We start from the raw sequence: 117,695 nt of genomic DNA, 5'->3' as shown, positions 1-117,695 counted from the left end.
GTCCCGCCCCAAAAGTGCTCTAAAAATGTTATATATCAATATTTTTTTCTACTTTAAATTAGTCAATCTTTTAGACCTACTTCTCCTTGAAATATTCATGTCAAGTTTTAATTACATTTCGCGGATTTTAACCCTTTATATCCCGGTTTCGTCACATGAGCGCACTGCTTTTTTTGCCCCAAAAAACATAAAACTTGAATATTTTCCAAAAAAAACATTTGAGGTAATATTCAATTGTTATTATAATTAGGCCTTTAGATGGACTAAAGATTGGCACCAACAGTCATTTCGATCGCCTTTTTTTTTTTTTTTTTCAGGACCAGAAAATGGTGCCTTATTACTTTGCATTGATTTAATTACTTCGACAATTTCACTAATGGTTATCTCTCTATCAATTTCTGTTCTGTCATTTACCGATATTTGTGGAATCGGTAATCTATCAAGCGTTTCAGCAATCTTTTTTTCATCAACCGGATCTGAGGTATAAAGATTGGAATAGAACATTTTAAACTGGTCATTAATGGTTTTCGGATCAGACGTCTTTTCTCCAGAGGTTTTACAGATTTCAGAAATCGTGTTAGCTGATATGGATTGCTTAATTTGATGTGCCAAAAGTTTTCCGGCTCTTTCCCCATGTTCATAGAACTTTTGCCTTGATTTGAAAAATAAACGTTCTGTTTGCTGAATGGACCGAATTTTGTATTCTGAATTTAGTAATAATTTTCTCTTATATAGGTCTGGTGTTGGATTTTCTGCATATAAGCAGTCAATCTCTTTTATACTGTTGGCTAGGTTGTTCATTTGTTGTAAGTATTTCTTTTTTTGAAATGAGGCGCTGTGGAGAGCATCCTCACACAGAACATGACATCGTGGTTCGGGAACAGCTGTGTGAAGGACCAAAAAGCTCTCCAGAGAGTGATCCGTACAGCAGAACGCTGCTGCAGGATTGCTCTCCCCCCGCTTCAGGACACCTACACCAGGAGATGCCGGACTAGAGCAGCGCAGATACTGAAGGACCCGTCCCATCCTGGCAACAAACTGTTCCAACTTCTGCAATCTGGTAGAAGGTTCCGCATCTTCCGGGCAAGGACAGAGAGACTCAAGAGGAGCTTCTATCCCCAAGCCATCCGTGCCCTAAACACACACACCCGCCCTCTCACATCATCTATAACTGACTGAGACAGGACTCTCTTCCAGACACTCTAAACCAAGGCACAATGTACATTTCAATTCCTTTAATTTTAAATATGTTTATATTGTCTATCCTGTAAAATAGTCAGATGTCTATTCATATTAATGTACAGAATTCACCTGCTTGCTGCTACTACTGCACATTCACCCAGTGTGTATAATATATATATATATATATATATATATATATATATATATATATATAAATAAATAAATAATGTTCTTCCTCTACACCCCCCCCCCCCAATTTTTGCACATGTCGAGGAGCGTGTCAGGCTACATTTCACTGTGTGTTATACTTGTATAACTATGCATGTGACAAATAAAGAACCTTGAACCTTGATACATATGAAATTATCTGGCCTCTAAGATAGGCCTTTAATGCCTCCCATACAACAGTCATTTTCATCCCTTGGGTTTGATTTGTCTCTAAGAAAAACTGTATTTGCTCAGAGACCTTTTTTTTTTAAATGAGTCTTTAGTTAGGAGTAAAGGATCAAGTCGCCAGGCCGGTTTTTGACTTAAGCGTTCATAAAAATTTACATCTAATTGTACTGGACTGTGGTCTGAGATAACAATAGAGTTGTATTGGCAATCTAAAACCTTGGGAAGAATTCTACTATCTACAACAAAAAAAATCGATCCGTGAGTATGACCGGTGCACTGGTGAGAAAAATGAGAATTGTTTAGATGTAGGATTTTTGTCCCTCCAGGGGTCAAAAAAAGCATAAGATTGCATAAAGGATTTAAGAACATTACCCGCTTTTGAAATTTTGCTATCAGGTTTTGGGTTTGATCTGTCAAGTTGAGGATTAAGTACGCAGTTAAAGTCACCACCCAGTATCAAATGGGACTCTGTTAAATCTGGCAGGTGTTTTAAAAAGGTACAATAAAAATTTGGGTCGTCCCAGTTTGGTCCATATACATTAGCAAGAATGACTTGTTTCCCATACAACCTGCCCTGTATAATAATATATCTCCCTCTGGTATCCGCCACAGTTGATAGTGGAATAAATGGAATCCCCTTCCTAATTAGAATAGCCACACCCCGTGATCTATCCTCAAATTTTGAGCTAAATATTTGGCTTACCCATGTTTTTTTTAGTTTAATTTGTTCACTTGATCGGAGGTGTGTTTCCTGCAGATATACAACATCGGATCTCAGTGATTTTAAATGAGTAAAAACCCTTGTGCGTTTAACCGGATTATTTATACCTTTAACATTCCATGTTATAAAACGAAGAGGCAGATGACTTTGCGAGCTTGCCATTCAGGTACCAAAATGCAGGTGCAGAAAAAATATGTCCCAACCTCTGGAACCCCCCCCAAAAGAAAGAGGGGGAGAAGGAAAAAAAAAAAAGGGAAAAAAATAAATAAATAAAACGAGCCTCAAAACCCCATGCTGATCTACTATTATCCCTGAGATCGCAACCCTCCAGGCTAGGATAGCACAGTGACTAAACTTACTGTTAACCCTCAAACAGCCCCTCAACTGGGCAAATATATAACATTTAATAACTAAACAAAACTCCAAAACTTATATTTTCCACTTTCCCCGTGTTTATTCTAATCAAATGCCCCAGAATAACAGCAATATCTCGAACATATCAAAAATCGGAACGAAGAAGGAAGGCAGAGTATTCATAATCAATTAAATCAAAAATCATTCTACCTTCCGGCCTTTTATGACTATGGCCCAATTATTTACTTGACATCTCCCCAGCACCGACGTATAACTATGTCCCTTGAGTTCAAGCAATCACACATGTGGAGTCCAACTTATCTTTTCTCACACGGCTGTACCTCTCACGGCCGTCGTAAGTCTTTTTTGATAAAGTCTATTGCAGCCGCTGGGTCGGTGAAACGATTGTCCTGTCCCGTCGGTGAAGTGATGCGGAGAACAGCTGGAAACAAAAGTCCAAACTTAACGCCAGCCTCGGAGCAAACGTTTAGCCTCCATAAAAGCAGCTCGTTTCTTTGCCACCATTGCTGTAAAATCAGGAAAAATGCTTATCTTCATGTCCTGCAGCAGCAACGGCTGCGACTTGGCGGCCCTTCGGAACACCTCTTCCTTGTCTTGGTAATAGTGAAACTTCACCACGATCGCCCTGGGGGAGTTTCCCTGTTGACCCAAGCTTCGATGAGCGCGGTCCAGCATCGGAGTAAAGTCGAGGCCCAGTATGTCTTTCAGCATTGTAGCAATAGCTGCCGTAGGTTTCCCGGTGTTTTCAAAGCCCTCCTTCACCCCTACAATGCGTGCATTGCACCGGCGTTGTCGCCCCTCGATGTCGTCCAACTTGCTGGTCAACTTAGCAACGTCCGATTTCAGCTTGCTAACCTCGTTTTCCAACTCCACTGTCCGGTCTGAAGAAGTATTCAAGTCAAGTCAACTTTATTTGTCAATTCTGCCACATGTACAGGACATACAGAGAATAGAAATTTCGTTACTCTCAAACCCTAGTGATTAAAAATGCAAATAAAATAATTAAAAAGTAAAAATTTAAATAAATACAATACAATTTTACGTATAACAAAAAAAAAGCTATACAATATACAACATTCAAAGCAAACTCAACACTTTCCAAACGGGTCTCTTGCTTCTCCAGATCTTTGATTGTGTCTATTTTATCATTTAAATCTTTCGTGCTTGAATCGATACGGTCCAATATCCTCTTTTCAGAGCTAGCAATAGCTCTCATAATCTCACTCATGTCATGGGGTGGTGCCTCCGGTCTGTCCTCAGCATGGTCCGAGGCTTTTGCGGCCTGCTCTTTCCCCGATCTAGTTTTGCTCATATTTCGTACACCGTAGCCTTGAAGATGTAAAAAGTGCCTCAGAGCAGCACACGGGCGTGTTATCGTACTGTTGTTAAAAGTTCGTTAGTTTTGGAGCAATGGAATTATGAAAAAAGTTAGTCCATTGAGGAGCCCTGTACAACACGTCTTCACATGGCTACCAGACACGCCCCCCGTCATTTTGTTATTATTCAATTCAGAACTGCCCAGACCAGACACAGTGACGTTTCACCAGAATCCCTTTGATCTCTGATCTTCTTTATGACATCAGCACCCGAAAACCTATAAATAGGGGAGAGGTTCTCACTCTTGTCAGTCTTTCAAAGAGAGTGGAAGAATTCACTAGGCAGGAAAACACTTAAACTACTCGAAACTTCCGTTTCTGACACAGTTGACCGTCTTTTTAAAAAATCTTTTAGTTAGTACAGAGATTTAGCATCAACTTCAATTTGAAATATGAGTCTGTCAAATCCTGTTGTATGCAACATGAGAGCCGAGAACGAAAAACTTCAACAGCAAATCAAAGAGCTGAAAAATGAGAATAAAACTCTCAAACAACAAAACTCTACCATACGTGACCTTAAAGTCGAGAACGCCGACCTTAAGGAGCAAAAAAGAGAGCTCATAAATGAGAACAAGATTCTCCAAAAAAACATTGAAGTTCTCTTCAAACGAAGTGGGTTCTCTAAAAACAAGAGGAAAAGAGACCTGCAACTAGAGAATGAAACAATTCACTTCAAAATTCAAGAGCTGGAATATTGTAACCAAATTCTAAAGGATTTAAACAGCTCCAAAACCAAAGAGATCCAGCAACAGAAAGAGGTGATGCAGGAAATGGAGGCAGAAATCAGAGAGTTGCAAAGCAGCAAGACAGGCTTGGTTATAAAAGTGGGAGACATGGAAAAGGACAACCCGTCTTTAAGAGAGGAAAATGATGTGACGGTAAAACGCATGTGTGAGCTGAAAAGGGACTTTGAAAAGGAAAAAGATGACATGCAACAGGAAATACAGGCTGTTAAAACTGAGCTCCATCAGGCAAACACAGCCTTTAAAGAGTTACAAGAGAGTGAAGAAAGAAAAAGGATCATGAATGAGGAAAACAAAACAACGGACAGTGAACAGCTCAGACAGACCCTGGAACTCCAATTCTTTGCACATGAAATTGACATATTGAGGCATAACGAACTTCTTGAACAGGACCTCCAGGAGCTTTCCAAAAGGAGTGGTGATTCTCAAAAAGAACTGAAACCACACGATGAGGGTGTGAAAGGAGAATCACGGATCTCCAAAGCCACTGAGAAAGACTCCCAACATGATTTTAACGTGACCAACAGAGAAAAGGAGTTTTTGTACCATCAATTTGAGGCAGTGAAAAGAGAGCTCCTAATTGAGAACAAAATTCTCCAAAGAAACGCTGAAGTTCTCTTCAAACGACGTGGGTTCTCTAAAAACAAGAGGAAAAGAGACCTGCAACAGAAAGAGGTGATGCAGGAAATGGAGGCAGAAATCGGAGAGATGCAAAGCAGCAAGACAGGCTCGGTTATAAAAGTGGGAGACATGGAAAAGGACAACCAACATGATTTTAACAAGACCAACAGAGAAAAGGAGTTGTTGTGCCATGAATGTGAGGCACTGAAAAGAGAGCTTGTCAAGAAAAATCTGTGTAATGTACAGGAAGCCTTGAAAACAAGACATGGCGTTGGGAGTCTGAGCTTGGGTTTGCAAAGTTTCACAGGAAGCACATAACAATCTGATAAACAACTACGATGTCCAAGTTGACATACTCAAACAACAAAATAAGGCCTTAGAAAATACGGTTAGCGACCTTACCAAAAAGATGTGGAATGGACGGGAAGCGATGAGACAAATGGAAAAGAACTTTCAAGAACAAAGGAAGCTACTCGAAAATCTCCGAGGAGAATTCGAGGAAATTTAGCACAACTAGGACTTTGGCCCTCCCTATTAAACCTGGTTAACGCAGGTTCAATAGGGCTATAACTCAGACAATGGAAGTTCATTTGATTTAATTGGCCTAAAATGAGTGACTGCACCCAGACACTCAGTAGCAAAAGAATTACAGAGATTCAAGAGAGAAAACTGTTTCTGCATAGACTCCTATAGTACTGCAAGTCGTGTCATCGCTTGGTGTCCTGCATAGAGTGCAGGTTTAAGGTATCTACGTATCTTTCAGAATTAGAAGCTATGCTGCGTCAGGGGTTATAACAGCTGTGCCCCCCCCCCCCAACCGGTCGAGGCAGATGGCCGCCCCTCACTGAGCCTGGTTCTGCCGAAAGTTTCTTCCTGTTAAAAGGGAGTTTTTCTTTCCCACCGTCACCAATGGCCTTGATGACTGATAACCTTCACAGACACTGTCATCAAGGGTTTGCTCACAGGGGATCATCTGATTGTTGGGGGGTTTTCTCTCTTATATTGTATGGTCTTTACCTTACAATATAAACAGCCGAGAAGCGGCTATTTTTGCCATCCGGTGCTTTAGAAATACATCTTAGCTGAACTGAACTCCATAACATCTGGACCGAAATGCCTACACACAACGGTAGGCATTTCAATCAAGAGCTCTGTCCAAAACGTTCAGTGACAAGCATCAGCACCAGGATTGTTTTTTTAGCTCACCAACAGTTCATGTTCCATACCCAGTTTTTATTGTGACTGCAACTTTGTAAGACTGGGTTGGGAGATGTTCTTGTGGTGAGCTTTTATTCACATAATTGGTTTCTTTAATAGTGAAATAAAAATATATTTGTATAACTGGAAACAGCGTTCTCATGTGTGATTATCACATTGTATTCTTTAATGATAACTTATTTCTATCAAACCATGTTTTCAGTTTAATCATTTCTTGTGTGACAATTTCCAAAAGCTGCTGTAAGTTCTCTCCAGCACAAAAAATATTTGTATCATCTGCAAATAGAATAAACTGTAATATATCTGATGTTCTACATATGTCGTTGATATAGAGGATAAACAGCTTTGGTCCCAATACTGACCCCTTTGGAACTCCACAAACAATGTCCACACACTCTGATTGATGTTCCCCAATTTTCACAAATTGCTTCCTGTCTCTCAAATAACTCTTTACCCACTCTAACACCACTCCTCTAATGCCATAATACTCCAATTTATCGAGTAATATTTCATGATTAATTGTATCAAAAGCTTTTTTTAGGTTGAGGAATATACTAGCTATACATTGTCTTTTATCTATATTGTTAGTGATATTTTCGATCAATTCTATTAATGCCAATGATGTTGATCTATTTGATCTGAAACCATACTGACTATCCGTTATTATTTTGTGTTTGTCTATAAATTTGTCGAGTCTATTAATAAAAAATTTTTCCAGTATTTTTGAAAATTGAGAAAGTAGAGAGACAGGCCTATAATTTGTAAATTGGTGTTCATCACCATTTTTGAACAATGGTGTTACTTTAGCTATTTTCATTTGTGTCGGTAATGTACCAGTTTGTATGGACAAATTGCAGATATGTGTTAAGGGTTTGGAAATGCCCTCTATCACTTTCTTGACTATTTCCATATCTATGTCATCAGAGTCTGTAGAGTTTTTTGTTTGTAATTTCCCAACAATATCAATGATTTCCTTTTCTTCTACTGCCGTTAAGAACATTGAATGAGGATTGCGATCAATGAATCTGGTTTCTTTCTCTACCGAATCTGTCATATCAGGAATTGTTTCAGCCAAGTCTGGCCCAACACTTACAAAGAATTTGTTGAAATCATTTACCACATCGCTCATATTAGTAATGTTTCTATCTTTATTTGTGAAATACGAAGGATAGTCTGACTGTCCAGAGCCCTTTTTAATGATGGTATTTAATGTTTTCCAAATCTGGTGGAGTTACTTTGTGTGTGTGTGTGTTTATAAGTAGTTTTAAACCTTGTGATCCACAAAACAGCATAAGAGTAAAAGAAGAACTGACTGCGTTACAGCACCCGCTGCTTGTTGAGAGTAAAAGCGATACGTGCTTTCACGTCCTTTTTAGCGACTTTTTTAGAAACAAAGTCGCTAAGGGGTCTGATATGGGCTCAAAATGTGGTCATAAATATTTTGTACTTGTAAATCGGTTTTGTACTTGTAAAAAAGATTTGTGCATGCGTAAAAAAGATTTGTATGTGTAAAAAAGATTTGTGTGTGGACTTAGCCCAAAAAACCCCCTGCAAGTTACAAGTACGAATTTTGACCCTATTTTTCTTCCTTTAAGCTGATTGGTCAATGTCATGTCAATCACAAATTAAACAATCCAATCAGAGGACAGATGGGTTTGGCTGTCGGAGGGGCGCTTTTTTGAACTGCAGGTCCTTGAAGAGTAATCTCTATATAAATATCCAATAGTTAGGTCCCCTTACTTTCAGTAGCTGTTGAAAGGATAAAGTTGTGGTATATCAGCGGTTAGAAATACCATTATTACTTTAGGATTAGTTTAACACAACGTCAGGGCTGACCCGGGACCATTGCTGTGAGTCACAGTGCGCAGCATAAAGGTCCTTTCACATCGGACGCAGGATGTGCTGCTAATGCTAACTGCTAACTAAAAGCAAAGGATCCAGAATTTGTTACGCTGGCTGCTGGGCTCTGTGGGTTTTTGCATCAGTACCTGTACTAGATGCACCTGCTCCTTGTCTTTTCTATCTCTGACTTTATGTGAACTACAAGAGTTTCTGTTTTTTTTGCTGGTTCTTCAAATGTTCAATAAAAACATGTATGCTAATTCATAACGAAGAAATCTTTGTAATGAAGACTGTCATTTCCAAAACACTGCTCCCCCGCGGTCCGCAGCGCTGTTGAAAAGGCTGTGGAAGTCCCTGTATTAAACACGTAGACCTGTGACACAAAAATCACCAAACTCAGACGACCACAGACTGTTTTCCTTCGTGGTGATGAAGGAAAACGCTGGGTTGGCATATAAAAGGGCATTTATTCCCTTCAAAGACCTGCAGTTCAAAAAAAGCGCCCCTCCGACAGCCAAACCCATCTGTTCTCTGATTGGATTGTTACATTTGTGATTGACATGACATTCACCAATCAGATGAAAGGAAGAAAAATAGGGTCAAAATTCGTAGTTGTAACTTGCAGGGTTTTTTTGGTTAAGTCCACACACAAATCTTTTTTACACACACAAATCTGCAAGTACAAAACCGATTTACAAGTACAAAATATTTATGACCACATTTTGAGCCCATAGTCTGAAAACTCGCTAAATACAGCGACAAAGTCGCTAAGTTGGCAACACTGGCTACAAGTACCTGGGGATCCCACAGGCGAATGGGATCCATGAAGAGGCCGCTAGGAAAGCTGCAACCACCAAGTACCTGCAGAGGGGCAAGTCCTGAGGAGTCAGCTGAACAGTAAGAACAAGATCCGGGCTATCAACACCTGCGAGAGCTTGAAGGATAGACCGCTGCAGGGGCGAGATACAATTTGACAGAGCAAAAACTACGTAATATATTTTTATATGCAAAACTTTATAAGCTGCTAAGGAGCTACATATCCATCTATATTCAGCTTTGAGGGTCAATACTGTGTGTGTGTGTGTGTGTGTGTGTGTGTGTGTGTGTGTGTGGATAAACGAGTCAGCAGTCGGTTGGTTTCTCACAGGTTTTTTTTCGTTCATGGTTACACACACAGACTCTTTGACACGTTTCACGACAGTTACACGTTAATAATCCGACACACAGACTCGTCCACGCTCCGAGAAACATGAACATGTCTCCAAATATCTTTTCCTGCTTGTTGGTACGATCACGAAGCTTTGGATGTTTCACGTCTTTCAAACAAAAAGCAGCAGCAAAGCAAAAAGCTTCTTTTTTTAAACGTCCATTTTTGGATGAACATTCTCAGTGTAGCACCAGACAGAGTACAAAAAAGAAAACACGAGTTCAATTATGGATTAAAAACAAATAAATCAAGCATATGAACCTCGTCCAAAAGAAACAAACACAGGTAGAAAGATCCGGAAAGGCACTTAAGTGTGACGATGTCCAACCACAGATGCAGTGAAGGCGCTGACATGAAACGTGACCGTGAGACTTTTTGTTTTTTCAGACAAACTTCACAAAGTTTCTGTAAATATGAAACTGCATTCGATTATTTTTTATTATAAAGCAGTTTAACGTTTCTGTTTTCTGCATAAAGAAATCTTAGTTTGACCAGAACGCCCGCTCGAATCGGCTCATTTCAACAACACGTAATAAGATGCTGATTGCATCAAAACCAAACAGAAACCAGAGCAATGTACCAGGATGACCTTTGACCCCCCCCGTGGTGATTTCATTTTGTTTCTCGTAGTTTTTATTTTGCTTCATGTCGGTGTTTCGTTTTTATATAAACAAAGACTTTTGTGTTTTACTTGAAGATAAAAATGAATCCACCTCAAAGAAAAGAAAACAGAGCGATGTAATAAATCTTTTAGTTTAGTCTTTTCTTTTTCTTTAATTTAATGACATTTTAATTTCGTTTGCTGTGCCGTTTGTGTCTTTGCGTTTATTCCTCCTAATTTAACTTTAACGTCTCTTTTTATAGTTTCTGTTTTCTTTGAAACTTTGACAGATGCGTGTGAATTTTATCGTAAATGACTTATTGCCAAAATAACCCCTGAATGTAACCGAGTATCTTCAGGTTACCGAGAAATAGTTCTCGTGTGACACTTGTGGGCCTCCGTACGTTCGTTTGAAGCCGTTTTAATTACCTTCAGCGCGGCTCAGTTAGAGCTGCCTTAAACTCTGATTTCTGCTCAGTTTTGTGGAAGCAGCAGCTTTGAGCCGACTGGAATGTCTTAAATGTTCAAACCACTGCGACGACCCAACGCAAGGCCTTATGGGTAACAGCAGGTGGCAGAAACCGTCCAACAAGGTCATCCTGTGGGTTTTGGTCAGATACCAGCTGATGGATCCTCTGAGTCATGTGATCCATCAGGAAGGTTCCCGCTGAGCCCTGCAGGGGGCGCACTGACGTGCAAATCTGAGCGTGTGGTTGACCAAAGTGAGGGAGGGGTCTGTCGTTTGATTGGTTTACAGCTGTGCGCTCCCTCACTTTATGAACCTGTTTGCACAAATTTTAATGTTTTTTTCACCATGTGACCAAAAAAGAAAACGACAAACATGTAAACATCAGCTGATAGAGTCCGCGGGTTCTCCCGAGGATTTGTGTTCACGTCCATGCATCCGTCCGTCGTGGAGGGTTAGTCGCAGTCTGGCCCACGTGGCGTTGGAGGCTCGGGCCGGTTGTGGGTTCGACTCCCTCTGGATCCACTTGTGGTCTGTTTAAGGCGCTGTGGATCCGAGTGTTTACAGACATTTCCACACAAACACACTGAAACACACAAACAGGCATTCAAGGAATTTTGTGTTGTCAACTTCTGCAAACTGTAACAAAGACTTTGTCCACCAGGGGGCAGCGTTGCCCCTGCGACCGCTGCGCTTTAACTTCCTTTTAGTCCCAGTTTCTTCTGCTTTAAACACGAAGTTTAAACTGGTTAAAAAAACATCGATGGGCTTGTTGCACCACCTTGTGGTGCAGATCGGTATTACGCAAACGTAAAGCCCGCCCCTATTTAAACTTTACCTGAAATCTCTTAAACACGAACAGAAGTGTTGGATACAAGTCATAACTTTCCTAATCTTAGAAGATATTTTAACAGTGAGCACTTTGAATTACATTTACAGGCTCACAGCAAAAACAGGTGGAAAACAGGTGAGACTGTAACTGCTGTAAGAATCTGTTTAGAAGGTGTTTGACTCCGAAACCATCAATAAAGACACACGTGTGAAAACCAAGGTTCATGCGCCCGTCGCAGCATCTTGTCTTTGTAGTCAGAGAGAATAAAAACAGTTTTATTAGTTTAATCTCTCCTGAGTGCATGGTTGTGTTATTGATCGGTGATCGGGTTACCTGCAGTCGTCTCCTCCTGTGCTGATCACGTATTTGTCGTCGTGGGAGAAGCGGATGTTGGTCACATGAGGCGAGTGGCCGAGGTAGCGCTTGTGTTTGGCCTGCAGACGGAAACGAAGCAAACGTGCGTCCGTTTAATCAACTTAGTCCTGGATACAAAGAATAAACTGAACCTGAGCCTACAAACACCCTCAGCTACACAAGTTTGATATCCTCAGAGATCAAAAGGTCAAAAGTTTAACTTCAAACTTGCGACTTTGTTTCTTTCCGTTAGTGCTCATGAAGCCCTCGACTCCTCGACTCCTTCATTTATTTCCTTTCCTACCTCCGAACAACTAATACTGAATAAATGAGACGTGGCCACAAACTCACAAACTTCTCTGTGCAGGGGAAGTCGAACACTTTGACCAATCCAAAGTCGTCGCCGGTGACGATGTTCAGGCCGCCGTGAGACACACACGCGCAGCTCACGTCAGCTTTGTCGGCGTTTCGAGGCCAAATCCCCAAAACTTCGTCTCCCAGGATGCTGAAGAAGAGACGACAGAAAGGGCGAGTCAGCGCCGCGGCTCGTTGTCGGGTTAGCTCGGGGGTCGAGCGGGCGACCATGAGCCGTGTTTGTGCGTTACCTGGTCCACGTTGCCCAGGTGATTCTGTCGATGGCGATCGGGTCGCTCACCAGCTTTCCAGAAGGAACCTCGAACACCTGCCGCTTATAAGCTCCCGTGGACACCTGCAGGTGAGATTGTGATGCACGCGTCAGCAGAACGAGTGTGTGTGTGTGTGTGTGTGTGTGTGTGTGTGTGTGTGTGTGTGTGTGTGTGTGTGTGATCTGTAGCTGGACCGAGGATGGCCCGGGGGTTTTGTAGGGTGTGTGTGTTTTTTGTGTACATATACATGTAGAGCAGTTGTATCACAGCACCTGGTGACTGTGGGAAGGAAGAGCCCCCGTCTAACAGGAAGAGACCTCCAGCTGTGGGTGTACCTGTACGTAGCAGCTGTCAGCAGAGAAGTCGAGCTGCAGGACGAAGGCGGGGATGTCGCTGCAGTAAACCAGCCGGTTCAGCGTCGGCCCTGCGCTCACGTCGTACACGTCCACCGTGTTCTCCACGGAGCCGACCGCCAACAGCCGCCGGTCGGGACTGAAGCTGCGCACAGAGTTCAGTCAAACAAACATCCAGCGCTTTCATTCTTCGCTCCCGCGCTCGCTCTCTTACCGGATGTCCTGGACGGTGGCGCTGCGGTCTCGCTTCTTCGCCCACATCTTCAGCGAATTGGAGAGGAGGAGGAGGAACTCCCCGTTCTTCATCCCCACCGCCAGCATCTCTCCGTCTGCGCTGTAGCTGACGCAGCGAGCCGCGTGGCCGACGCACACTTTGTTCAGCAGTTTCTAACCAGAGAGAGAAGATTTCTTTAACCAGCCCTCGCTGCACCACATCACGCAAACCTGCAGCAGCGCCTGCTGTTTCTAGCTCTCCTCCACCCCAGCATCCACCACCACCGTCCTAAAGAGCCTGGACTCCAATCACTGACATATGTATGAATGCACCTTGTCGGCGAGGTCCCACAGGCGGATGGTGGCGTCGTCGCTCGCCGTGATGCAGAGATCTTTGGCTGGATGAGCGCCCAGACCCCAGATTCCCCCCCGAGCGTGACTGTCCAGCAGCAGGTTGGACGTCGCGTTCTTCTCCCCGACCTCGATGATTTCGCCGTCTTTCGTCCCCACCAGGATCTTACCCTGAGGAAGACGAGAGGCCGAGGCGATGAGGAAGACGGACGGGTGATGGCGGAGGAGGAGGAGCGGGGAAAGGATGTCGAGATCTCACCTTGCCTCTGCAGACCGACCGCACGCACTCCACCTGCTGCCCGGTCTCCAGCTGGAAGGCTCGGCATCGTTTCATCTCCTGATCCCAGAGCTTCACTGCTCCGCCCTCCTTCGTCCTGACGCACAAACACACAGTTTTTATTTTCCATTTTTTCCACGAAGGAGAAAACAAAAACTGAAAAACTAGAAACAGCACGAAAGAGGAGGTTGGGTTGCAAAGGAGCTTGCAGACTGAAACAGCTTAAACAGAGGACCACGAATGAGGCCATCACACAGAGATCAGCTGATCTCTGTTTCTGTGGCGACGTCCGTCCACAGAGAATTGGCGGCTTTCAGGAAGTAGAAAACTTCCAAACTCATGGTTGGTCCCGTTTTCATGACATCATATATAAACATCCTTTTAATAAAATCTGTATTATGAAGATGGTTCTCGATACAGGTGAAGCGGTCGGCGTGTGACTCACGGCCTCTCCTTTCCACCGGTGACGATGAGTCCGTCTCTCAGGGTGGTGTACATGGTGAAGACCAGCCCGGTGTGAGCCTTCGCCACCACCCGCAGCAGGTAGTGATCTCGCCACACGTACACGTCCCCGTTAATGGCCCCTGTGAACGTCAAGTTATTCTGCAAACGTGAACACAGACACGGTCAGCTTACGTGCTTCGACTGAACGACGCTCCTGAGGGGCCCCGGGGCGAAGCGGCGAACTCACCGCACCGAAGGCGACAGACAGCATCGTCTGCATCCTGCCGTCCTCCAGCGTCCCCACCACGCCCTTCTTGTACATCAGCGCGCCGCCGGCCAGCGTCCAGAACTTCACGTGTTTGATTCCCACCGACACGAATTGAGCGTCCGAGTCGGGCCGAAACTCCACCACGAAGATCCGGTCCGGGTGTCCGGCTTTCCCGCACGCTCGAGATCCTGCAGAGGAGACACGCCTTGGTTACCATGGTTACTGCCACCACAGAGGGACGCGAATCAAACCACGCTGAAAGTCTCTGACCTTCCTGCCAGCGCCACACCGTGATGGTGTGTTCAGGGTCCACTCCGACGGACAGCAGCAGCTTTCCCGTGGCGCTGAAGTTCACGTAGCCGACGCCTTTGCTGTGCGGACAGCGGAGGATGGACAGCGTCTGCTTGCCCATGGCGTCCCACACGTGGATCGAGGGGGTCGTTCCTGCGCGGAGACGAGCGAGTGTTTATCGCCGTTACAGCCACAGGCAGCGTCAGCACGACCACAGAGGGATAAACTACGACAGCGACACAGAGGGGTCGGTGCAGCCGACAGACACCCTGAAAACCAGACGCTGTTTCACTGACACGCTAAAGCGCTCGCGCCCCATTTATTTAATCCGAGCGTTCGGGTCAGGAAAGCACGACGGCACAAGAGTTTGCGTTTGGTACTCGAGTACTTTAACTACTCGTTAAACAAATCGAATGAGTTCAGTTTGAGACGAGCGTCAAACATGCAGCAGAAACATCATATTGATCGATCATCGAGGAAAATCCAACAAACTAACATCAGTCGTCAGAAATGAGTCACTTCAATCATTTAATGTGGTGAAACTATCCTGTGTTTGTTGATACAAAGTTACCCAGGAACAAATATTTATTTAAATGTGTGCAAAAAACAATGATTAAGAATATGAGACAATATGAAAAATGTGTTAATGCTGATGCACTGCTGGAAAAGTAGAATTTTGAAGAGCTTTTAAAGTTTTTGTATAACATGAATATATTTTAAATATTTAATGAAATTTCTGAACATTTATCAGAAAAATATTATTTTTATAAATGTTAACATTTTGTTGAAAAAAACGATTAAAAATGCAAAAATATTTTGTTTAAATTGTTTCTTTGCATGTTTTTATGAGACGTAGCAGTAAAAACCAAACCGACACGTCTGGTTGAGTCGGGCGCTCTGGGTTTCAGTTTGCTGTGATGGGAGGCGTGCGGGTCGTTTGTAGTTTACCTGGGAGTTCACCGCCGTCACCTGAGGTGTTGTGAGAGCGATGGTGACAAATGAGGCCGGCCAAAAACACACACACAAAGACAACAACATGAAAACCTGCAGTGAGTCACAGCCAGGCAGAAAAAACGTTTCATTCATCCTGCGTCTGCGCGGAGCTTCGACGTTCCTGACTGCGGATCGCTTCGGCTGCTCTACGGTTCGATACCAAAACAACAAACTCTGGGACGTGAAGCTCTGCTTGTGTTTCCTGATTGGCTGAATTAACCCCACTTCCTGTATTTTAAACGCAGACCTCGAGGAGAAACTGTCGCGACGTGGCGCCTCACAGCTGCAATAAGCGTTTGCTCCCTGTCGGTGAGTCGGTCAGTTTCCACTGTGTCAGTAGAAATAAAGCAAAGCAGGCGGGTTAAACAGGAAGCAGGGAGAGAAAGCGGGACTTCTCTTTAGTACAGTTAGTGGAGGAAAACACGGCCATGCTCCGACAGCGACACGCCACACACACAAACACCGAAGCGTACCGATCTGCCCGGTGGCGATGATGTTCTTGAATTTGGGGTGCTGGTTGACGGTCAGACACAGGATGTCGTCCGTGTGCTCCAGGTAGAAGCTCTGAGTTCCTGCAAAGACACGTAAACAGACACGTTTTACCTGCAAGGCACCAAATAAACTCCAGTTCTGGCTGAAGCTCAGTCGTCGCTTCATTCAGCACGAGTCACGGACACACTCGTGGTGTTTGTGGGGCTGCAAACGCACACATGCAGGTGAGCTAACGACACGGTTTCGTTCTAATGGATGGTGCTCTTTCTGGTGATGTCGTCAGAAGCTGTGCTTTTCTTGTGCAAAGCTCCGCCCACGCTGCCGGAGATCAGCAATCTGCTGCTACACGACAGCGACGGGCGACACTGACAGCAATCAGAGTTTGCTGATTTTAAGGTGCTTTTTTGGACCCAAAGCAAAAAACACAGGATGGCAACACCCAGGCACAAATCTGTGACTTTGTGTACCTGTGACGACTGCGCTGAGTTTTGTCTGTTATCAAAGGAGCGTAAGTGGTCATTGAAGCGTGCAGCACGCCGACCACTTTCCATCCAAAGGTGATTGCACAGCTCACCCGAGCCGGGTCCTGGTCTGTCACGTCTGTCATTCTGCAGTTAAACTGCCGTCCTGCAGCATCCGTGTCCTGATTTATGGACACGTGATCTGTGAGGTTTTGGCCGCACTCTGAATGTGCATCTCTGTGCAGCAACAAATGTGTAATTGTGGCTGTTTCCTCACAGCTGATCGCCGGATTGTCACAAACAGACTGCATGAAATTGCCAACTTGAGCCCATTTAGCCACAAGCTGACAGCAGACACGTTATCGCCGTTTCATCACCGTCTTAATGCACCAAAGTTTGAAGACCGCCGGTCTCCATCTGCGAAGCAAAGACATCACAAGTCCACCGAACTCGGCCACGATCACTCTGTGCTGCAGCTTCCATCCACCTCAGTGTGGCTGCAGCATAAAACACGAACCGACCAATCGCAGCCGAACGGCTCTGTGAGGTAAGAGGCGTGTTTTTGTGGATGAGATCCGGTGGAGCGCAACATCTTTGCTTCCTGTGTGCGAGCAGGTAGATACAACCTGAACACGTTTCCACAGGTGTGCATGAAGCTGAGTCTGCTCAGCAGAAACTGTTTAACAACAACAACAATAATTTACCTGGTAAAACCGTTTTCACAAACATAAAAGCTTTTGAATATTAAATGTTACATCACTGACATCATGTTTCTGTGCAGCAGGTAGAAGGGGCACATGCAGAGATGCATTTACAGAGACTTTAACATCTTTCGGACACCAACGCCTGCCGACTGTTCGTGCGTCCGTCCTGCTGAAACAACCTCACGTTAGGACTCATCGTCCACGGCACGTCACTCAGGTGTGTTGTTTGTGTTACCGGTGCTCAGGCTGTGCACGATGGCGGTGGCGGCAGTGTGGTACACGATCTCGGCGCCGTCGTTGAGGTAGTGCAGGTTGTTACGACAATCGAAGCCCCGAAAACCAAAGACGTGGTCCAAGATCAGGTCCTGGAGAGGGAGAGGCGGACGGTGAACGCAGGGACAGACGGACAGACGGGCCGACGGACGGACGGACAGACTCACCTCGACCGGCCGCTTCTTCTTGGACACGTTGTTTTTCTGGAGTTTCTCGGGCTGCGGCGCCGCTCGGCTCACTGGCGGCCTGGAGGATCGATCAGCGTGTCAATGAATCGGTCGATGAGTCAAAGACAGAAAAACATTCATTTACATGTTAAAGGACGAGATCAGAGACACACGGGTGGAGCACAGACATGGAGACAACATGAACTACACATCGGGGGGTTAAACAGCTGATCCGGCGGTGTGCTGGTGCTCCGCCCTCTTTCTGTGAACTCAGACCAGCAGCCATTTGGGTTAGAGCAGCCGTTCTGCTTCTGACAGAGTTAAATCACTCAGATTTGTTAACGTTACAGCGTCACTGTGCTCTTTGTTGTCTGTTGGCGACTAGAGGGAAGAGGCGGAGTTTAATGCAACCTTTCACTAAACCGAGAGCGTCGACCTGCCGAAGCACCTGAAACCTACAGGAGGAAGGTTCTGCTACTAATCAGAGTAATAACTCTAGTAACTGTTGCAGTAATTGCAGGATTTTGCGGTGAGTGAACCAGGTCCACTGCATCGTCGATCGTCACGGTAACAACAGTTAAACTTCAGTATCCACTTATGAACCTGTTTCACCTGCACAGGTGCAACTCAAAGTGACAACAGGTGCACTGGAGGGGCAACAATGAGACCACCCCAAAAAGGAAATAGATTAGCAGGTGGTGGTGCACCCCCGTCAGCTCCTCCAGGATGGTACGGACCGTCTGTATCTCCCTGCACATGTGGAGGAGCAGATACCAGCAGACGTTACAGGAGCTGAGCTGCACAGGTGTCTGCTCCTCTGTGTGACCTCCAGCGGGTTACTCATGAGCACGTTTCTGACCAAACCGTCAGAGTCCACGAGGGCAGGTCCACCACCACAGCATCGTCCTCCAGCACGACTGGTTTGGACGTGGGTCCGCAGGGTCTGCACAGGCTCCTCGTTGGCAAATAAACTTTCGTTTTTAGCAACTGAAGCGAGACGTTATCGCTCAGTGCTGCGAACGGTTCATCAAAGCGCCAAAGCCGTAAGAGAAGTGGTGCATGACGGAGAGATGAAAGTGACCGAACAGGACGAAAATGCACTGAAACGTTTTCATGAAATGCCAGCGTGTGATGCGAACACGATGAAGAGGACGTGTACAGGCAGGCAGGTGTTACCTGGATGCCCTGGACAGCAGAGGGATAGAACCAAGGTAGAGCTTTAGAAACACACACAGTCACGCACTCTTATCTACACTTAGACTCAACACACACATGCACACACACATGCACACACACATGCACACAGGCTTTCCTCCTCAGAGACACTGTGGCTAAAAGTACATGCTAACAAAACGCTACCATGCTGCTGCTGCTGTTTAATCCTCAGGCTGCCAGCCTAACATGCTAGTGCAGCTAACCGTGTCAGCAGGCTAACGTGCACAGGTACACCTGTGGCCTCACAGCAGCAGGTGCAGCCCTGTACCTGAGAACTTAGAGAGCCTGGATTACTGTTTATCAAAGGGAGACACAGGTGGCTGCTGCAGTATCATCGATACCAAACATCTGATAGATGTTACTCTGAAGAAAACCCGACTATTCTCAGCCGAGCTCCCCATAGAACATCTTTCTCTGCTGATGAAGTCCCACAGGAACAGGAAGTGACATCCTGTCCTTCCATCAGGTGAAATATTGTTGTCCCAAAAGCCTAGAGACCGCTCCCTGAACATGGCGGCTGGTTTTGTCCTGACACTCTGTGATCTCTGTGGTCTTACAAACACAGGTGTGTCCAGTCGGCTCACGTTACCTGCAGTCAGGCTCCGAACATATTTAGGCCAAAACTCGATCCAACATAACATTATGAGCACTGACAGGTAACACCAATGACACCTGTTAGTGGGCGGGGTCTGTCAGGGAGCGGGTGAACATTTTGTCCTCAAAGTTGATGTTAGAAGCAGAAAAATGGGCGAGTGTGAGGCTACGAGCCAGTTTGGGTCAGAGCGTCTCCGAAACGGCAGCTCTGTGTGGGTCTGCAGGGGTCAGTTTTTATGGTCCAAAGAAGGAACAGCGGTGAAGCAGCGACGGGGCCGTGGAGGCCGATGCGTGTGAGGACTGAAGCCTGGTCTGTGTGGTCCGATCCAACAGACGGGCTAAAGCTTCATGCTGGTTCTGATAGAAAGCTGTCAGGCTGACCAGGCTGACCCCCGTCCGCCATTGAAAGCACCAACAATGAGAACTGGACCACAGAGCGATGGAGGAAGGTCGCGGCCTCCTTCCTCCACAAACAGGAACGGTCTGTGCAGCACAGCGACAAGTTTGAGGTGTTTTTAAAAGATCGCAGTCCAGTCGAGCCTCAGTGAGATGTGCCGGACAAACGAGTCGGATCCACGGAGGCTCCACCCCACAGCTAGCAGGACCTACAGGACCTGTTCACACCTGCTGAGTCCACGCCTCGACGAGTCGTGGTGTTATGTCTGATCGAGGAAGAGTTTGAATGGATTTGTAAATGAGAGATTTCTGCTTTTGGGCTTTAATAAATGATCCAAAGTGGCTGCAGCTGAGGTTTTAAGTGTGACCATCCACACAGTAAGTGTTGGCTCATACTTACTTGACAATGCCCTGCCTCCAGGGGAATGCAAGTTAAAACACAGCAGAGATATTAAGAGTTTCTACGAGGCCAGAGAGCAGCAGCAACACTCAGGAACTAAGGGTACCACAGAGGGACAAAACAAGAGTTATCAGTCAGCACGGGCACCCTTTATCATTAAAGATTCTCCGGACTCTGAAACTTGGAGCCGCCCATTTTCTTCCAAATACCTGCAAGTTCTAGATTTGGTCAGAGATTCTGTCACTGAGGCGCTGGAAGAGAAGACGTGCACACCGGGAGCTTCTGTGCATGAACTCAGAGCACAGACCTGATGCTGCTACTCCACAGCCTGGAAAACCCCATTTCTACAGGCTGGAAAATCCTCACTTCATATAAACCCAGTCAAAGTTCCCACATGACCACCTCGCAATCAGCTGATTTAATGTTCTACAATTACTGTAGTATATTTATGCATGCACCCTGCAGGTCCACGGGGGTGGGCTCAGGTTTGTCCTCTTTTTAACCATCTTTACAGCTTTTTTGAGATGTCATAACTTTGTGAGTTCAGGAGAAATCTGCAGGGCTGAAAAACACATTTAAGCTCTGTGAAAATCTGCAACCAGATCAGTTTTACACCCACTCAATGACTTAAAACCTAAAGCCCAGAGCTCCCCGTGTGGGATAGGTGGCTGCTCAAAACAAGTTCATATGAAAGGCCCCTCAGTTATCTACGTTTGACACCAGGCTCAGCTTCTTCACAATAATTTATAATATGGTAACATTTTAACAAATAAACCTCATTTGTCTTCAGAAGAAGGAACCTGGTTGGTGCTTAGATCGATCTTTGGTCTGCAGCTTTCTGACCCTGCAGACACATTTGTTCCTTGAAGGTGCCCTTTGTTGTTGAGTGAACTGTGAACACCGATATTACAAACGCAGCCAGAAGGATCCACTCAGCATGCAGAAGCCTGAGCATGCACGAGCACATCAGCACACGGGCGCGCACACAGGGAACGTCACCTTCACTGAAACAGACAGCGAGGATAGAACATGTTGGAAAGTCAAACAAAGCTCAAGAACTCGTTAAAGGAAATCACAGAGAGCACGAAGACATCCTGCACGTTTAAGAAACCGGAGAAGTCTGTGGAGCTTGAAGCTGAGAGGCTGTGTTAAAATGTGTGGTCCCAGTGTTTATTATGGGTTTGCTGTTCGGGCTTCGACTGCATGATTTCTTCTGCCAGCTCACTCCCAGGACAGAGATGTAATCTCACAGAGTGACCTCTGACTGGCTGGAGAGTTCTTGATTACGATTTTCTGTTCTTTAGCCATTTTGAACTTCTTTGAAGCTCTTGTTGTATTTTTCTGGTTGGATGTTTTCGCTGCTGTCAGCAAAAGATTAAGATGTTAAGATTTCATTTGTACGAGTTTATCACGTCCTGTGTTTCTCCCTCTTTGTCCCGTCTTACTGTGTTAGTGTCTTTGACTATTACCTGTCATCTTGCTCGGTCTCAGCTTTTGAGTTTCGGTGAAGTTTTGTTCCTTGTTTTATTTTAGAGCATGTTCTCTTCAACTGTCTCTGATTTTCATAAAGATTTATTTTGTTCATATATTAAATAATTGTTACAAATTTGGACAAAACAAGCTACAGATTTTTTTAAATGTCATAAAGTATTCTACATGATTTAGTTTGCAGTATTAGGAAGTATCACTAGTGTTTTTTGCAATGTGATGTTTTTCATTAGTGTGCGCTCAGATATGGGAGCCTTTGTCATATTTTACCAGCAACACTCCGACATGTTTTTAATGCACCCGTCCCAAAATACAGATCCTGATTCATTATGATGGTAAAAAACAGAAGTGTGTGTGTGCACGTGTATGTGTGCACGTGTGTGTGTGCATGTGTGTGTGCACGTGTATGTGTGCAGGTGTTTGTGTGCATGTGTGTGTGCACGTGCGTGTGTGCATGTGTGTGCACGTGTGTGCGTGTGCATGTGTGTGCACGTGTATGTGTGCAGGTGTGTGTGTGCATGTGTGTGTGCACGTGTATGTGTGCATGTGTGTGTGCACGTGTATGTGTGCAGGTGTGTGTGTGCATGTGTGTGTGCATGTGTGTGCGTGTGTGCACGTGTGTGCGTGTGTGCACGTGTGTGCGTGTGCATGTGTGTGTGCACGTGTGTGTGCATGTGTGTGCGTGTGTGCACGTGTGTGCGTGTGCATGTGTGTGTGCACGTGTATGTGTGCAGGTGTGTGCGTGTGTGCACGTGTGTGCGTGTGCATGTGTGTGTGCACGTGTATGTGTGCAGGTGTGTGTGTGCATGTGTGTGTGCACGTGTGTGCGTGTGCATGTGTGTGTGTGCGTACCTCTCCTCAGCAGAGAGCTCCTTCAGCTGTTGGTGAGGTTTGGTTCCTCTCATCGCTCTGATGCTGACGGCGTACATCTTCGTGGTGTAATCCACCGTCTTCTCGCGGGCGACGTCGCTGTCGTAGCCTTTAAACACACACAGTTACAGATCTGAGGGACGGCTTCTGGGTTTATGTTGGTGCTTCACTGAGAGGTCATGTGACACCTGGATCCAGACATTTTTGCATTGAAGCTTTCAGGCAGAGACTTTGTTCGTGTTTGTTTGGATGCATGAAGGTTTGTCTGTGTCTGCTTTATGATGTCACAGCTACGATAGCTGAGAGGTGGAGTACGGATAAAGGGCGACGCCATCGTGTTTGGTGCAGATCTGAACCTCGTTTTTTGAACTGTGAGCTGGTGCAGAGACGTCTGCTGAGTTTAGCACCAGCGCTGCTCTCTGTTCATGATGTTGCCGATGCTACGATTAAAGACGAAACTGTAAACTTTGGATTCGTGTTTATCGAAACAATATTTTCAAACCTCCGTCCTCCTCGATGTCGTCATCCGACTCCTCGCTGTCTACGAGCGGTCGGCTGTCGCGAAACAAAGGCCCGTCCCCCTCCACGCTGACCACGCCTCCTCGCTCCCTCACCCAGATCATCAGGGCGGTGTCAGCGTGGAGGGGGACGGGCCTTTGTTTCGCGACAGCCGACCGCTCGTAGACAGCGAGGAGTCGCGAAACAAAGGCCCGTCCCCCTCCACGCTGACCACGCCTCCTCGCTCCCTCACCCAGATCATCAGGGCGGTGTCAGCCCCGCCCACCGTCAGGAGCGTGGAGTCATCCTGAGCCCAGCGGACGTTTGTGACCTGTGCGCTGTGGCCCACGTAACGCTTAAAGCGAGCGTACTGACCCTGCAGGAGGAAAGGAAGCAGGTCCTTAAGAGGAAAGGTACACACACTCAAACACCTGAGGTCAGAGGGGCACTCTGATTGGTCCTAACTTTACAGGAAGTCACACAAGTTATCCAAACTGACTTTTCTATCGCCACATTGAAACCTGGGAGGCTGTGGCTGAGAAACCGCGAGGCGAGCACTTCAGAACAATCAGACAGCGTTGAACCCAGAGGAGTCGCCCCCTGCTGGCCACTAGAAAGAATGCAGTCTTCTCTGTACAGTGTGTGTGTGTGTGTGTGTGTGTGTGTCGTTGAGGTTGTGTGTCGTACTCTGACGGGATAGCTGAACAGTTTGAGGAAGCCAAAGTCGTCTCCGGTGGCGAGCAGCGCGTGGTCTCTGGTGAGCGACGTGGCGTTGATGTCGGTGATGTCGCTGTGCGTCGGCCAGATTCCCTCACAGGTGGAGCCCAGAACCGACGTCCAGCCGGCCCACTCGATCCGCTCCAGCTGCACAAACACACACACAACACGACACACACGGGTCGTTTCCACACGTCAAGCTTTTCTGTCTCCGGTACGAAACAAACGGACTCGTTCACGCCGCTGGAAATACGTTGGAGGCGTGACATCATGAACCCCAGCTCCTCCTCCTCTCGCTCAGCATGCACACTGACCTCACAGTTTCTGATGGTTTGTCGTTTTCCTCGCGGGGCTTCAAAGAACAGCTGCTCTTTGGCTCCCGTGTTGACCTGCAGCAGTTTACCTGCAGCACAAAGACAGCAGAGAAACATCGTCTGGACTAAGAATAACGCAGCGGCTGAACGCGCTCGCAGATCTCGCCGTCTGCTCGCAGACTCTCTGTGCATCATTCAAAATTAGCATTTACCCTTTAACTTAGTCCTCAGTCACATTAGGGACGGGTCGGTGACCCCTGATAACCTCTGGTTGCTATGGAAATATGGACCAATAACCTGAGCGTGGTTGTTTTGGTTGGTAGCAGACAGCAGCACAGTTTGCACAGAAGACGCCAACATGTCCGCAAACACTCGCCGGCTGCTCACCGAGCGGGAAAAACCGGAGGACGCTCGTCTCCAGAGGCCCAGCGTTTACTCTGAGGCCTTTACTCTGTTAAACAGCGCCCCCTGCTGGGCGGAGGGCAGCATCTAAAGTGTGAAATTATGATTTAACAAGCACTGCTGTTGTCAGGTGTGTGCAGGTGTGAGAGCGACTCGGATGGGAGAGAGAGAGAGAGCCGTGTGCTACCTCGGGCGTCCCAGTCGATGTGCGTGATGTAACTGGACGCTCCTTTACAGATGCCGACTCTCTTGCTGCTCAGCACGTTGTAGATGTCCACGAAGCTGTCGTGTGACGCCACCGCCAGGTATTTACCTGAGTCTGAGAGCACGAACACCCGGAACACACACAGTCTGTCACATGACCCACAAAAGATCAGATCACAGCAAATCAGCACGTTCATGGCTCTGCCTTTAAGTTACAACAGTTCATGTGCACAGCGAAGCTCACACATTTACAAACACGACAGCCGTCTTTATAAAACCTCGCAGCGTGTGTGCAGGAAGGTGGTGTTCTGACTGATCCTCCTCTTTTTGTAAGACAGAAGTCAGGACAGGAAACTGTGGCTGGTTATTTTCACCCTCCATATCTACCTGCCTGACCTGGCAACACCTCAACAAAGAGCTGTGTTCATCTGGGGGGGTTCTGTAAAGCTTCTCCTGATGTGTTCGTCAAAGGGAACCGTTGATAAAAAAGCAGGCGGCATGTGATATAAGAGCCAACGGCTGCAGATGTTTCAGCTCATCGCTGCCACCAGCGAAGGAGGAGGAAACACATCAGCGGTTAGCACCGTGGCCTGGTGCGTTCTCCAGGGTGTCTCACAGTCCAGGCAGACACGTGTTAGCTTAACAGCTGATTTCAAAGTGCACAGAATGAAACATCTGCAGTAAATGACTGTGTGTGTGTGTGTGTGTGTGTGTGTGTGTGTGTACCTGGGGAAAAGCGGATATCAGAAATGGCGTCACGCCGATGGTGGAAGCTCAGCAGGTCCTCCAGCGTGTCTGCGTTCACCACCAGCACGCCGCCGTCGCTCAGACCGACCGCCAACGCTTTCCCGTCAGGAGAAAAGGCGCAGCAGCGACCGCCTGCAACACGCACCAAGTATCCGATTACTGGCAATCTGGAGCTGTGACGCGTTCAGGGACATTAGTAAAAGCGGACGCCCGTCCCGTTACTCTGACCTCTCTTCAGCTTGCGGACGGCCACCATGCGGTGATTGGCTGACGTCTCCCACAGCCGCAGCGTTTTGTCATCGCTGACGGTGGCGCAAACGGGGAGGAGGGGGTGGGGGGCCAAACCCCAAACCTCGCCCTCCATGTGACCCTACACACACACACACACACACACACACACACACACACACAATATTACCATGATGATGTGAACGTGCAGCAGGAACAGGAGACACATGACAGGAGATGGCATTACCTTGGCCTCCAGTAACGCTGTGAGGAACCTTGGAGTCATTTTTGACCAGGACATGTCCTTCAACGCACATATTAAACAAATATATCAGACTGCTTTCTTCCATTTGTGCAACATCTCTAAAATTAGAAATATCCTGTCTCAGAGTGACGCTGAAAAACTAGTTCATGCATTTATTACTTCCAGGCTGGACGACTGTAATTCATTATTATCAGGAAGTCCTAAAAACTCCCTGAAAAGCCTTCAGCTGATCCAAAATGCTGCAGCAAGAGTCCTGACAGGGACTAGAAAGAGAGAGCAGATTTCTCCTGTTGGCTTCCTGTTAAATCCAGAATTCAAAATCCTGCTCCTCACATACAAGGTCTTAAATAATCAGGCCCCATCTTATCTTAATGACCTTGTAGTACCATATCACCCTATTAGAGCACTTCGCTCTCGATCTGCAGGCCTACTTGTTGTTCCTAGAGTATTTAAAAGTAGAATGGGAGGCAGAGCCTTCAGTTTTCAGGCCCCTCTTCTGTGGAACCAGCTTCCAGTTTGGATTCAGGAGACAGACACTATCTCTACTTTCAAGATTAGGCTTCAAACTTTCCTTTTTGCTAAAGCATATAGTTAGGGCTGGACTAGGTGACCCTGAATCCTCCCTTAGTTTATGCTGCAATAGACGTAGGCTGCCGGGGATTCCCATGATGCACTGGGTGTTTCTTCTTCACTCACTATGTGTTAACAGACCTCTCTGCATTGAATCATATCTGTTATTAACCTCTGTCTCTCTTCCACAGCATGTCTTTATCCTGTCTTCCTTCTCTCACCCCAACCAATCACAGCAGATGGCCCCGCCCCTCCCTGAGCCTGGTTCTGCCGGAGGTTTCTTCCTGTTAAAAGGGAGTTTTTCCTTCCCACTGTCGCCAAAGTGCTGCTCATACGGGGTCACATGATTGTTGGGTTTTTCTCTGTATGTGTTATTGTAGGGTCTGCCTTACAATATAAAGAGTTTGAGGCGACTGTTGTTGTGATTTCATGCTGTATAAATAAAACTGAATTGAATTGAAATCAGGTCCACAGGCACCAGACGTCCCCTCACCATGGAAACAGGTGCACACACACACACACACACACAGTATTCCCACCTGCACCAGCAGGGTCATGGGTCCGGTCTTGTCAATCTCCAGAACTTCTCCGTTTTTGGTTCCCACCAGGATGTGACCGTGACCCAGGGTGATGGCCCTGATGGACGGGTTGTCCTCCAGCAACAGTCCTGCACACACACACATCTCTGTATCGTCTTTTCTGGTCTCTGTTTCTGCTGTAAAGTCTCTCTGTAGTTGTTTTTCGGTCTGAGTTTCTCTAGTCTGCCTCGTTTCCTTTTTATAAAGATGAAGCTGCCGAAATGATTAAAGCAAAATCAAAAAGATCTCCCTGTGTCCTGGGCGATCGGGTTGGCTTAATTACTGTCTCTCTGTAATCGTCTCTGTGATCGGCTGAGCAGCCTGGACTAAAGGCGGCTCTTTCCAGTAACTGCTCTCTTTTCCAAACCTGGATATTTTTGCAGTTTCAGCTGCACGTCCACATGATGGCAGCGTTGGACAGAAGAGGTTCTGCTCCACAGGTTACATATGAAACTCCACCGAGTTACAGAGCATCTCTGTGTTGTTAGGAGAAAAACTGAAAACATGAAGTGGTCAGTGGGTTTGAGTCTCACCTGTCAGGAGACGCCACAGGTGAGCCTGGTACAGGCAGCAAACCCACTGGCTGAGGCTCGTAGTGACACAGCATGCAGATGTTTAACATCTGGCTGAGTTTACACCACGATCACGTTTCAGCATCAAACGTTTGCTTATTGTTTATCTTTGTAAACATCAGCTCAGCCATCAGAGTCTTTAAAAACTGATGACATCATCAGCCGTCACGCCGCTCTCGCGTGCTTTGAGCTGCGTGTCCAAACAGAATCTCAGACTCTGATTGGTGGGATCAGGGCACAGTCAGTCCACCTTAAACGATAAGGTGGAGCTGTAATCGTGACTGAATCTAAGCACCTTTCGACCCCAGGGACAGCGCTGCTCTCTTGATGGCGTAGGTTTTCAGGCAGCGATCAAACATGTCGTCCCACAGCTCCACCACGCCGTCCTTCCCACCCGTCACAAAGCCCTGCAGACAAGCAGATGTCACTGAGTTTAAATACCTCACAGAGGCCGTGGGTGGGGTTCAGGTCTGCCCTCCTCACCTTGTCCAGGGAGAACGTGGCGAACACCGGCCCGTCGTGGGCCTTCACCGTTTTCAGCAGCAGCGGCTCCTTCCAGATGTAAACGTCTCCGGTGGCGGTTCCGGAGAACACCAGCGCCTCAGTGCGGCCGTAGCACACTGACATCATGGTCTCCGGCCGGCGGATGCTCCTAAAAGCGCCGCGCTTGAAGGTCAAACCGCCACCTGGAGGACAGAGGGGAAGTGCTCCGTCACACTGTGACCTACAGCACCCTGCAGCAGCTCCTCTAGTGTCCAGCAGGGGCTCCAGTCAGTCCCCACAGACTGCCAGGGTAAAACCTCACACCTGTAACGCCTGTACGGGGCCGGCTCACCTGCTTAAACTGGTGCCAGTTATGGCGAGCGGCTGTGGGATAAAAGCTAAACGACAAAGTGAAACATCGACGCTGCAGTTTTACCTGCAAGCTGCCAGAACTTGATGTGTTTGATTCCCACAGTGACCAGTTTGTCCGTGACCATGGGATTACACTTCACCACGAAGATCTTGTCCTTGTGACCCCTGAGAGAAGACGGACAGTCAGTAACCGTCAGCTGCAGCTCTGTGCAGGTAAACGTTAAGGTCAGCAGCAGACAGGCGAGTACCGGGCAGTGGCGAGCTTCTCTCCTCTCTTCCAGTCCCAGACGACGATCGAATGTCCATCATCGATTCCCACCGAAACCAGACTCTTCCCATCAGCTGTGAGAGGAAACACAGATCAGCTGTTTACTGTGAGTCCAATCAAAGCTTTAAAATAAGCTGGCGTGTAAAACACACCCACAGTTTTTCAGTCGTGTCGACCACAGTTTGCAGTGACGTCGAAATCTTTTGCAGACACAAAAATGTCGTGAACGCCTCCAGAGACGACTTTGTTTCATACGATGTTGACCGTTTTAGTATCTGTGAACTCTCAGGCTCGTTTTCTTAATGTCACATTGTCATTTACCTTTATTTTAATGCTTTTAATCAAGTTTTGATGTTTCCAGTGAGGTGGGAATGTGTCGTGTCCTGTGGATCTCTAATGCACTGTGCCTATAAAAGGTGGACTGAAGTGCGAGACGTTCACTCTAATTTGTCCTGTTTATTTTGTAAATTATGTCTCCATGATAGTCACAAAGGACCAGACAGCTGCTCCGCCCTCGTCCATCACCCCTGGTTTTACCAACATGGTGAAGACGCTCAGTTCTTTAAGTCTTTAAAGCAGGATTTTATCAATCACGGTGCTGCCATCCATCCTTATACACAGTGTGTACGTGCTCATATACACACACACACCTGAGAAGTCCAGCGCACACACTCCTCTCTGATGAAAGCCTTTGAGCAGAGAGAGGCACTTCAGAGTCTGGATGTCCCACACGTGGACGGCCGGGTCCCTCCCCACCTGCACAGCACCAACATTAAATGCGACGTTAAGAAGAAACAGCGAGAGGTTTGTGGCAGAGCAGACGAAGGTGCAGACGGTCTGAAGAAACTAAAGCTCCTGCAACACCTGCAGAACAACAAGTTTTAAATAGCAAAACATGAAACAACAGATAAGCTGATCAAAGCCGATTAATAATAGTCACGGCAACTCGGAGTGTCCAAAAAAACCTACACGGTGCAGTATGCAGTCCATAAAACTGGAGAAGTACTGCTTATCCAATATCCACCTTAAAATGATAAAAAATAGACAATCAGACAAGCCCATCCATCTATCAATCCATGCATGCATCCATCCATGCATCCATCCACTCATCCATCCATGCATCCATCCACTCATCCATCCATCCATCCATCCATGCATCCATCCACCCATGCTTCCATCCATGCATCCATCTATCAATCCATCCATCCATCCATCCATCCACGCATCCATCCACTCATCCATCCATCCATGCATCCATCCATCCATGCATCCATCTATCAATCCATCCATCCATCCATCCATCATCCATCCATGCATCCATCCACTCATCCATCCATCCATCCATGCATCCATCCACTCATCCATCCATCCATGCATCCATCTATCAATCCATCCATTCATTCATCCATGCATCCATCCACTCATCCATGCATCCATCCATGCATCCATCTATCAATCCATCCATCCATCCATTCATCCATCCAAATATCCATCCACTCATCCATCCATCCATCCATCCATGCATCCATCCACCCATGCTTCCATCCATGCATCCATCTATCAATCCATCCATCCATCCATCCATCCATCCATCCATCCATCCACGCATCCATCCACTCATCCATCCATCCATGCATCCATCCATCCATGCATCCATCTATCAATCCATCCATCCATCCATCATCCATCCATGCATCCATCCACTCATCCATCCATCCATCCATGCATCCATCCACTCATCCATCCATCCATGCATCCATCTATCAATCCATCCATTCATTCATCCATGCATCCATCCACTCATCCATCCATCCATGCATCCATCCATGCATCCATCCATCAATCCATCCATTCATTCATCCATGCATCCATCCATTCATTCATCCACCCATGCATCCATCCACTCATCCATCCATCCATCCATGCATCCATCCACTCATCCATCCATTCATGCATCCATCCATCCATTCATCCATGCATCCATCCATCCATGCATCCATCCATTCATCCATGCATCCATTCATGCATTCATCCATCCATCTATCAATCCATGCATCCATCCATCATGCATCCATCCATCCATTCATCCATCCATCCATCCATCCATCCATCCATCCATGCATCCATCCATCCATCCATCCATCCACCCATCCATATATCAATCCATGTCAGGGTCGCAGGGACCGTGTACACAAAGCTTTGTGGCCACAGACGACTGTCATCTGCACACAGGAGAATTTGAACATCCTCACAGCCCAGTGTGAGGTCAGTAATATACAAGCTAAATAACAGAGGCCCTAAAATCAATCCTTGCGGCACTCCAAATGTGCAGATTTGGAAACGTGGAGCATGATCAACAAAACTCAACTTTATCCAAATAAATACCAATTATGGATAAAACTAAACTGTCTTTAAGTCACAGCCCAGAGACCTTCCAGGTCCGTTTACACCACAGGTGTTGAACTCCAGGCCTCGAGGGCCGGTGTCCTGCAGGTTTCAGATGTGTCCTTGATCCAACACAGCTGATTTAAATGGCTAAATGACCTCCTCAACATGCACTGAAGTTCTCCAGAGACCTGGGAATGAACTCATCATGTGATTCAGGTGTGTTGACCCAGGATGAGATCTCAAACCTGCAGGACACCGGCCCTCGAGGGTTGGAGTTCGACACCCCTGCTTTAAATGCTAAAGTATCTTTCTGTTCAACATTCGATTGTAGCCTTAAACACAGCATCATCCATCACAGTCCAGACGACCACGTGACCGTCGGTCCCGTGTTTGCCTCACCTGTCCCGTGGCGGCGTAGTCCTTCAGCGGGTGGATGCTGAGGCTCAGGATGTCATCGTCGTGGCCCAGGTAGAAGCGCTGGCTATGCAGCTGACGGTTGTAGACCACGCCCACCGCTGCTACGTGGTACAACACCTCCCCGCCCTGCGTGTAAAACAGGTTGTTCCTGCAGTCGTAGCCACGGTAACTGCACAGAGAAATCATTTTTTAGTATTGCACAGACACACACGTGTGATCATGCACATCTTTGGCTGATGCTGTTTGCAGTTTGACCTGATGGTGGCAGTGTTGTCTCTCTGTTACACCCACAGAAACGTGTCTGTGTGGTTTCTTATTTTAATGTCTTGTAGAGGATAAACGATGATTATGCTCAGCGGTGTGTACGAGATTTTAACACAACACCGTTATAATAATATCTAATATCACTCAACCGCAGTAAAAACACGCCCCACGTGTGACCTTTAATGACATAAAGCTTGCATGTTACAACGACCACAGGCCGGCTGAGTTACCCGTGAACAAACTGCAGTCGCAGGCCTTGGTCCGGTCCTTTCTGCCTCTTCAGAGATCCAACCTGCTGCTTCTTCTCTCTGCTCTGCTGTCGCAGCTGAGGCAGGTCCTCCTTATACACCTGCGCAGACAGCAAACACGCTCCAACGCTCACGTGGAGGTAATCCAGACAGGAAACAGACATTTACACTGAAAGGGTTCTTCCTCTGGAGAGCATGAACGCCCAACACTGCTGCTGCTGCTGCAGAGGATCAGAAGCTCAAAACACCTCAACGTACACATGCAATAAACAGATTTCAGATTCAGGGTGATTTTCACTTCTTATGAAGAGAATCGTATACAGCCATGCTGATTATCCCGAAACCTAATCTTTATTTACCCAGGAACACCGGCGACGGATAAAAACATCCCGGATGAAATCTGTTCAATCAGCAGCAAAACAAAGTGAGGCAGCAGGTGCAGGTGAGACAAAGAATCAGAAGCTTCTGCAGGAGCTGCGATGCTCAGGAACAACACGTGCAGCCTGCAGTAACCAGCTCACCTTCAGCACATTTACCAAACATTTCATTGATTTTGCAGCTGATTGCAGGCGGATGGAGCTGCGAACCCCAACGCCTTTTTTCTCAAACTCAGTCCGAGCTTCAGAGGAAGAAGAAATAACAAGTCTCCAAAGATAAGGACCGATACCTGCCCACACTTCTCTGATAGATGTGGGTCAGTGAGATGGGAGCGCACCAAGAATAGCCCTGTAAATAAGCACATCGCTGAGCAGAGCGTTCAACCTGCGACGGCGGTAAAAGCTTTCAGCTTTGTGACGACTGCATGTGTTAGTGCTGCAAAGCTGCAGTCAGTGCTGTGTGTGGAGGCTTTGGAGGACAGGAAGTGGTAGATCTGCTGTCCACACGCTGGCCTGCTGAGCTGCAGACTGCAGTGCCTCCACCCTCAGCACACAGACTGCACCTGCTCTTTATGTGCCGAGGTCGAGTCGGCGTGTTTGAGACTTTCGCAGGGACCGGCTTTGCTCCCTGGAGGTTTGGGACTGGCGGCGCTCCACTTTCCCTTTGCTTTCATTTACAAAACGCTGCAGAGTCACGGCGGCTGAGCGTTTAACTGTGACCGGAGACGATTCGGTTGCTTCGACTTCACCTCCAGAGACAATAAATCAAAGCCAAACAGCTCCTTGAATTCAGTTATTGACTTTTATTTTAATCTAAAGGAGAGCACTGAAACCTCTCTGCACTTACTGCTTAATAAACAGCACTTAATGCTGATGTTCAGTTATTATGTTCATGCCAGTATGAAATAAAGCAGGTGAGCGAGCCAGCAGCCTCGGCTCAGACACATCTGTTCGCTGGTGTTTGAGAGTCTGACCATTTATCAACAGTCTGTGAGAGACGAATGTTTCCAGTGTAAACAGCCCATCAACAAGAAAAACGATTATTATTGGCAACAAGATATCTATTAGCATCTAAGAGGAACAAAGAGGTCCTGGTCGGGAAAGTGCGGTTTGTGCAGAAGGTCTTCGACCCTCCGTGTTCAGCAGCGAGCGGCGGGTGGAGCAGGAGATGGACAGGTGTGAATGATGGATGGAGGCGGAGAGAGAGCCGAGCATGAAATCAAAGCGTCGATCTCTCGTCCTCAGCTATGGCTACGAGCTGTGGGCGGTGCCAGATCGACTGAAACTACACATGGAAGAGTCATGCCTCCAAGAGGGCTGAAACCAGAAGCAGAGGGCGGGAAGGAGCAAAAACGTGGAGATGAGAAGGAAAAACTGAAAGAGGAGGTGTTTAGGAAAAGGGAGGAGAGAAGGAAGCAGGGATTATGTGAGGGAAGGGGACAGGGAAGGAAGCCGGGCAGGCTCAGCGTGGGAATTTTAATAATCCACTTTTTCAGGCTCGAGCTAATTAAGCTTTTGAGCCAGAGACCAAGTCTAAACACAAACACACACACACTCAGCTCTATCTACAAGCAGCATATTGTTGCAACGCTGGCGGCGCCCTGCAAACAGCAGTCACAGGGACGTGTGCCAGGCAGCGGCTGGCAGAGGAGATAAGGCGTGTTTCATGATCACCATGGAAACTACACTGAGCCCTGCAGGCTGATGGGAATGAGAGCGAGGCGGACGCACTGAAGCGGGCGCCGCAGCAGAAACATTCACAGCCGCTCGGCGGGGCCAGCGTGGAGCACCTGAGGCCCCCGACCAGCCGCCGCCGCGCAGGTCGTACCGGTCTGTCGTAGTGAATCTGCGTCTCCTGCTCGATGTCAAAGTCGAGCTCCGGGACGTCAGACACGTCGCTGTCCGACTCCTCGCTGTTGGAGTCTCCGTGACTGTCTGAAGAGGAGACAATACCAAAGACACCAGAGTCACAATCACAGGCTTCTACTTTGCTTCTAATGTTTTTTAATCTCTTTTATTTTACTTTTTGGTTTTTCACATGCTCATAAATAAAATATAAAAGTATTGGCTTTACCTGCATAGTGCATAGATATCTGTACATGCTTTATCATTATCATTATTATTATATTTAAAACACACACTTCTTCTGCATGTTTCTCTTCCTGCTAAAAAGCATCTTTTCAGATCGTGTGACTGTTGGTGTTCCTCTGTGTTACAGTGTAAAGCACCTTGAGGTGACTGTGCGTGTGATTTAAATCTTTAGATAAATAAGCTCTTACATATGAACCCACTGACTACCTGTAGGTCTGTGTGGGACTACGACAGCCTATCCACGGCCTGCTGGGACCCCAGTGCAGCTTGGATGGCCGAGCTGGATCTAATCTCTAAAAGCTCACGTTTGTCCCAGGCTGGTGTTTCCAGCGAGCGTGTGCGGGCTGGATTCCTCCGTTACTCACGGGTACCTTGGATGTTGACGTCCGGGCCTCCGTTCATGACCGACTCCGGCAGAAACCTCCACTGGAAGAGGGCGTGGTCGGCCCCACCTGTGGTCAGCACCCACTGCAGGTCATGTGACCAGCGGACGTTGGTGACGTGGGCCGAGTGGCCGATGTACTTCTTAAACTTGGCTCCTTGGAGGAAACACAGGTTTGTTATGAAAGGAAAGAAGCAGAGGAAAGAAGGCGTGGAGCGGAGAGACGGAGGAGACGGAGACCTTTCCTCACGCAGGGGAAGCGGAAGAGCTTCACGAGGCCGAGGTCGTCTCCGGTGATGAGCACGGCGGCGGAGGGGTTGGCGTCCACGGCATTGATCTCGGTCTGGGCTGAGTATTTAGGCCAGATGCCGCTGACCTCTGAGCCCAGCACGCCACTCCAGGAGGCCCAGCGCTGACCTTTGACCTCCTCCTTATTGACCAGCTTCCCCACTGCGGGAGGACAAGAAGAAGAAGACGGCAGTGACGACCGAAGAATAAAACTCATTTCCATAGTTTAGGGCGCCGCGGCTGATCTCTGTGCTGACGTAAGTGATACACAGCAGCGCCACAGATTTTATCGACGCCGCCGCGCCGACAGAAGCAGATAGAGAAACGTGTTCACGGTGCAGATTCATATCTGCGTCGCTGCCGGCGGCGTTTCTCTCCGCGGGTTTCTGCGTGTTTTGAATTTAAGTGTTGCAGCTTGTCCTTCGCAGGCATGAATATGTGCAGGAGACAGGCTGAAGGAGCAGGACTCAACCAGGACAGCCTCCTGCGCTCCGGTGCGTGCTCCTCCCTCTGTGGAGACCTGCAACGAGCTAAAAAAGCCTTTTAACTTCTGACAGAATCATTAAATGTTTGTTTTTAGTCTGACTGAAGCATTTTGTGCAATTCTGAGATGCCAGTGTCGATACAGGCTGTGCAGCTTTGCTGTCTGAGAGTTTACTGACAGCTGCACAGACGTCAGGAATCTGTTCGACTCTGCAAAGAACCCGTTTTAAATGTCTTTAGGCTCTTTGTTAGCAGCAGCCACAGCTTGACATAAAACTGTAGTTTTGCATCAACACGGTGGAAACTTGGTGTGTCTCAGCAGGTGTGCAGCGAATCCTTCAAGGGTCTAAAACCGTCTACAGCAGATGAACATCATGTCCAGCAAAGACCCAACACGGGTCCTTCAGCTGATCCTCTGCTGTTCACTGAAGCCTCATCACAAATGTGTCGGTGAACAGGAGGAAAGGCCGCGGTCTGAGACAAGAAGACCAGAGCATCAGGTCTGATGGATCAACATCATGGTCACGTCAGTCAGTGGTGACGTCAGCAGGTTTTTATCATATACACTGTATTTACATGTATTTACACGTGTGTTTGCACATTTCAATAAATCATTGAAAGTATTTGCAGAACCAAACGCTCCCACTGAAGGCTGTGAGGCTAGGCGCTAAGCACTGATGCTCGCTAACGCTAACATGTCGACCTGCGCTTAAAGATAAGACCTTCATCAGGCTGCTGTGTCACCTGGTCACACGTGTGATGCTGTTGGTCGTGACCTCTGCACCCAGCGGATACCCGGAGTGTCGTACCGGGAACAAACAAAATAAAACGACTTGCAGGAGGCGGAGCCCCCTCGGGCCCCCATGAGCCACGGCCCTGCACTGAGCTGTCAGTAATGAGCACGCTGCAGGTAGTGAAACTGTCCTCAGAGTACTGCGTTAACAGGAAGTCTCCAGTAAACTGTGAGAAAAAAGAGATTTTTTGATGGTCCGATCTCGATAATGAGGCTCGAGAGTCCAAAGTTAGTAAAACATCAGAGACGCATTAAAGTGAAATAAAAGAGGCTGAAATAAGCAGAGTTTATTTATACAGCAGCTCATTAAACTCTGAGGCCTCACAGGGATGTAACAGGCTTTGTTTTTTTAGTGGGACCCAAAATAGTGACGAATATCTTCATCATGAGAACAAAGACGTTAAAGCTTCTTATTACTGTTTTCAGAGCTTTCTTGAAGCTCGTCCTCGTGTCTCTTTTATCACGATGCGTCCAGGATCCTGACAATGAGCTGCGTTTAGATCCCACACTTAGAAGAGCACATCGCTCTGATCATCAATATTAAACAACATCATTTAATTTCTTAAATATTATAAAAACATAGATTTTGACAACAATTATTGTCTTTATTCTTAAAATATGTAGACTGTAAATACACGTACGTGACTTTAGTGTTTATATTTTAATATCTGATTAAGAATTGAGATTATTATTATTGTTATCCTGTAATTCAGAGAAGCGTCTCAAGTTTGATCGATTGATTCTTTAAAATGAGGAGGTGGCTGGGGAGAGCGAGGTCTGGGCTTCTCTGCTTAGGCTGCTGCCCCCGCAACCCGGCCCCAGACAAGCGGAAGAAGATGGATGTAAATCATCCACAGCTGCCCTGGTGGTGTTCAGGAGGTGGGAATGAGCAGGAGAGCTCCAGCTTCTGCAGACGAGCGCTACCTGCAGAGCAGACGGACGTCTCCAGCGCCCACTCGGTCCTCAGAGGCCGATTAAATATGAAAACACAGAGTCAGCTAAACCAGCGATATTAAAAAGAATGGATGCTGACATGGCTCCAACTTTTTTTTAAACATCAGCATTCTGCAAAAACAGCACGACAGCATATTCACAAAGATACGAGAGCATGGAGTCGGCGTCACAGGGTTCACTTTAAACTCAGTTTATTTCTGCTGGTTTTATTTCACTTTGTCACTTTAACGCTTTCAATGTTGGTTTAGGTTTTGTAGGCCCAGTGTAAGATGAAGAAGGATTATTCTGAGCTCTAAATCATGCAAAGCTACTCAGGCGGAGGCCAAGAATAAAAAGATGGTGAGAATGAGCAGAATCAGCCCAGCTTCAGGTTTGACCTACGACCCCAGAGACTCACGGGGCATCCGGTAGAAGAAGCGGTCTCCAGCTCCGTCGTTGGTCTGCAGGATCTTGCTGTCCAGCGTCCAGTCCAGGTGAGTGATGAAACTGGAGGACTGGCTGCACTCTCCAACCTGCAGACAGTCAGAGACGGAGTTAGCTTCGCTTCTAACATCTCAACCTTCTTCGCTGTCTCTCCAACACGACCTTCTTGTATCTCTGGGCGACAGCGTAGATGTCCACCAGTCCATCGTTGGAGCCGACAGCGAGGTAGGCGCCGTCCGGCGAGAACTTCATCTCGTGGATCACCTCCTTCCTGTCCTTGATGTGAACGACCTCAGTCATGTCTCTGAGAGGAGCGGAGACCAGCACACGCATACGTTACAAAAACAGCGTGACTGTGTTCGTACAGCACATTTAACGTAAAGGCTTGTTCAAGTTAAAGGCCAGAGAGTAGAAATGAGTTTGATTATAAGCAGAAATCTTAAAAGTAGAAACGGGTCGGGCGGTGAAATGGGACGGTATTCGATATTCCAGAGATTCGGAGTAAGAGCTGAAAAAGCTCCATCGCTCTAACTTTAAGTCTAAATCCTAATATGGACGATCACCTGATCAGCAGGCCGCGATGCTCTGACAGGAGCGTGAACACGACTAGGATCAGACCGGTGCAGCCGTGCCGGCACATTTAAAATCTTTAAAACAATCAAATCAAGCCTAAAACTGACAGGAAGTCAATGCAGTGACTCCAAAACTGGAGTAATCACATGTTCGTGTCCCAGACTGATGGATGCATGACGCTGAGTGGCCAACGGAGGCAGCACAAACATAACAACCTGTTTTATTCTTTCACAAACATAAAATTAAATTCATGTTTATTCTTTAGGTCTTTAAGACATTTTAACGTATGTAAAGAAAGCAGTAATGGGCCAAAACTAGAGCCTTGGGGGACACCACAGGACAGAGAGAGGAAGAAAACCATCAACACTTTACAGAAACAGCTTTAATTTGTACACAGGCACCAAGACTGGACGCACATAATCTGTCATTCACATAGGAAACCAATTAAGAGCTGTGTGTGTGTGTGTGTCACCTGACTCTCAGCACAGTGAAGGATCCGTCCTTCATGCCCAGAGCCAGCTGGGATCCGTCCACGCTGAACGCCACACTGCGCACCGCCTCCTCCATGTTACAGCGAGCGATGAGGGCGTGATCCACCAGACTCCACAACCTGACACACACACACACACACACACACACACACACACACACACACACACACACACACACAGAGGTGTAATCAACAAGTTAAATTTATAATCTTTGATATTTTTAAGAAAGGTACAAATGCAACATGATGTCTCCATGAGCTGATTTCAGGTTGTTTCAGGTTCAGATTTGTCAGTTTTTGTTCATAACAGATGAAAACAAAGTGATTTTGTGAGGAAGAGCCAAAGCAGCACTCAGTGTAAGGATCTGTATCACTCTGCTCGCCTCAGCTCTGTGCTTCCATTTTCACACTCAGCCACAGTAGCTTTGCATGATTCACAGTCCAAAGAGAGCACCGACCTGACGGAGCGGTCGTCGCTGCCGGTGACAGCCAGAGGCTTTTTGGGGTGAACGTCGAGCGCCCACAGCTCGCCCTCGCTGTGTCCCTGCATGATGAGCAGCGGCTTGTCCCGGTCCCGCACCATCACCTGCACAGGTACAACAACTCAAGAGCAGGTTTTCACATTTTAAAGCACCACATCACGCACGTTTCAGTGCCGATCTGAGCTGCTAAAACTGCCTGACATTAGAAACTCTTCACAGTTTTGATTAATGAGAACATTTTGTTGCCTGCGTGTCAGCAGGAGGTCTTCACAAAAATAAAACTCTTTGAAACGCGTCGCCGCAGGGAGGGAACAGCGTGAGGTTTCGTCTTCTTCCTCACCTCAAAGATCTCGCTGTCCTGCGTCCCTGCCAGGATCCGGTCGGCTCGCCAGCAGACGCTGCGAATAGACAGACCTGAAGGAGGGAGGAGAGGAAAGGAGAAGGTAAGGTGACACAAAACTGTCAAAACATCAGGAGAAAGACAAAAATAAAACCAGTGGAGAGGAAAAGAAGCAAACAGGAGGATAAAAATGGAAGACGACAGCGCTGCAGAGGAAGCAGGTCCTCGGTCTTGATGAACTTGGTGGTTAAATCCACTAAATAAACGCTGGAGAGGTGGCGGTGCAGCCAGGTGACGGTGGACGGAGCTCCATGAACCTCTGGACTGCTTCGTTTTTTATTTTTTCACTTTAAAAGCACCAAAAATGATTCGGTTAGTTTTAGGAAAAGAATCCGGTTCGACTGAAACGCACACCTGCACTACAGCAGAGACACGTGGACACTCACATCATTCATCTCAGTTCAGAACACCCCCAGGAGGAGCGCAGGAGGTGTCTGATCAGAGGGAGATCTGGACTTTGTGAATGTAGTTCAACCTGCTGACTCAGCTCGGCTTCAACCTTCGTGTTTTTTTAAAGTTTTGCTGCTAAAACTGCTTTTTTCCACCATCGGAAATGTAATTAGCAGGGCTGCTCAGCAGCTCAGCGCTCGCCAATTAAGAGCATCTGCTGTGGCTGATGGCATCGCTCAGCATGTGATGTTTTCCTGTAATGTTGTTAGAAACTCCAGAGGTTCAGCAGCCAAAACAGGCCGACAGCAGAGGAGTTTGTGAGGCACGTGGGAAATAACTGGGAACGATTATTTTTTCTTCAGCTTCAGACGCAGGAAGAGCGCGGCGCACCGCGGGAGAGGAGAAGGAAGCAGAAACAAACCGACTTCCTGTCCACGTACAGAGCAGCGAGAGGCGAAGAGGACGGGCTCGTCGTCTCATCGGGCGTGGAACTCCAACATTTTTAGGCGCCGATATATTAGCAGCCTTTCAGACTAATCCACCATGAGATGGCAGGTTTGTATCTGTTGGGTCACGTCGGTCAATGTCAGAACTCGGACGGATTCAAACCGTTGAGCGTTATAAGAAACAAGGAGAATCATGCAAAGCTGTCCTAGAGCAGGATGCTCCCACATTTCCTGTCCACAGATGTCACAGCGACTGGTTTCAGGATGTTTTTGAGGAGATGAACTTTGACGGTTAATCAGAAGCTCCATCGTGTCTGCAGCAGAGATGTGTTAAAGAGGAGAACTCGTTTCAAACTGACAAAACTTTTGCCTCCTTCCTTTCATCTTTTCTTCCTTTTTAACTTCTTCCTCAAAATCTTCAGAGAGGAGATTTTAAAAGGAGGCGGTGGGATTAATGGCTCGCCCTCGAGCTGCTCCTGAAGGAAGAGCGTACGTCTGCACCTCCTGCTGGGCAGCGACATTTCAGAGGAGGGGGAGGCGAGGGGTTCAAACAGCCACCACCTCTGGATTTGAGCTGAAAAATAAAGATGAGAAACCTCCTCAAAGAAAATCAGGTCATTTTAAAACCTTCAGCTGACAAAGAACCGTCGGGATGTAAGGACCGTTCCTCCTCATTGTTTAGAATAGAGATAAACCCGCCCCTCCCTCCCACCTGAGCCCCTCCCTCCCACCTGAGCCCCTCTCCGTACCTTAACTTTGCAGCCTCAAACAAACCTTTTCTATTAAATTGTGTTAGAAGCTGAGACCTCGTCCCTGTGTGCACCTGTGTGATGCAACACTGTCACCTTTGCTGCTGTAATGACCTGCGGTGACCCCGTGACCGTACCTTTGTATCCCTGCTCGGCCTCTCGCAGGTCGATCTTAGTGATGGGTTTGAAGTCGACGTCCCACAGTCGGATGCAGCCGTCTCTGCCGCCCGTGGCGAAGCCCTCCTCGCAGGAATACATGCTGAAGATACCGGCCTGAGAACACACACGCATCCACACAATGAAGCAACGATGGACCCACGTCAGCCAGACGTGCAGACGAGTGTCACGCTGGCCTTCTGCTGCGACGGGAAGCAGAGGTGAGACTCACGCTGTGGGCGGACTGGACCGTTCGGATCAGGTTGAGTCCCTTCCAGACGTAAATGTCTCCGTTAAGCGCCCCGGAGTACGTGATGTCATCTTTAGCCGAGGCCACACACAAGATGGTCTGCAGGTCGCCCGTCTTCCCGAAAATCCCCCGCTTTGGTGTGAGAGCGTTACCGCACAGGGACCAGAACTGCGAACACAAACGGAGGCGGTCAGGAAGGAGACGGGGAGACACCTTCTTACTGTTCGAGGCCAGATCTGCGTCCTAGACGCAGATTAACGATGGACTTAGTTTCAAAAGCACATGTAAAGAGTGAGGGGAGGGGCTAACTGAAAGACCAACGGGCACCAGAAGTGTCAATCACACAGTAGCCCCGCCCTAAAACAAGCCCTCCCTTTTCCTTCTTTCTGACTCTAATTTATGAAGCACAGCATGTTTTACTGTGTCAGCACAAGATGTCCCAACAAATTCAGCTCAGACCACCACAGTGAGCATGTGAAAGGTTAAAGTTATGCTATGAAAATCTGCCGCCCTCCCTGTCTGCATAAGAACCAATGATCACCTTGACAACGGCTACATCGCAGTTCCCTCTGCAGAGTTTAAAACTAAACACACCTGAGCTTACTTCTTCACAAACACAGAAGCAAACATGGACCACGACCTGAAACACAAGCCTAAAAAGAAAAACGGGGCTAAGGACGCTAAAGCCAGTCATGAAGTGGCCACCATTCATGGAATCTACAGGCCAGAGGCGTTGGAAAAGCTACGTGAAGATGTGATGAGCATCATTGAACATTTCATGGAGGATGGCTTTCCGGTTTTAGACCGCTTCATGGAAGAGTTTCTGGAGAGCGATGGAGACACGACAGAAAGTGACGGAGATGCGAGAGAAAGTGACGGAGACCCGAGAGAAAGTGACGGAGATGCGAGAGAAAGTGACGGAGATGCGAGAGAAAGTGACGGAGACCCGAGAGAAAGTGACGGAGATGCGAGAGAAAGTGACGGAGACCCGAGAGAAAGTGACGGAGATGCGAGAGAAAGTGACGGAGATGCGAGAGAAAGTGACGGAGACCCGAGAGAAAGTGACGGAGATGCGAGAGAAAGTGACGGAGACCCGAGAGAAAGTGACGGAGATGCGAGAGAAAGTGACGGAGACCCGAGAGAAAGTGACGGAGACGCGAGAGAAAGTGACGGAGACGCGAGAGAAAGTGACGGAGACGCGAGAGAAAGTGACGGAGATGCGAGAGAAAGTGACGGAGACGCGAGAGAAAGTGACGGAGACGCGAGAGAAAGTGACGGAGATGCGAGAGAAAGTGACGGAGACGCGAGAGAAAGTGACGGAGATGCGAGAGAAAGTGACGGAGATGCGAGAGAAAGTGACGGAGATGCGAGAGAAAGTGACGGAGATGCGAGAGAAAGGGGTCTGCGGAGGGAACAAGGAACCCAAACAGAGAGTGCCGAGGACGCACCTGCGAGAGGGTTACCGCGCATACCACTGAGGAGAATACTGAGAGCACTGGGAAGGAGGCTCCAGCAGGCTGGGGAAGAGTGATCTCCACCAACTCACCGAGCACGCTTTGGTCGTGTTTGTGTTCAAAACAGCAAATAAAAAAGAAAAAACAATCTAAATTGTCCTGGATTTGTCTTGTATTTAAATCCACAGCAGTGAACCATGTAAAGGTGCTTTTTGATATCTGGACTGGACTCTGATTGGATGAGAGAAGCTGAGCTGGGAGTTGTCTCCAGCTTTTATATCTGCTTCCTTCTCGGCTCGTTAGAGATATTTAATGACGGGCGTTCAGAGGAACTATTTTATTACCTCGAGTGAAACTAAGCGGCTACATGAAGGTGGAGAAGGTCAATGTGCTGACCAGTCATATTTCTGGGTAGGAGGAATACGTTACAGATTAACGATGGACTTAGTTTCAAAAGCACATGTAAAGAGTGAGGGGAGGGGCTAACTGAAAGACCAACGGGCACCAGAAGTGTCAATCACACAGTAGCCCCGCCCTAAAACAAGCCCTCCCGTTTCCTTCTTTCTGACTCTAATTTATGAAGCACAGCATGTTTTACTGTGTCAGCACAAGATGTCCCAACAAATTCAGCTCAGACCACCACAGTGAGCATGTGAAAGGTTAAAGTTATACCACATTTCTGGAGACGAGCACAAAACGACGATTTCTGCGTTACCTTGATGTGCTTCACGCCGCAGCTCACCAGGCGGCTTTGCTGAAACGGATCCCAGCAGATGTCAAAGATCTGGAGAACAGAAGAAACGTCCGTTATCGGGTTTATGTGAAAACGCGTGCATGCACAGTGGAAGTACGATGAGAAGGAAACACTTTCAAACTCTGTAAAAGATTTTTTATTGAGATCTGATTGGTGTGTGGTGCTTCACGCTGATTTTCTGTCCCGCTCAGACGGCACCGCCCAGAGGCTTTGCCAGACGGCGGCAAGCGGCGAGGCTTAACTGCAGAGGAAGCTGATTGGTGCACGCTCTCACCCTGTCCGAGTGTCCCGTGGCCGTGGCCAGGATCTTCCCTCTCTTCCACTCCCAGATACACACCGTGTTCTTGGCGTCCAGGCCGACCGAGGCCAGCCGCTGCGGAGGAGAGACGAGGACGGTTACGCATCCAAAATGTCTACAAACAATTTAAAAAAGAGGCTGAACGTGCAGAAATCTGACAGCTCATCTGCTTCATACGTGCAAAAGCTTAATCCAAGCTGACAGAGGGCGGGGCTCCCTGCTCGATTAGCCTGACGCTCATGTGACGTGTTTGTAAGTGTAAATATAGCAACTCTGCAACATTTCAGATGAACTCAAGTTTATTTCTAACGACCAAACCTTTAAAGCGTTTTCAAAGGTTTGCTTGGAAAGGCTGAGGTCAAACTGCAGGAATGTCTTAAAGGCATAAAGACCTGGATGGCCGCTAACTTTCTGCTTCTTAATTCAGATAAAACTGAGGTTATTGTACTCGGCCCTGAAAATCTTAGAAATATGGTATCTAAGCAGATTCTTACTCTGGATGGCATTACCTTGTCCTCCAGTAACACTGTGAGGAACCTTGGAGTCATGTTTGACCAGGACATGTCCTTCAACGCACATATTAAACAAATATATCAGACTGCTTTCTTCCATTTGCGCAACATCTCTAAAATTAGAAATATCCTGTCTCAGAGTGACGCTGAAAAACTAGTTCATGCATTTATTACTTCCAGGCTGGACGACTGTAATTCATTATTATCAGGAAGTCCTAAAAACTCCCTGAAAAGCCTTCAGCTGATCCAAAATGCTGCAGCAAGAGTCCTGACAGGGACTAGAAAGAGAGAGCAGATTTCTCCTGTTTTGGCTTCCTGTTAAATCCAGAATTCAAAATCCTGCTCCTCACATACAAGGTCTTAAATAATCAGGCCCCATCTTATCTTAATGACCTTGTAGTACCATATCAGCCTATTAGAGCACTTCGCTCTCGCTCTGCAGGCCTACTTGTTGTTCCTAGAGTATTTAAAAGTAGAATGGGAGGCAGAGCCTTCAGTTTTCAGGCCCCTCTTCTGTGGAACCAGCTTCCAGTTTGGATTCAGGAGACAGACACGATCTCTACTTTTAAGATTAGGCTTCAAACTTTCCTTTTTGCTAAAGCATATAGTTAGGGCTGGACCAGGTGACCCTGAATCCTCCCTTAGTTATGCTGCAATAGACGTAGGCTGCCGGGGATTCCCATGATGCATTGAGTTTTTCCTTTCCAGTCACCTTCCTCACTCACTATGTATTAACAGACCTCTCTGCACTGAATCATATCTGTTATTAATCTCTGTCTCTCTTCCACAGCATGTCTTTATCCTGTCTTCCTTCTCTCACCCCAACCAATCACAGCAGATGGCCCCGCCCCTCCCTGAGCCTGGTTCTGCCGGAGGTTTCTTCCTGTTAAAAGGGAGTTTTTCCTTCCCACTGTCGCCAAAGTGCTGCTCACAGGGGGTCATATGATTGTTGGGGTTTCCTCTGTATCTATGAAGCGCCTTGAGGCGACTTTTGTTGTGATTTGGCGCTATATGAATAAAATTGAATTGAATTGAATTGAAAGGTTAACGGGAAGAATACCTGAAAGGAGCGTCGAGCTGCTGCGCAAACAGACGTCTGCGCTCCTTCAGTGATCAAAGACTCAGCAGATCATAAAGGATTCAGCTTCACAGCAGTCCTCAATAAATCAGCCACAGCCTGCACACTTGATTTATTATTAAGCTGGAGTTATGATTATTTTATTGATTGTGTGTTTATTTTGATTTAGCCTGAGATGTTCAGTCATCCAAAGTCAGTGCCAGGGGCAGAAACTGCTGGCTCAGCATTCACAGAGTCGCCTCACAGCTCAGCAGCAGCGACAGCGTTTTCATTAATATCACTCACGTCCACAGAAACCAGAACCAGTGCAGCTTATTGGCAGTTTCATCACCGTCTGACCTCAACGACACCTTCAGATCTGGTTTTCCAGCAAACGTTTGATGTGTTTTCAGCATCAGACCTTCCAGAGTCGTCCTGCTGTGACGCTCACAAAGACTTCAGCTTTTCCAGGCTCCACGGTTAGAATCACAAATCAAAACCAAAGTAAAAAACAGGTTTTTAGTGTCTTCACTGAGTCCGTCAGGAGCTGACAGCAAGGACCAGGCCAGGTCACTGCTAACACTTATTAACAGGACTAAGAGCAGAATTCCTAATTAACCGCTTAAGCCCCAACGCCCCTGATACGGGGGCAAAAGGTCAGGTAGGTTTGGGGCTTAAGAGGTTAATGGAATTTCATTTTATTTAACTTACAGTGTTTTCCTGTAAATACACGAGAATCAGGAGGAAATAATCCCACCGTCAGGAATTAGAAGTCGTTTGAATTTAAAGGTGATTTTGCAGAAGAAGATTGTCTCATCGTACATCGTAAACACTCGTCAGCCACATCGTGGCGTGCACGAGTCCTTATCTTATAATAAATATGTTGACGTGCACGATGGGTGCTGTATTATTCAGCCGACCTTTACCGCTCTCTCTTTTAATGCTCGACCCAAATCAAATGATTAGTTCTTCTTTCACAATCGCTTTGAAAGGAACGCCTCACTTCCTGTAAAACACCTGGAAGTTAAAGTTAGGCCCCCCCACAGTGTGGCTCCGCCCTGCAGACAACACTGCTTTCATTTCTATATGTTTAAATTCCAAAGATGACGAACCGTCTTCAGACTGAAGGACGTTTGGATGGAAATCTCATCATTAGTGAAGCGATGTTGGGCCGTCGACAGATAACGATGGCGGGTGGCTACGGAGCTGTGGAGCACAGGAGAGCTGGAGGATGATGGTTAAGGTGTTTTCATGTTGACGCTCCCTAACGCACAGAAACGCCACCAAACGGCAGAAAGAGGACAGCGAGAGCACGTCTGAGATGGTCGATGAAGATGGTCCTCAGCTCCGGGTCCACGCCCACCTTCAGGTATTCGGGTATTTTGTAAGCTGAGCTGCACGTGAACAGAGCTGATAAACCCGTCAGCACCATCATCATGTTCTCTGTGAGTGAAGGCGGGTCTGACTCTAAGCTGCTGTTATTTATGATTTCGCTCTTTACAGCTCTATTGATTTTCTTATTTCAGCATCAGTTGCTGAGAAACAGTTTATTTACCGCGCACGCCGCCCACTCACACCCAGGGTTATTTCATATGTTGGTTTGTGACGCGTTTCATTTTCCCAGCCGCAGGCTGACACGATGGGAGGGACCTGCAGGGACTGGGGGAAGCATTCGTTAGAAGTTATTCTAACGTGTTGACACGACACCGAGTTTGGCGTCTGTGGCGCTGCCGTCAGACGCGGCGCTGCCGGTAAACTCAGAGCGACTCCACCAGGTTTGTTTGCTAAATGAGTCACGGTGGAGTCAGCGGGAGGGAAAAGGAGGCGTATAAAAGCAACTCCAGCACTCCAGGTGGCTGAGAGGGAACTATTTGCTCAGGCTGCACACACACACACACACACACACACACACGCACACACACACACACACAGATGAGTGAAATCAAACATGCAGAGAGATGTGCGTGCACATCCCGTACTACATTTAGGTCAGGAGCAGAACGAGACAGTCAATGGCAGAACAAATGGAGCGTCTGCTTCCTGGATTACAGCTCCTGGGAATCTGATCGGACTAAAAAAAGTCCGGGAAGCACGAGGACACGAACGTCACTACACGTACGAGTCTACATGTGATCGCAGAAAGCAACCAATGCTTCAGGAGCAACGCGCTTTAATATTCACATTTACAAAAGCCAGAAATCTGAACCTGGACTTGATCTTGACCCATTTTCAGGTTTCAGAGTCAGCTGATGTCCTTCAGCAGCTTTGCATGATTCACAGTTCAAAGTAATCCTTCTTTATCTCATGAGCCTCAGTGCAGCAGTTGTAACTCCTCCCCTCTCTAAGACAATGTTCTTCTGATTGGCTGTGAACATCCAGCACTGGAGCAGGAGATATGCGACTGCAATGAGTGAAAGGCATCTTTATTAAAACTGCACGTCACGGAGACGAGAGGAAAAACCCACCGGTGTTTAGAGAGCTCATCTTCCACAGTATAAGGAATAATAACGCTGTTTTAATAAAAGCATCACACTGAGGACGGCACTGATCAGCCACGCCTTAAAGCAGACCATCTCCTGCTACTGTTGCTCTTCCTGTTGACCAAAGCACGTCATGAATCGAGCTTGTGCACCGAGGTGTTAATCACAATGTCTGCTAAAGGCTACACGTGCCTCAATATTCAGACTGCAAACGTACAATCAGCCACAGGATGGACGGCTGTTCATATTCTGATCTACTACAACATTAACTGCTGGTTATGACAGAAACACGTCACAGAACGAGCGCTCGACGTTTCTCCGACCCGACGCGCCCGAGAAGACGATCTTTAATCAGCCGTCGGTCAAATTTGAATCAGGTTTTGATTTTCAGGAGCTCCTTTAAAATACTGACAAAGTCATCGGTAACGAGGTTGATTGTTTCTCAGTGTGTTGAAACCAGCCGTGACTTGGGGCTGACCTTTAACCCTGTCCCGCTCTCTGGTCCTGCCTCACTCAAACCGGAGGATAATTTCCTAAATTAATATGATGTTGACTTGAAAAGACTCGAAAGCAGCGACTGAGACCATAAACTGATCAGGAGAGCGCTCACTGAAGCCAGCCGCCCCCTGCTGGCCATTACAGAGGATGTCCATCTGATAATAAGCTCTGCTCTGTTCTCAGAAAGGGTTTGAGGAGCACGATGAAGAGTTCGAGGAAGCTTTCCAATTGGACTTCCCAGAAATCCAACCAGGCAGGTGGGATGTGCAGGAAAAACAAGTCCCGTCCACAGAGGCGTCACGTCGCAGCTGCTACCATCGTCGGTGTGCGATACTACGGAGCACCTGCAGATGTTTGTGGAGTCCTCAGAGGTGTTTCAGCAGCACGATGGGGTCGCACACAAAGCATTAATAACTGTGCTGATTGACACAGAGAGGAGCCCTGTGAGGACACAAGGGTCTGACACGAACTTTAGCGCGATGTCTGCGTTCTTCTTCCAAAGAATCAAAGTGCATCGTGCCAGAGTCTGAAGACCAGGCGTGCTCGCCTCTGACAGAGCGACCTGCGGTAAATCGATGCAGCTGTAGAGAAAATGATGTGAGGTTGATGCTGTGTGTGAGTTTAGGACAGGTGGGTTGCACCGCACTCATTTTCCACCTTTGACTGTAAGTTACTGAACCAAAGTGATGGATGATGTCATTACTTTTATCATCATCCTCTCAGCTCACTCTGCCCTTTTCCTGCCCCTCCTTCCTCTCACCGAGTCATTCTTCTATGACCTTTGGGTTGATGCAGGACACACACACACACACACACAGATTGATTATTGGGCTTTGACTGACCCCGATAAACTTCATAATGCTTCATTATCTCTGCAGAAAAATTTACTGCCCACAGCCCTGATGGACGACTAAATCTTTGTCACGTTTCTAAAGCGGAAATTTCAAAACTCATCTGACAAAAGCCGCCAGGACACATTCAGCCTCAGAGGTCTGCTTATCGTCACATCAAGCATCATGAGGGCCCCACGGGCAGAGTCATAATCTGGGTCCCAGTAAACCCAAAAAACAGGCCTCAAGTCCTGTTACTAAACAATAATATCAGTCGACAGCACCGATGACGGCGTTTATGTGGACCACAGATTCCCACTGGGCCACACGGGCTTATTTACTCAAAACCACAGACGGTATCAAAGATGTCACGAAGCCTGAGAGTGCAGCGAGCGCGGGCTGGATGGTCCTTATTTCTAATGTTTTACTCAGTGTGACGCAAAGTGTCGCACTTCTAAAGGAGCAGAAATCTTGTTGCTGTCGCCCCCTGGTGCTCATTAAGAATAATGCAGGACTTTCATCGTTCATGCTTTTTATGCTGGATGTGTTTGTGTTCAGCATAAATGTCAAATCTTTGTCAAAATCCTTCACATAGAAATGATCCCACCAGCTGCAGGGTCTCAGTGTTGAAGATTACATTACACTGCATGCTGTAGATTTAAGGTGGATTATTAATTATTAATGCAGCTCATTCATTCACATGAAAACTAAAGAGTTTCCAGAAAATTTACATTTGATTCCAGCCTTATCTTTAAAAATCATAGTCTTAGACTGTGTGTGTGTGTGTGTGTGTGTGTGTGTGTGTGTGTGTGCGCGTCACCTGTCCATCAGCGCTGAATGCGAGGCAGGCGATGCCGTGTGTGTGTCCGTCACGCAGCAGTGACACGGTCTGGGCGGTGAAGGTGTCCCACACACACACATACGGATCCTTGCCCACCTGACCCGTCGCCACCAGGGAGCGCTCCGGGTGCAGCGCCAGGCTGAAGGGAGGAAAGAGGCGGAGACGTTAGAAAGACAAAGGACGGAGGGGAGGAGACAGGTAATAACACAGACGACCAATCAGAGAACATATGGCTATAAGGTATACGCAGGAGTAAAGGAGCACTCAAAACTTTACTCAGGCAAACAAAGAGCTGCTTTAAAACTACAACACACGCACGAACATCACAGCAGAGACTGTGGCAGCGTTTTTACATCATTTTAAAGATTTAATGTTGGAACCGATTCGTCACTCGCAGCTTTACGTGATGGATTTGGTGTCACACAGTGGTAGAAGTGATGAATCATCATAAACATGTAGAATTAAACTTTTTAATGAATGTTAGAGTGAAATGTTAAATGCTGTCGTTGTGCTTAAATCTGTAAACCTTGTTTTAACCTGTATGTTTAGAGATTTTTCTGTTCCCCACATCGAGGGTAACAGCACACTGCATGTAAGCTTCTGGTCCTTATTTAGGGAGGATGTTTTACTTCCTGCCCTTTATGGCCTCACCTGTGCTTCTGTGTGGTGAGACTGTTAAAAAGGGGTTGAGTCATATGCAGGGTGAGGGGAGGTGACCCTTTGCGATCAGCAGGAAGTCACACAAAAACACCCACATGCACACACACACACACTGCTGCTCTGAGGATCTGACCAGGCTCCCCTTGCTAGCAAGTTGAGCTGTTTGTCTTTCTTTCTTCACGGGTGATGAGTCTTTGAACCAGCGAGGCCTGCGAGGCGCAGACCCAACAATGATTTCGACATCTTCCAACAGCGTTGCCTTCGACGGCTGCTCAAGATCACATATCGGGATCGCGTTACTAACGAGGAAGCCGCTCCACGTCCAAGTCACCAAGCGCCGTTTCAGATTCGCCGCTCACATCCTTCGGCTACCGGACCCGAGACCCACCCGTGTCGCGGTTCTGTGGAACCCGAGGAATGGAAAGAGACGGCGAGGAAGACCCAAAATAACTTGGAGGAGTACGTTCCTTGAAGATTCACGCTCGGCCAAGCTGTCATGGGATGAAGCAGCAACTGCCGCGATGGACCGAGTTCGATGGCGTTCTCTTGTCGCCCGATGCGCCGATCGGCGCGGGAGGATCGTTCTTCGTCTCCCGTTCAGAGGGTCAATGTTCTCCTTTGCAGACAGCGCTATAAATACACCTGCTGCTTTAATGGCATCATTATCAGCACACACACACACACACACACAGTCTCATGCTCTGTTATTGTTGTAAAGGTCGTGTTTCGTGACCTTCGCCGAGTCTCCTCACTGTGACCTCACAGACACCAGTTTATTTTCTGTCTCCTGTTTGAGAGGACGGACAAAACTGTCCGTCCTCTCAGATCCGGTGTGTGACACTCATGGATCCATTTTGCTGCTGCTGTCAGCCAATCAGCACAGTGAGGCGGGCTGGGCAGTTTTAGCCTGCTGGGATGGAGATGGCACGCGATCCCACAGGAGCTGGAAAACATGGCTGGATAAATGTGGGAACACCGTCCTTATCCTGCTGTCAGTAAGAGGAAAACTGGATTTCTGAGGGGAGGCTTGTTTCAGTCTGATAAAAAGAAGGCTTATTTTGAACTGTGATGGTAAGATAGAGCTGAACATGAGGACAATATTTGTAAAAGTTGAACATTTAATTGTTGACGCTCCTTTTTACCCAGCCTCAGCTCCCGGGGTCGATGGGTCAAAATAAACTGCTCCCATTTCTGGTGCGTTTACATTTTTATGAAATCAGGATGTTATTGTGTCTCCGTGTGCTGGTTCAGAGGATAAACATGAGCATCTGGAGGAACAGCAATAATAATAATAGTACGAACAGATTTACTCACAGGGGCTGATGTTCAACCAGCACGCTCACTGCACTGTGGTACCTGTAGCTTAACCTGAGACCTGTGTGTGTGTGAGTCTGTGTGTGTAGTTCGGAAAGGTCAGTGCATGCAGAGGTGTGTGACACACGGAGCAGCCGTGTATGAAATAATAGAAGCAGAAATAGAACAGGTGTGTCGGCCACGAAGCTCCATTGATCTCAGAGATGGTATCTCTCTCCACACACACACACACGCACACACACACACACGCACGCACGCACGCACACACACACACACACACACACACACACACACACACACACACTCAGACGTTCCTTCTCAACCTGCCAGCCAATGAGCCTGCAAGCTGCCGCGGTTGCTATAACAACCGTATTGCCAAGGGCAGGGAAGCTGAGGTCTGAGCATGACAACTGTGGAGCCAAGGTCACACACACACACACACACACCTGAACACCCGTCTCTACTGGATGATACCCGACAACTTCCAGACGTCTTCTTCTTTGGTTTTTTGTCGTATTTATACTCTACTCTTTATCTCACTGACATTTGATAAAACCGAGCGTGTGTGTGTGTGTGTACAGCTACAGAGTTTATACTGGTAAATGGTCAAATGGCCTGCATTTGTATAGCGCTTTTCTAGTCCTTAAGGACCCCAAAACGCTTTACACTACATTCAGTCATTCACCCATTCACACACACATTCACACACTGGCGATAGCAAGCTACATTGTAGCCACAGCTGCCCTGGGGCGCACTGACAGAGGCGAGTAGAATTCATTTCTACTCAGTAGAAATGAATTCTCTCTCACATCCTTTCACACCCATGAGTCTGAACAGAAGGTCAAAGAAGGCTGTTATGGGCCGGATGACTAATTTACAAAGTATTAGAGAAAAGCAGGCTGGTCTAAAAATAAGAAAATCACCACATAAATGTGCAGCACTCACAGACGGGGGAATATCCTTCACTGTCATGTGAAACCTCCAATCAGAGCCACAGAGTGACACAAGCTTCAGATGTAAACAATGAAGCCAGGGTTAATGTTCCTTACAGGTACAGTCAGCTTGTTTTTAGTTAAAGTAACATGGTTAGCACGCAGCACGCTGGGACTGAGTTAAACAGCAGCACACACACGCTGACCTCTGACCTGGAACCTAAAACCACACACACAGGCTCACAGGACTGTCTCCAGGTTTGTCTACAGACTCTTAATGAAAGATGAGCATCGTTAAAACTAAAACTGGGCTTTGTGACGACTTGTTTCTGTGTCTGCAGTGTAGGGCTGCCACAAACAATTATTTTGATAGTCGACTAATCAGATCATCATCCATTGGACGTAAAATGTACAGCTTATCCGGTCGTTAAGTGATGACGTGACGAATCCTACTTCCGGGTCTAAAGTAGTCTGCGTTTAATATGGCTTTTGTGTTGTTAACATGTTTAATGTTTTGTATTTTCTTCTATTTGATCTCAAAAAGCTCCTAAAACAGTCAGTGATCCCTGTTGACCTCCCTCGGCTTTTATTACCGCTAATCATTTATTTAAGCTCAGTTTTTAAAACCTTAGGATGTAACTACAGCCCAGCCCATGCAGCAGTATATGAATGACTAACCTCGTATTGTGGATGGATTATCTCAGTTGTTCTCCTGGCTGAAGTTTGGTCCTTTTACAGCATCCTGCCATGCGATTACATTTGTTCCTGACCACCGAGAACACTCACATTAACTTTTATCAAGTGGGAAAAAAGTTAGCTTGTTTATATTATGCTAACATAGCTGTGTCGCTAGCGGTCACGTAGCACATCATTATATACCAGCTAGCCCAACTTCAGTAACCCTACAAACGTCACTGCTGTTTAGTTTTCTGTCTTCATTTATGTTGGAAGTGATAACAGAGCTGTACGTTTGAATTTGTTTCCAAAGCCCCGCAGTCAGGACATGCTATATTGTATTTAGATAGAAGCTAGCGAGCTAACTCCCTGCTAACTTCTAACTCCGTTAAATGTCATAAATTCCGTTTTCATGGATGCCTGGATGTTAAACTCAATTGTTACACCTGGTAGAGCAGAACGCTGATCATTTTATTAGAGATGAAAGACTTTAGACAGTTTTTCAACTCTCAGTGATGCCATAGTGATCGTTTGATATATGGACCTGCAGCGGAGTTTAGGCCCAGACACGGCTAGTGACATCAGACTGAACAACCGGATTGCACCAGCAGCATCTGCTCTTATATAACTATCACTAGCTTACAGCTTTAAGTGTTTCAGGTCTGTGCTAACTAAAAATAAAGACAAGATGATCGTTTATTAAATTTAAATGAAATTTGCAGATTGTTTCGGTGAAGTTTAATAAACTCCTTGCTATCTAAAATATAACAGGACACCGGAGTAAATTCTTGAGCATCTCACACTTCTGATGATCAGCTGTCTGCTTGACGTTTATTCAGCTGTGTAAAAACTATAACTTTAATCTCAGCCAAACCGATTTACTCAGGAACAAATAAAATACTAAAAAAAGCCAAACAATAACATTTTCAAGTTATCTAAGTGACTCATATATCATGTTTAACCTGAGTAGCGGCGGTGGGTTTGAAAACGATTTGCCGGGAGTCCGGTGTTCTCACGGCTCTAGTGACCTAGCCCCCGGCTAGCTATCGAGCTAGTGGGTAACAGACGTTTCTGAAAACGTCGGAGCGCTTTTGAAAATATGCGGTGTCCTGATAAACTGAGCAGATATTTGAGGTTTCCACAGCTACATTCTCGCCTGAAAATATGTCAAACGTTTATTTTGTGACCCAGAAAGAATAATAAGAGTAATATTAAAACTAACTAGCTGCCGCCATTGTTGGAAACTGAGCTGGGCTGCGCTATGAATTCTGGGACACTGCTTCTTCTTCTTCGGGGGTTTAACGGCAGCTGGCATCGTTGTACATGCAGTGCTGCCATCTTCTGTTTCAGTCCGTTATTACACTCTTAAATCCTGCTACTTATTCCTGCGTCTTTTGGGATCTTACAAAGCTTCAAACGACGCGTCGACTATTAAATTAGTCGTTGACGATTTTGATAGTCGACTAATCGTGGCAGCCCTACTGCAGAGTGATGCTCCTCCTCTTCTCTAATAACTCATCCTTCTATCATCTCATCCTTGTGTTCTTCATCTCTTTTCACACTCTCTCGCTCACACGTCTCCATCGACTTAACGACTTACATTCAGAGGACTCGGTCCTCACAGTGTGACTTCATTAACAGATTTATGGCCTCACAACATGAGTAACACAAGCCCACACACTCGAGCACTTTGTGGTTATTTATAGCAGCTGCACTGATTTGCTGCTAATCATAGCCTGAGTGTGCAGCCCCGATAATGTGATTAATAAATGATTCACCTGCAGAGAGCGTGTGTCTAAATGTTTGGCACAAGAAAAAGCTGCGAGTGAACGATCGGATGGTTTCTTTCTGCACAAATATTTAATGCTGTTAATGAGCAGATTCATGCTTTAAAGGCTCTGTGAGCAACAGCTCTTTTTTACAATAATTTGAGCTTTTCCATACATATTACGGAAAATTAAAAACCTTTTATATATTTCATGGAATATTACAAAAATCTGACTTGGATAAAATATGTGTGCTGTGTCTATCCCACTGAAGCCGGGTGGCTGCTGTCTGCAGGAAGCCTGGCCGTGAAGGTGTGTCTGAGGAAACGTTACAGCAGGGTTGGTTGGTTTGTTGCTCTCACAGAGACACACACACACCCCGACTCAAACATCGGCCCTGACCGCACTGTCATTCATTCACTGTTACACTAACAAACAGGGTCGCCTCTTTCCTGTCCAGAGGTTTACAGATGTGGGTGAAAGGCGGAGATGTTCTGCAGAAAAACAAACGAATCCCTCATGAAAGCCAACTCTCTGATATGGAGGCTCACCTGTGCCGGAATATTCATTTATTCTTTTTAATGAGAATATTATGAGTTCATTTTATATTAAATATTGAAGTTAAATGGGACCGCTGGACAACAGCTGTAAAGGATTTACATTAGTGTGTATTGTGATGTTTGATTGGCTCACCTGTGTGTGACGAGGACACGATGAGAGCGGGAGTCCTTATAATTTTCACGTGAGCGCTGTGGTCATATGCTCAGCTTCATAATTATTCTATAAACGCAGTAACAAACTGTCCGACAGGCTCGGAGCATACGGGGCGTCCTTGGTCTGATTGTGAAAGTTGTTACATTTTCATTACGATCTCTTCAGACAACGTCGACCAAAGAAACCAAAATCGTTACTCTAAATTTGAGGCACATGTTTCATACGTGTGTTGACTGTAAATATGTTGTAATAACGCATCACTCTGACGAATGATGACGTCACTGTTATGGCTATTCGAGGGGTTTATAATTAATCACACGACATGTTTTCCACCTGAGAGCAGAGCTGCATATTTCCCTAAAATGCTCTTATTTTTCTAAATATGCAGCCTGAGGTGTTGGAGGAAGGCTGGGCCTTCGTTTACAGGGATAAGTGACGACGATGATTTTAGTGTAAAGAGTATAAAAGCATCAGCGTCTGCTTCCTGCTGATCAAAGCCTCATCTGAGAGCAACGAAGCGCCGAGCGGCCGCTGCTGCCAGCGGGGAGATCTGACTGAAGAGAGGCAATCTGGGAAACGTTCACATAGGAATTAATTTAAACTGAACACACACACACACACACACACACACACACACACACACACACACACACACACACACACAGCCAGATAATTTATTATTCATATGGCATTTACAGTATTCATTGGAGGATGTGTGCTCATTCCAGTTTAACTGGCACCATTACAGCTTCTTTCTGTGTGGACAAATGTTCATCCATCAAAGGACATTTGTGCATGATGAGGAGGGCTCACAGATTTATGATTGGAGGGGGGGGGGGGGGGGGCAGCTCTGCAGAGAGAGGAGCGAGTCTGAGAGAAACAGGAAGTTTATTTATTTCCTACTCCCAGCATGATGAGACTGTAATGAGCTGGAGACGACCGAACGATTTTAACCTCGTTTGCATTCAGCAGCGAATGATGGAGTCTGTCAGCAGTCGACACAAGTATCATCTGAACATGCCAAACAGCATGAAGTCATAAGATCGCTCTGGTTCACAGCTTTGATCAGCGGATTTTCACATTTTTCAATAATAACCACAGAGCGTGTGTGTGCATTAAGAGTACAGCAGGTGCTGCAGTCAGCTGATCTGCTTCACGTCTGTGCAGGCTCTCAGTCATGCTTCACGCCACATTTCACGTCTCATTGAAGAAGCTTCTTCAGCTCTGAGAGTCTCGGGCATTCAAACCCCAGCGTCTCCATGCAAACAGGAAATGGAAATGGTTCACCTTCAAAATAAATGTTGTGCCATGTAAAACATGTTTTACTTTGAAGGCGAACCTTTTTCGAGTTTTACCACCACTGTGTGAGTGGTTAGTGAGCATTTGCAGACCAACAGAAAAACTACAGGTTACCATGGAAATAGGCTCGTAACCAAAGCAGTCACTGGGTGATTTTTGGTACAGCGCCGTCTTTGCCATTGATGTCGTCCGGCGAGGCTCAGATGCCTGCATGAGCCACTCGTAAACCTGCCGTCTGCTCACTTCATCAACACTGTCCTGATGAAGTGATGTTCTCAGGCACTTGTTTCAGGTCTGACTGAAGAAAACACAGAGTACATTTTGGGAAAGACAGTCCTGTTAGACTGAGACATGTGCTTTATCAAAGCTGATATTCATGCAAATCTGTCCAAAGCTGCAACGATCTCCTGGTTCATCCCTCAGAGGAGCCGTCACCTTTGACCTCGTCGCTACTACAGGCTCCTTTCCATTCTCGTAAACAGCCTGACGCACAGCTCTGAATGAAAAGCATGTAGGTGAGTTTATTTATAGCAGGTGGTGAAATCAGGGCAGCTTCTATAAATAGCCCAGAGGAACTCCTCCTCCTGAGCGTGCTCGCGGTCCTGCATCAAACAATAAAAGCTTGTTTTCCCCGCTCGACCTTGCAGAGATAATTGAGAACACTGGGGAGTCTGCTGGAAAAATATTTCCATAAACCATCTGGACTCTTCTCCTGCTGCTACCAACAGACTCTTACATTCACAAAATTCAGCATATTTACAACAAACTGAAAGGATTTTACAGACAAATGTTTCTGTGCTGGAAACCAGCCGAGACCGAATCAGGTGGAAATGACAGCCAATAACATCTGAAAGGATCCCACCTGACCTCAAAGCATCCAACATAAAAGCAGGTCTCAGAGGCACAAACGCAGTCGAGTCGGTTTTTTAATATCTCATCATTGTTAATTACACGTTGGTTGCACAGTGAGTCGGTTTCCTGTAAGTTTTACTTGAGTGGACACAGACAGCGACGGGCGGCTGTCACGGATGAACCGACACGCTGGAGCTCACGTCATGCACCGAGAAAATAAAACATTTCATGACTTCAAGTCCTTTCAGTTCAACTCAGGAGTAAGGCACAGCTCGTTATCAGCTAAAGATCCATCTACTATGGAAGAATCACAGGAACAGATTCAAATCTTCTCGTCAGGCTAAAGCGCAGAGCGTGTGGAGGCGGGATTCAGGACTTTAAATGATGATTCGCTTTAGAGAACCCCAACGTGAGCTCCCAGAAGAAGGAGGAGGAAGATGTTACAGGTCATCTTCAAAACGTCTTTTTACCAGGTGGGTGGAGCCAGTCACAGGAAATCTAGATTTCAGGGAGAGGAGCTAAAACAGCTCGTTTCAGACACAGAAGGCTTACTCTGAACTTGATTCATGCAAAGCTACTCCGGGAGAGTCCAACAATAAAAACGCTGAGCTGGAACGAGCAGAGCGGTGTGCTTTACTAGTTTTGAAGCACCTGACAGGTCGGCAGCTTTTATGCAGTATTTTTCTCTCAAAGCTGTGATCACATGACTGAGATCCACACCCAGCAGTCCAGAGCAAGTCTGTAAACCTGGGAGTCGCTGGCAGCGCCGAACAAACCAGTCCTTCTGAAAGTTACTGACCATCAGTCTTTTCAGACTTCAAACCGCCGTCTTCCTCCGTTTGTTCGAGTGAAGGACAGCAGTGAATCGCCGCTGACGTGGATTTATGCACAGCTGCAGGTGAGCTCACCTCACTGAAGGATGCATTTTTTCCTTTTCTTCAAACGCTTTCTTCCTGTGTGGCCTTCTGGAGATCAAAGAGAGGATACGATTGGTCGGTTTCTAGATATAAAGCTTATTTCATCATCAACACTAAAGGATGTTCTATCATCGTCTTGATGAGACCTTACAGCCTGAGCCTCAGCTCACCATGTCACAGGAAACACTAATGTTCAGGAACAGGAAGTGACCTCATAGACTCAGAGCTACATCACAACAGCCAGACTGACCCGGCTACATCACCATGGTATGGCAATCTCGACTGCACTCAACTGTAATCTGCGGCCGAGTCTCCGTCACTCTGCTGCAAACACTGAACACAACTTGATCTGTGTGGGTGGGCTGTGGGACAGGAAGCATTAAAATTTCCATGTTTCAGAAACAAACAGCAGCACTGAGCGTGCTCAAAGCCTGAAGCAGAGAGCACAGCGCCTCACTCTACCTGCTGGGCTGGTGTCTAAGGTGTTTGATGCGTTCCGGGGAGCAGAATCTTCCGGGTTAGGATCTTTGCTCCTGTTGACCTGGGTCACATCCTGCTGACTAGCTGTGTGCTGGACTTCCTGCTGCGCCGGTCTGGTGTCCACTTCAGACTCCGGACCCTGGACCTCAGCTGCGGGGCGTTCACAGAGGGCCTGGAGCTCTGAGGCAGCTCTGTCTGGCTCTGCTGGCTCCGGTTCTGGTCTGGTTCCAGCAGGTGGATGTGTGGGAGTCCGGACCTCCTCCCGAGGCTTCTCGGGAAAATCTGGCTTATCTTGGGCCGGTGACATCTGCGTGACCCCGGGGTGACCTGAAAAGGAGAACTTGATCAAACGAGCAGTAGTGACAAGAAAGTCTGCAGAAGTCCTGCCGGGCTCTCACCTTCGACCCCACCGTCCGGCTCTGCCCGTGGGCTTGTCTTCCTCAGCCTGCAGCCCTTCCTGATCTCGGCCAGCAGGTTGTCGACGGTGCATCCTTCGTCCCAATTGGCCATGTCTGTCCTAACTGCAGCACAGACACACGTTCCCCTGTGAGCTTAGCGCACGTGTCACAAACAACAGGTGAAAGCTGTCACTGCATCACCTGACAGCCTCACAGGTACAGCAGCATTTAATCTTTACAAACTTTCTTCTCGTCCTGATGCTGTCACATCATTTCCTTTAAATATTCAGCTGCTGATAAACTGTTGCAGAAAAATGTTGCTGATGTCAGCTATTGATTCTCGACCTGTCCGTCACCGGCCCTTCACATGTCTCACCTGTTCTCCACTTGCACTTGACCTGTCCTTCACCTGCCACACCTGGAGAGACAGGTGAGGGACACCTGTCTCTCCATTTAAGGAGGGAGGATTTAAGGTGAAATAATGGTGTCTGACTTACTGATCTTTCTGGTGGGGGCTTCTTCTCTCAGTTTCCTCCCTTCCTCCAACCTCTTCCTCCTCTTCTCCTGCTCCCTGTGACCTTCGTTCTCCTGATCGAAGAATAAAAGGAACACACAGTTCAAACTTCAGCAGGCTAACCGGCCCCCCAGAGAGGGCGGAGCTTAACATTTACAGGGAAACAGGACTAATGTGTGGCAGCTACCACACTTTGTCACGGTTCAAGTCAGAGCCGATTGGCTGGCTGAGACATAGTTTAAATGACACATGCAAACGTGCGGCAGGGTATGAGTCCTGCAGACTGAGCCGCACTGCGATTGGCGCTGACCTTGAGGGTTCGAAGGAAGAGGTCTCTGAATGCCTTGATGGTGCTGAAGAGCTCTTCGAGGGAGAAGCTGCTGCTGTCCTCACAGAGGTAGGCGGACAGGTGCTTCCTCTGCTCCTCCACAGATGACAGCAGGAGTTGCAGCTGCTCAACAGCCTGCAGGCTCTCCTGGTAACACCACATAAGAACAACAGGTAAGTTCACCTGGAACAGCAGGTCTGTCCCACTAAAACGGTGTCAGTGAGTGTACAGACTGGATTTATCTGCCCGTAAAGGTGACAGCCTCATCCTGAGTGACTCACCTGTATGGTGGACAGGTACTGCTCCTTCATGTCGTCAGATGAGGAGGAAACGCTCCTCTCTGAGTTTTTCAGCCGTTTGTTTAGAGTCTTTGTTTCAGACTGAATAGAGTCCAAGCTGAGCCTGCAGGTGGAGTCAGAGGGCAACATTTAACACCGCTGCAGGCGAAACACCTGAGCTACCACGTCACAGACTCCACCCAGCAGTCTGTACGTGACTGAACTCCTATATGTGTTTACCCAGCAGCCTTTGCACAGATCTCCAGGTCATCGGGCAGGTTGAGCAGGTCGGGGTGATTCTCTTCAGCCTCCTAAGGGTCACAAACAGCAGCAACTGAATTATTATGAGAATACTGCAGTATTCCCCAGTATTCGTAGTATTCCCAGCATTACCTGCAGGATGTGGTGCAGCAGCGTGACTCTCGACTTGTTGGCTTTGGTTTCGGTCAGTTTGAGCAGAGTGCTGATCTTAAAGCCTTCAGCATTCCCCGTGTGAGTTCCCTGATGGACCATACATCACATGACTAAATCAGACTACCAGCCTTTACATTTTATTTCAGCTAAATAACAGACTGATTTATGATTTGGCAACTAAATGAACTGTCTTGGTAGACAGTCTGTTGGTAGATTTGTGCTGAGCTAATAGTTGGTGCTGAGTCACACCTGCCTGAATGTGCAAACAAATAAAAACAAAAAAAACAAACAAAACACTCCTCGGACGAACTGTTAGTGCAATCAACCTCACAGCTGTGATATTACTGCTTAGATAACTTCATAAAAACTTCATCAGAGGCTCCAGTTAGCTGAGGTGAAGTCCAGCAGTTGCTAGAGGCCCACTCCACAGCAGAGACACGGACATGACTTATTTTTCTTGCACGAAAGGACAAGCATCATGGTGCAGTGGAACCAGCATCCAGGACATAAACAGCTGCATTATACTGCTAACATCTGCACAGACAGCATGTTGATGCTAAACTAGCCAAGAACTTAAGGCCCTTTCGCATAGGATGCGGCACACTGACCGCTAGCTTGTTCTCCACCTGTCTCGCTTAGCGTAAAGGACCCAAACTCTGTGTTGTGCTGGCCGATGCGCTCTGCTTGGAAGTCTTTGACTTTGTGTCCTTCACAAGAGTTTGTGTTGAGTTATGTTCAAATTTTTAATAAAACAAAAATATCGCTCAGTCATATAGATGGAAGAGTTTGTTTGTGTGGTTTGAGTCTTCGGGAAGAGAACTGCTTTAGGACCGTCACTGAGCATGCCACACAAAGTAATCAGATTACAAGGAGTAAAAAAAAGATTCTCACATAGTTGAGAAAGTTTCCGACACTCAGGATTAGTTTACAGAAGACTGGCAGCCGAGCGCTCTCCTTCACACCTGCACACAAAACAACACACACAAACAGAAACAAGATCACCACCACAGCAGCCAAACGTGCGTGTGCAGCCAGTGTGTTTGTTGTGTAGCTGCTGTGTGTTTGTCATGTATATACACACTCTGGCAGGCGCGGTCCAGCAGCTCAGCTCTGAGCCTCATAGTCTCCAACACACAGCTGCTCTCCTCACACAGCAACATACACTCAATCCTCAGAGAGTAACTGCAACACACACACACACAGCAAGTGAGTGGACCTGTGGTGAGCTGTGCTTATTTATCTGTGCTTGATGTGTGCTGCAGCTGGCGCTGTCCTCACACCTGGGCAGATCAATGAGCTGCAGGTAAAACTGATCTGCTGATGCCAACTTGTCCTGCTCTGCCAGATGAGACTTCAGGTTCCCTACCTGAGGAGGGAAAGATGAGATACAGGTCAAGTACAGGTGAAGGACAACTGAAGCACAGGTGAGAGACAGGTGGAGAACAGGTGAAGCGCAGGTGACCTCTGCTCTGACCTCATGTTTCTCTGGGAGGAGTTTGATGAACTGTTTCAGGGCCTCAACATCAAACTTTGATCGGTCTCCTCTTCGGATGAGATCCACAAAGTCCTCGTGGGAACTGCAGGTGAGACAGGTCAGGTGATACAGGGATGGTGATGTCACAGCACAGGTGTTTTTATTGGCTGCAAGACTCAGAAAAAGAACAGTCACCATTTGAAGTGCTTGAGGAAGATGTTGAGGTTAAGGCTCTTCTTGGCGTCGATGAAGGACACCTGTGGACAGAATTGAACATGTGGATGTGAAAAAGGTAAAACGTGTAACGCCACACCTGTAAGGTGAAGACAGAGAAAGCTGCGGCACCTCTTTGGGCTCCGTCTTTGACTTGGTTCTGGTCTTGGTCTCAGTCGGAGGGAGACTGAAGAGGTGCTCGATGCTGCAGTAATCTGGCTCCATGGAGTCCAAAGATGTTGACGTCCACAGAGACTCGTGGCCTGTGGACACAGAGTGACGTCAGCTTGGATGAATCCTGCACCTGACCTGGGCCAACACCAGGCCTCACCTGACACCAGTCTGGATGGAAGTTTCTGCCAGTTCAGCTTCTTCATCCGCAGTGTTGGGCAGGGGGTGTGGCTTGAATTAGGAGCGGAGCTGCTATATAACCTGCCCAGACTTTGAACTGTCTCAGCTCTGATGTCACCTGGAGGAGAGGGGGGGAGTGGAGGTCCAGCACCAGGTAAGGGTGGAGGAGCCATAGCACCAGGTAAGGGTGGGGGTGGAGGGGGTGGAGGGAGAGGAGCCATAGCACCAGGCAAGGGTGTGGGCGGCAGTGGAGGGGGTGGAAGGGGAAGAGTCATAGCACCGGGTAAGGGAGGAGGAAGAGGGGGGGCATAGGAAGTGGGAAGAGCCGGAGGCAGTGCTGCTGCAGTGGGGGCTGTCGGAGCATCTTTGGTGAGTGCCTCTGATTGGCTGGGAGGACTGTCTGGTAGTCTAGTCTGGACCGCCCTGTCGATGGTAAGATTGGCTGAGTAAGTCTTTCGGGGGAGGAGCTTCTCCAGCAGGTGATCTGCAGAGTCTACCTCAGCTGCGATCAAGAAAAACAGAGCCGATGAATTCACCTTCGCCTGATCCTGTGAAATGCCCTCAGCTTTGATCATACTCTGCCTGCTGTCATTTATACAAACTGACATAAAACAGGGCCTGCATCTGAACCTTAAGGGACTCTTTACAGGGGTCATCGTTTATATAGAGAGGACACTTCTACAAAGAGGCGGAATCAGAGCTGGACCCAGTGATCTGCTGTTGGATGCACCCTCATACTTACCATCCTGAGCCAGCAGGGTGGCTCGATCCATCAGCAGCTCCAGAGCACACCAGACCTCAGCTCTGTCCGGACCCACCAGCAACAAGGCCTGAAGGATGGACAGCAGCTGCACGGAGGATGGATGGCTGGACACCTGAACGCAGAGAGGGTCAGGACAGGTTATTTTGGCTACGTTCACACTGCAGGTCTTAATGCTCAATTCCAATTTTTTGATCAAATCCGATTTTTTTGTCTGCTCGTTCACACTACAAATAAAATGGGACAGCAAACGCGCTCTAGTGTGAACCCTCGAAGCGGCCGCATGCGCAAAAGAAGACGTCACCCACAACGCGCTCTGTTTAGACCCAGAGCAAATAATATTGTTTGACTGATGGCCCTTAATATAAAGACTTCGGACTTTACGTTTCCCAATTTTGCTTTAAGTTATTTTGTTATTTACATAATAATGTAGATAACCTAATAATGATCCTTATTGCTGTTTTAGAGGAGCACTGCTTCAAAGGATAGTTGCAGATTTCTGTCAAAATCTGCAGATTATACAGTACAAATAAAATGTTCACGTTGTCTTCCCAACAGTTTCACTAACATCTACACTGGATGGCCGGAAGCGTTCGCGATGTCTTCTCTGGCGCTTCTGCGGCGCTGATAATTGGCGTCCGTCTTGTGTCAGTGACGTACAAGACGGATTTAATGCGACGTGACCATCAAACAGCAGTCGCATTCTAAAACATCGGATATGTATTGGATTCAGCACCACATACGAAAGTGACCCAGATCAGATTTGAAAATATCGGATTTGTTCCGTTCACACTGTCACACCATGGTCGGATAGATGGGTCGCATAGGGTCAAAAAAAGAAAAAAAAAAAAGAATCGGATTTGATGCGCTTTCGACTGCAGTGTGAACATAGCGTCTGTCTCCTTACATTTCTATCATTGAAAAGAGAACTACCAGCAGTGTCACTTTCACAGATGCTGCGCCAATCGCTCTGAAGGTGGCAGTGTTGGGTTCTGTAGTTTAAACCAGTGTTTCCCAATCTTTTGGAGCCACGGTACATATTTCACGTTAGAAAAATAACACAACATACTACCAAACAAAAATGTCACAAAAAGCATATTGATAATTTTTCCCCGCGCACCATGTATAGCAGAATTGGTTCAGTTTGTTTAGATGTATCTGTCGGCAACCAATTTAATTAGAGCAGGTAGTTGTACTCCCCTCTAGTGGAAGATAATGTAATTGTTCTGCCCATTACTCAAGCCGATTGCTTAGACCAGCGGTCTCCAACCTTTTTTGCGCCACGGACCGGTTTATGCCCGACAATATTTTCACGGACCGGCCTTTAAGGTGTCGCGGATAAATACAACAAAATAAAACTAGTACCGGTACCGAAAAAAAGAAGATTTATTCATAACACACGTGAAAAGACCCAGGGAAACCGAGTTAACGATAAAAACGATAACAAAATAACTCTGACAACCGATAAAAACCCTGAAAACTAAACATTTCACGCCTGAGCCTCTACTCTCGCGGCCCGGTACCAAACGACTCACGGACCGGTACCGGTCCGAGGCCCGGGGGTTGGGGACCGCTGGGCTTAGAGTACCAATTGGGTGGAATAAGATAATCTTCCACGGCACACCTTTGTGCCGCGGCACAGTGGTTGGGAAACATTGGTTTAAACGTTCCAGCTTGAGTCGCATCACTCTTTAAACTGTGGTTACCATGGTGTAGAGCATTGTGAAGACCTGCTGGTGGCTGCTCATATCAATCCCTCCGTACAGCCTCTCCATCTCCTCCATGTCCTCCGACAGAGAGTCTTCAAACACGTCACACTGGATGTTCAGGTCCTTGTCCTGCGTCTCCCTGCACACACAGGCAGGAAACTGATTGGAAACACGACTGATTATTGATTAATAACTGATGTAAGCAAAGTGAGAATGAAGCCAGTACCTGAGCCTGGGGAGCAGGTTCAGCAGCTGCAGACCTAAAAATCACAGACATATATATCACTTCTTATTTTGGTCAAGCAGCAGGACACACTCACACCATGACGACCTCTGAGGGTCTGACACTCGAGCCCTCAGCGAGACCTGACTCCAGGAAAGCCTCCGTACAGGGATGTGATGTCACACTGTGACAGATATCAAGCTCCTCCTACACATAACTCTGATAACAGTTTAATTCAACTTTATTTATACATCGCCAAATCACAACAACAGTCACATCAAGGTCTTTCTGTTGTGAGGTAAAGACCCTACAACATGATGAAAGCAGTGATGTCAGCAATGACATCATGATGATGATGTCAGGGGTGATGTCAGATTGGTGATAAACAGTTCGTTTTACCGATGAACTCCTGCCGCACCCGGTGCCTTCTCCTCAGCTCCTCCTCCTGCAGCACGAGGACGTTGACCATACTTAGCAGCGTCACCATGTAGAGGATGTTGTCGGTGGCGTGAAGCTCATTCATGATCACGCTGAAGCGATACTGCTGCTTCTTCAGGCTCTGAATACAGACGCAGGAAGTGACAGGTCAGAGGACGGACACGGTTCGTTTACACCTTCATTAAACACAACTTCCTGCTTCAGTCTGACTGAAGTGTGATGATTAAACACTCCTAATAACTGTGTCTGTGCGTGTGTGTGTACATGTTATGTTTAGACATCTTTGTGAGGACAGAAAATTGGCATGCCACTATACTTGTGGGGACCAACAGCCCTTATGGGGACAAAGTGCCCATCCCCACAAGTTTGAAGACGTGTCTGAGGCTCAAAATGTGGTTTTAGTGTCAGGGTTACAGTTAGGTTATGGTTAGGGTTAGGCATTCATTTTTGATGGTTAGGGTAAGCAGCTAGGGAAAGGGTTATGTCAATGAGATGTCCTCACTAAGATAATAAAACGAGTGTGTGTGTGCACACGTGTGGTATCCCATGATTCCATGCTGTAAGTTCAGAGCCTGTGAGAACAGGCTGGGCGGGGACGATAAGATCTGCAGCGTCTGAGGTTCAGCTGTTTGTTATGGTGTATCTGCAGTTACGCCCTGATGGTACACAGACCACGTCGTCGTTGCTCTCACCTGGCAGCGAGGAGCTGTGGTGGAGCTTTGTGAGCTCTCTGCTGACTTAGGTAATCAGCCAGTGGCTTTCAGTTTGAGCTGTTCTGCTTGTCATGTTAGCCTTGAAACTAAGTGAAACTGACTCGCACTTCCTTTTGCTAACGTCCTGCCGATAAAGCTTTTCAAACCGACCCAAATGGCCTGCTCATGTCTCCCCATCCAGCTCATGCGACATCTGTTGGTTCGTCCATCAAGCAGGTAAACATGCCCCTCTAAACAAATGAAATCAGCCAAGAGAGCCTCTGAAAGTGACCTGGACCTACAGCAACATTTAACTGTTTATATGACTGAGCGCCAACTGTCCTGACTGCCATCGTGAGGCAGAGTTCAGATTACTTAAACTGATCTCATGAAATCACAAATCACCTCAGAGGAGACCGAGAAGGAAGGGAAAAAAGGAAAAAAGGAAGGACAGGAAGGAAATAAGGAGAGAGGAGGAAGTGGACGAGGACATGAGCATACCTTGTAGTTGTCGAGTGCATCGAAGACGAGGTGGTGTCCCCGAGGGTCGAAGACGGCAAGAGCAGCCAGCAGCTGGAACAGCTGCATCTTCACCATGACATTGGACGTGTCGAGAGCTGAGGGCATATAGGAGGAGGTGGAGTTACCGCTTTCATAAGTAATGACTCTGAGTCGTCATCTTCACCTCACAGGTACACCGGCTACCTGCTTAGCTTAGGCTGGAACAGCCACCTGAGTCTACCTGTTGCTCAGGGTAGCGTGTAAATATGATTTTAAGGTGGTTTTAAGGCAGATCTGCTTCATTCTAACTTTCTGGTCCTCCACCCACCTTGAGCCAGCATCCTGATGTAGCCCTCGTTGTCCAGGATGAAATGCAGCCCTGCGGACGAGTTCATGATGGTCCGGACACAGCTGACGCAGGTGAGCTGCAGCAGAGCATCGGCGATGTGGGCGCAGCCGCGGCCCGACAGAGCCTCCAGCGCCTCCAGCAGGAGGTCCAAACCCTGTAGTTCAAGGAACTGCACCATCCATGACTGATTACTCACCTCCAGCCGCCGCTGCAGACCCGAGTAGTTCACCACTGTGGGAACCTGGAGGGGCAGAGTGACCATCGGTCAGAGCTGTGAGACGCCCTCTCCTTCCCCTGCAGGACTCCTGAGGTTCTGCTTCTTTCCTACCTGCAGCAGTCGGATGCAGAGCTCGGGGTCAGCGTTCTCCAGATTGGCCTCCACCTTGCCGTCAGTGACTGTGGCGGGGCCTCTGGTCAACTGGTCCTTTACCGCCCCCCATTTGGTACTGGTTGCCATGATGACAGGCTAAAGGTTTTACCGATGTTTGAGCTGACGAGGGTTAAAACAGATACAGGTAATCAATCACAAACAATCAATGACATCATCATCTTTTTAACGTCCATGACAAGCAGACCTGACACAAGCGATGACATCACGCCCGTGTCAGCCTGCCTCGGGCTCACAGTTTCACATTCATTAACACATCTCTGAGTCACAAACTGAGCTCCTCCAGTGGACGCCTTTATCTGCTCAGGAGGTCAGAGTCCTTTACTGTGATTGGACTCCATTTGGCTTTAGTTGTGTCATAAATTATTATTTGAATTATGTTCCTGACTGACAGCTCGAGTACACTTCTGATGTGGACCAGTTTTAACTTGGTTTTATTCAGCTCCGAATCAAAGCTCCAAATCACAACAACAGTCACCTTGAGATGCTGTACTGTCTTTGTACTCTCAACAACCATATGAGTAAGAAGTTTTGTGACAGTGGCAAGGAAAACCTCAATTTTAACAGGAAGAAACCTCCAGCAGAGCCAGGCTCAGACCAGTTTGGGAGAGGGAAGGAAGACAGGACAAAGGCACTCTGTGGAATGCATGAATAACAAGAAACAGAGAAAAAGAAGAAGAATGCAGTGAATCAGGCTGAAGGATCAGCTGATTAACAGACTGATAATAAAGCACATGATTGGCTCCAGTAACAGAAAAATAAACACGAAGCGCTCACAGCTATCGTGGCTGTGATTTGGAAAGTGAATGAATCAGACTGAAGGCTACGTGAATCCTGCACTCAGTGTGTTGCAGAGTCTTCATCAGTGAAGAAGAGTGACTGCACGTCACAGCGTGGTGGGTGAAATATGTCAGCTATGTGGTATTTCTGGTATTCAGTGCGTGTGCATGTCCTGACAGCTGAGCACGCTCGCCACATTAACGCGCCGCTGTGAGAAAACCTGAACTTTAAACTTGAAAGGTGGAGTAGGTCAGTCACATGGTCAAAGGGTGTTTCCAGAGGCCTGGATTCAAATCTCCCCCGGGGCATTTGAATCCCCCCCCCATCCAGCCAGCCTTCCTGCGTCAGTAAAGCTTCAGAATATTAAACACAACCATGAAACTTTCAGACTCACTGCAACATGGTCCTAATAAAGTGAGCACTGACTGTGTAAACCAGCAGAAACACAGGCAGGAAATTCACCTGTAAAGGTGTGTGTGGGTGTGTGTGTGAGTGAAGACAGACTGACTGGGGGGAGAAATTCCTTCTCAGCAGATGAGCTCAGGATAAAGACTCTTCCTCTTTTTGGACAGATGCTTCATCGCTTGGTTAAACTGTGGCCTCCTCCTCACGCCCGGCAGCAGAACTTTAACCACGGAAACAAATGCTCCTCAGCAGCAGCAGCAGGTTTCAGTCTTCAGAGAAGGACCAGCAAACAAACTCAGCACTAGTTGTTCCAGTATCGGGAAAAACTGAGGGATGATCCTTTAAACCTGAAGCTCAGGTGTTTGTCATCATTTAACAACTTAAACAGACCTTTCACTGTACACATGCGCATATCTGTCAGTGGTACACCCTCACAGAAGAACAAATGCATTGATCTCAGTGCTGATGGATCAATACAGTGATTGGATAAGAGCAGACCCGCATGCTCCGATTCAAAGGTTCAAAAGTTTAAACACAGTTGTGGCTAAAAACCGCTGACAGGTCGAGCTGTGCCTGCCAAACCGGACTCCCTTCAAAATTAATCGAATTTAGTGTCTGAGCTTCAGTTCACTCGGTGCTGTGGTGGGTTCGGCTCAGCAACACCGGCCGGAGGACGGAGCAGCTTCAGCCGCTCCGCTGCTCCCACAGGTACAGGTGTATTTCACCGGGAACAGAAGAAGCTCATCACACAAACTTACCTGGAATCTGTCACTTGTGTCAAGCCAGCCTCCAGTTTGTTTTACGTTCCCTGTGTATTCAAAGTATTACGGAATGGATGTGGAAACCGGATTTCAAAATAAAAGCCAACTTCGAGTGAATTAACAGGTATGTTAAGAACATAATAACATATAATTTAGGCTTTTTTTTTTTTTTTCAAACTCTAATGTTAGATCTATATGACACAGCCTTGTACCCTAATTGTGCCCTGTCACTATCAAGGCCATCTTATTTTGCCTTCCAAAATAAAAGCCTTTTCAAATTGTCCATATACGACCTACTCTTTTAACGATTTCAAAATGCTCTTAAATGAAAAATTCATGTTTCAACAGGATAATTCCACTTTAGATCAACAGTATACAGCCCCACAGTGATACCATATCAATATCAAGTCATTCTGATTTTGACTTCCAAAGTAAAAGCCTTTGACGATGTCAAAGTAAAAGCAGGAGTGACTAAAACAAGCTCTCTTCAATTATTTTGGGATGTTATTTACTTATCAATTGTGAAAAAATTGCTCTGAATAAACAGAGAAGCAAAAACGCTCATGAACTGGCGCAGAGAAAGACGTGTCTGTGTGAACAGGGAAAAAGCTGAACGTGGCGCGGCGCTTCCACGTGCAGTGTCTACCGTCACTCACGAGTAAAAAGACTGCAACATTAAAACCCCTGGAGGATCTTAGAAAAATGCATACACTATTGGTCTTAGAGCCACAAATCGACCACGCCCAAAAAAGTGCTATAAAAAATTTATATATTAATATTTTTTTCCACTTTAAATTAGCCAATCTTTTAGACCTACTTCTCCTTGAAATATTCATGTCAAGTTTTAATTACATTTCGCGGATTTTAACCCTTTATATCCCGGTTTCGTCACATGAGCGCACTGCTTTTTTTGCCCCAAAAAACAAAAAACTTGAATATTTTCCAAAAAAAACATTTGAGGTAATATTCAATTGTTATTATAATTAGGCCTTTGGATGGACTAAAGATTGGCACCAAGAGTCATTTCGATCGCCTTTTATTTTTTTTCCAGGAGCGCATTTCATAAAATGCACACTATCGACCACGCCCAAAAAGTGCAATAAAAATATTAAATATTAATTTTTTTTTTCACTTTAAATTGGTCAGTCTTTTAAAACTACTTCTCCCTGAAATATTCATATAAAGTTTTAATTATATTTTCGTTGTTTTAACCCTTTAAATTACAAAAAAACTAAAAAAAAAACTAAAAAACTAAATATTTTCCCAAAAAAACATTTGAAGTAATATTTGATTGTTATTATAATTAGGCCTTTAGATGGACTAAAGATTGGCACAAACAGTCATTTCGATCGCCTTTTATTTTTTTTTCAGGACCAGAAAATGGTCTCCAGGCGGCAAATGCTCCTCCTCTAGGCCGAAATAAGTGCATGTTGCCGGGGTAAGTCGCGACGATCACCGGGGCACGATCACCGGGGACTGCTTTTTCCAGCCCACACGTCCGATACCACGTGACAACAAATACGTCATTTCCTGTTGACTAAAAAAAAAAAAAAAAAAAAGCACCCTCTCATGGTCCTAGGGACCCAAAAATGCTCCCGCACGATCAGCGGGCGAAGCCGCTGCAGCACGCCGGAAATGACGCTTCATTCCCCGCAGGTCTCTTTAAGCAGCCCGCTGTTTTCCAGCCCCGGGTCAAATGTGGAGCAAGGGCACCACCCGGTGGACAAATAAAAAAATTACAATTCTAAGGCCTCTTCTCCAAAACAAAAACGAAACCTAAGCCATCACCCAGATGTTAACGGTATAAATCCTGCAGTGAAAAATAGCGTTTATAAAGGGTTTCAATGGGGCACAAATCGATCCTAGGATTAATAGCGTAAGTTTATCGCTAGCTTAGCCACTGAAGCTAATTTCCGGAAGTCATACTGAAATTTTAACAGTAAATGTGACCAAACTTTTTTTTGCAGACTTTCGCTATATTCCATTCAACACTGTGCAAATGGCAGGTAATCAAAATTTGAAAATAGCCAAAAATAGCCACAAATCGACCCAAGGCCCTCCAGGGGTTTTAACATTAGCATTGGAGGCTAAATAGAATTTTCGACATCTCCTCCTCTATTAAAGCTCGTTTTCAGCAACCGAACACCAAGAAACATCAAGAAAACCTCACTGCGCCGATAGAATACCGTGAATTTTATATAAGTTTGAATAACTTACCGTTTGTGTAAAATACTCCAATGAGTACGGCAGGCATCCACCACGGTGTAACCAGCAGAAGCACATGGAAAATCGGCCCGGCAGAGCAAACTATTTATTGATCCACGGGTTTACCTGGGCAGAAGCCCAGGGGCCTGCCAAGTTAAATAACTCTCTTCAGAGTTCATTTGCTTGGACTTGAATAACACTGTTTAATAACTCCAACACTGAACACTATTTGAATCAGAATGTGTTAAAATGACACTTTGAGAGTGGAAATCAACTCTAACATCTTTAACCCTGAAATTTTAACACTCCAGTTTTTGCTGTGTATATTTAGCCACACTGATGTTTCTGTTTTTAGTTCAGATATTGTCATCATTGTGGATGTTTTTGCTAGACGCTGTAAATGTGTAGTACGTGTGTGCCACATATGTGTTATAGGCAGGAACACAACGGTTACATCATTATCATACAGCATACGGATGATGATGCCCGATGAGGAGCGAGACGAGGAAGCCGACGAAGCCGCCTCCCCCTCAGTCTTTTCTCTCTTCAGAGAGCTTGACCTCTGAGGGCCGCCATGGCTCTGACTCTTCAGAGGAACCGTCACCTGCTGTGTGGGAGGGATGTGGCCGTGCACAGATGCCGGCCTCTCGCTGCCTTTCCGCCGCTCCAACTTGGCTCTGAGTGTGGAGTACGAGTCAGCATGGGCGGGGTTGTGGGTGAAGGACTGAGAGCGCTTCTTGCGTGGGTTGTCATCAAAGAACTCAATGATGAAAGCTTGCTGAGTGAGGTGCTCGGGGGGCGCCTGTTTGGGAAATTCGGTGGGTGACAGAGCTTTAGGAGGACTCTGGGACAGGGGCCTCTCAGGGGCTACGGGTGAGGCAGAGGCCGGTCTGGGTGGAGCATACTGCAGTGGTTGGTGTAGCTGACTATGGATGGACTGGCCTGATTGGATGACCTGCTGCGACGCCTGGGACAGCTCTGATTGCATAGAGTGCTCAGTGCGGACCGAGTGGTGGGATTTACCCCTTCCTTTGAGAACTGGGTCCTCTGAGTCACTCTGGGTCCCATCCTCATGGTGGTGACCTAAAGACAGGAATAAAGATGTCAGTGAGTACTAGCTTTTGAACTTTGAAGCTCAATGGTCACAAGTGTATGACTGAAGCTTTGATAGCCTCAAACAAAGACAGAAGTTTAGTGGGGTCAGTAAAATCAGAGAAATATCAGAAGATTCAGGGACCGTGTGTCAATAAATTGTTAACAATGAAGTGCTGGACAGGTTTTATCACCAGCAGGAAGCATAATCCCCGATTACCTGTGAATGACAAACAGGTAACACAGGTATGGTCCGGAACACAGGTGCAACTCTGACCTTTCAGGGTCTTGATGTTCATGGCGAGGTCACTCTTGGTGCTGTAAACGTCTTCAGACGGTGGGCGTCTCTTCATCATGCTTACATCACTGTGGACCAGCCAGTCAGCCACCTTGCTCTCTGCTGACATCACCTCTGCAGGTGTGGCCATGATGGCTGTCTTGGTGGGTGTAGCCTGCAGCTTCCTCTGGCGAGTGGAGAACTTGGTGATGTGGTCTTTAATCTTGATCTTCCCAGGCATGCAATCATCAAACTCAATGGTAAAGGAGGCATGGCTCTGAACGACAGGCGGAGTCGGAGTGGGAAGTGAGGGTGGGGCCGGGGGCGTGTCAGTGTCCTTGGTGGGGATCTCATGGAGCTCCGCGCCTGAGGACTTAGGGTGCTGGAAGTCCTTGGTGGGGATCTCAAAGTAGCTCGGCTCACGGTGGTACGAAGGGAAGGCGGACTTTGGCTGACAGTCTGACAGCGATGCAGAAAATTCTGGATCTGCAGAGGGAGCGTCTTTCTGAACATCTGACAGAGGCAAAGAGATGACATCTCACCAACATCATCAATAACGCACCATCAGCTCAATTTAGCTTTATTTATACAGCACCAGTTTACTGCACTCCTCCACTTTATTAAGGTGTGCGTACCTGAATGTGGCTCATCGCTGGTTTGGACTTTACTCCCATAATCCTCCTCTCCCCACCAGGAAGGCTGGCCATACAAAGGAGTGGGCCGACACACCGGCGCCTCTGTCACAGAAACGTGTGATAGGTGAAATTGCCGACCAATCAAAGTGTCCCGAGGAGCGTGAACAAACGACTTTCTGGTTTGTTACTAAAACATTTTCCTGAACGAGCAGATTTATAGTAAAAAATACATCAGAACAAACAGCAACACATCATCTGCGTACAGGAACACACAGCGGCCAGACACCTGATCCAGTACTTTTTAACCCTGCACCAGGCTTTCTGGTGCAGGGTTTTGTGTTACATTATGTTTTGTACAGTGCAGTATATTTTTGACCCTGTGTGATGTCAAAATTTTGTGTTATTGCTTGTATTACGCCCAGTATTGTTAGGAGTACATTTGATACACAGTATATTTACTGCCAGTACTGTTGCTGTATTATTGTTACCCTGTGCGAGGCTCTTGGTACTCTGCGCTTTCTCGCCTCTCGCCCGCTCATCCACGTCACTCTTCTTCCCCTCTGAAGGCTTTAGGCTCATCTGCAGCTGACTGCTGTACTTCTCATGCTGAAACAGAAGAACGAGGCAAACGTACTCAAGGTACTGCAAATTGCATGTACTCACGGTACTGCATGTGCTCACGGTACTGTACATGCTGTGTGTAGTCATGAGAAATTCATGACGCTCTGAGTAGTTTTGGAAATGCAAACTAAATGCAGTTAAACAAGGAAATTAAATAACACCCTCTATGCAGTAATTTGTACAATAGAAAACACACACCCACAAACACCAACCTTTAGGGCCTCCTCTGGGACTTTGTGTTGACTTTTCTCCAGAACGTAGACGTGAGAATGTGAACAACAGCTCAGAAAAATATTAAAATTATCACACACACACACACACACACACACACACACACACAGAAACACACAGGCGCGCACAGACACGCACACAAACAGTGCGTGTGTGCGTCTGAAGGATATCGTATCCGAAGCGGATGATGTCGGACAGTTTGAGGGTGATGTAGGTCTGATCAGGAATCCGAAGGTCGTTTACAAATGTCTGCAGGAAACAAACAAACAAACGTCCAGGTGAAAGTTTCTGATTATGATGCTGAAGTCCACTCTGAAGGTTTTCACTCTTTTGTGATTTTACAGTTCTTGCCTGTTTAAATTAAAGTGGAATTAAATTTTTTTAAGTTAATAAAAAAAAAAAAAAATCTTTGTACTGTAACCTGTGACTTTAGGCATCACCACCCCCCACCTGTGTTTGCTGCTGATTGGTGGATACCTATGATAATGTACTGATATGTTGTGTATGGCTCACCCCATTGAGGCTGCCCAGGTCCTTCACCAGGTGTTCATCAGTGGTCGGGTTGTAGTTGATGACAGCGTGCTGTTTGTCCACACTGCGAGACTGAGACACACACACATACAACTCTTTTTGCTTACTTTCACTGCGACTCAAACAAGACACCATTACAACTTCCTTTTTCAGACCAACCTAGAGGGAGGCAATTTCTACTAACCCGAACACCTGCACAGGTCAGCCTCACCTGAAGCATCAGCTCGCAGTCCTCTCGGCCCACAAAAATCATCTCTCGGGGGAGGCGGTGTCGAGTCCCCGAACTGCTTACCAGGAACCATGATGTCACACTCATCTTCACAGGCCTGCTGAGAAACCCCAGAGCATCCTGGGAAATGAAGACAGAGGCAGGTGATACAGGTGGGTTTGTGCGGGCCTGTTGTGCCACCGTGACAGATTTTAAATATTTAATCAGACAAAATGAGTAATTTCAGACGATCCTGCTCTTACTGATTTGTGTGTGTTTGAATCCTGACAGCTGAGGCACCTGCAGGTGTGTAGTCAGGTCCAAAAGGACCTGCAGGTTGTCCACACCAGCCTGAGTCTGAGGTTCAAACACCTTCAACTTTCAATTAAGCACTGAATGAACTCCTACAGACATTTTTATTCACAGTGCTCTGATTACAGAGGTTCGGCACAGAAACGGGGTCATGCAGTCAAATATGTGATATTTATTAAAAACACAGAGCATGAGCAAATCAACTGTTCATTTCATCTTTAGAGTTAAAAGTTGAACTAAAGCACTGACCAGCAGAAAATAAAACACGAGCGCTTTATAAAACTTCTAATTTGAAATAACGGCTCAGAGATGATTCTGTTTCCTGGGAAGGGGTTAAAGATATTTCCTATTTCTAACAGGAAATATCCAACTGTCAAATGACCACATGATCTCACACACACACTCGCACAGGTGAGAGTCACTGACATTAAAACTTCAGTTTTAGTGTTTTTCTGCACATATACTGCAGTATCATCAGTACTGTCAATACTTTTGTGTGAACCACACGAACAGATGAAGTGAGAGTTTGGAGTTTGAGCACTGGGTTTTGTATGCAGGAGCTCTTGCAGACACAGCTGAAGGATAGATGAAGCTCCTCTGCAGCACAGACAGCAGTGCCACAGACGCTCTGTCCAATCAGAGGCTGACACACGGGCACACATGGAGTAGATCAGCTCCTCCATCAGTCACTGAGACTTCACATCCACTCTGGAGCTCACTCTGTGAAGCTCTGCCCTTCTCAGGAGGTCAGAGGTGATTGGACGGCTCACTCCAAAGGGTTCCATAGGTAAAAAGTCTGGGGAAGGGAGGGGGGATCTTCCTGTTTTTCATCACGGCATAGAACCAGTGAAGAAAACTGCTCATGATGTGGACAAGTGTGGACAACACACACTCAGATGCACATACACACAGACAACCACAGACACTGAGCTGATGCTGGAGGAGAGGAGCGGCTCTTCAGCAGCATCTCTCCAGGCCTCAGCGCCTCTCGGCGGCTGCTGCCCAGAGCTGCTCCTCCTGTCCGGTTCCGACAGATGTGTGTGTGTGCACGTGTGTGTGTGTGCACGTGTGTGTGTGTGAGTGTGTGTGTGTGCGTGCACGTGTGTGTGTGAGTGCGTGCGTGTGTACATGTGTGTGTGTGTGCACGTGTGTGCGCGTGCGTACATGTGTGTGCGTTTGTGCGTGTGTGTGTGTGTGTGTGTGTGTGTGCGTGGGGTTCCAGTAAGTGCACTTGCTTTTCTGTGGGGCAGAACAATTCAGATAGATTTAATACATTACAATTCGAGTTCCATGATAGATCAATAGACGGTGTCCCTCCCTGCCTAGGGTAACAAGCTACTGAAAATCCAGATTAATTTGTTTACACCAGTTCACCAATATGTTTTGGGCTGTTTCTGGTGTCCAGTGGATATTATCCCCCACAGTATTAAACTGATCACCCGGGAGTGGGTTCAGTACCTGAAATCGTTTAATCGCAAAGTTGTTGATGCTGGTTAGATTCTGTTGCTGTTCTTTTGGAAGCAGAGGTGAGAAATTAATTAAGGGAAAGAATACGTCGGCATTTGGAAAAACAGATTGTGCCCTTTTGTAGAGCATTCTTAATTGTTTGTTGGAAGTTTTATCTGCATCTTGGTCCCTGTTATTGATTCCGATGGATAAAACTACTAATTTGACATCTGGATGGATTGGTGTCTTTTCCAGAATCTGGAGAAAATGGTAAAATGAAACCCCTGGGTAACTATCAATTTGTATATTATCACTATTGTAAGCTGGTACACGATTTAGGTTGGAGTCCCCTAAGAACCAAACTGGTCGAGTCGCACGAAATACCCAATCTATGATTTTTCTGCCCTTGCGGGCTTTATGATACGTCGGGTGACACTGGTTAATGCTTTCGACCTGTTGATCCTCCGTGACTGCCTGTCTCTCTTGTCTGTTTTCTGTTGTTACAGGAGCGAAGCCCTGGGAGGAGCCAAGTTTGGTTGGAGGAGCGGCCAGGTGGTCATTTTTGTGGTCAGATGGGGTCTTCATGCCTTTGTGTTTAGTCACACTGTGGTTTACAGACCCCCCCATCATCATGTTGGAGTTGTTTACCACCAAGTTCGTTCGGCCGCTCACACTCCTTTCACCAATGGAGTTCAAGTCCATGCTTTGTGCTCTCCCAGGGGGCGTCCCTGCGTCATTAGCTGAGGCCCTGGCAGCAGAAGAAAAGGTTTTGCTGGTCGTTTGAGACCCCTTGCTGCAGGTTTGTATCTCTGGGCTGTTCTGTAACACCGAGACATTAGAGTATACAATTTTAGACAGATGAAGTGAATGGGACTTAGTTGTGATCACATTTTTCTGTGGATCGGATCTAATTTGTATCTCACTTCTATTTGCTCTATTTGTAGATTTTTCCCAATTTGTTGTGGATTGGAACAAATCCTCATCAGTCTGAGGGGCCACAGGCCTAACCTCAAGTCCCCCAGGTCTCTCCCCCTCCCCTAAAATTAACTCTGGATGTGAAGTCGAGAGGGGACAAAAAGGCTCGTGAGGAGGACGCGATGGCGCAGGAGGCCTTTCATCTGTTGGTTTTGGATCAAGAGTAAACTCAGTGGACCGCTGGTTGCTATCAGGGAGAACAGGGGAGATAACCCGGTTTGGCAAAGTACTCCCGGTGATATTAAATTGTGGTAGTGGTACATGGTCATCTAATAAGGGAGTCGATTGTGAATCCCGGGCGGTGGGGTTCCTCATGATCTGAACCTCAGGATACAGGGAGGTTTGGTTTAGTCTATTGACTTGGCTCAGAGGTGGGAATTCCTCCTCATTCTCTAGGTCTAGTTCCTCCGGTGTTTCCTCTTCCACAGAATCTACAAGCGGCGAGGAAACAGAGATGTCTGAGCCCTCCAATTGATCGATCAATAAGGATCTGGTAGCTCCCAGAGTGTCTGCAGCTAATCTAGCTTTATAGCGTTTTATCATCCAATTTGCTGCCACCTGAAAAGCTGTGTCGTCCCATATTGTATATTGATATTCTAACACGATTTTAGCGTAATGTTGCTGCAGTATGGAGAGGCTATTCTGTAGCCATGTCTGCGTGTTCAGGTTTACTGCCTCCCTGAGTTCCTCCGTGGGGGAGGAAGGTCTAATGAATGCCGTGAGTTTTATTATCTGTCTAGCCATTCCCTTAGGGGGAGTTTGAGTCAAAATAGCTTTTTGGGAGAGGGGAGGAAAAGGGGAGGGGAGAGAGGGAGGAGGAGAGACAAATACCCCTGTTCCTATTATAATGGACCCCTGGTTGAGGTTAGGTAAGATGCTTTTCAAGTTGGTCTATCTAGACCTTATAACTGTGCATCATGGAGTAGGGAATTAAAAATCAAAAGGGGAAAGAGGATTTTTATCCCTAATTTACCTCTGGTTGAGGTTAGGATTCTGTGTCCCGATCAGGGTTTGTTCCCTTTAGGTGACTAGAGGAGGAGAGAGGAGAGGTATACACCACTTATCTGATATTAAGATGCCTGGTTAAGGTTAGGGCTAAGTGTATTTGCCATAGAATATTTCCTGGTATACATCTTTGAGTATTGGTGCTAGTTTGTCTATAAACATTTTATATAGTTCAATAGGGAAACCATCAGGTCCCGGTGCCTTATTACTTTGCATTGATTTAATTACTTCGACAATTTCACTAATGGTTATCTCTCTATCAATTTCTGTTCTGTCATTTACCGATATTTGTGGAATCGGTAATCTATCAAGCGTTTCAGCAATCTTTTTTTCATCAACCGGATCTGAGGTATAAAGATTGGAATAGAACATTTTAAACTGGTCATTAATGGTTTTCGGATCAGACGTCTTTTCTCCAGAGGTTTTACAGATTTCAGAAATCGTGTTAGCTGATATGGATTGCTTAATTTGATGTGCCAAAAGTTTTCCGGCTCTTTCCCCATGTTCATAGAACTTTTGCCTTGATTTGAAAAATAAACGTTCTGTTTGCTGAATGGACCGAATTTTGTATTCTGAATTTAGTAATAATTTTCTCTTATAGAGGTCTGGTGTTGGATTTTCTGCATATAAGCAGTCAATCTCTTTTATACTGTTGGCTAGGTTGTTCATTTGTTGTAAGTATTTCTTTTTTTGAAATGATACATATGAAATTATCTGGCCTCTAAGATAGGCCTTTAATGCCTCCCATACAACAGTCATTTTCATCCCTTGGGTTTGATTTGTCTCTAAGAAAAACTGTATTTGCTCAGAGACCTTTTTTTTTTTAAATGAGTCTTTAGTTAGGAGTAAAGGATCAAGTCGCCAGGCCGGTTTTTGACTTAAGCGTTCATAAAAATTTACATCTAATTGTACTGGACTGTGGTCTGAGATAACAATAGAGTTGTATTGGCAATCTAAAACCTTGGGAAGAATTCTACTATCTACAACAAAAAAAAAATCGATCCGTGAGTATGACCGGTGCACTGGTGAGAAAAATGAGAATTGTTTAGATGTAGGATTTTTGTCCCTCCAGGGGTCAAAAAAAGCATAAGATTGCATAAAGGATTTAAGAACATTACCCGCTTTTGAAATTTTGCTATCAGGTTTTGGGTTTGATCTGTCAAGTTGAGGATTAAGTACGCAGTTAAAGTCACCACCCAGTATCAAATGGGACTCTGTTAAATCTGGCAGGTGTTTTAAAAAGGTACAATAAAAATTTGGGTCGTCCCAGTTTGGTCCATATACATTAGCAAGAATGACTTGTTTCCCATACAACCTGCCCTGTATAATAATATATCTCCCTCTGGTATCCGCCACAGTTGATAGTGGAATAAATGGAATCCCCTTCCTAATTAGAATAGCCACACCCCGTGATCTATCCTCAAATTTTGAGCTAAATATTTGGCTTACCCATGTTTTTTTTAGTTTAATTTGTTCACTTGATCGGAGGTGTGTTTCCTGCAGATATACAACATCGGATCTCAATGATTTTAAATGAGTAAAAACCCTTGTGCGTTTAACCGGATTATTTATACCTTTAACATTCCATGTTATAAAACGAAGAGGCAGATGACTTTGCGAGCTTGCCATTCAGGTACCAAAATGCAGGTGCAGAAAAAATATGTCCCAACCTCTGGAACCCCCCCCCCCCCCCCCAAAAGAAAGAGGGGGAGAAGGAAAAAAAAAAAAAGGGAAAAAAATAAATAAATAAAACGAGCCTCAAAACCCCATGCTGATCTACTATTATCCCTGAGATCGCAACCCTCCAGGCTAGGATAGCACAGTGACTAAACTTACTGTTAACCCTCAAACAGCCCCTCAACTGGGCAAATATATAACATTTAATAACTAAACAAAACTCCAAAACTTATATTTTCCACTTTCCCCGTGTTTATTCTAATCAAATGCCCCAGAATAACAGCAATATCTCGAACATATCAAAAATCGGAACGAAGAAGGAAGGCAGAGTATTCATAATCAATTAAATCAAAAATCATTCTACCTTCCGGCCTTTTATGACTATGGCCCAATTATTTACTTGACATCTCCCCAGCACCGACGTATAACTATGTCCCTTGAGTTCAAGCAATCACACATGTGGAGTCCAACTTATCTTTTCTCACACGGCTGTACCTCTCACGGCCGTCGTAAGTCTTTTTTGATAAAGTCTATTGCAGCCGCTGGGTCGGTGAAACGATTGTCCTGTCCCGTCGGTGAAGTGATGCGGAGAACAGCTGGAAACAAAAGTCCAAACTTAACGCCAGCCTCGGAGCAAACGTTTAGCCTCCATAAAAGCAGCTCGTTTCTTTGCCACCATTGCTGTAAAATCAGGAAAAATGCTTATCTTCATGTCCTGCAGCAGCAACGGCTGCGACTTGGCGGCCCTTCGGAACACCTCTTCCTTGTCTTGGTAATAGTGAAACTTCACCACGATTGCCCTGGGGGAGTTTCCCTGTTGACCCAAGCTTCGATGAGCGCGGTCCAGCATCGGAGTAAAGTCGAGGCCCAGTATGTCTTTCAGCATTGTAGCAATAGCTGCCGTAGGTTTCCCGGTGTTTTCAAAGCCCTCCTTCACCCCTACAATGCGTGCATTGCACCGGCGTTGTCGCCCCTCGATGTCGTCCAACTTGCTGGTCAACTTAGCAACGTCCGATTTCAGCTTGCTAACCTCGTTTTCCAACTCCACTGTCCGGTCTGAAGAAGTATTCAAGTCAAGTCAACTTTATTTGTCAATTCTGCCACATGTACAGGACATACAGAGAATAGAAATTTCGTTACTCTCAAACCCTAGTGATTAAAAAATGCAAATAAAATAATTAAAAAGTAAAAATTTTAATAAATACAATACAATTTTACGTATAACAAAAAAAAAGCTATACAATATACAACATTCAAAGCAAACTCAACACTTTCCAAACGGGTCTCTTGCTTCTCCAGATCTTCTTTGATTGTGTCTATTTTATCATTTAAATCTTTCGTGCTTGAATCGATACGGTCCAATATCCTCTTTTCAGAGCTAGCAATAGCTCTCATAATCTCACTCATGTCATGGGGTGGTGCCTCCGGTCTGTCCTCAGCATGGTCCGAGGCTTTTGCGGCCTGCTCTTTCCCCGATCTAGTTTTGCTCATATTTCGTACACCGTAGCCTTGAAGATGTAAAAAGTGCCTCAGAGCAGCACACGGGCGTGTTATCGTACTGTTGTTAAAAGTTCGTTAGTTTTGGAGCAATGGAATTATGAAAAAAGTTAGTCCATTGAGGAGCCCTGTACAACACGTCTTCACATGGCTACCAGACACGCCCCCCGTCATTTTGTTATTATTCAATTCAGAACTGCCCAGACCAGACACAGTGACGTTTCACCAGAATCCCTTTGATCTCTGATCTTCTTTATGACATCAGCACCCGAAAACCTATAAATAGGGGAGAGGTTCTCACTCTTGTCAGTCTTTCAAAGAGAGTGGAAGAATTCACTAGGCAGGAAAACACTTAAACTACTCGAAACTTCCGTTTCTGACACAGTTGACCGTCTTTTTAAAAAATCTTTTAGTTAGTACAGAGATTTAGCATCAACTTCAATTTGAAATATGAGTCTGTCAAATCCTGTTGTATGCAACATGAGAGCCGAGAACGAAAAACTTCAACAGCAAATCAAAGAGCTGAAAAATGAGAATAAAACTCTCAAACAACAAAACTCTACCATACGTGACCTTAAAGTCGAGAACGCCGACCTTAAGGAGCAAAAAAGAGAGCTCATAAATGAGAACAAGATTCTCCAAAAAAACATTGAAGTTCTCTTCAAACGAAGTGGGTTCTCTAAAAACAAGAGGAAAAGAGACCTGCAACTAGAGAATGAAACAATTCACTTCAAAATTCAAGAGCTGGAATATTGTAACCAAATTCTAAAGGATTTAAACAGCTCCAAAACCAAAGAGATCCAGCAACAGAAAGAGGTGATGCAGGAAATGGAGGCAGAAATCAGAGAGTTGCAAAGCAGCAAGACAGGCTTGGTTATAAAAGTGGGAGACATGGAAAAGGACAACCCGTCTTTAAGAGAGGAAAATGATGTGACGGTAAAACGCATGTGTGAGCTGAAAAGGGACTTTGAAAAGGAAAAAGATGACATGCAACAGGAAATACAGGCTGTTAAAACTGAGCTCCATCAGGCAAACACAGCCTTTAAAGAGTTACAAGAGAGTGAAGAAAGAAAAAGGATCATGAATGAGGAAAACAAAACAACGGACAGTGAACAGCTCAGACAGACCCTGGAACTCCAATTCTTTGCACATGAAATTGACATATTGAGGCATAACGAACTTCTTGAACAGGACCTCCAGGAGCTTTCCAAAAGGAGTGGTGATTCTCAAAAAGAACTGAAACCACACGATGAGGGTGTGAAAGGAGAATCACGGATCTCCAAAGCCACTGAGAAAGACTCCCAACATGATTTTAACGTGACCAACAGAGAAAAGGAGTTTTTGTACCATCAATTTGAGGCAGTGAAAAGAGAGCTCCTAATTGAGAACAAAATTCTCCAAAGAAACGCTGAAGTTCTCTTCAAACGACGTGGGTTCTCTAAAAACAAGAGGAAAAGAGACCTGCAACAGAAAGAGGTGATGCAGGAAATGGAGGCAGAAATCGGAGAGATGCAAAGCAGCAAGACAGGCTCGGTTATAAAAGTGGGAGACATGGAAAAGGACAACCAACATGATTTTAACAAGACCAACAGAGAAAAGGAGTTGTTGTGCCATGAATGTGAGGCACTGAAAAGAGAGCTTGTCAAGAAAAATCTGTGTAATGTACAGGAAGCCTTGAAAACAAGACATGGCGTTGGGAGTCTGAGCTTGGGTTTGCAAAGTTTCACAGGAAGCACATAACAATCTGATAAACAACTACGATGTCCAAGTTGACATACTCAAACAACAAAATAAGGCCTTAGAAAATACGGTTAGCGACCTTACCAAAAAGATGTGGAATGGACGGGAAGCGATGAGACAAATGGAAAAGAACTTTCAAGAACAAAGGAAGCTACTCGAAAATCTCCGAGGAGAATTCGAGGAAATTTAGCACAACTAGGACTTTGGCCCTCCCTATTAAACCTGGTTAACGCAGGTTCAATAGGGCTATAACTCAGACAATGGAAGTTCATTTGATTTAATTGGCCTAAAATGAGTGACTGCACCCAGACACTCAGTAGCAAAAGAATTACAGAGATTCAAGAGAGAAAACTGTTTCTGCATAGACTCCTATAGTACTGCAAGTCGTGTCATCGCTTGGTGTCCTGCATAGAGTGCAGGTTTAAGGTATCTACGTATCTTTCAGAATTAGAAGCTATGCTGCGTCAGGGGTTATAACAGCTGTGCCCCCCCCCCAACCGGTCGAGGCAGATGGCCGCCCCTCACTGAGCCTGGTTCTGCCGAAAGTTTCTTCCTGTTAAAAGGGAGTTTTTCTTTCCCACCGTCACCAATGGCCTTGATGACTGATAACCTTCACAGACACTGTCATCAAGGGTTTGCTCACAGGGGATCATCTGATTGTTGGGGGGTTTTCTCTCTTATATTGTATGGTCTTTACCTTACAATATAAACAGCCAAGAAGCGGCTATTTTTGCCATCCGGTGCTTTAGAAATACATCTTAGCTGAACTGAACTCCATAACATCTGGACCGAAATGCCTACACACAACGGTAGGCATTTCAATCAAGAGCTCTGTCCAAAACGTTCAGTGACAAGCATCAGCACCAGGATTGTTTTTTTAGCTCACCAACAGTTCATGTTCCATACCCAGTTTTTATTGTGACTGCAACTTTGTAAGACTGGGTTGGGAGATGTTCTTGTGGTGAGCTTTTATTCACATAATTGGTTTCTTTAATAGTGAAATAAAATATATTTGTATAACTGGAAACAGCGTTCTCATGTGTGATTATCACATTGTATTCTTTAAACCAGGTAACAGAATATATAATATATATAATTTACTCATAGTAATATTAATATCTAATGTGACTGAGTTTCCTCATCTCTACTTATGTGCCGATGTGTTCACTGAGGCCATTGTATGGTCCATTTTGGCTGCATTTCCATGTTTTAAACATGAAATTTGCTTATTTAAAGGGTGTCTCATGTACCTCTTATGCAGAAATATGTGTTGCCTAGCTGGACAAATGTAGCACAGGTCTACTATTATTGGCCTAATGTATTTTACCAATCATTTCAGCATCCAGATAATCTCTTTCATACTCCCTTAGATGAATTTAGCCTGGTTGTCATGAAATAGGCATTTGAAACAATAACTACCAGTATCTTCGAATGTGTGTGATTTCACTAATCCTACACATTCTTTGCAAGACAACTGGGTGCTTTTATGTAAAAAATGATCTGAGAACACTGAGGCTAATGAAGTAACAAGAGAAACATAGTAAGTAGTCTTTCAGTTTGCATGATCAATTTGGATTATTGTTCATTTTCATTTACCATGTCAACATGTTTTAGAGCAACGTTTTCTGATTTTGAGCTCTTTTAGGTGTAAGTCATCGTCAGTGATTACCCTAAGCCCAAAGCAACACCAAACATGGGCAACCAAAATGCATCATTTTGTTAGCATGTAATTGTTCTCCCAATTCTTAGAAATCAGGAAACAACAAAAATAACAATTTTAACTTACAGACATGAAACACTCCCCCACCCTGGAAAAAAGTCCATTTTGCCTTTTACAAAAATATAAGGTTAGTGTAATGTTAGATTTTGCATTAATACCTATGACTGAGACCTCAAAGGTAATTCCTCGACTGCTTCAGTAACAGCCTGGTTGATTTTAACAAGTTAAGTAAATTTGCGGTCAATTTAGACTCAATTCAAAATCTCCTACTTGGGACGAACACTAAATGTAAATAGCTGACTTTCTAAATAAACCTATCCATCTTTGCAAGGTCCATTTTTGCTTTCACTAAATTCCAAATGTTTAGCCATAATTAGCTTAGCTGTCCTACTCTTGTTACTGCTCTTTCCTACTGCTGTTACAATCAAATGAACATCTCTGCAAAGATAAATTAGCTGAGACCTTAGGTTGATGGTAGTTACTAGCAAACACACAAACTTACATACACTATATAGTACAGTTCTATGATACATCACCAAATAGAACAATTTGTGGCAATGCAGACAAGCAGAGAAACATGCACAACATTGCTTCAGTCTCATAGCTACATGCAGCACAGTCAGTCCACCAAATCATCAAGCACTTAAAGTACCATTACTCATTAAAGACAGAAGGAAAATCACACTGCAACTCGATACACCTGGACAAGAAGCAAACTGGTAAGAGGGCTGATTTTACATTGACAGTTTACATTCAGGACTACGCTGCTATTGCTTTTCTTTGTTGTAACTTTTAAACTTTTTAAAATTTCTCTTCCCATTCAAATGAATGGCAAAATCTTCAAATCTCTTCAAACCTACCCTACTCTGAAACTTAACTACTTCAGAGTATGCAATAAGGTTGATTGTGTTCATCTGGACGTTGTGTTTTCAGTGGGAGAAACGCTACGTCATTCATCCAAGTGACTTCTTCACTTTTAGTCTCATTCACATTGCATTTTTGCTCGCAAATAATTTTCTAGTTCATGTTAGTATGTTATGTTTACAATGTCCACTGCCTTTTTTAAGCAAGCTACTGGAAAGCACACAAAATATTCATGAATTGTATGTAAAATTATTTTGTGAAAAATAATTATTGTTTTTTCCATCTCCCTTCACTCTTTGGCTCACCTTGTTCTTCCTGATCTTGTACAATCTCTTTGTCCTCTCCCTCTGATTTGAATTGATTAGGTAAATTAATAGTGAATTTAGACAAAATTAAACATCTGCTACTCTAACAGCCATCTTTCTATACACACACATCCCTCTTTACAATTTAGTCACAACAAAAAGTTACTTTGACGAGATTTAAGCATTAAAAGCTCGCTGGTCAGTCATCTCCATGTGTTCTGTCCTTGGTCTTTCTCCCATTGCTCATCTTCTTAGCTTGGCCTGGATTTACTGAAGGGCTCCTAAATGTGGATTCCATTTATGTAAAATCATACTAACTCTTCACCACAATTATATATTTTAACTGTAGGCAACACTAACTGACTGTCAGAGAGCCTGACAGATGCTTACGGCACATCAGTTGACCAATCTAGTATTTGCCAAAGCTTCACAATGACATGTTTTTGTTTTTTTTGGTTTGTTTGTATAAAAGTCAACCCGACACACTGTTATGTTGATCACTCTGGACGAGTGTTTGTTGAAGCACCACACATATGGCTTTCATGGTTTGCCAACCTGTTCACCAACTCTCCGGTTGGTCTTCTGCACATGCTCCTGCTCTCCAGGCGGCAAATGCTGCTCCTCTAGGCCGAAAAAAGTGCATCTTCCCGGGGTACGATCACCGGGGACTCCTTTTTCCAGCACACACGTGACAACAAATACGTCATTTCCTGTTGACTAAAAAAAAAAAAAAAAAAAAAAAAAAAGCACCCTCTCACGGTCCTAGGGACCGAAAATGGTCCCGCCCGATCAGCGGGCGAAGCCGCTGCTGCACGCCGGGAATCAGGCTTCATTCCCCGCAGGTCTGTTTAAGCAGCCCGCTGTTTTCCAGCAGGGGTCAAATGTGAAGCAAGGGCGCCACCCGGTGGACAAATAAAAAAATTACAACTCTAAGGCCTCCTCCAAAATGAAAATGAAACTTAAACATCGACGATCCCTTTGACCGTAATTAATTTGCAGTGACAAATAGCGTTTATAATGGGTTTCAAGGGGCAGAAATCGGCCACGAGGTTCGATAGTGGATGTATGCCTTTTATTCAGCCATTTAAGCTCATTTAAAAAACTCAGACTGAAATTTTAAAATAAAATGGGAAAAAAAATACATGTTTGAAAATTTGGCTATACTCCATTAAACACAGTGGAAATGGTGTGGAATTAAAAAACGCAAAGGCCACGAAATGGTCCCAGGTTCTACAGAGGGTTTTAAACACTTTGTTCTCCTGCAGGTCCAGTCCTGTCGCCACAGAAACAAGTCCTGACCCATGTACCTGGAACCATAGAAGAAGAATAAAATAATAAATGATATTTAAAAAAAGACCTTAAATCCCACAACATAAAAACATTTCGACCAATGAAATGCTTTAGAGTGAAGGACAGCAGTGAATCGCCGCTGACGTGGATTTATGCACAGCTGCAGGTGAGCTCACCTCACTGAAGGATGCATTTTTTCTTTTTCTTCAAACGCTTTCTTCCTGTGTGGCCTTCTGGAGATCAAAGAGAGGATACGATTGGTCGGTTTCTAGATATAAAGCTTATTTCATCATCAACACTAAAGGATGTTCTATCATCGTCTTGATGAGACCTTACAGCCTGAGCCTCAGCTCACCATGTCACAGGAAACACTAATGTTCAGGAACAGGAAGTGACCTCATAGACTCAGAGCTACATCACAACAGCCAGACTGACCCGGCTACATCACCATGGTATGGCAATCTCGACTCCACTCAACTGTAATCTGCGGCCGAGTCTCCGTCACTCTGCTGCAAACACTGAACACAACTTGATCTGTGTGGGTGGGCTGTGGGACAGGAAGCATTAAAATTTCCATGTTTCAGAAACAAACAGCAGCACTGAGCGTGCTCAAAGCCTGAAGCAGAGAGCACAGCGCCTCACTCTACCTGCTGGGCTGGTGTCTAAGGTGTTTGATGCGTTCCGGGGAGCAGAATCTTCCGGGTTAGGATCTTTGCTCCTGTTGACCTGGGTCACATCCTGCTGACTAGCTGTGTGCTGGACTTCCTGCTGCGCCGGTCTGGTGTCCACTTCAGACTCCGGACCCTGGACCTCAGCTGCGGGGCGTTCACAGAGGGCCTGGAGCTCTGAGGCAGCTCTGTCTGGCTCTGCTGGCTCCGGTTCTGGTCTGGTTCCAGCAGGTGGATGTGTGGGAGTCCGGACCTCCTCCCGAGGCTTCTCGGGAAAATCTGGCTTATCTTGGGCCGGTGACATCTGCGTGACCCCGGGGTGACCTGAAAAGGAGAACTTGATCAAACGAGCAGTAGTGACAAGAAAGTCTGCAGAAGTCCTGCCGGGCTCTCACCTTCGACCCCACCGTCCGGCTCTGCCCGTGGGCTTGTCTTCCTCAGCCTGCAGCCCTTCCTGATCTCGGCCAGCAGGTTGTCGACGGTGCATCCTTCGTCCCAATTGGCCATGTCTGTCCTAACTGCAGCACAGACACACGTTCCCCTGTGAGCTTAGCGCACGTGTCACAAACAACAGGTGAAAGCTGTCACTGCATCACCTGACAGCCTCACAGGTACAGCAGCATTTAATCTTTACAAACTTTCTTCTCGTCCTGATGCTGTCACATCATTTCCTTTAAATATTCAGCTGCTGATAAACTGTTGCAGAAAAATGTTGCTGATGTCAGCTATTGATTCTCGACCTGTCCGTCACCGGCCCTTCACATGTCTCACCTGTTCTCCACTTGCACTTGACCTGTCCTTCACCTGCCACACCTGGAGAGACAGGTGTCCCTCACCTGTCTCTCCATTTAAGGAGGGAGGATTTAAGGTGAAATAATGGTGTCTGACTTACTGATCTTTCTGGTGGGGGCTTCTTCTCTCAGTTTCCTCCCTTCCTCCAACCTCTTCCTCCTCTTCTCCTGCTCCCTGTGACCTTCGTTCTCCTGATCGAAGAATAAAAGGAACACACAGTTCAAACTTCAGCAGGCTAACCGGCCCCCCAGAGAGGGCGGAGCTTAACATTTACAGGGAAACAGGACTAATGTGTGGCAGCTACCACACTTTGTCACGGTTCAAGTCAGAGCCGATTGGCTGGCTGAGACATAGTTTAAATGACACATGCAAACGTGCGGCAGGGTATGAGTCCTGCAGACTGAGCCGCACTGCGATTGGCGCTGACCTTGAGGGTTCGAAGGAAGAGGTCTCTGAATGCCTTGATGGTGCTGAAGAGCTCTTCGAGGGAGAAGCTGCTGCTGTCCTCACAGAGGTAGGCGGACAGGTGCTTCCTCTGCTCCTCCACAGATGACAGCAGGAGTTGCAGCTGCTCAACAGCCTGCAGGCTCTCCTGGTAACACCACATAAGAACAACAGGTAAGTTCACCTGGAACAGCAGGTCTGTCCCACTAAAACGGTGTCAGTGAGTGTACAGACTGGATTTATCTGCCCGTAAAGGTGACAGCCTCATCCTGAGTGACTCACCTGTATGGTGGACAGGTACTGCTCCTTCATGTCGTCAGATGAGGAGGAAACGCTCCTCTCTGAGTTTTTCAGCCGTTTGTTTAGAGTCTTTGTTTCAGACTGAATAGAGTCCAAGCTGAGCCTGCAGGTGGAGTCAGAGGGCAACATTTAACACCGCTGCAGGCGAAACACCTGAGCTACCACGTCACAGACTCCACCCAGCAGTCTGTACGTGACTGAACTCCTATATGTGTTTACCCAGCAGCCTTTGCACAGATCTCCAGGTCATCGGGCAGGTTGAGCAGGTCGGGGTGATTCTCTTCAGCCTCCTAAGGGTCACAAACAGCAGCAACTGAATTATTATGAGAATACTGCAGTATTCCCCAGTATTCGTAGTATTCCCAGCATTACCTGCAGGATGTGGTGCAGCAGCGTGACTCTCGACTTGTTGGCTTTGGTTTCGGTCAGTTTGAGCAGAGTGCTGATCTTAAAGCCTTCAGCATTCCCCGTGTGAGTTCCCTGATGGACCATACATCACATGACTAAATCAGACTACCAGCCTTTACATTTTATTTCAGCTAAATAACAGACTGATTTATGATTTGGCAACTAAATGAACTGTCTTGGTAGACAGTCTGTTGGTAGATTTGTGCTGAGCTAATAGTTGGTGCTGAGTCACACCTGCCTGAATGTGCAAACAAATAAAAACAAAAAAAACAAACAAAACACTCCTCGGACGAACTGTTAGTGCAATCAACCTCACAGCTGTGATATTACTGCTTAGATAACTTCATAAAAACTTCATCAGAGGCTCCAGTTAGCTGAGGTGAAGTCCAGCAGTTGCTAGAGGCCCACTCCACAGCAGAGACACGGACATGACTTATTTTTCTTGCACGAAAGGACAAGCATCATGGTGCAGTGGAACCAGCATCCAGGACATAAACAGCTGCATTATACTGCTAACATCTGCACAGACAGCATGTTGATGCTAAACTAGCCAAGAACTTAAGGCCCTTTCGCATAGGATGCGGCACACTGACCGCTAGCTTGTTCTCCACCTGTCTCGCTTAGCGTAAAGGACCCAAACTCTGTGTTGTGCTGGCCGATGCGCTCTGCTTGGAAGTCTTTGACTTTGTGTCCTTCACAAGAGTTTGTGTTGAGTTATGTTCAAATTTTTAATAAAACAAAAATATCGCTCAGTCATATAGATGGAAGAGTTTGTTTGTGTGGTTTGAGTCTTCGGGAAGAGAACTGCTTTAGGACCGTCACTGAGCATGCCACACAAAGTAATCAGATTACAAGGAGTAAAAAAAAGATTCTCACATAGTTGAGAAAGTTTCCGACACTCAGGATTAGTTTACAGAAGACTGGCAGCCGAGCGCTCTCCTTCACACCTGCACACAAAACAACACACACAAACAGAAACAAGATCACCACCACAGCAGCCAAACGTGCGTGTGCAGCCAGTGTGTTTGTTGTGTAGCTGCTGTGTGTTTGTCATGTATATACACACTCTGGCAGGCGCGGTCCAGCAGCTCAGCTCTGAGCCTCATAGTCTCCAACACACAGCTGCTCTCCTCACACAGCAACATACACTCAATCCTCAGAGAGTAACTGCAACACACACACACACAGCAAGTGAGTGGACCTGTGGTGAGCTGTGCTTATTTATCTGTGCTTGATGTGTGCTGCAGCTGGCGCTGTCCTCACACCTGGGCAGATCAATGAGCTGCAGGTAAAACTGATCTGCTGATGCCAACTTGTCCTGCTCTGCCAGATGAGACTTCAGGTTCCCTACCTGAGGAGGGAAAGATGAGATACAGGTCAAGTACAGGTGAAGGACAACTGAAGCACAGGTGAGAGACAGGTGGAGAACAGGTGAAGCGCAGGTGACCTCTGCTCTGACCTCATGTTTCTCTGGGAGGAGTTTGATGAACTGTTTCAGGGCCTCAACATCAAACTTTGATCGGTCTCCTCTTCGGATGAGATCCACAAAGTCCTCGTGGGAACTGCAGGTGAGACAGGTCAGGTGATACAGGGATGGTGATGTCACAGCACAGGTGTTTTTATTGGCTGCAAGACTCAGAAAAAGAACAGTCACCATTTGAAGTGCTTGAGGAAGATGTTGAGGTTAAGGCTCTTCTTGGCGTCGATGAAGGACACCTGTGGACAGAATTGAACATGTGGATGTGAAAAAGGTAAAACGTGTAACGCCACACCTGTAAGGTGAAGACAGAGAAAGCTGCGGCACCTCTTTGGGCTCCGTCTTTGACTTGGTTCTGGTCTTGGTCTCAGTCGGAGGGAGACTGAAGAGGTGCTCGATGCTGCAGTAATCTGGCTCCATGGAGTCCAAAGATGTTGACGTCCACAGAGACTCGTGGCCTGTGGACACAGAGTGACGTCAGCTTGGATGAATCCTGCACCTGACCTGGGCCAACACCAGGCCTCACCTGACACCAGTCTGGATGGAAGTTTCTGCCAGTTCAGCTTCTTCATCCGCAGTGTTGGGCAGGGGGTGTGGCTTGAATTAGGAGCGGAGCTGCTATATAACCTGCCCAGACTTTGAACTGTCTCAGCTCTGATGTCACCTGGAGGAGAGGGGGGGAGTGGAGGTCCAGCACCAGGTAAGGGTGGAGGAGCCATAGCACCAGGTAAGGGTGGGGGTGGAGGGGGTGGAGGGAGAGGAGCCATAGCACCAGGCAAGGGTGTGGGCGGCAGTGGAGGGGGTGGAAGGGGAAGAGTCATAGCACCGGGTAAGGGAGGAGGAAGAGGGGGGGCATAGGAAGTGGGAAGAGCCGGAGGCAGTGCTGCTGCAGTGGGGGCTGTCGGAGCATCTTTGGTGAGTGCCTCTGATTGGCTGGGAGGACTGTCTGGTAGTCTAGTCTGGACCGCCCTGTCGATGGTAAGATTGGCTGAGTAAGTCTTTCGGGGGAGGAGCTTCTCCAGCAGGTGATCTGCAGAGTCTACCTCAGCTGCGATCAAGAAAAACAGAGCCGATGAATTCACCTTCGCCTGATCCTGTGAAATGCCCTCAGCTTTGATCATACTCTGCCTGCTGTCATTTATACAAACTGACATAAAACAGGGCCTGCATCTGAACCTTAAGGGACTCTTTACAGGGGTCATCGTTTATATAGAGAGGACACTTCTACAAAGAGGCGGAATCAGAGCTGGACCCAGTGATCTGCTGTTGGATGCACCCTCATACTTACCATCCTGAGCCAGCAGGGTGGCTCGATCCATCAGCAGCTCCAGAGCACACCAGACCTCAGCTCTGTCCGGACCCACCAGCAACAAGGCCTGAAGGATGGACAGCAGCTGCACGGAGGATGGATGGCTGGACACCTGAACGCAGAGAGGGTCAGGACAGGTTATTTTGGCTACGTTCACACTGCAGGTCTTAATGCTCAATTCCAATTTTTTGATCAAATCCGATTTTTTTGTCTGCTCGTTCACACTACAAATAAAATGGGACAGCAAACGCGCTCTAGTGTGAACCCTCGAAGCGGCCGCATGCGCAAAAGAAGACGTCACCCACAACGCGCTCTGTTTAGACCCAGAGCAAATAATATTGTTTGACTGATGGCCCTTAATATAAAGACTTCGGACTTTACGTTTCCCAATTTTGCTTTAAGTTATTTTGTTATTTACATAATAATGTAGATAACCTAATAATGATCCTTATTGCTGTTTTAGAGGAGCACTGCTTCAAAGGATAGTTGCAGATTTCTGTCAAAATCTGCAGATTATACAGTACAAATAAAATGTTCACGTTGTCTTCCCAACAGTTTCACTAACATCTACACTGGATGGCCGGAAGCGTTCGCGATGTCTTCTCTGGCGCTTCTGCGGCGCTGATAATTGGCGTCCGTCTTGTGTCAGTGACGTACAAGACGGATTTAATGCGACGTGACCATCAAACAGCAGTCGCATTCTAAAACATCGGATATGTATTGGATTCAGCACCACATACGAAAGTGACCCAGATCAGATTTGAAAATATCGGATTTGTTCCGTTCACACTGTCACACCATGGTCGGATAGATGGGTCGCATAGGGTCAAAAAAAGAAAAAAAAAAAAAAGAATCGGATTTGATGCGCTTTCGACTGCAGTGTGAACATAGCGTCTGTCTCCTTACATTTCTATCATTGAAAAGAGAACTACCAGCAGTGTCACTTTCACAGATGCTGCGCCAATCGCTCTGAAGGTGGCAGTGTTGGGTTCTGTAGTTTAAACCAGTGTTTCCCAATCTTTTGGAGCCACGGTACATATTTCACGTTAGAAAAATAACACAACATACTACCAAACAAAAATGTCACAAAAAGCATATTGATAATTTTTCCCCGCGCACCATGTATAGCAGAATTGGTTCAGTTTGTTTAGATGTATCTGTCGGCAACCAATTTAATTAGAGCAGGTAGTTGTACTCCCCTCTAGTGGAAGATAATGTAATTGTTCTGCCCATTACTCAAGCCGATTGCTTAGACCAGCGGTCTCCAACCTTTTTTGCGCCACGGACCGGTTTATGCCCGACAATATTTTCACGGACCGGCCTTTAAGGTGTCGCGGATAAATACAACAAAATAAAACTAGTACCGGTACCGAAAAAAAGAAGATTTATTCATAACACACGTGAAAAGACCCAGGGAAACCGAGTTAACGATAAAAACGATAACAAAATAACTCTGACAACCGATAAAAACCCTGAAAACTAAACATTTCACGCCTGAGCCTCTACTCTCGCGGCCCGGTACCAAACGACTCACGGACCGGTACCGGTCCGAGGCCCGGGGGTTGGGGACCGCTGGGCTTAGAGTACCAATTGGGTGGAATAAGATAATCTTCCACGGCACACCTTTGTGCCGCGGCACAGTGGTTGGGAAACATTGGTTTAAACGTTCCAGCTTGAGTCGCATCACTCTTTAAACTGTGGTTACCATGGTGTAGAGCATTGTGAAGACCTGCTGGTGGCTGCTCATATCAATCCCTCCGTACAGCCTCTCCATCTCCTCCATGTCCTCCGACAGAGAGTCTTCAAACACGTCACACTGGATGTTCAGGTCCTTGTCCTGCGTCTCCCTGCACACACAGGCAGGAAACTGATTGGAAACACGACTGATTATTGATTAATAACTGATGTAAGCAAAGTGAGAATGAAGCCAGTACCTGAGCCTGGGGAGCAGGTTCAGCAGCTGCAGACCTAAAAATCACAGACATATATATCACTTCTTATTTTGGTCAAGCAGCAGGACACACTCACACCATGACGACCTCTGAGGGTCTGACACTCGAGCCCTCAGCGAGACCTGACTCCAGGAAAGCCTCCGTACAGGGATGTGATGTCACACTGTGACAGATATCAAGCTCCTCCTACACATAACTCTGATAACAGTTTAATTCAACTTTATTTATACATCGCCAAATCACAACAACAGTCACATCAAGGTCTTTCTGTTGTGAGGTAAAGACCCTACAACATGATGAAAGCAGTGATGTCAGCAATGACATCATGATGATGATGTCAGGGGTGATGTCAGATTGGTGATAAACAGTTCGTTTTACCGATGAACTCCTGCCGCACCCGGTGCCTTCTCCTCAGCTCCTCCTCCTGCAGCACGAGGACGTTGACCATACTTAGCAGCGTCACCATGTAGAGGATGTTGTCGGTGGCGTGAAGCTCATTCATGATCACGCTGAAGCGATACTGCTGCTTCTTCAGGCTCTGAATACAGACGCAGGAAGTGACAGGTCAGAGGACGGACACGGTTCGTTTACACCTTCATTAAACACAACTTCCTGCTTCAGTCTGACTGAAGTGTGATGATTAAACACTCCTAATAACTGTGTCTGTGCGTGTGTGTGTACATGTTATGTTTAGACATCTTTGTGAGGACAGAAAATTGGCATGCCACTATACTTGTGGGGACCAACAGCCCTTATGGGGACAAAGTGCCCATCCCCACAAGTTTGAAGACGTGTCTGAGGCTCAAAATGTGGTTTTAGTGTCAGGGTTACAGTTAGGTTATGGTTAGGGTTAGGCATTCATTTTTGATGGTTAGGGTAAGCAGCTAGGGAAAGGGTTATGTCAATGAGATGTCCTCACTAAGATAATAAAACGAGTGTGTGTGTGCACACGTGTGGTATCCCATGATTCCATGCTGTAAGTTCAGAGCCTGTGAGAACAGGCTGGGCGGGGACGATAAGATCTGCAGCGTCTGAGGTTCAGCTGTTTGTTATGGTGTATCTGCAGTTACGCCCTGATGGTACACAGACCACGTCGTCGTTGCTCTCACCTGGCAGCGAGGAGCTGTGGTGGAGCTTTGTGAGCTCTCTGCTGACTTAGGTAATCAGCCAGTGGCTTTCAGTTTGAGCTGTTCTGCTTGTCATGTTAGCCTTGAAACTAAGTGAAACTGACTCGCACTTCCTTTTGCTAACGTCCTGCCGATAAAGCTTTTCAAACCGACCCAAATGGCCTGCTCATGTCTCCCCATCCAGCTCATGCGACATCTGTTGGTTCGTCCATCAAGCAGGTAAACATGCCCCTCTAAACAAATGAAATCAGCCAAGAGAGCCTCTGAAAGTGACCTGGACCTACAGCAACATTTAACTGTTTATATGACTGAGCGCCAACTGTCCTGACTGCCATCGTGAGGCAGAGTTCAGATTACTTAAACTGATCTCATGAAATCACAAATCACCTCAGAGGAGACCGAGAAGGAAGGGAAAAAAGGAAAAAAGGAAGGACAGGAAGGAAATAAGGAGAGAGGAGGAAGTGGACGAGGACATGAGCATACCTTGTAGTTGTCGAGTGCATCGAAGACGAGGTGGTGTCCCCGAGGGTCGAAGACGGCAAGAGCAGCCAGCAGCTGGAACAGCTGCATCTTCACCATGACATTGGACGTGTCGAGAGCTGAGGGCATATAGGAGGAGGTGGAGTTACCGCTTTCATAAGTAATGACTCTGAGTCGTCATCTTCACCTCACAGGTACACCGGCTACCTGCTTAGCTTAGGCTGGAACAGCCACCTGAGTCTACCTGTTGCTCAGGGTAGCGTGTAAATATGATTTTAAGGTGGTTTTAAGGCAGATCTGCTTCATTCTAACTTTCTGGTCCTCCACCCACCTTGAGCCAGCATCCTGATGTAGCCCTCGTTGTCCAGGATGAAATGCAGCCCTGCGGACGAGTTCATGATGGTCCGGACACAGCTGACGCAGGTGAGCTGCAGCAGAGCATCGGCGATGTGGGCGCAGCCGCGGCCCGACAGAGCCTCCAGCGCCTCCAGCAGGAGGTCCAAACCCTGTAGTTCAAGGAACTGCACCATCCATGACTGATTACTCACCTCCAGCCGCCGCTGCAGACCCGAGTAGTTCACCACTGTGGGAACCTGGAGGGGCAGAGTGACCATCGGTCAGAGCTGTGAGACGCCCTCTCCTTCCCCTGCAGGACTCCTGAGGTTCTGCTTCTTTCCTACCTGCAGCAGTCGGATGCAGAGCTCGGGGTCAGCGTTCTCCAGATTGGCCTCCACCTTGCCGTCAGTGACTGTGGCGGGGCCTCTGGTCAACTGGTCCTTTACCGCCCCCCATTTGGTACTGGTTGCCATGATGACAGGCTAAAGGTTTTACCGATGTTTGAGCTGACGAGGGTTAAAACAGATACAGGTAATCAATCACAAACAATCAATGACATCATCATCTTTTTAACGTCCATGACAAGCAGACCTGACACAAGCGATGACATCACGCCCGTGTCAGCCTGCCTCGGGCTCACAGTTTCACATTCATTAACACATCTCTGAGTCACAAACTGAGCTCCTCCAGTGGACGCCTTTATCTGCTCAGGAGGTCAGAGTCCTTTACTGTGATTGGACTCCATTTGGCTTTAGTTGTGTCATAAATTATTATTTGAATTATGTTCCTGACTGACAGCTCGAGTACACTTCTGATGTGGACCAGTTTTAACTTGGTTTTATTCAGCTCCGAATCAAAGCTCCAAATCACAACAACAGTCACCTTGAGATGCTGTACTGTCTTTGTACTCTCAACAACCATATGAGTAAGAAGTTTTGTGACAGTGGCAAGGAAAACCTCAATTTTAACAGGAAGAAACCTCCAGCAGAGCCAGGCTCAGACCAGTTTGGGAGAGGGAAGGAAGACAGGACAAAGGCACTCTGTGGAATGCATGAATAACAAGAAACAGAGAAAAAGAAGAAGAATGCAGTGAATCAGGCTGAAGGATCAGCTGATTAACAGACTGATAATAAAGCACATGATTGGCTCCAGTAACAGAAAAATAAACACGAAGCGCTCACAGCTATCGTGGCTGTGATTTGGAAAGTGAATGAATCAGACTGAAGGCTACGTGAATCCTGCACTCAGTGTGTTGCAGAGTCTTCATCAGTGAAGAAGAGTGACTGCACGTCACAGCGTGGTGGGTGAAATATGTCAGCTATGTGGTATTTCTGGTATTCAGTGCGTGTGCATGTCCTGACAGCTGAGCACGCTCGCCACATTAACGCGCCGCTGTGAGAAAACCTGAACTTTAAACTTGAAAGGTGGAGTAGGTCAGTCACATGGTCAAAGGGTGTTTCCAGAGGCCTGGATTCAAATCTCCCCCGGGGCATTTGAATCCCCCCCCCATCCAGCCAGCCTTCCTGCGTCAGTAAAGCTTCAGAATATTAAACACAACCATGAAACTTTCAGACTCACTGCAACATGGTCCTAATAAAGTGAGCACTGACTGTGTAAACCAGCAGAAACACAGGCAGGAAATTCACCTGTAAAGGTGTGTGTGGGTGTGTGTGTGAGTGAAGACAGACTGACTGGGGGGAGAAATTCCTTCTCAGCAGATGAGCTCAGGATAAAGACTCTTCCTCTTTTTGGACAGATGCTTCATCGCTTGGTTAAACTGTGGCCTCCTCCTCACGCCCGGCAGCAGAACTTTAACCACGGAAACAAATGCTCCTCAGCAGCAGCAGCAGGTTTCAGTCTTCAGAGAAGGACCAGCAAACAAACTCAGCACTAGTTGTTCCAGTATCGGGAAAAACTGAGGGATGATCCTTTAAACCTGAAGCTCAGGTGTTTGTCATCATTTAACAACTTAAACAGACCTTTCACTGTACACATGCGCATATCTGTCAGTGGTACACCCTCACAGAAGAACAAATGCATTGATCTCAGTGCTGATGGATCAATACAGTGATTGGATAAGAGCAGACCCGCATGCTCCGATTCAAAGGTTCAAAAGTTTAAACACAGTTGTGGCTAAAAACCGCTGACAGGTCGAGCTGTGCCTGCCAAACCGGACTCCCTTCAAAATTAATCGAATTTAGTGTCTGAGCTTCAGTTCACTCGGTGCTGTGGTGGGTTCGGCTCAGCAACACCGGCCGGAGGACGGAGCAGCTTCAGCCGCTCCGCTGCTCCCACAGGTACAGGTGTATTTCACCGGGAACAGAAGAAGCTCATCACACAAACTTACCTGGAATCTGTCACTTGTGTCAAGCCAGCCTCCAGTTTGTTTTACGTTCCCTGTGTATTCAAAGTATTACGGAATGGATGTGGAAACCGGATTTCAAAATAAAAGCCAACTTCGAGTGAATTAACAGGTATGTTAAGAACATAATAACATATAATTTAGGCTTTTTTTTTTTTTTTCAAACTCTAATGTTAGATCTATATGACACAGCCTTGTACCCTAATTGTGCCCTGTCACTATCAAGGCCATCTTATTTTGCCTTCCAAAATAAAAGCCTTTTCAAATTGTCCATATACGACCTACTCTTTTAACGATTTCAAAATGCTCTTAAATGAAAAATTCATGTTTCAACAGGATAATTCCACTTTAGATCAACAGTATACAGCCCCACAGTGATACCATATCAATATCAAGTCATTCTGATTTTGACTTCCAAAGTAAAAGCCTTTGACGATGTCAAAGTAAAAGCAGGAGTGACTAAAACAAGCTCTCTTCAATTATTTTGGGATGTTATTTACTTATCAATTGTGAAAAAATTGCTCTGAATAAACAGAGAAGCAAAAACGCTCATGAACTGGCGCAGAGAAAGACGTGTCTGTGTGAACAGGGAAAAAGCTGAACGTGGCGCGGCGCTTCCACGTGCAGTGTCTACCGTCACTCACGAGTAAAAAGACTGCAACATTAAAACCCCTGGAGGATCTTAGAAAAATGCATACACTATTGGTCTTAGAGCCACAAATCGACCACGCCCAAAAAAGTGCTATAAAAAATTTATATATTAATATTTTTTTCCACTTTAAATTAGCCAATCTTTTAGACCTACTTCTCCTTGAAATATTCATGTCAAGTTTTAATTACATTTCGCGGATTTTAACCCTTTATATCCCGGTTTCGTCACATGAGCGCACTGCTTTTTTTGCCCCAAAAAACAAAAAACTTGAATATTTTCCAAAAAAAACATTTGAGGTAATATTCAATTGTTATTATAATTAGGCCTTTGGATGGACTAAAGATTGGCACCAAGAGTCATTTCGATCGCCTTTTATTTTTTTTCCAGGAGCGCATTTCATAAAATGCACACTATCGACCACGCCCAAAAAGTGCAATAAAAATATTAAATATTAATTTTTTTTTTCACTTTAAATTGGTCAGTCTTTTAAAACTACTTCTCCCTGAAATATTCATATAAAGTTTTAATTATATTTTCGTTGTTTTAACCCTTTAAATTACAAAAAAACTAAAAAAAAAACTAAAAAACTAAATATTTTCCCAAAAAAACATTTGAAGTAATATTTGATTGTTATTATAATTAGGCCTTTAGATGGACTAAAGATTGGCACAAACAGTCATTTCGATCGCCTTTTATTTTTTTTCAGGACCAGAAAATGGTCTCCAGGCGGCAAATGCTCCTCCTCTAGGCCGAAATAAGTGCATGTTGCCGGGGTAAGTCGCGACGATCACCGGGGCACGATCACCGGGGACTGCTTTTTCCAGCCCACACGTCCGATACCACGTGACAACAAATACGTCATTTCCTGTTGACTAAAAAAAAAAAAAAAAAAAAGCACCCTCTCATGGTCCTAGGGACCCAAAAATGCTCCCGCACGATCAGCGGGCGAAGCCGCTGCAGCACGCCGGAAATGACGCTTCATTCCCCGCAGGTCTCTTTAAGCAGCCCGCTGTTTTCCAGCCCCGGGTCAAATGTGGAGCAAGGGCACCACCCGGTGGACAAATAAAAAAATTACAATTCTAAGGCCTCTTCTCCAAAACAAAAACGAAACCTAAGCCATCACCCAGATGTTAACGGTATAAATCCTGCAGTGAAAAATAGCGTTTATAAAGGGTTTCAATGGGGCACAAATCGATCCTAGGATTAATAGCGTAAGTTTATCGCTAGCTTAGCCACTGAAGCTAATTTCCGGAAGTCATACTGAAATTTTAACAGTAAATGTGACCAAACTTTTTTTTGCAGACTTTCGCTATATTCCATTCAACACTGTGCAAATGGCAGGTAATCAAAATTTGAAAATAGCCAAAAATAGCCACAAATCGACCCAAGGCCCTCCAGGGGTTTTAACATTAGCATTGGAGGCTAAATAGAATTTTCGACACATCTCCTCCTCTATTAAAGCTCGTTTTCAGCAACCGAACACCAAGAAACATCAAGAAAACCTCACTGCGCCGATAGAATACCGTGAATTTTATATAAGTTTGAATAACTTACCGTTTGTGTAAAATACTCCAATGAGTACGGCAGGCATCCACCACGGTGTAACCAGCAGAAGCACATGGAAAATCGGCCCGGCAGAGCAAACTATTTATTGATCCACGGGTTTACCTGGGCAGAAGCCCAGGGGCCTGCCAAGTTAAATAACTCTCTTCAGAGTTCATTTGCTTGGACTTGAATAACACTGTTTAATAACTCCAACACTGAACACTATTTGAATCAGAATGTGTTAAAATGACACTTTGAGAGTGGAAATCAACTCTAACATCTTTAACCCTGAAATTTTAACACTCCAGTTTTTGCTGTGTATATTTAGCCACACTGATGTTTCTGTTTTTAGTTCAGATATTGTCATCATTGTGGATGTTTTTGCTAGACGCTGTAAATGTGTAGTACGTGTGTGCCACATATGTGTTATAGGCAGGAACACAACGGTTACATCATTATCATACAGCATACGGATGATGATGCCCGATGAGGAGCGAGACGAGGAAGCCGACGAAGCCGCCTCCCCCTCAGTCTTTTCTCTCTTCAGAGAGCTTGACCTCTGAGGGCCGCCATGGCTCTGACTCTTCAGAGGAACCGTCACCTGCTGTGTGGGAGGGATGTGGCCGTGCACAGATGCCGGCCTCTCGCCGCCTTTCCGCCGCTCCAACTTGGCTCTGAGTGTGGAGTACGAGTCAGCATGGGCGGGGTTGTGGGTGAAGGACTGAGAGCGCTTCTTGCGTGGGTTGTCATCAAAGAACTCAATGATGAAAGCTTGCTGAGTGAGGTGCTCGGGGGGCGCCTGTTTGGGAAATTCGGTGGGTGACAGAGCTTTAGGAGGACTCTGGGACAGGGGCCTCTCAGGGGCTACGGGTGAGGCAGAGGCCGGTCTGGGTGGAGCATACTGCAGTGGTTGGTGTAGCTGACTATGGATGGACTGGCCTGATTGGATGACCTGCTGCGACGCCTGGGACAGCTCTGATTGCATAGAGTGCTCAGTGCGGACCGAGTGGTGGGATTTACCCCTTCCTTTGAGAACTGGGTCCTCTGAGTCACTCTGGGTCCCATCCTCATGGTGGTGACCTAAAGACAGGAATAAAGATGTCAGTGAGTACTAGCTTTTGAACTTTGAAGCTCAATGGTCACAAGTGTATGACTGAAGCTTTGATAGCCTCAAACAAAGACAGAAGTTTAGTGGGGTCAGTAAAATCAGAGAAATATCAGAAGATTCAGGGACCGTGTGTCAATAAATTGTTAACAATGAAGTGCTGGACAGGTTTTATCACCAGCAGGAAGCATAATCCCCGATTACCTGTGAATGACAAACAGGTAACACAGGTATGGTCCGGAACACAGGTGCAACTCTGACCTTTCAGGGTCTTGATGTTCATGGCGAGGTCACTCTTGGTGCTGTAAACGTCTTCAGACGGTGGGCGTCTCTTCATCATGCTTACATCACTGTGGACCAGCCAGTCAGCCACCTTGCTCTCTGCTGACATCACCTCTGCAGGTGTGGCCATGATGGCTGTCTTGGTGGGTGTAGCCTGCAGCTTCCTCTGGCGAGTGGAGAACTTGGTGATGTGGTCTTTAATCTTGATCTTCCCAGGCATGCAATCATCAAACTCAATGGTAAAGGAGGCATGGCTCTGAACGACAGGCGGAGTCGGAGTGGGAAGTGAGGGTGGGGCCGGGGGCGTGTCAGTGTCCTTGGTGGGGATCTCATGGAGCTCCGCGCCTGAGGACTTAGGGTGCTGGAAGTCCTTGGTGGGGATCTCAAAGTAGCTCGGCTCACGGTGGTACGAAGGGAAGGCGGACTTTGGCTGACAGTCTGACAGCGATGCAGAAAATTCTGGATCTGCAGAGGGAGCGTCTTTCTGAACATCTGACAGAGGCAAAGAGATGACATCTCACCAACATCATCAATAACGCACCATCAGCTCAATTTAGCTTTATTTATACAGCACCAGTTTACTGCACTCCTCCACTTTATTAAGGTGTGCGTACCTGAATGTGGCTCATCGCTGGTTTGGACTTTACTCCCATAATCCTCCTCTCCCCACCAGGAAGGCTGGCCATACAAAGGAGTGGGCCGACACACCGGCGCCTCTGTCACAGAAACGTGTGATAGGTGAAATTGCCGACCAATCAAAGTGTCCCGAGGAGCGTGAACAAACGACTTTCTGGTTTGTTACTAAAACATTTTCCTGAACGAGCAGATTTATAGTAAAAAATACATCAGAACAAACAGCAACACATCATCTGCGTACAGGAACACACAGCGGCCAGACACCTGATCCAGTACTTTTTAACCCTGCACCAGGCTTTCTGGTGCAGGGTTTTGTGTTACATTATGTTTTGTACAGTGCAGTATATTTTTGACCCTGTGTGATGTCAAAATTTTGTGTTATTGCTTGTATTACGCCCAGTATTGTTAGGAGTACATTTGATACACAGTATATTTACTGCCAGTACTGTTGCTGTATTATTGTTACCCTGTGCGAGGCTCTTGGTACTCTGCGCTTTCTCGCCTCTCGCCCGCTCATCCACGTCACTCTTCTTCCCCTCTGAAGGCTTTAGGCTCATCTGCAGCTGACTGCTGTACTTCTCATGCTGAAACAGAAGAACGAGGCAAACGTACTCAAGGTACTGCAAATTGCATGTACTCACGGTACTGCATGTGCTCACGGTACTGTACATGCTGTGTGTAGTCATGAGAAATTCATGACGCTCTGAGTAGTTTTGGAAATGCAAACTAAATGCAGTTAAACAAGGAAATTAAATAACACCCTCTATGCAGTAATTTGTACAATAGAAAACACACACCCACAAACACCAACCTTTAGGGCCTCCTCTGGGACTTTGTGTTGACTTTTCTCCAGAACGTAGACGTGAGAATGTGAACAACAGCTCAGAAAAATATTAAAATTATCACACACACACACACACACACACACACACACACACACACAGAAACACACAGGCGCGCACAGACACGCACACAAACAGTGCGTGTGTGCGTCTGAAGGATATCGTATCCGAAGCGGATGATGTCGGACAGTTTGAGGGTGATGTAGGTCTGATCAGGAATCCGAAGGTCGTTTACAAATGTCTGCAGGAAACAAACAAACAAACGTCCAGGTGAAAGTTTCTGATTATGATGCTGAAGTCCACTCTGAAGGTTTTCACTCTTTTGTGATTTTACAGTTCTTGCCTGTTTAAATTAAAGTGGAATTAAATTTTTTTAAGTTAATAAAAAAAAAAAAAAATCTTTGTACTGTAACCTGTGACTTTAGGCATCACCACCCCCCACCTGTGTTTGCTGCTGATTGGTGGATACCTATGATAATGTACTGATATGTTGTGTATGGCTCACCCCATTGAGGCTGCCCAGGTCCTTCACCAGGTGTTCATCAGTGGTCGGGTTGTAGTTGATGACAGCGTGCTGTTTGTCCACACTGCGAGACTGAGACACACACACATACAACTCTTTTTGCTTACTTTCACTGCGACTCAAACAAGACACCATTACAACTTCCTTTTTCAGACCAACCTAGAGGGAGGCAATTTCTACTAACCCGAACACCTGCACAGGTCAGCCTCACCTGAAGCATCAGCTCGCAGTCCTCTCGGCCCACAAAAATCATCTCTCGGGGGAGGCGGTGTCGAGTCCCCGAACTGCTTACCAGGAACCATGATGTCACACTCATCTTCACAGGCCTGCTGAGAAACCCCAGAGCATCCTGGGAAATGAAGACAGAGGCAGGTGATACAGGTGGGTTTGTGCGGGCCTGTTGTGCCACCGTGACAGATTTTAAATATTTAATCAGACAAAATGAGTCATTTCAGACGATCCTGCTCTTACTGATTTGTGTGTGTTTGAATCCTGACAGCTGAGGCACCTGCAGGTGTGTAGTCAGGTCCAAAAGGACCTGCAGGTTGTCCACACCAGCCTGAGTCTGAGGTTCAAACACCTTCAACTTTCAATTAAGCACTGAATGAACTCCTACAGACATTTTTATTCACAGTGCTCTGATTACAGAGGTTCGGCACAGAAACGGGGTCATGCAGTCAAATATGTGATATTTATTAAAAACACAGAGCATGAGCAAATCAACTGTTCATTTCATCTTTAGAGTTAAAAGTTGAACTAAAGCACTGACCAGCAGAAAATAAAACACGAGCGCTTTATAAAACTTCTAATTTGAAATAACGGCTCAGAGATGATTCTGTTTCCTGGGAAGGGGTTAAAGATATTTCCTATTTCTAACAGGAAATATCCAACTGTCAAATGACCACATGATCTCACACACACACTCGCACAGGTGAGAGTCACTGACATTAAAACTTCAGTTTTAGTGTTTTTCTGCACATATACTGCAGTATCATCAGTACTGTCAATACTTTTGTGTGAACCACACGAACAGATGAAGTGAGAGTTTGGAGTTTGAGCACTGGGTTTTGTATGCAGGAGCTCTTGCAGACACAGCTGAAGGATAGATGAAGCTCCTCTGCAGCACAGACAGCAGTGCCACAGACGCTCTGTCCAATCAGAGGCTGACACACGGGCACACATGGAGTAGATCAGCTCCTCCATCAGTCACTGAGACTTCACATCCACTCTGGAGCTCACTCTGTGAAGCTCTGCCCTTCTCAGGAGGTCAGAGGTGATTGGACGGCTCACTCCAAAGGGTTCCATAGGTAAAAAGTCTGGGGAAGGGAGGGGGGATCTTCCTGTTTTTCATCACGGCATAGAACCAGTGAAGAAAACTGCTCATGATGTGGACAAGTGTGGACAACACACACTCAGATGCACATACACACAGACAACCACAGACACTGAGCTGATGCTGGAGGAGAGGAGCGGCTCTTCAGCAGCATCTCTCCAGGCCTCAGCGCCTCTCGGTGGCTGCTGCCCAGAGCTGCTCCTCCTGTCCGGTTCCGACAGACGTGTGTGTGTGAAGGGTGGGGGAGTTACAGACAGATGACAGACAGGCTCTCCTCCTCCACGCCCTGCCCTCCCCCTCTCTTACCTCCGGGCTCTTCCCCGCTGCTCTTCGCTTCTTGGATCTGGGGCTGGCGTGCTGCGGGGGGGGCAGAGCATGAGCGGGTCCCGTTATCCGGACTCACACGGACTGGGGCGGCTCGGCTCCGATGATGCTCTACAACATCTCCTCCTGACGCACCCGCTGCGTCAACACGCACCGCGACAGCGACCACCGCACCGGAAGAGCTGCCGAGACCTTCACAATTAAAGCCCGCACCTGATAACATGCCCAGTGAGGTTCGAACAGGTTTTATTAGAAAAAATAGAATATTACAGTCCACTGCAGCACCGACCGAGTCTGAGGCAGGCACACCGGGGCTGGCTGTCAAATTACCTGGTACTGCCACAGCAGAGGGCGCTGTGGAGCTCTGTTATCATACATTTGGCTTGGCAGTGGTCAGTAGTTAGACTCAGAGGCACTATGTTGTAATTTCGGTGAGTCAGACTGAATTTTCATGTTGTTTTTGTTCACACAAAACTAGCCATTGATTAAAATGAAACAGTGGTTCACCTGCTGGCTAAAGTCACGTGGTAGGCAGGATTCTGCAGATTGTACCGATAGGGATGGTGTGTGCTGAGCCAATCCAGCGGTGCACACCTCACACGACTGAGTCGAATGGCTGTGTAAGTGGCAAGTCAGACCTGCATGATCCAGCAAGACTTAAACCGGAGAGCAGCTCAGAGTCCCTTTTACATACTGTAAGACTTGAGCACGGAAAAGCACGGCCCCCTCAGCGTTGGTCTGCTGAGGAGCGATGATGGAGGATAACTCATGTACGAGTAAAAAGTGTGACCACGCGAGTAACTTCGTCACAGCACACCTGACTGCAGGTGTGACCGTGACGGAACGGCTGCCCTCGGCCTACTCTTATTGTGAAGGCGGGTCGGTTTCCGGTCGCGCGCTCGGCAGTGTGAGGGTTTTCGGAAGACCCGCTCATCGGTAATCAGCACAGATTCTTCTGATCGATCAGCTCAGCGTGCGCCGGGCAGAGGTCACATGATTTGGAGCGCCGTCGCTTCAGTACGGGAAGCGCCGGTTTTGCGTGACGTCACCGCAACGCTGACACGGGGATGAGGATGATGACGTCATCTATTGTAAAAAAAAAAAAAAAAGAAAAAGAAAAAAAAGTAAATAAGCACGTGCACGTCTCCGGTTCATGGCTCTGCGTGTGACCGTCTGTGAGCTGCAGATGAAGAGTCTACCTCACATGTGACTCAGCTGCTTACCTGCGCTGTGTGCGTGCGTGTGTGTATGTTGGGGGGGTGTACACTAATTCAGTTTTATTTATACAAGCTCAAGGCGCTTTATATTGTAAGGTAGACCTTACAATAACCCAGCAGTCATATGACCTCCTATGAGCAAGCACTTTAGCGACAGTGGGAGGGAAAAACTCCCTTTTAACAGGAAGAAACCTCCAGCAGAACCAGGCTCAGTGAGAGGGCGGCCATCTGCCGCGACTGGTTAGGGTGAGAGAAGGAAGACAGTACAAAAGACATGCTGTGAAAGAGAGCCAGAGATTGATAACAAGTATGATTCAGTGCAGGGAGGTCTTTTAGCACATAGTGATTGAAAAAGAAACATCCATCATGGGTGGATGCATCTGGGAGTTATTTTTTCTAAACAGGCTCAGATTTGACCAATCAGATTACTGCATATGGCAATGAGTACTTTGTGGCTCAAAACCTGGAACTGAAAGTCCAACATGTTGGTTCTCGGAGAGCTGCTGCTCCGTCAATCACAGCAGCTCCTTGGTGCAGGTGACCGTCAGGTGAGCACAGGAGCTGCTCGCTTAGAAGAGCACGCAGCAACACGACATATGAGCAAGCGGAGTGAGGTATGGGGTCTTCACAACCCCTGTTCTCTGTACACCATCAGGACGCTTGGCCTCCCTGTGGCTGCGGGCTGCTTGCCTCCACCCCAGGGAAAAGGGTAACATCTCCTGGGTCTGGGGGTTGTACACATGGGTGCTCACAGACACAAACTATATCTTCCTTGGCTGCTACCTTAAAGCATATCGTGCGCTGTTGATCTTGCGTGCTGCTCAACATTCAATATTTAGTATTTACTGTTACTTACACGTAGATAGGTTGTTGCTTTGACCTCTGTTTTGTGTTGTTCTCTTGTTGTTTGTTTTCTTTTTTCTTCTGTTAACAGGTGACCCAATGGATTTTCTCAGTGTCTTCTCTTACTGTCCCCCGATCCCCTCTGTTTTTCTTTCCCCCTTTTCTGTCTAATTGTCTGTCCAATTTTTAATAACTTAAAATAAATAAATAAATAATAATAATAATGATAAAGATCAATCAAGTGGACCAATATCACATTGACACGTTTTCTCCACTTGAAGAAATAAACCCGTTGGGCATCTTTCCTGGCCCTCAGACAATTCTGATTGTTTTTCTGTCCCGTTCGGTACTTTAGCAAACAAACAAACAAAAAACAGGACTCATCAAAGAGCTAGAACAACATTTATTCTAACAGTAAAAGTCTCAGCGAACTTTAATCAACAATAAGAACAGAAAAGTCTAAAACCTGAACACCTGCACGGGAACAATGTGAGGCTTTTAATCTAAAAGGTCTTTTGCAAGAAACCAGGTGAGCAGGCAGGTGGCATTAACCTGGAAAGAGTTTATTTGCTGTGCTTTCTGAGCCCCACCCACATCAGACCACCTGAGCTCAGAGACAGTGCAGCGCCTCGACCTGACAGGAAGTGCACACAGAAACCTTGCTGACATCACAAATGGACGCAGTCACTTCGGCGCCACTGAGAGGTGAGCGAGGGTTAGATCAGTCAGTCACAGGAAGCTCCGCCCAGAATCCTTGCTGCTTCCTCGTTCTTTATGATTGTGTTTCCCTTTTAACCCTTGGTAGAATCTCAAAATCCCATCCTTTCGTGAACCTCGGGACCAAAAATTGTCCCGCCCCAAAAGTGCTCTAAAAATGTTATATATCAATATTTTTTTCTACTTTAAATTAGTCAATCTTTTAGACCTACTTCTCCTTGAAATATTCATGTCAAGTTTTAATTACATTTCGCGGATTTTAACCCTTTATATCCCGGTTTCGTCACATGAGCGCACTGCTTTTTTTGCCCCAAAAAACATAAAACTTGAATATTTTCCAAAAAAAACATTTGAGGTAATATTCAATTGTTATTATAATTAGGCCTTTAGATGGACTAAAGATTGGCACCAACAGTCATTTCGATCGCCTTTTTTTTTTTTTTTTTCAGGACCAGAAAATGGTGCCTTATTACTTTGCATTGATTTAATTACTTCGACAATTTCACTAATGGTTATCTCTCTATCAATTTCTGTTCTGTCATTTACCGATATTTGTGGAATCGGTAATCTATCAAGCGTTTCAGCAATCTTTTTTTCATCAACCGGATCTGAGGTATAAAGATTGGAATAGAACATTTTAAACTGGTCATTAATGGTTTTCGGATCAGACGTCTTTTCTCCAGAGGTTTTACAGATTTCAGAAATCGTGTTAGCTGATATGGATTGCTTAATTTGATGTGCCAAAAGTTTTCCGGCTCTTTCCCCATGTTCATAGAACTTTTGCCTTGATTTGAAAAATAAACGTTCTGTTTGCTGAATGGACCGAATTTTGTATTCTGAATTTAGTAATAATTTTCTCTTATAGAGGTCTGGTGTTGGATTTTCTGCATATAAGCAGTCAATCTCTTTTATACTGTTGGCTAGGTTGTTCATTTGTTGTAAGTATTTCTTTTTTTGAAATGAGGCGCTGTGGAGAGCATCCTCACACAGAACATGACATCGTGGTTCGGGAACAGCTGTGTGAAGGACCAAAAAGCTCTCCAGAGAGTGATCCGTACAGCAGAACGCTGCTGCAGGATTGCTCTCCCCCCGCTTCAGGACACCTACACCAGGAGATGCCGGACTAGAGCAGCGCAGATACTGAAGGACCCGTCCCATCCTGGCAACAAACTGTTCCAACTTCTGCAATCTGGTAGAAGGTTCCGCATCTTCCGGGCAAGGACAGAGAGACTCAAGAGGAGCTTCTATCCCCAAGCCATCCGTGCCCTAAACACACACACCCGCCCTCTCACATCATCTATAACTGACTGAGACAGGACTCTCTTCCAGACACTCTAAACCAAGGCACAATGTACATTTCAATTCCTTTAATTTTAAATATGTTTATATTGTCTATCCTGTAAAATAGTCAGATGTCTATTCATATTAATGTACAGAATTCACCTGCTTGCTGCTACTACTGCACATTCACCCAGTGTGTATAATATATATATATATATATATATATATATATATATATATATATATATATATATATAAATAAATAAATAATGTTCTTCCTCTACACCCCCCCCCCCCAATTTTTGCACATGTCGAGGAGCGTGTCAGGCTACATTTCACTGTGTGTTATACTTGTATAACTATGCATGTGACAAATAAAGAACCTTGAACCTTGATACATATGAAATTATCTGGCCTCTAAGATAGGCCTTTAATGCCTCCCATACAACAGTCATTTTCATCCCTTGGGTTTGATTTGTCTCTAAGAAAAACTGTATTTGCTCAGAGACCTTTTTTTTTTAAATGAGTCTTTAGTTAGGAGTAAAGGATCAAGTCGCCAGGCCGGTTTTTGACTTAAGCGTTCATAAAAATTTACATCTAATTGTACTGGACTGTGGTCTGAGATAACAATAGAGTTGTATTGGCAATCTAAAACCTTGGGAAGAATTCTACTATCTACAACAAAAAAAATCGATCCGTGAGTATGACCGGTGCACTGGTGAGAAAAATGAGAATTGTTTAGATGTAGGATTTTTGTCCCTCCAGGGGTCAAAAAAAGCATAAGATTGCATAAAGGATTTAAGAACATTACCCGCTTTTGAAATTTTGCTATCAGGTTTTGGGTTTGATCTGTCAAGTTGAGGATTAAGTACGCAGTTAAAGTCACCACCCAGTATCAAATGGGACTCTGTTAAATCTGGCAGGTGTTTTAAAAAGGTACAATAAAAATTTGGGTCGTCCCAGTTTGGTCCATATACATTAGCAAGAATGACTTGTTTCCCATACAACCTGCCCTGTATAATAATATATCTCCCTCTGGTATCCGCCACAGTTGATAGTGGAATAAATGGAATCCCCTTCCTAATTAGAATAGCCACACCCCGTGATCTATCCTCAAATTTTGAGCTAAATATTTGGCTTACCCATGTTTTTTTTAGTTTAATTTGTTCACTTGATCGGAGGTGTGTTTCCTGCAGATATACAACATCGGATCTCAGTGATTTTAAATGAGTAAAAACCCTTGTGCGTTTAACCGGATTATTTATACCTTTAACATTCCATGTTATAAAACGAAGAGGCAGATGACTTTGCGAGCTTGCCATTCAGGTACCAAAATGCAGGTGCAGAAAAAATATGTCCCAACCTCTGGAACCCCCCCCCCCCCCAAAAGAAAGAGGGGGAGAAGGAAAAAAAAAAAAGGGAAAAAAATAAATAAATAAAACGAGCCTCAAAACCCCATGCTGATCTACTATTATCCCTGAGATCGCAACCCTCCAGGCTAGGATAGCACAGTGACTAAACTTACTGTTAACCCTCAAACAGCCCCTCAACTGGGCAAATATATAACATTTAATAACTAAACAAAACTCCAAAACTTATATTTTCCACTTTCCCCGTGTTTATTCTAATCAAATGCCCCAGAATAACAGCAATATCTCGAACATATCAAAAATCGGAACGAAGAAGGAAGGCAGAGTATTCATAATCAATTAAATCAAAAATCATTCTACCTTCCGGCCTTTTATGACTATGGCCCAATTATTTACTTGACATCTCCCCAGCACCGACGTATAACTATGTCCCTTGAGTTCAAGCAATCACACATGTGGAGTCCAACTTATCTTTTCTCACACGGCTGTACCTCTCACGGCCGTCGTAAGTCTTTTTTGATAAAGTCTATTGCAGCCGCTGGGTCGGTGAAACGATTGTCCTGTCCCGTCGGTGAAGTGATGCGGAGAACAGCTGGAAACAAAAGTCCAAACTTAACGCCAGCCTCGGAGCAAACGTTTAGCCTCCATAAAAGCAGCTCGTTTCTTTGCCACCATTGCTGTAAAATCAGGAAAAATGCTTATCTTCATGTCCTGCAGCAGCAACGGCTGCGACTTGGCGGCCCTTCGGAACACCTCTTCCTTGTCTTGGTAATAGTGAAACTTCACCACGATCGCCCTGGGGGAGTTTCCCTGTTGACCCAAGCTTCGATGAGCGCGGTCCAGCATCGGAGTAAAGTCGAGGCCCAGTATGTCTTTCAGCATTGTAGCAATAGCTGCCGTAGGTTTCCCGGTGTTTTCAAAGCCCTCCTTCACCCCTACAATGCGTGCATTGCACCGGCGTTGTCGCCCCTCGATGTCGTCCAACTTGCTGGTCAACTTAGCAACGTCCGATTTCAGCTTGCTAACCTCGTTTTCCAACTCCACTGTCCGGTCTGAAGAAGTATTCAAGTCAAGTCAACTTTATTTGTCAATTCTGCCACATGTACAGGACATACAGAGAATAGAAATTTCGTTACTCTCAAACCCTAGTGATTAAAAATGCAAATAAAATAATTAAAAAGTAAAAATTTAAATAAATACAATACAATTTTACGTATAACAAAAAAAAAGCTATACAATATACAACATTCAAAGCAAACTCAACACTTTCCAAACGGGTCTCTTGCTTCTCCAGATCTTTGATTGTGTCTATTTTATCATTTAAATCTTTCGTGCTTGAATCGATACGGTCCAATATCCTCTTTTCAGAGCTAGCAATAGCTCTCATAATCTCACTCATGTCATGGGGTGGTGCCTCCGGTCTGTCCTCAGCATGGTCCGAGGCTTTTGCGGCCTGCTCTTTCCCCGATCTAGTTTTGCTCATATTTCGTACACCGTAGCCTTGAAGATGTAAAAAGTGCCTCAGAGCAGCACACGGGCGTGTTATCGTACTGTTGTTAAAAGTTCGTTAGTTTTGGAGCAATGGAATTATGAAAAAAGTTAGTCCATTGAGGAGCCCTGTACAACACGTCTTCACATGGCTACCAGACACGCCCCCCGTCATTTTGTTATTATTCAATTCAGAACTGCCCAGACCAGACACAGTGACGTTTCACCAGAATCCCTTTGATCTCTGATCTTCTTTATGACATCAGCACCCGAAAACCTATAAATAGGGGAGAGGTTCTCACTCTTGTCAGTCTTTCAAAGAGAGTGGAAGAATTCACTAGGCAGGAAAACACTTAAACTACTCGAAACTTCCGTTTCTGACACAGTTGACCGTCTTTTTAAAAAATCTTTTAGTTAGTACAGAGATTTAGCATCAACTTCAATTTGAAATATGAGTCTGTCAAATCCTGTTGTATGCAACATGAGAGCCGAGAACGAAAAACTTCAACAGCAAATCAAAGAGCTGAAAAATGAGAATAAAACTCTCAAACAACAAAACTCTACCATACGTGACCTTAAAGTCGAGAACGCCGACCTTAAGGAGCAAAAAAGAGAGCTCATAAATGAGAACAAGATTCTCCAAAAAAACATTGAAGTTCTCTTCAAACGAAGTGGGTTCTCTAAAAACAAGAGGAAAAGAGACCTGCAACTAGAGAATGAAACAATTCACTTCAAAATTCAAGAGCTGGAATATTGTAACCAAATTCTAAAGGATTTAAACAGCTCCAAAACCAAAGAGATCCAGCAACAGAAAGAGGTGATGCAGGAAATGGAGGCAGAAATCAGAGAGTTGCAAAGCAGCAAGACAGGCTTGGTTATAAAAGTGGGAGACATGGAAAAGGACAACCCGTCTTTAAGAGAGGAAAATGATGTGACGGTAAAACGCATGTGTGAGCTGAAAAGGGACTTTGAAAAGGAAAAAGATGACATGCAACAGGAAATACAGGCTGTTAAAACTGAGCTCCATCAGGCAAACACAGCCTTTAAAGAGTTACAAGAGAGTGAAGAAAGAAAAAGGATCATGAATGAGGAAAACAAAACAACGGACAGTGAACAGCTCAGACAGACCCTGGAACTCCAATTCTTTGCACATGAAATTGACATATTGAGGCATAACGAACTTCTTGAACAGGACCTCCAGGAGCTTTCCAAAAGGAGTGGTGATTCTCAAAAAGAACTGAAACCACACGATGAGGGTGTGAAAGGAGAATCACGGATCTCCAAAGCCACTGAGAAAGACTCCCAACATGATTTTAACGTGACCAACAGAGAAAAGGAGTTTTTGTACCATCAATTTGAGGCAGTGAAAAGAGAGCTCCTAATTGAGAACAAAATTCTCCAAAGAAACGCTGAAGTTCTCTTCAAACGACGTGGGTTCTCTAAAAACAAGAGGAAAAGAGACCTGCAACAGAAAGAGGTGATGCAGGAAATGGAGGCAGAAATCGGAGAGATGCAAAGCAGCAAGACAGGCTCGGTTATAAAAGTGGGAGACATGGAAAAGGACAACCAACATGATTTTAACAAGACCAACAGAGAAAAGGAGTTGTTGTGCCATGAATGTGAGGCACTGAAAAGAGAGCTTGTCAAGAAAAATCTGTGTAATGTACAGGAAGCCTTGAAAACAAGACATGGCGTTGGGAGTCTGAGCTTGGGTTTGCAAAGTTTCACAGGAAGCACATAACAATCTGATAAACAACTACGATGTCCAAGTTGACATACTCAAACAACAAAATAAGGCCTTAGAAAATACGGTTAGCGACCTTACCAAAAAGATGTGGAATGGACGGGAAGCGATGAGACAAATGGAAAA

General features: G+C 46.1%; 5 protein-coding genes across 14 annotated transcripts; all 5 read right to left on the bottom strand.

Annotated features, from left to right (window-relative positions):
* Window positions 1-9,613: 9,613 nt before the first annotated feature.
* Window positions 9,614-52,645, bottom strand: LOC143421856 (echinoderm microtubule-associated protein-like 6). The gene is made up of 45 exons (XM_076891977.1): window positions 52,599-52,645; window positions 50,776-50,935; window positions 44,555-44,653; window positions 44,242-44,310; window positions 42,055-42,240; window positions 41,804-41,939; window positions 40,022-40,095; window positions 39,658-39,785; window positions 39,182-39,319; window positions 38,299-38,440; window positions 38,111-38,225; window positions 35,436-35,645; window positions 35,185-35,352; window positions 34,551-34,657; window positions 32,328-32,446; window positions 31,816-32,002; window positions 29,679-29,784; window positions 29,009-29,102; window positions 28,825-28,925; window positions 28,389-28,591; window positions 28,201-28,312; window positions 27,295-27,422; window positions 25,921-26,062; window positions 25,672-25,824; window positions 24,929-25,060; window positions 24,340-24,428; window positions 23,996-24,172; window positions 23,541-23,684; window positions 23,407-23,411; window positions 23,313-23,365; window positions 22,793-22,919; window positions 17,848-17,926; window positions 17,643-17,772; window positions 16,224-16,322; window positions 14,737-14,910; window positions 14,446-14,654; window positions 14,200-14,357; window positions 13,737-13,851; window positions 13,460-13,648; window positions 13,128-13,300; window positions 12,896-13,058; window positions 12,540-12,643; window positions 12,286-12,439; window positions 11,914-12,014; window positions 9,614-11,334 (listed from the first exon to the last, which is right to left on the bottom strand). Exons 1-45 carry the CDS (start codon window positions 52,643-52,645, stop codon window positions 11,310-11,312), a joined length of 5,724 nt encoding a protein of 1,907 aa, XP_076748092.1. The 3' UTR covers window positions 9,614-11,309.
* A 5,115-nt stretch (window positions 52,646-57,760) lies between these two features.
* Window positions 57,761-73,708, bottom strand: LOC143421754 (inverted formin-2-like). Of its 6 annotated transcripts, XM_076891427.1 has the most exons (24): window positions 73,599-73,696; window positions 69,376-69,537; window positions 69,027-69,288; window positions 68,699-68,814; window positions 67,467-67,626; window positions 67,071-67,104; window positions 66,842-66,983; window positions 65,118-65,250; window positions 64,356-64,877; window positions 64,157-64,287; window positions 64,007-64,068; window positions 63,812-63,914; window positions 63,618-63,703; window positions 63,419-63,519; window positions 63,229-63,299; window positions 62,317-62,424; window positions 62,164-62,234; window positions 61,927-62,047; window positions 61,628-61,792; window positions 61,301-61,391; window positions 60,804-60,926; window positions 60,388-60,732; window positions 60,219-60,287; window positions 57,761-59,973 (listed from the first exon to the last, which is right to left on the bottom strand). In XM_076891427.1, exons 2-24 carry the CDS (start codon window positions 69,502-69,504, stop codon window positions 59,918-59,920), a joined length of 3,201 nt encoding a protein of 1,066 aa, XP_076747542.1. In that variant the 5' UTR covers window positions 69,505-69,537; window positions 73,599-73,696; the 3' UTR covers window positions 57,761-59,917. The 6 variants fall into 6 exon arrangements, 5 of the variants coding, with proteins under 5 accessions (XP_076747542.1, XP_076747543.1, XP_076747545.1 ...); XM_076891428.1 differs by lacking the exon at window positions 60,219-60,287 and having other exon boundaries at window positions 73,599-73,695; XM_076891430.1 differs by lacking the exon at window positions 64,356-64,877 and having other exon boundaries at window positions 73,599-73,694.
* A 25-nt stretch (window positions 73,709-73,733) lies between these two features.
* LOC143421755 (centrosomal protein of 170 kDa protein B-like) lies at window positions 73,734-89,407 on the bottom strand. Its single transcript, XM_076891432.1, has 9 exons — window positions 89,278-89,407; window positions 77,185-77,322; window positions 76,956-77,045; window positions 76,613-76,691; window positions 76,424-76,482; window positions 76,079-76,196; window positions 75,591-75,692; window positions 74,956-75,468; window positions 73,734-74,669 (listed from the first exon to the last, which is right to left on the bottom strand). The coding sequence occupies exons 2-9, from the start codon at window positions 77,287-77,289 to the stop codon at window positions 73,831-73,833; spliced, it is 1,905 nt and encodes a 634-aa protein (XP_076747547.1). The 5' UTR covers window positions 77,290-77,322; window positions 89,278-89,407; the 3' UTR covers window positions 73,734-73,830.
* A 299-nt stretch (window positions 89,408-89,706) lies between these two features.
* Window positions 89,707-103,983, bottom strand: LOC143421752 (inverted formin-2-like). 5 transcript variants are annotated; one of them, XM_076891421.1, is made up of 25 exons: window positions 103,874-103,971; window positions 99,650-99,811; window positions 99,301-99,562; window positions 98,973-99,088; window positions 97,741-97,900; window positions 97,345-97,378; window positions 97,116-97,257; window positions 95,390-95,522; window positions 94,628-95,149; window positions 94,429-94,559; window positions 94,279-94,340; window positions 94,084-94,186; window positions 93,890-93,975; window positions 93,691-93,791; window positions 93,501-93,571; window positions 92,589-92,696; window positions 92,436-92,506; window positions 92,199-92,319; window positions 91,900-92,064; window positions 91,573-91,663; window positions 91,076-91,198; window positions 90,660-91,004; window positions 90,491-90,559; window positions 90,189-90,245; window positions 89,707-90,029 (listed from the first exon to the last, which is right to left on the bottom strand). In XM_076891421.1, exons 2-24 carry the CDS (start codon window positions 99,776-99,778, stop codon window positions 90,190-90,192), a joined length of 3,201 nt encoding a protein of 1,066 aa, XP_076747536.1. In that variant the 5' UTR covers window positions 99,779-99,811; window positions 103,874-103,971; the 3' UTR covers window positions 89,707-90,029; window position 90,189. The 5 variants fall into 5 exon arrangements, with proteins under 5 accessions (XP_076747536.1, XP_076747537.1, XP_076747539.1 ...); XM_076891422.1 differs by lacking the exon at window positions 90,491-90,559 and having other exon boundaries at window positions 89,708-90,029; window positions 103,874-103,970; XM_076891424.1 differs by lacking the exon at window positions 94,628-95,149 and having other exon boundaries at window positions 89,708-90,029; window positions 103,874-103,969.
* Window positions 103,984-104,008: 25 nt separating this feature from the next.
* On the bottom strand, window positions 104,009-109,561 carry LOC143421753 (centrosomal protein of 170 kDa protein B-like). Its single transcript, XM_076891426.1, has 9 exons — window positions 109,417-109,561; window positions 107,464-107,601; window positions 107,235-107,324; window positions 106,892-106,970; window positions 106,699-106,757; window positions 106,354-106,471; window positions 105,866-105,967; window positions 105,231-105,743; window positions 104,009-104,944 (listed from the first exon to the last, which is right to left on the bottom strand). The coding sequence occupies exons 2-9, from the start codon at window positions 107,566-107,568 to the stop codon at window positions 104,106-104,108; spliced, it is 1,905 nt and encodes a 634-aa protein (XP_076747541.1). The 5' UTR covers window positions 107,569-107,601; window positions 109,417-109,561; the 3' UTR covers window positions 104,009-104,105.
* Window positions 109,562-117,695: the final 8,134 nt, after the last annotated feature.

Source organism: Maylandia zebra, linkage group LG13 (genome assembly GCF_041146795.1).
Source record: "Maylandia zebra isolate NMK-2024a linkage group LG13, Mzebra_GT3a, whole genome shotgun sequence".
Classification (NCBI taxonomy): domain Eukaryota; kingdom Metazoa; phylum Chordata; class Actinopteri; order Cichliformes; family Cichlidae; genus Maylandia; species Maylandia zebra.
This window is presented reverse-complemented; position numbering and strand designations above follow the sequence as displayed.

Coding starts and splice junctions, on each gene's coding strand:
- LOC143421856 (XM_076891977.1), bottom strand. CDS start 52,645: ATGGGAGCAGTTTATTTTGACCCATCGACCCCGGGAGCTGAGGCTGG. Junction 39,786..40,021: donor AGGACAGCGAGATCTTTGAG/GTGAGGAAGAAG, acceptor GTACCTGTGCAG/GTGATGGTGCGGGACCGGGA. Junction 12,015..12,285: donor TCCCCTGCACAGAGAAGTTT/GTGAGTTTGTGG, acceptor TTCCGTCTGCAG/GCCAAACACAAGCGCTACCT.
- LOC143421754 (XM_076891427.1), bottom strand. CDS start 69,504: ATGGCAACCAGTACCAAATGGGGGGCGGTAAAGGACCAGTTGACCAGA. Junction 64,288..64,355: donor TCCATCCAGACTGGTGTCAG/GTGAGGCCTGGT, acceptor CTGTGTCCACAG/GCCACGAGTCTCTGTGGACG. Junction 63,915..64,006: donor TTCCTCAAGCACTTCAAATG/GTGACTGTTCTT, acceptor TCTCACCTGCAG/TTCCCACGAGGACTTTGTGG.
- LOC143421755 (XM_076891432.1), bottom strand. CDS start 77,289: ATGAGTGTGACATCATGGTTCCTGGTAAGCAGTTCGGGGACTCGACAC. Junction 75,693..76,078: donor TACCAAGAGCCTCGCACAGG/GTAACAATAATA, acceptor TTTCTGTGACAG/AGGCGCCGGTGTGTCGGCCC. Junction 75,469..75,590: donor CAGCGATGAGCCACATTCAG/GTACGCACACCT, acceptor TGCCTCTGTCAG/ATGTTCAGAAAGACGCTCCC.
- LOC143421752 (XM_076891421.1), bottom strand. CDS start 99,778: ATGGCAACCAGTACCAAATGGGGGGCGGTAAAGGACCAGTTGACCAGA. Junction 94,187..94,278: donor TTCCTCAAGCACTTCAAATG/GTGACTGTTCTT, acceptor TCTCACCTGCAG/TTCCCACGAGGACTTTGTGG. Junction 90,560..90,659: donor CTTAGACACCAGCCCAGCAG/GTAGAGTGAGGC, acceptor CCTGTCCCACAG/CCCACCCACACAGATCAAGT.
- LOC143421753 (XM_076891426.1), bottom strand. CDS start 107,568: ATGAGTGTGACATCATGGTTCCTGGTAAGCAGTTCGGGGACTCGACAC. Junction 106,971..107,234: donor ACCTGGGCAGCCTCAATGGG/GTGAGCCATACA, acceptor TGTTTCCTGCAG/ACATTTGTAAACGACCTTCG. Junction 105,744..105,865: donor CAGCGATGAGCCACATTCAG/GTACGCACACCT, acceptor TGCCTCTGTCAG/ATGTTCAGAAAGACGCTCCC.